The sequence below is a fragment of the Bos mutus genome, chromosome 7, assembly GCF_027580195.1.
Source record: "Bos mutus isolate GX-2022 chromosome 7, NWIPB_WYAK_1.1, whole genome shotgun sequence".
NCBI classification, from domain to species: domain Eukaryota; kingdom Metazoa; phylum Chordata; class Mammalia; order Artiodactyla; family Bovidae; genus Bos; species Bos mutus.
This window is the reverse complement of record NC_091623.1, coordinates 106,105,628-106,249,806: the sequence shown is the minus strand read 5'-3', so window position 1 is coordinate 106,249,806 and position 144,179 is coordinate 106,105,628. Positions and strand designations below refer to the sequence as shown.

The 144,179-nt window shown below is 42.5% G+C and overlaps 1 non-coding gene across 1 annotated transcript; it reads right to left on the bottom strand.

Moving 5' to 3' along the window:
* Positions 1-77,864: 77,864 nt before the first annotated feature.
* On the bottom strand, positions 77,865-77,968 carry LOC138988742 (U6 spliceosomal RNA). Its single transcript, XR_011464997.1, has one exon. It is a non-coding gene; the product is annotated as a U6 spliceosomal RNA (small nuclear RNA).
* Positions 77,969-144,179: the final 66,211 nt, after the last annotated feature.

The window sequence follows — 144,179 nt, the reverse complement described above, 5'->3', positions numbered from 1 at the left end:
AGGAGACTATGTGGGAGCCTAGACTCCTACCCCCACTCAGCATTAACAAGATTCCCCTCCTCTCCACTGGGGTGGTATCAAAGGCAGCTTAAAGGACAGTCAGGACCTTTGCCACCGCCCAGCAGTAACAAGGCTACTGTCCCATAGTGTCAGCGGAGGCCATGTAAGGAGCAGTAACAAGGCACTCTTGCCCTTCCCCAGGCAAGAGTAATCAGTAGAGTTCTAGCTGGGGTATCATCCCTCTGCCCCCCTTTCAATGTCAACAAAGGTCAAGTGGGGAACTCAAACTGCTGTCCCCACCTGACAGTACAAGACAGTGTCCCCTTCCTCTACCAGAGGGGTGTTAGGGAAAATCAGCCAAAAAGAGAAGTTTTAGGAAAGATTTAGTCTCATAACTTAATATTCAAAATGTCCAGGTTTCTGTCAAAAATTATTCAACATACCAAGAACCAGAAAGGTCTCAAAATGAATGAAAAGAAAAAGACAATAATTCAAAGCTGTCTTCAAGATGACAGTTATTTTTAAATTATCTGACAAAGATTTTTAATTTGCTATTAAAAATGTTAACAAGCCATTATGGACAAACTTGAAACAAAGAAAAAAAATAGAAGTCTTCAGCAAATACATAGCAAGTCTCAGTAAAGAAATGGAAATTATCAGTACCAAATGGAAATTCTAGAACTGAAAAGTTTAACCGAAACTTTAAAAAAAATCAGTGGATGAGGTCAACAGCAGAATGGAGGGGAGAGGAAATAATCACAGAATGATAGAATAACAGAAATTATGTAATCTAAATAACAAAAAAAGAGCCCCCCACCCCCTCAAAAAATGAGCAGGACCTCAGGGACCTATGGGACTGTAAGAAAAAATGTAACATCTGTTGAAATAGGAGTCTGGGAAGGAGTAGAGAAAAAAGGCAAAGCAGGAAAAGTATTTTAAGAAATAATGACTAAAAACTCTAAGTATGGCAAAAGACACAGACCTAAAATTCAATAACCTAAACAAACCCTAACCAAGATAAATTCAAAGAAATCCAAACCATGACACATCACAGTTAAACTTCTGAAAATTCAAGAAAAAGAAAAAAAAAATCTTTAAAGCATCAGGAGAGAAATGACACTTATGTAGAGGAGAAAAATAATTCAAACAATGGCAGATATCTAATCAGAAATCATGGAGGCCAGAAGGAAGTAGCACATATTTAAAGTGCTAAAAGAAATTCTTTCTCAATCCAGAATCCTATGTCCAGTAAAAATATTCTTTAGTAATAAAAGGGAAATCAAGAGTATTTATTGCCAGAACACTTGCCCTAAAAAAAAATGAAAAAAAATTTAATTAATTTTTTTAATCTAAAGGAATTTCTCTAGACAGAAAGGAAACGGTAAAAGAAGAAACTTGGGATATCAGAAAGGAAAAAAGAAGACAGTGAGCAAAATCAGGGATAAATATATTAGTCCTTCTTTATTCTCTTGAGTTTTCTGAATTATGTTTAACAGTTGAAGCAAAATGTTAAACACTCAGATGTATTCCTAAAAGTATGTACAGAAAGTATTTGAGAGAATATTATATAAAGAGAATGATAAAAGAACATATAAGGAGGTAAGTTTTCTATACTTTCCTCAAATGATAAGACAATGACACCACTAGACTGTGATGCTGTGTATATACAATATAACAGGTTGCATCCACTTACACTCTCATCAACAATGCATAAGCATTCCTGTGTTGCACATCTTTGTCAGCACTCGCTAATGTCCCTCTGTTTTTTAAGCCTTTCTGTTGTATCTCATCATGGTTACATTTGTTAATTATCTTGCCCATTTTCCTAAATTTGATTGTCTTTTTCTTTGTGATTTCTAAGGTTTTATATATATATATCTCTCTTAAATTCCAGGCTATTTGGTGATGTTTATTAGAAATATCTTTTGCCATTCTCTTTTTTCACTCTAACAAAGTCTTGTGCTAAACAATGATTTCTCATTTTAAGGTAATAAGTATCTTCATTATAAGTTCTGATACAAACTAAAGCCTACAGTTTTGTTCATCCTCGAAATTGTTTTCATCATCCTTATTCCGTCGTGTTTCCGTATGTCTTCTGGAATTAGCTTGACAAGCCCTCTCCCCCAAAAGAGAAAATCCTGCTGTGAGCACTTTTCCTTCCACTTTCTCTTCTCTTCCTGGACAACCTAATCTCAAAGTCACTAGGTATCACAGAGCAAGCGAGACGTCCACAGCAGATGAGGTAAGCAAGCTATAGGGAATATTAGAGATGCACGTTCAATCCCTGGATCGGGAAGACCTCCTGGAGGAGGGCAGGGCAACCCACTCCAGTATTCTTGCCGGGACAACCTCACGGACAGAGAAGCCTGGTGGGCTACATACAGTCTATGGGGTCACAGAGTCGGACGCGACTGAAGCTTAGCACACATGCACAAGCAGGGGAAGCAGGGAGCACATCATTTTATCTACTTATTTGTTATAGACTATTGTTTAGAGCCATTTTATTTATTTATTTTTAATTGGAGGATAATTGCTTTACAATATTGTGTTGGTTTCTGCCATATAGCACCCTTCCCTCTTGAACCTCCCTCCTACCTCCTACCCCATTAAAACAGCTTTAGATTTACAATAAAAGTGATAGAGATTCTCTATATATTCCCTGCCCCACACATAGGGGCAGCCTCCCTCATTATGAATATCATTCAGAATAGATGTATTTTTTAGACCAAAGATGACCCTACATTTATACTTCATAATCACCCACAGTCCATAGTTTACCTAATGGTTCATTCTTGGTGCTGTACATTCAGTGGGTTTGAACAAATATCTAACGACATATCCATTATTATATTATCACAGAAAGTAGTTTCACTGCCCCAATGATCCTCAGTACTTTGCCTATTCATCCTTCCCTCTCATCCCATCCCCCACACCTGGCAACCAATGACATGCGGCCATCTCCATACTTATACCTTTTCCAGAATGTCATAGAGTTGGAATCGTACAGTATGTAACCTTTCCAGATTGGCTTATTTCACTTAGCAATATGCACTTAAGATTATTCTGTGTGTTCTTCATGAGCTTGGTGGTTCATTTCTTTTTAACACTGAATAATATTCCATTGTCTAGACTAGCCACAGTTTGTTGCTGTTGTTGTTCAGTCACCAAGTCGTGTCCAACTCTTTGCAGCCCTACGGACTGCAGCATGCTAGGCTTCCCTGTCCCTCACCATCTCCCGGAGTTTGCCCAAGTTCATGCTCATTGCATCAGTGATGCCATCCACCCATCTCATCCTCTGTCACCTTCTTCTCCTTCTGCCTTCCATCTTTCCATAGTTTATTCACCTACTGGGTGATGTCATAGTTGCCTCCAAGTTTTGGCAAATACAAATAAAACTGTTTTTAACATACACGTGCAGGTTTGTGTGTCAGCATAAGTGTCAAGTTCCTTTGGGTAAATACCCTGAAACAAAATTGCTAGATCCTCTGTTAAAACTATGCTTACTTCTACAAAACATATGGGCTTTTCAGCTCATGAATACTGTGCATTGTGCACCTGATTGCATTTCCCTTTTTGTTTTGTCTATTTGGCAAGTCAAAGCTGACTATGAAAGCCAATTTTAGCCATGTTGTACTGATGTGTGTGAGTTTTTACTTACAGCATTTCATAATTATTTTCTCATAATTTTGCTTTTTTATTTTCTGGAATATATAGTAACTGCAGGTTTAGTTTTATAAGAAGCTACCAAATTAACTTCCAAAGTAGCCTTCACATTTTGTATTCTAGGAAGCAATGTATAAGAGTTCCTATTGCTCCATATTCTCACCAGTATTTGGTGTGATTGGTATTCCAGATTTAGGTCATTCCAATAGATGTGTAGGACACGACTGAAGCGACTTAGCAGCAGCAGTAATAGTATCTTGTTTTAATTTTTATTTTCCTGATGACATAAGACATGGAGAATCTTTTCATATGTTTGTCACCTGCATATCTTCATTGAAAAGGTGTTTGTTAAAGATTTTGGCCCATTATTTAATCTGGTTATTTCCTTATTGTTGAGTTTTAAGTGTTCTTTCTATATTTTGGCTAACAATCCTTTATCAGATATGACTTGCAAATATTTTCTCCCACACTATGGCTCATTTTCTAACTCTCTTGATATGATTTTATTGTTTTTTACAGGACAGAAGTTTTAATTTTAATGACATTCAGTTTATCAATTATTTATTTCATGGATCATCTCTTTTGGTGTTGCCATGCTTGTTTTATAGTCTCTATTTGATAATCTTATTGACATACTTCAAGATCTGATTTTCCCATTTGTGTTTCTGCTGTTTCTTTCTCATTACAAATTTTCCTTCTCCTTGTTTACCTTATAGCTTTTAGTACATACATATATATATATATATGTATATATTATACATTTCCAAATATTTTGTACATCAGTCAGTTCAGTCGCTTGGTCGTGTCCAACTCTTTGCAACCCCATGGACTGCAGTACACCAGGCTTCCCTGTCCATCACCAATGCCCGGAGCTTACTCAAACTCACGCCCATCAAGTCAGTGATGCCATCCAGCCATCTCATCCTCTATCATCCTCTTCTCCCGCCTTCAATCTTTCCCAGCATCAGAGTCTTTTCCAATGAGTCAGTTCTTCACATCAGGTGGCCAAAGTAGTTTCAGCTTTAGCATCAGTCCTTTCAGTGAATATTCAGGACCGATTTCCTTTAGGATTGACTGGTTGGATCTTTATATAATACTTTATACAATGAACTTCATCTATAGAAACATTGTATAACCTAGATTTTTCATATGTTCCTTCAAAGAGGTTTTGCAATTGTTTCTTCCAAGTGAGTCCAAAACATTAGCAGCTCAAAACGACTTTAAGCCTGTGAATTCCTGTATCTTCCAGATAGTTTACATGCAAACCCTCATTCCAAATTGAGCAGACCAGTAATTATGGTATCTCTTAGAAATATTTTATTTTCTGAAAGTGAAGTCAGTCAGTTGTGTTCGACTCTTCGCAACCCCATGGACTATAGCCTACCAGGCTCCTCTGTCCATGGAATTTTCCAGGCAAGAGTACTGGAGTGGGTTGTCATTTCCTCCTCCAAGGGATCTTCCCAACTCAGGGATCAAAACTGGGTCTCCCGCATTGCAGGCAGACGCTTTACCATCTGAGCCACTGGGAAGCCCTATTTTATTTTCTAGCCAACACTTAGAGTGAGGCAAACTATACTTTGACAATATAAGGGCTTTTTTCCTAATCCACCCATTGATTGGAATCCAATTTTATTCAAAGCATGTGGTACTACACCCTACCTAGAATGTAACTTATTCTTCTACCATACATGGATACTAAAACCTAAGTGCCACAGTTACAGAGACCAAAAATCCCCACTTCCAGCCACATCCCAGGGCCTTCAATACTTCTGCTTGAGATTCTTTGTTTCAATAGCTTCTTCAGTTTTATCCCCTACAGATTTCTCTTATATTCTTACAAGGGCAGCTATGCACTTAAATATATTGTTTAAGCATTGTTACATTTTTCCAGGTGTTTTATAACAGAAGATTTCCAGTTAACTTATGCACACATCTTAGTAGGACTGGAAATCCTTTAGTCTTTCTCAGCCTGGGTTTCCTTATCTAACATGAGTTAATAAGCCAAAATATATACAATTCATGTCATATAGGTGATCAGTAAGAGGAAGCTACTATTTGTTTACCCCTTCTATTATATTAGGTTGGTGCAAAAGTAATTGCAGTTTTGCATTACTGAAGTTGGCCATTTGATATTGGAATACGTTCTGAAGTAAATGTGGTTATGTTATACATCATTTTAATGCACATTTCATGCTTGGTGTTTTTTGCTAATGAATTATTACTTGCTATTTATTTTATATGTATTTTAGACTATGGAAATGATGTTAGACAAAAAGCAAATTTGAGCAATTTTCTTATTCTAGTTCAAAATGGGTCATAAAGCAGTGGAGACAACTCACATCATCAGCAACACATTTGGCCCAGAAATTGCTAATGAACATATAGTGCAGTGGTGATTCAAAAAGTTTTGCAAAGGAGATGAGAGCCTTGAGGATGAGGAGTGTAGTGGCTGGCCATCAGATGTTGACAACGACCAGTTGAGAGCATTATCGAAGTTTGATCCTCTTACAATTACATAAGAATTTGCCCAAGAACTCAGTGTCAATCATTCTATGGTTGTTTGGCATTTGAAGCAAACTGAAAAGGTGAAAATGCTCAGTAAATGGGTGCCTCATGAGCTGACCGCAAATTTTAAAAATCGTTGTTTTGAAGTGTCATCTTTTCTTATTCTACGCAACAACAAAAAAACCATTTCTCAATTGGATTGTGATTTGCAACAAAAAGTGGGTTTTATATGACAATTAGGGACAACTAGCACAGTATTTGGACTTAGAAGAAGCTCCAAAACACTTCCCAAAACCAAGCTTGCACCATAAAAAGGGTCATGGTCACTGTTTGGTGGTATGCTGCTGGTCTTAATACACTAGAGATTTCTAGTGAAAAAGAAAAGTGAAAGCCACTCAGCCATGTCCGACTCTTTGTGACCCCAAGGACTATATGATCCATGGACTTCTCTAGGCCAGAATACAGGAATGGGTAGCCTTTCCCTTCTTCAGGAGATCTTCCCAACCCAGGGATTGAACCCAGGTCTCCCACACTGCAGGCAGAATTTTTACAAGCTGAGCCACCAGGGAAGCCCTTTCTAACTTCCAGCAAAACCATTACATCTGAGTAGTATGCTCAGCAAATAAGTGAGATGTATTTAAAACTGCAATGTCTCCAACTAGCATTGGTCAACAGAAAGGGCCCAATTCTCCATGACAACACTTGATCACACATGGCACAACCAATGCTTCAAAATTGAATGAACTGGGCTACGAAGGTTTGTCTCATCTGCCATATTCACCTGACCTCTCGCCAACCGATTACCACTTCTTCAAGCATCTTGACAACTTGTTACAGGGAAAATGCTTCCATAACCAACACGACATAGAAAACGCTTTCAAAGAGTTCATTGAATACCGAAGCATGGATTTTTATGATACAGGAAAAAACAAATTTATTCCTTGCTGGCAAAAATGTATTGATTGTAATGGTTCCTAATTTGATTAATAAAGATGTGTTTGAGCCTAGTTATAATGATTAGGGTCCAAGATCGCTGTTACTTTTGCACCAATCTAATAGATAAGCTCTTTAATATTGATACATAGCCCTGAATGTAAATCTCTGTTCATTCATAATTATCTTTAATAATTATGGTTAAATGCCAAGAGATATTGTTTCTAACTCTACAGATATTTTCACGTTTTTAAGGCTTTTTATATACACTTTCAAGTTGTCCTCCAAAAAAAATTTACCAAGCTGCATTCCTACTAGCAATGTATTTCAGTGCCCATTTTATCCTATGTTGTCACTAATACTGGCTAATATAATTTTCAAAATGCTTTCCAAATACATTGGTAAAAATAGCACTCTGGTTTAAGACCAGCAAAACTTCCATGGCTACTATAAGGGCTAAACACTAATGAGGGGTATTGATTATAGAATTCCCAACGGAGGAAGACATTCTCTATGATCCAAAAGTATACCCAAATGTGTAAGAAGGCGACACATGAAACTTGGAGGTAAGGTTTAGAAAATGTGAAAAGATCTCTTACAGTTGCAGAAGGGAAAGTTTAGAAAGTAAAATCAAGGCGGTGCAAATTCCTGGAACATGTGCCTTTACTCCCATTTCCTATACTTATCAGACATGCCAAACTGATCACAGAACTCCTCACTGAGCTTAGAAACAGTCTCAGTACCCTTCTCAGTACAGTACTCCAAGTAGCAATTGATTACAGTTGGCCCAGAAGATAAAGCTTCTGTACTCTCCTTGATTTAGTTGATTATCACTTTCAGGCCATGACAAGAAGAAAATATAGATATAATTTAATGTTGCTTTGTATTTGAACAAATACAGTTTGTAGCTGAATACCAATGCTAGTCTTTGAGAGAATTTGTTCACACAGCACACAATCAGGCTCATTATCTCCGCTGGAAAATTCTCCTTTCTCAGGGCAGGACAAAAGGAAAGAAATAATACCTGGAGTCCAGGAGACAATCTGAACAACAGTACCTGAGTTTCCCAGAGTGGACTCCCAGAGGGAAGAAAAATACAATCAGAGGATCTCCAAACACCACCTGACCTTTAGCAAAGACTGTGTCCTTTGTGAAAACAAGAGGAGGGAAGACAGGGAGTGAACATCTGCTTCTGTTGTCTCCCTCTTTGACCAGGAAAGCTTCAGGTCACAGTCACCAGAGCTCATCAACCTCAAATACTCTCAGAAACAAACAAACAAACAAGCTGAGGGAGTACCCAAATGACTCCCAGACTCTGAAGACTCTGAATGCATGGAGAGTTTATTTTTCACCTCAGCATCAGCTCCCCATGGAGAGGCACTCCCAAGAGGGAACCTGAAACAGAGGTGTTCCTGGGAGAAGGTTTCTTTTTGGTCTGAGACTGAAGTTTTCTGACAAGAGGCTGAAGTGTTAGCTAGTTAACTGCTACACAAGGGACCCAGCTGGACCACAGTCATTAACAAGCCAATATGACAGCATTAGAGTCTCCCTCTCCCCTATTTGTTCCTCCACTTTTATTTAGTATCTCATCCTACGGTGCTACTATAAGGATTGTCTGCTGATGTAGTATTAATACGGTAAACCAAATGACCAATATATTGGGTTGGCCAAAAAAGTTCATTCAGGTTTTTCCATAAGATGGTACAAAAAACCTCAAATGAGCTTTTTGGGAAACCCAGTATTATAAAATTTAACCACCACCAAGAGAACTTTCCCAATACGAAGAAATAGGTTTATCATTCTCCTTCATCTAACCTAAGCATTTATACAATTAGCCCAGCCTATGCTTTCTGGTTCTTTGAGCCAACCAAATAACATGTCACAACCTGTTTTTCCCCAATCCTGGCAGTATTCCCTTCTATTACAAGCAAAATCCTTTATTCTAGCATATACATCTCTAGTCACGCAAGCTACACTCTCTCGTTACACTTTGCTATGTATGATTATACAGGTACACACATACACACACATATACACACCTGTCTACCTTGTCAGGGTCCTGCTGTTTGTTATGTCCCACATGAGGCCAAGATGGGGCCATAATTCCCTCCAGTGGGATGGGGAGAGCTTTTAGATGGTGAGGGCAAAGAAGGCACAGAGACCCTCGAGATGAGAAGGAGTCTTCCCTCTGTGTGCATTATTTTAAAAACAATCAAAAGTTTATGCTGCAAAGATTAACCTGTGTAGGATAACTCCTATATTTAAAGAATGTCTTCTATACTAAAGAATCACTTTCTCCACCTTAACCCTCAAGTTTAATTTTTAAAGGCCCCTTTCTATTCTTAGCATCCATTGCCCTCCATATGTTAGTCTCTGGGAAAAGCAAAGAAAAACGCATCCAGGTAAACACATACACACACACATTTCCCTAAGCTAGAAAGTCCCCATCCTTATTTCTCTACCTGAAAATTTCCTCTTTAGCCTTCTCTCTCTGGCTAAGCACTCCATGAAAATGTGGACTGAGCCTGGGTGACTTAGGCATTTCCCTGTAATGTTCCTTCTGTAATCTACTACAAGCCGCCTGTCTACCTTCCTACTGCACTGTGTTTGAGCTTATGATCTTGCTTGTGATCTTCCTTTGCTTCTGATCTTCCTTTCTCTAGCATTTAGCCCACTGTTAGGCACTTGGATGGTACGGATTGAATTTTTCTGCATTATTAGATGGATGAGTCCTCACAATGGTATCATGTCCTAATATCAGTTAAGAATCTTAGAATATGAGAGTGGCCAAGATGGTGAAGTAAAAAGACCCTGAGCTCAACTCTTCTCACAACCACACCAAAATCACAACTAACTGCAGAACAAGCATCAGCAAAAAGGACTGGAACTTACCAGAAAAGACATTCTACAACTAAAGACATAAAGAGGGAACCACAACAAGATGGATAGGAAGGACCTGCAATATAATCAAATTCCATACTCCCCAGGTGGGTGACCCACAAACTAGAGAATAATTATATTTCAGAGGTTCTCCCACAGGAGTGAGAGTTTTGAGCCCTAGCCCAGCATCATGAAGACAAGCCCCCAGAGCTTGGCTCTGAAGGCCAGTATGTCTTAAATGCACTTCCCCCACAAGACTAGGGGAAATAGAGACTTCATTCTTAAAGGATGTACACAAAAAAAATCTCAAATGCACTGGGACCAAGAGAAAAAATAATTTCATAGGAGCCTGAACCTGACCTACCTGCTGGTCTTGGAGGGCCTCCTGGGAAGGTAGGGGTGGGAGGAGAGGTAGCTTACCCTGGGAACAAAGACACTTATGGCAGAGGTATCAGGGAGTATTCATTGGTATGAACTCTCCTGGCAGTCAACATATTGGGTCACTGGCACCAAGACATGGCCCCATCCAACAGCCTGTAGGCTCCAGTGCAGGGATGTCTCAGGCCAAACAACTAATTGTGTGGAACAGAGCCTTAGTCATCATCAGACAGGCTGCCTAAGGTCTTCCTGAGCCCACAGCTGCCTCTCAACAAACCCTAAACATGCTCCTGCTTATCAGAGGGCCAAAACCCAGCTCTACCCACCAAGCACCAGCCACTCCTGCCAGAAAGCCTAAACAAGCCTCTAGACCAGCCTCACCGACCAGGGAGCAGATGGCAGAAGTAAGAAAACTAGATTCCACAGCCTGCAGAGTTCATAAACACAGGCTAGACTCTACACCAAAACAAGCTGGCCCCTGGCCTTTGGGTAACATGAGAGGAATGCACTCTTGGGATGCACAGGACGTCTCCTACAGAAGGCCATTTCCCAAATGTTGAGAACCATGAATAACATACCACATACATAAAAATACAAACAGCTGGAAGAATCAATATTGTGAAAATGACTATACTACCCAAAGCAATCAACAGAGTCAATGCAACCCCTATCAAATTACCAATGGCATTTCCCACAGAATTACAACAAAAAATTTTACAATTTGTATGGAAACACAGAATACCTCAAATACCCATAGCAATCTTAAGAAAGTAAAATGGAACTGGAGAAATCAGACTCTCTGACTTCAGGCTATACTACAAAGCTACAGTAATCAAAACAGTATAGTATTGGCACACACAAAAATATAGATCAGTGGAGCAGAATAGAAAACCCAGAGATAAACCTATGCTCCTATGGGCAACTGCTCTATGACAAAGGAGGTAAGAATATACAACAGAGAAAAGATAGCTTCTTCAATAAGTGACACTGGGAAAACTGGACAGCTACATAAAAAAGGATGAAATTAGAATACTCCCTAACACCACATATAAAAACAAACTCAAAATGGATTAAAGATATAAATGTTCGGCCAGTAACTATAAAAAGCTACCTATAAAAACATAGGTAGGTCACTCTGACATAAATCTTAGCAAGATCCTTTTTTGACTCACCTCCTACAGTAATGAAAATAAAAACAACAATAAATAAATGGGACCTAGTTAAAATTTTTGCATAGCAAAGGAAACCATAAACAAGAGGAAAAGATAGCTCTCAGAAGGGGAGAAAATATTTACAAACAAAGCAATTGACAATGGATTAATCTCCAAAATACACAAACAGTTCATGCAGCTCAATATCAAAAAAACAACCTAATCAAAAACTGTGGGAAGACCTAAAGAGACATTTCTCCAAAGAAGACATACAGACGACCAAGTGACACATGAAAAGATTCTCAATATCACTAATTAAAAGAGAAATGCTAATCAAAACTACAATGAGGTGTCGCTTCATACTGGTCAGAATGGCCATCATCAAAATATATACAGACAATAAATGATGGAGAGGGTTTGTGGAAAAGGGAACCCCCTTACACTGCTGGTGGGAATGTGGAGTGGCAGAGCCACTATGGTGAACAGTATGGAGGTTCCTTAAAAAACTAAAAACAAAACCAGTATACGACCCAGCAATCCCACTTCTGGACATATACCTGGAGAAAACAATAATTTCAAAAGACAAATGCAATCTAACATTTATTGTAGCACTATTTACAATAGCCAGGATATGGAAATGACCTAAATGCACTTCAACAGATGAATGCATAAAGATATGGTATATAAAAATACAATGGAATATTACTCAGCTATAAAAAAGAATGAAATAATGCCACTTGAGCGACATGAAAGTACCTATGAATTAGCATGATAAGTGAAGTCAGACAGAAAAAGACAAACATCGTATGACATCACTTATATGTGGTGTCTTTTAAAAAATAATTCAAATAAGCATATTTACAAAGCAGAAATAGACTCATAGATATAGAAAACAAACACAGTTACCAAAACGGAAAGGAGGGATGAAGGATAAATTAGGAGTTTGGGATTAACATATACATTACTATATATAACATAGACAAGCAACAGGGACCTAGTATATAGGACAGGGGGCTATATTAAGTATCTTGTAATAACCTATCATGGAAAAGACTTTGAAAAAGAGTAGGTTTGATGATAGACAAAACTCAATCTATTTGCTGTACACCTGAAATTTACAAAACATTATAAATCAACTATACTTCAATTTAAATTTTTTTAATTAAAAAGAGTCTTAGAATATGAAGGTTGGAAAGACACTAGACTCATAATGTTTCCACCTCTCCTTTTCAAAGAGGAGGCCTACAGAGAAGTGGTTTAGATAAGGTCACACAGTGAGTAAACTGACATGGCCTACCTAGACTCACAGCCAAGTCCTCGTTCCACTGAAGGATATTTTTGTATTATTTTTTCATGGAATAAAGATGTATAGAGCATCCACTGCTTCAAGCTCTACAAATATTATGGTAAAAAGTATAGAGAGTTTCTTTCTCATAGGCTCACAGTCTAGGGGGAATACAACCAAGTATTTAGATTACACAGACCAGGATCATAAGGAGGCAATGGAGGCAACTCATGAAAGTTGAGGTCAAATCCTGACTTTCTTACAATGTCAGCATTTGGTTCATCAAGGATTTTGGATCCCAGGCTTTTTTTTTAATGTTGCGTTAAAATATTATTTATCTTGATTCTTCAGTTTTTTGGCAGCTTCTTATATTTTGTTGCTGAGGCAAGTACTTCCTTCATCTCACCCTAGTCTTGGAGTTGTAAACAAAAAATTTAAATGAGGAAGAAAACAAATAACCGAGTCTCTGTGACATACATCTTCAGAGAACCTTCATGATTTTCTACAGTTGTCTGTTTCTGAATGAGAGCAGATTTTATACTTTGGAGCATGGACTTGTTAATTCATTGTCTAATTAATAAACAATGGGACTACATATAGTTCCAAGATTAGAATATCATTTCTTAAAATGTGCCAATTTATTAGATAATTCTGTAGGTCTCAGCTAATTATGCAAAATCATTTTAAGTAAATTATCATAACTGCTGGAAGCTTAAATGATCAACACACACCTTGAGGATGCATGTCACGTGGGGGACAGCATGGGGTTGTTTCAAGGCACTACCACCAAGTAAAATAGGACTTTTGTTTGTATATTAATATCAGTGCTATTCCTTTGGAGTTGTCTAGTTTGTGTTATTACAGTGATGACAATGACATAAACATTAATATAAATAAAAAGAACATAAATAAGAAAATAAAACTAAGCAAAAATGCCAAGTTACCATAATGGATAGGAAATTACCAAAGGCTATTGACAAAACAGAGAATCTGCAGATCATACTGTGAATGACTTAAATCCCAATGGTACAATGCCCTCGCCACACTGAAGCTGCTTACAAGTGCCCTCTGATGCTAAGATGACTCTTTGATTCAGTAGTTAGAACTAAGAGCAGAGAGCCAGATTTACAGATCATGTGCTGGCATCCCTATTAGCCTGCCGAATTACCCTGGGCAAGCATTTTGACCTCCACATGTGTCCATCACACAGCTATGTGGCTGTTATATCGCTTCCTTCCTCCAAAACTTGTTGGAAAAAGAATTCTATATAATATAGTATGTAAAAACAGTAAGACTTTCTTCTTTCTAAAGAACTAGAAACTTTCAGGTTACAGTGTTCACAGAGGACCCATCCAGACCCATTTTGCAGGGTAAATGTAATGAATGACCAGTGAAGATTACAATTTCATGATGAGCCCTTAGCACAACAAAGAATTCAACAGCAATGTAAACAATTAACCTACACCAGTGTTAAAACAAAAAGGATGCAAGTAAGACAATAACATTTCTTTATGTTAATGGTGTTAATTGTTGTTGTTTAGTCATTAAGTCTTCTCCAACTCTTCCTGCGATGCATGGACTATAGCACGCCAGGCTCCTCTGTCCATGGCATTTCCTAGGCAAGAATCTTTGAGTGGGTTGCCACTTTCTTCTCCAGGGATCTTCATGACTCAGGGATCAAACTCGCATCTCTTGCTTGGCAGGCAGATTCTTTACCACTGAGCTACCTGGGAAGCCCCAGTGCTGTTAATCAGTCAGTTCAGTTCAGTTAGGTCGCTCAGTCATGTCCTACTCTGCGACACCATGGACTGCAGAATGCCAGGCCTCCCTGCCCATCACCAACTCCTGGAGTTGACTCAAACTCAGGTCCATTGAGTTGGTGATGCCATCCAACCATCTCATCCTCTGTCATCCCCTTCCCCTCCCACCTTCAATCTTTCCCAGAATCAGGGTCTTTTCAAATGAGTCAGTTCTTTGCATCAGGTGGCCAAAGTATTGGAGTTTCAGCTTCAACATCAGTCCTTCCAATGAACATTCAGGACTGATCTCCTTTAGGATGGACTGGTTGGATCTCCTTGCAGTCCAAAGGACTCTCAAGAGTCTTCTCCAACACCACAGTTCAAAAGCATCAATTCTTCGGCGCCCAGCTTTCTTTATAGTCCAACTCTCACATCCATACATGACTATTGGAAAAAACCATAGCCTTGACTAGATGGACCTTTGTTGGCAAAGTAACGTCTCTGCTTTTTAATATGCTGTCTAGGTTGGTCATAAATTTTCTTCCAAGGAATACTGTCTTTTTTATTTCATAGCTGCAGTCACCATCTGCAATGATTTTGGACCCCCCCAAAATAAAGTCTGACACTGTTTCCACTGTGTTCCCATCTATTTCCCATGAAGTCATGGGACCAGATGCCATGATCTTCGTTTTCTGAATGTTGAGCTTTAAGCCAACTTTTTCACTCTCCTCTTTCACTTTCATCAAGAGGCTTTTGAGTTCCTCTTCACTTTCTGCCATAAGGGTGGTGTCATCTGCATATCTGAGGTTATTGATATTTCTCCCACCAATCTTGATTCCAGCTTGTGCTTCTTCCAGTCCAGCGTTTCTCATGATGTACTCTGCATATAAGTTAAATAAGCATGGTGACAATATACAACCTTGACGTACTCCTTTTCCTATTTGGAACCAGTCTATTGTTCCATGTCCAGTTCTGACTGTTGCTTCCTGACCTGTATACAGATTTCTCAAGAGGCAGGTCAGGTGGTCTGGTATTTCCATCTCTTTCAGAATTTTCCACTCTTTATTGTGATCCACATAGGCAAAGGCCTTGGCGTAGTCAATAAAGCAGAAATAGATGTTTTTCTGGAACTCTCTTGCTTTTTCCATGATCCAGCAGATGTTGGCAATTTAATCCCTAGTTCCTCTGCCTTTTCTAAAACCAGCTTGAACACCTGGAAGTTCACAGTTCATGTATTGTTGAAGCCTGGCTTGGAGAATTTTGAGCATTACTTTCTAGTGTGTGAGATGAGTGCAATTGTACAGTAGTTTGATCATTCTTTGGCATTGCCTTTCTTAGGGATTGGAATGAAAACTGACCTTTTCCAGTCCTGTGGCCACTGCTGAGTTTTCCAAATTTGCTGGCATATTGAGTGCAGCACTTTCACAGCATCATCTTTTAGGATTTGAAATAGCCCAACTGGAATTCCATCACCTCCACTAGCTTTGTTCATAGTGATGGTGTTAATGGCTGATTTCAATTCATGTGTTAAACCTCATGGGATGTTGACATTGGCTCTTTTGTCAAAACAAAGAATCTGCCCACCTTCAAATACAAGCAACTCACTTATTAGCCAGAAAACCTTATGCAAGTAATTTAAGAACTTTGTCAGTCTTGTCTCACAGCACCACCAATCTTCATGGTGTTTTCCTGAGGGTTAAAGATTATGTGCATACAAAACACTTAGTACAGTGGCAGGCACATAGGAAACGTGACAAATGTGATTGACGAGGAGACGAAGAGGAGAGAAAAAGAAAAGGAAAGTTTGGAGTTGGTAGGTACCAACTATTGCATTTAGAATGGATAAACAACAAAAAGTATAGCAAAAGGAACTATCTTCGATACCCTGTGATGAACCATAATGGAAAAGATTATGGAAGAATGTATATATGTGTATAATTGAGTCACTTTCTATAGCAGAGATTAGCACAATATTGTAAATCAACTCTACTTGAAAGAAAAAGGAAGGAAGGCGGGAAGGGAGGAAGGGAGGAAATTATGCTTCTTTACATTTTGCTTTAGTCTTCCTCACTGTACCTAGAACAATACCCAGCAGAGGAGGCATGAGTAGAAGTTTGGATGAATAATAGGTGTTAATTTGTTACAACTACTATACTAAAGACCAGAAAAAGAGAAAGAAGGGATAAAGGGAAAAATCAAGAAAAATGCATGACCCCTATTCTTGGGTGTCAGCTCTCTGTTACTGCTTCCGAGTCCATATATACTTTAACTTCTGACAACTTTTTAATACACAAAATGGCCCATCAGATACACTGCCCAGAGCTTTGACCTTTCAGAGAATTTTTCCTTGTCACTGTCTTTCAAGCCCAATCTCAAGACTGCAATGCAGCTGTTATCATTCTCAGTTTGCCCTCACATACCATGTCAACCCACCCATAAACCAACTGTGGCGTTTTCCCTCCTCTATCAGTTGGTCATAAGGGATAGCCCATAGAGAATTCCCTGGCAGTCCAGTGGTTAGAGCTCTGCACTTCCACTGCAGGGAACACAGGTTCGATCCCTGGTCAGGGAACTAAGATCACTCATGGCACACAGCATGGCCAGAGGACAAAAAAAAAGGAAATCCTATGTGGCCAGAGGTATAAGCTGAGGAAGGGGTCCTAGTGCAACACTGACAGATAACATAGACTTCTGGGCTACTTGTTGAAGTTTACTTGTACTCACTAGTCCTACTTGTGCTCAGTCCCAGATGCACCACCTCCATCTCATACGGTACTGCTGGGCCCTCTCCCTCTTCTTACTCAGTAAGCAGGTAATGATCGGTAATGACGGGCAGTTTGGGACACACAGTATCCTGGTGTAAGCCAAGGCCTATCACTACCAGGGTGCAGTAATATGACAGGAGCTGTTTTGCAAAAAGTGTATAAAGGCATATCATGCTTGCTCTAGACCCTCAAAGGTCTGTGCTCCACTCAAAGCTGGCGGCCTCTTGCATCATTTGATATATGGGCTGGAACAATAATCTTAGCTGTGGGGTAGGTTGTTTCAGATCCAAAGAGGCCTGCCGGACATAGTTTCCTTCTTAGCAATATGAAGTGCCAGATACAATAACTTGTTTTTCACTCTGGAGAGAATAGCCTGGAATGCCCCTTTGACTGGACTCTTAAATATTTTACTGATGTGCAGGTCTCTGAATCTTTACAGGGTTTATCACCCATCCTATTGAGAGCATGTGTTTTACTCAAAGCCTCTAGCACTTCTGGTGGGCCTGATTAACATAAGAAAATCATTGCAATAGATTAATGTGATATTCTGCGTGATGTATGGATGGCCCAGATTGCTTCAGAGAGCAGGAGAGTTAACATGGCTCTCAGGTAAAACTGTAAATGTATATTGCTGACCACTGCATGTAAATATAAACTGTTTCTGATTAGAACAGAAAAGAGGGTATTTGCCAAATCAATTGGCCACATGCTGAGGGCATATTAATCTATTCATGAAGTGATAACATACCTGTAACAGCAGACACAATTAGGACTTCTATGTGGTTGATTTGGGGAATATTTTTTTAATCCTTCAGAGCACTCAAGTTTCTTAAGGTATCAGAGTTGTGAATTAATTTGAGATATTCTGAGTACCACTCCAGCATCATTTAAATGCTTTAAAATGGCAGTAATGTCAGACATCCCCTTACTATTCTGGAATGCAATATTGTCTTTGACCTACTCTATTTTTGGCTGGGGATAGGGTAGATTTATGTTTCAAAGCTTTCTCTTGGCCTTCCCCACTATGATGCCTCTTGCCCCATAGGCTAAGGAACTGATATCGAGGTAGTGACAATTACCAAGTATGTTAATCCAAATTTTGCATTCAAAGAGAGAAATTGACTACCAGGAGGCTTTGTTGGCCAAATGGACCGTCTGTTTGGCCAGGATTTGGTCAAGGCCCTTGACCAGGATTCTGTTTATTACCTGAATCCCATATGCCTCCAGTCTCTTGGTATCAATCTAGGTATCAGGTCTCCAGATATCAACGTCAAGTCAAGCCCTGTGGACAATGGCTCTCAAAGTTTGGTATTACCTTTTCCCCAGTGCATAGTTACCAGGATAAGTGTCCAGAGGTCTCTCTGAGAAAAGACTAAGGAAATCATTCTTATATTTACTTAACCATGGTTTTATAGGGTCCTTTTACCTGGAGACTCAGCCTCCTCCTCTTCAGTCAATGGATTCTTGAAAACTGAACCAAGTTTGAAAACTGGTCAAATGACCAAGACTTTTATTAGGGCACCTGTCAGTCTCCTGAGATTTGTGCTGAAGATACCCTTGTTGAATGAGTAGTACACATGCTGGCCCTCATCTAATTTATCCCTAGGCACCCTGTGTTCCACTAAGCATATTACTATTCTCTGTGGGTCAGATCCTCTTCACCACTACTGAGCATGACAGTCATTGTGATCACTGCATTCATCTGACTTCTGATGATTACACTATACCATCCAGTTTCTATTGTTTCAAGGACTCTATCATTGCCATTGCTGTCAGTGAGGCCAACTTGCAATGACATCTCCTACCATCAGACCTGGCTTAGAAGAGAGCCATCTTCATTCATATGTCAACACTAAGCTACTTATGCTGTGGCCAGCAATTGAGCTGGAAAGGTAGGAGATTGGAGAAAGTGTTTTCTGTGAACAAGTCAGGTTCTATGGCATTTTTTATCCTTTCTGTTTCCCCTCATTGTCTTGCTGCCCCAACAGAGATTCATATGAGTTGTCAGAAGGTCTGGAAAAACCATGGACAAATGTCACACTCACAACTAAAGGATCCAAAGGCTTTGGCTATAAGCCTGAGGCAGCAGGGCAGAGAGAGATCCGTCTGCATTGGAATCTAACTACCCACCCACAAAGGGCAACAGACAAGCATGCTGGACAGGAACCAAGGGAGGAGGGGGAATGACCTTCAGCTTTCTCTAAATCCTGGCCTAGGACGCTGTCTGGAAGGGTGAGAAGATATTAGGGAGCAGAGTCAACCATGTATTCTCTGGGAATGATGGAGGAGATATAAAAGATGAAAGAGCATCACCAGCTTCACAGGAAATACAAAAGATTCTAGTATGTGGAGTCTCCAAACCCCACCTAGCTCCCAAGAAAATGAGTCAGCTGTGATTGTTCACTAACCCCAGAGAGAGTCAGCTCCAAACACACATCAAGGGCAGAAGAAAGAAGAAACCAATGCAGGTCTTCTAAACCCATTCTTGCCTTTTACTATTACCCTACCCAGCTCCCTTAGATTAGCCAGTTAGGGTTCCAGTTGGGAGTAAGAGAATAAGAAAATGGTAAAGAAACTGAGAAGCCAACCAGGACCTCACCTTCAAAATTCACCCTTCCTGCTGGAAATTGTCAGCCCAGGCCAGACTGGAGGAGGGGGAAAAAAGTTAACCTTGAGGCTCCAAGTCTTTCCTATTTTATGGGACAAGATATATTAACTGCTACACTCAGACTTCTTGGGGAACTAAAAGGTCTAACGAATTTATTTTATAATCTAAGAGCACAGAGAGAAGCTACAGGACCTGCCTGATTGCACCCAGGGACCTGGAAGGTCTACCGACACCGAGAATGTATGTGTTTTGTGTACACTGGTACAAAGGAGGGTGAAGATAAGAGACATTGCACAAACTAAAGTTTGTTTGTTTTTTTCATTGTGCTCTCTGAGTCCCACCCATTTAACCTGTTAGTTACATATGATTTAACTTTTTTCTTAAAGTTAATTTTTGAGCAAATATATTTTGTAGCTGCCATCTTGACCTCACAACGGTCAATCCTTCCTCTCTGTTGGAATGGGAGACCTTCAGTTCTTGCAAAATGTATATTGATTTCCTCCCCTACAATAAGAAGTGAATTCTCAGCTCTGAGACCACTGTTGTCTGGTGTGTTTTGTTTTGTTTTTCCCTTGCAGCTGCTTTGAAAAAACAAATTGTATTGAATTGTATACTTTATACATCTCAGGGCTCTGGGTTTATTATCCATCACACACTAGGTAACTTGTTTTGAAATATTTCTCATAGCTTTTCCATGGGTTTTCCAGTCCTGGGAGGGAAAACAGCATGAAGATCTGGAGTTTTCAATTCCTCTTCTAACATGTAGATAACAGAGGTGGGACGACTTTGACAAAACATGACAACTCTTTGATGTCATAATAAAATTGCTAAGGCTTTACAGAAATCCTCACACTAGGGACTTTTCTCTTCCTTAATAATAGGAGAGCATATAAATAAAGCCATTAAATAAATTTCCTCTTTGTGCTGAAAATCCCTGGGGAAGGAGCAAGAGGAGGGGTAAAAGACGAACCAGACTTCTCTAGAACAGCTAGATTTTATTACCTCCCTTTTACCCATGAGTCAATTAATAGAGAGGTGAACAAAACTAATACCTCCCTTTTTTAATTCTAGTGCACAATGCAATGACCAGCATAAAGTAAATGCTCAGAACCTATTTGTTAAATGAATTGCAGCTACAATTATAGAATCAGTACCAGGATACCAGCCAGAGTGCCAGAGCTATGTAGGTCGTGCTGAGCAAATCAGAAGGTTAAGGTCAATGAAGATCAGTACAGCCAAAAAAAATTTTTTTTTTTAAAGTTAAAGTAATTATTCTAAATTATCACATCAATCCCCCTAAAACATCATATTATGATTTTTAATACTTATATATGAAATATTCATGTTTATTTTTAATAAATGTACTCATTTTATGTTATAAATACATATATTATAATCCATTTGCTAATGCAGGAGACACAAGAGATGCAGATTCGACCCCTAAGCCAAGAAGATGCTCAGGTATAGGAAATGGCATCCTATTTTAGTATTCTTGCCTGAAAAATTCCACAGACAGGCTACAGTTCATGAGGCCACAAAGACTCAGACATGACTGAGCAACTGAGCACACACACACACATACACATACATACACACACACACCCCTAGTTCAAAGGCTGGCACCTCCTGCAAGTATAAAACACACTTTTCCTTCCCCTTGCATAATCTACCTTGCTAACCAATCTCATCCCCTAGTCTTAGGCCCAAAATACAAAAACAAACAAAAAAAACAAAACAGAAGGACTTCTCTGGAGGTCCAGTGGTTAAGATTCTGTGCTTCCACTACAAGGGCACAGGTTCGATACCTGGTCAGGGGACTAAGATCACACATGCCCTGCATATAGGAAATGGCATCCCACTCCAGTATTATGTGAAATAAAATGTGAATGGTCCTAAGAAAATTAAACAAAACCAAGGTGCATCTGATTTATTCTGGGCCTGCTGGGGGCTGGAGTGGGATGAATGTGAAGGAGGGAAGTAGAATAGGGCAGGGAAGTCACTAAACAGGAATTTGTTAAAGTTCAGCCTTGGATTGATAGAGAGGGGTGGGGGTAGGGGTGTGAAAAACTAGAGGTGATCTGAAGCATAAGTCACACCAAAGAGGGTTTTCCCCTTGAGAATCTATCAATCATAGGCTGCTCTGGGGAGGGGGGCAGAATGAAGACTGTAACCTCTTGGGATGGACTCAGCCAAGTTCAAGGCTTCAGAGAAGACTCCATTAGCACAGCACTTGCAGCTACCAGGGAAGCAGGGCTTCAGAAGGTAAGGAGAATCTGGGCAGAGTCAAAACAGTCAAAGACCATCTTTTTTACACTATGAAGTCTATAGGATCACCTAGTCCTTGAGAGCAAGCACTGGTCTTATTGGGCTTATTGTTTTGTTTTTAACTTCCTACATCCCTCAGCACAGGACCTGGAGGGCTAAAATCGACTCTTCCTCCTCTTTTCAGGCTGTTAGGGAAGAATCTTTGAGATGGGGACAGAAGTCTTCCTACAAAAGCGCACAGCCTCTCACAATTTTAGCCGTCTATTGGAAATTCCAGAAATGAAATCTCTCCATGTGCTGCGCTGAGGCATGTCTGTGGCCCCCAGGCCGACTTCTATCACCACCCATCACTCTCAGTTCAGTCAGGCTCCTAGAGAGTGAGTCAGACTCCAGCAGTTTCCTAATGGGAAATCTCAGCCCTTCTTGGTGAGCAGCCAACACAGTAGCAGCCATCTTCACTGGCCACCTGGGGAGATATTTGCTCACAGTAAAACCCCAGACTTCCTGGAAAGCTTCCATGCTCAGAAGCTGCCTTACTGGGTCTCTCCAACACTGCTCACAGGAGTGTAAACGGATAGGACCATTGTGGAAAGAAGTTCATCAGCAAATATGGGCAACACTGATTGAATACTTACTCTGTGCCAGAAACCAACCAAAGTGTTTTACACACTGACATTTCATCCTCACGACAACCATACAAATTAGAGTTATCATCATCCTTGTTTTAAAAGACACATGAAGTGTCTTTTAAATATTCATTCAATTTGAATTACTGGGTCAAAGAGTGAGAATTTCTCTTCAGGAAACACTGCTTTATACAAAAGACTTTTACCCACAAAGAAGTTTATCAATGTGATATTTGTTACACTAAAAAAAGAAAAATAGACCCAGAGAGTAATATCTTAACATCAAATGAAAGAGAAATGTTTACTTCACAGTACCTCTAAACAAGAAAATCTTATATAGCCATTATGCTCATGTTTATCAGATTTATAGTAAAAGTGAAAAAAAAATGACAAAATGATGAGATTTTCTGTTCAGAATGATTACAACAATGCAAACTTAAAATTATACGCAGAGGGTTTTCTGGCTCAAGACAGCAGAGTGAATATGCAACAGTATTTCACTGCAATAGAAAATTCTGGTACTTTGAAATCTCAGATTATAAAAAGTAAAAATAAAGACAGGTATGTTAAATTGTGAAAATTCAATGTGAACTCAGAAGCTTGTAAACAAGTAACATTTTCTTTTTGTAGGTTAACACAGTAAAAGTTTATTTCTCACAGACATTTAACCCCATTCGGGTGAGACATTCCTCTTCCTTCTTGTACCCATACCATTGGGAACACAGGATTTCAAGGCAGCTACAGAAAGAAAGAGAGCAAAAGAACTGAAAGGTATTTGAATAGTCAGCCTTAGAACTGGCTCTTTTTAAGCCCTTTCACTGACATGGTTCAAGACGTAGTATTTGGCTCACTACCAGTACTCAGGTGAATTCATAAAACCCAGATCTCCAAACCCATCTTTCATTGAAAGGGCTCCTTACTTTACTCCTTAAATGGAGGTCTCTATCCTGGGATAAGAATAAAATCAGAATTGGGCAGGATCACCATGTTACTGCTTAGAAAGTAGACATGGTGAAAAACAAGAGAGTCAGCTTAGGGGTGTCCCACTGCCCATTATGATGATCAGAAAAGGAATAATAGTCATAGCTAATCAAAAAATTGTGAGCCTCCATAAGACCATGACTACATAATGGCACACAAAAGAGACTGAAAACATATGGAAAGAAATGTGTAATACAAAGCAGAAATAAATAGGGCATCCTTTTATCATTTTTAATTATAACAGTGTATTAATACACATTTGAGTCAGTGTATTTTTCACGTGAGAAGCATATATATAAGAGATGAGGTGTTTGGATTGCATCACAGATTCAATGGACATGAACTTGGGCAGACTCCAGGTAATGATGAAGGACAGGGAAGCCTGGCATGCTGCAGTCCATGGGGTCACGAAGAGCCAGGCATGACTTGGTGACTGAACAACAACAAAATACACACACACACACACACACACACACTCACACACACAAGTATATCGTTTAAAGTCTAACTCAAAAGCAAAATATGAGGAAAATGCTTCCCCAATAAGATAGACACTATTTCAGGAAGGACAACCAATGCCAACAGTCATTCATAACAACCAAGACTCCATGCTCGTTAGTGTCAATGAACAGACACAATAACTAATTAAAAAGAAGGTCCAGCCAAGCACTCCAAGATGATAAATTAGCTGCATTTCAAAGACTAAGGCCTAAGCAGACTTGACTTCTTATCTCCTAAACCTCAAGCTGACCCAATTCATTATAATGAAGTTCTGGAAAGGTATATATAAATTTCAATAATTTTACCTAACCAGCACAAAACATCCTGATGGCAGGACAATGGGATACATAATGGTGGCCAGGTAAAACATAAAGGTGCATCATCTGGGTTAAAGACACCAGATTAAAAAGGAAAAAAAAAACTTTAATAATAAATAGCATAATAAATATACCCTGATCATGAAGGGGAATCTGGCCTAACGATGGGTGGCTCGGGTTTGAATCAACTTGGACCTCATAACCAAGGCCCACAGACTAACCAACTGGACACCAATCCAGACTCTAAAACTTCTACTGATCTGAAACAGTATTTTTTTCCTTTTGAGGCTGGCAAATACCAGGAAGATGTCAAGTATTATCTAGTGAAACCATTGTCACCTTAAGAAGGTAAACTTTGGAAAAAATAAAAAGACAAAGACTGGAGATAATAAAAAAAATTTTTATCCATGATATTCACACTTTACATTGGATTTTTCAATCATAGTATCATAACCAGTTTATCAATCACAAAAAAGTGTTTGTGCATATTTCTTCTATATCTTAGGTACTTAGAGCATTTAAAATATTCTGACATATCAAATTTATAGTTGTAATAAACTCAAAAAGGTTTATTAAATCTAATCAATGTTTAAATATTTGGGGAAAAATTTACTAAATTCATAAGTACCGTTTTATCAGTTGTGAGGTAATATACAAGTATTTAGAGATGTATTTATTTGTTTATTTATATTTTTGGCCACTCCACATGGCTTGTGGGATCTTAGTTCCCAGACCAGTGACCAAACTAGTGTCCCCTGCATTGGAAGGCAGATTTCTTAACTACTGTCCTACCAGGGAAGTCCCTTTAGAGGTGTACTTAGAGCAATGTTTATTTTTAAGTTAATAAGATTTTAAAATCAACCTTTATACCCAATACAAATTGTGGTGAATCTTTTCTCCCAGGAGTCTTTTGGGATTAACAAATACTGTCACTTTCCCATCCTGATACCATAAAATGGTAGAAAGGAAATGATATGTTCAAAGATTTCTTGAACACAGACAGACAGACAAGTGCTGGGTGATGAGCAGAGAGGAAGAAACTGCAAACCAGAAAAAGTCCAGAGATGGCTAAAGCTAAGGGGAACCAGACACATATAGCAGAGGATGCTGTGCAGTGCTTAGTCACTCAGTCATGTCCACCTCTTTGCGACCCCATGGACTGCAGTCTGCCAGGCTCCTCTGTCCATGGGGATTCTCCAGGCAAGAATACTGGAGAGGGTTGCCATGCCCTCCTCGAGGGGATCTTCCCAATCTAGGGATCAAACCCAGCTCTCCATAGCAGAGGATGAGTGGTGGGAAACAGAGCAAAAACGGGCTGATCAACAGCCAGTGCCCCACCCACGCAATGCTAAGAATTTAACCACCCACCTTCTGGTCCAAAACCTCAAAAAAGCACTCTAGAGAAATTAGAAAAAAAATCTGAGGAAAATGAGGCTAGCTGGCAAGAATATCCAGGTTTTAAAAGAGGAAATGAAGGGGATCAGAATATGCCACTCCAGAACACTCCACTTAAGGATTACTTTGCGCTAAAGGCAACTGAGACACAGCAGATGTAGAAGAAGCTCTCTTTTTTCTCCCTTTCTGTCTAAAAGCAGGGTATAAATTTCCATTTGTCAGGGTAACAATTTCCTTTTACAAAAGTGTCCCAGGTCCCTCCCCCACACCAGGCAGAGAAAACTCATCACTGAGAATGGTACCAACTTGAATCTACATAAACAAACTTTACTGATATAACCCTTGTCTTCCATTGCACATGCCAAGTTGCTTCAGTCATGTCCAACTCTTTGTGATCATATGGACGGTAACCCACCAGTCTCCTCTGTCCATGGGATTCTCTAGGCAAGAATACTGGAGTGGGTTGCTCTGCCTTCCTCCAGGGGATCTTCCTAACACAGGGATCGAACCCACACCTCTTACATCTCCTGAATTGGCAGGCGGGTTCTTTACCACTAGCACCACCTGGGAAGCCTTTATCTGGCATTAGTTTCTACCTTAAATTTACTTTCCCACAGTCTCCCCACTCTTGGGAGCCCAAATCTCTTTTCTCATTGTCTTGTCACTTCTCCATAATCTATCACTCTTTGTTAAAATGGTAGGAGATCGGCTCTCAGACCTAACCACCCTTTGGGGGCTTTCACTTTTCTGCAAAGCCCCCTGCCATGTATTAATAAAACATATCAATATCAAATATAGCCTGTATGCCCTCTCACCTATATATCTTATCTTTTGTCAGTTTAATTTGCAGAACACCAAAGACGGAACAGAAGAGGATAGAGGAAAAGGTTTTTTCCCCTTTCCTGAGATGCAATAAAAGGGACGTGATATGATTCAAAGAAACAAAGTATTACAAGTCGTATTTTTAGGCCTAAGGAGAAGAGCTGCCTCAGACAAACAACATTCCCACCACTTTTGAAAGGTTCTCCAAACAGGCAACTCATCTGCCCACTTTGGAGCCTTTTCATCAGCTTCCTCTCTCTTTTTGTAACCATTATCTTTAAGAAGTACCGGTGAACATTAACAAATTTAGAATGAGATGAGTTCTCAGACGTACTCCATCCCACCCTGCCTGAGACTAAGATGATGTGACATGGAAAATCTACACATTGGACAGTGACGGAGCTGGGGTTTTGACTCCTAGTTCATTGCTAGTATAAGTGGAGCAGTGAGGTGAAGGCTTCATATGGAATCCAGAAGCATTAAAATCTTCTCTAAGAAAAAGAGATTATCCTATATATAAAATTCCAATCACACATAAGGAAAGATCTGATGTGAATTTATACTTGAACAAACTTCCACCAAATTCACTGAACCAAAGAAATGTTTCCTTCACTTGAAAAATAATAATGTAAGAGCTCTTAGCATGTTGTTCATGGCCACGAAGCCACTGTTGCTTGAATAGATGCTATTCACAGGCTTTCATATACTTGAGTGGAGAGGAACAGAATTTGTCACACACACACACACAAAACTATACAGAAAAAAAGCTTAGAAGTACTCTTTTTTCATTTTTTTTTTTTTTGACTTGCAGTGAATCAAAGATGTGAGTTAACAAAGATTCTCAATCACAGTCCACAAAGTATCAAGCCTGGTGTGTCAGAAGGAACTCTGATTATTAAGACTAGCCTAGAATGAACTGCAGCTCTCCATACACCTCAAAGAACTTCATTTTCTTCTCTAGTCCTTCGTTTTCACACCTAAAAATTGAGGGAATTGAATAACCCAAACAATTCTAAGAGTTTCCTTGTTAGTTCTTCCCATTTCTAGTATTCTATATCATTACTCCTCATTTTTACAGTTTATCCTTTTATTCCTATAAGCATGACCACTAACCTTTGCAAAATGCACTTGTATTAAAAGTGAAGAACATCTAGAACTGAGACCTCTTGGCCAGTAAAATGCAAGGTGTGAGTGTTTGGCCTTCCTAATGGAATAAGGAACCAGACTGGGCTAGTCAAAAGCTGTGAAATAACCCAAAACAATGTGAAAGTTGGCACCAAGAAGAGACATTTAGAAGCTGATGGAAAATCTTAGAGTAAGCTCCCAAACAATACATCCGGATACATAGTCATTTGTCAAGGGAGAACTATGCTCCAAACTTGGAATAGGACCCAGGCTGGAAATCAATCTGATTTAGCAAATTTTATTAAGTTTTGAGATTATGCAAATCTCTGTGCTCAAAGCTATGGAAGATACTGAAAAGGTTCAACTTGACCCCCATCCCTCAGTTCATAGCACAGCAGAGTTTAGTCATTAGGAACATGTGCTTTGAATTCCTTCCTGACTTCACCTCTTGCTAATCTTATGAGTTTAACCAAGTTACTTAATCTTTCTAAGCCTCCATTTTCTCATCTGTAAAATGGGGGCGATAATAATAGAGGATAATGCACCTCAAGCACCTTAGCACAATGTCTCAGACTGTGAATTTTCAATAAATATAAATTTACATGTTATACAGGTTATAAATGCTATAAACAGTAGGCAAGGCAAAAAAAACAAAGATAATAAAGTCAAAGGCAAGATGCAGTAAGTGTTAAAGGAGTTTGGGTGATGTGATGACCACAGGACATGAGGCAGACTCTGGTGCTTTTCAGGGTCAGGAGGCTAACTTACCAATTAATGAATGAATATGATGTGTTAGGTTACAGAGAAAATGATAATCCATGGAAGCCTAGGAGAATGAAAACTATCCTTCACTCCTTTCCTCTTGGGCTTCCCAGGTGTCTCAGTGGTAAAGAACCTGCCTGGCAAGCAGGAGATGTAGGTTCAATCCCTGGGTCGAGAAGATCCCCTAGAGAAGGCAATGGCAACCCGCTCTAGTATTCTTGCCTGGGAAACCCCATAAACAGAGGTGCCCAGCAGGCTACAGTCCATGGGGTCACAAGGAGTTGAACATGACAGCGACTGAACAGCAGCAGCAGCAATGCATTCTCCTATTGGTATGCTTGTTCCTATATGTACCTCACTTCAGCCAGGCTGATATCAGATCTGTTCCAATCCAATTTTCCAACTGCTAAATAACTACTAAAATAGCTAATACCTTATGAAGCAGCTATCACGAATAGTCCCATTTTACAGATGCAGTAAGCACAGCAAGGGTATTCAACAAAGGTCATGTAACTAGTCATATAACCAAGAGAACCTTGTCCAGAGGTTCACCATCCTAGTGCCTAGTGGAGCGATGAGCCCGTAGTGGATTCAGTACAGATGTGTTGACTGAATGAGCTGAGAAACCTAGGATTTTCACTCAGCACTGTGGGGCTCACCCACTACACCCACTCCCTTTCTTGTTATCAATGAGTAGTAATGTGTCTCAGCAACTGCGTCCAAGCCTCACTTGGGAAACTACAGACCTTAAAGTTTTGTTAAAGGTCAATGTTAATTAATAATTCCATCAAAAGTTAACAGTGTGGGAAACATAGTTTTGAACCATTAGCCCACTGTGACTCCCTTTGCCTAACAAAGTAATAAAGCTATTTTTTTCTACTTCAGCAAAAATACTGTCTCTGAGATTCAATCTGGTGCCAGTGCAGAGGCCAGATTTCAGCATCAATATCCACCCCTTGATTACTGTTAATATTTCCATTTTTCAAGACAGGAAACAGAGGCAAAGAGGACTTCAGTGGCAGAGTCAGTGTTCAGACCCAGGCAGTGTGACACCAGAGTCCACTCTAAGCACCTCAGCACATGTTACACTTCCTTCACAATTTCGTTGTGGGCATCAATCAAGTTGACTTTCCATCCCTGACTGGAGAAGTAACAAACAGTGTGTCTTTGCTCCTCTTAGAATAAATCTTCATGGTGAATTCTCAAGCAGTGACTTTTGGGGGAAAGCTAGGCTGACCCCAATCATAAAACTAGATTCCAGTGGGAGGAAGGAACTGGAGCCAGCAGTGAGTGATGAATGGGTGGGGTATTGGATGTGAGAGGAGCAGCATATGAGTGACAGCAGCTGCCTGGTTCATCTTCTACCTGCCTCCTCTCCTTGTAGAATACTCACCCTACTACATTTTAATGAAAGGCTGATTTGGCCAAGATTTAGTGGGTTCCTTAAACATGCGTCTTGCAGAGACAGAAACATGCCTGCAAGACTTTCCTTCTCCTGACCTTGGAAGTTCAAAGGCAGAGTCAGACTCCTCCCTGCAGCACTGTAGGCAGTTACCTAGGAGATGGGGTTTCAGTGGGTGGGAAAGACTCTTTCCTGGGAAAAGGGGAAGGGGGACGCCAACCCTTTCTGCTCTGTGAAGCCAGAAACACTCAAAGAGGGGGAAAATAACTTTTATTCCACACTGACAGATGGGGCTTATATGCAAAAAACTGCATGAGAGATGAAATATAGTGATTTCAATTCACATTAAAAAGGAAAGAGTTATTATCAAAGCATTTCCTGAGAGGCCTTGTGAATAGAAGCCAGGAGACAGGGAGGAATGGGGCTCCTACAGAAGATCTAGAAGGAGGAGCCATCCCCTTTCACAAATGAGGTCCCAAGCACCCTCCCTACCTCACCTGCAAGACTCACACCTTGCTTCTGTGTGTTCCCATAAGGGTTCCACACCTGAGACTCTCCCCTGTCTTATTATGCAAACTCCTGCTCATCCTCCAAGACCCCAAGTGAATATGTCTTTGCATATCTTCCTTCACTTTTCTATCTGGCTCCTTCATTCCTGCCCCAATTGCACTTTGTACATCCTTTAATCATCTTATTGATGCTAAATTTTTAAAGGAAAAGGAGAATAAGAAGGGAAAAAAGAGAGGAGAAGGAAGGCACTATTTGCTTTATTTCACGTGGAAATTATTGTGAAGAGGTAGGTACTATTGTTTCCAAATTACCTATAACTAAACAGCCGTTAGACCAAAAATTCTTAAAGAGATGGGAATACCAGACCACCTGACCTGCCTCCTGAGATCTGTATGCAGGTCAAGAAGCAATAGTTAGAATTGGACATGGAACAACAGACTGGTTCCAAACTGGGAAAGGAGTACGTCAAGGCCGTATATTGTCATCCTGCTTATTTAACTTATATGCAGAGTACATCATGAGAAATGCCAGGCTAGATGAAACACAAGCTGGAATCAAGATTGCAGAAGGAAATCTCAATAACCTGATATGCAGATAACACCATCATTATGGCAGAAAGCGAAGAAGAACTAAAGAGTCTATTGATGAGAGTGAAAAAGTTGGCTTAAAACTCAACATTCAGAAAACTAAGATCATGGCATCTGGTCCCATCACTTGATGGCAAATAGACGGGGAAACAATGGAAACAGTGACAGACTATCTTAGGGGGCTCCAAAACCATGCAGATGGTGACTGCAGCCATGAAATTAAGACACTTGCTCCTTGAAGAAAAGCTATGACCAACTTAGACAGCATATTAAAAAGCAAAGACATTACTTTGCCAACAAAGATCCATCTAGTCAAAGCTATGGTTTTTCCAGTAGTCATGTATGGGTGTGAGAGTGGGACCATAAAGAAAGCTGAGCCCTGAAGAGCTGATGCTTTTGAACTGTGGTGTAGGAGAAGACTCTTGAGAGTCCCTTGGACTACAAGGTGATCCAACCATTCCATCCTAAAGGAAATCAGTCCTGAATATTCATTGGAAGGACTGATACTGAAGCTGAAACTCCAGTACTTTGGCCACCTAATGCAAAGAACTGGCTCACTGGAAAAGACCCTGATGCTGGGAAAGATCGAAGGCGGGAGGAGAAGGGGACAACAAAGGATGAGATGGCTGGATGACATCACCAACTCAATGGACATGAGTTAGAGTAAGCTCTGGGAGTTGGTGATGGACAGGGAAGCCTGCCATGCTGCAATCCATGGGGTCACAAAGAGTCAGACACAACTGAGTGAATGAACTGAACTGAAACAGCTTTAGAGAGGCTAAGTAACTTGTCAAGGTCACATGTATAGAGCAGAGCCAAGACTCCCCCCTGGGGCCATCTAATCAAATCTGGCTTTAAGCTGTCTTCCTTGTTAGATGTTATCATTCACTGCTTTTATGGTCACTTTTTCTGGTAGACCGTGAACTCTCTCCTTGAAGTAGCAATTCTGATAAATCTGTTGCTTCATTTCCCACTATGTCCAAAACAGTGCATGGCATAGACTAGGGAAAGATTTGCTGAAAGGAGGAGAGAGAAAAAAGAGGGAAGAAGCAAGGAATAAAAGTGATTTGATGAACAAAGAGATGGCAAGTGGCAAGGGGATATGTGCCTCCACCCAGCGTGTGCAAGTAAAGTTATCCCAGTGAATCCACAAAGTCCTGGAGCTCTGTTATGAGCTCTGCAAAGACAGACACAGTCAAGCACAGGCTGTAAACTGCAAACACGGTGGCAGGATCACATTAACCTTAAACAGCACCTGGTATAGACTATACCTTCTGTCTGCTACAAACACAACTCTTTAAGGATATTATCTAGTAGTTGGGGCAGTCTTGTTCTAAGGGGAATGCTATTTGTTAACAGTCACTGAGCCAGACCCATTCAGTGTGCTTAGGGCAATGATTTCCAATTGCTTTGCAATTCTAACAGTCTAGCAGTGCTTGGCCTTAGGATAGCGGACCCCCATCTTTAACAGCACTGTATGGCAAGCATTTTATCATTATTGCTGTTGCCAATTACCCACATAAAGTCAGCTTGTTGCAAGATTTCAAATGATGCTGAAATGTATAACTTATAAAGCATAAGTTCCTCTGCCTCTCTCTCAGCTTCCACTTTCTCCCTTGGAGATAACCACAAAGAACCACTGACATACACTAATAAATACATACTCTTTCCACAGAGGGAATACCAAACTATGTACAGTCCTAGAGTCAGCTTTTCTCACCAGTTCTAGACACTTTCCCATGTCAGTTCAAAATCTTTATCAGTCTTCTTAGTATCTGTATCATACTTCACTGTGGAGATGTATCTTTATTTAACCATTCTCCTACTCATAGGTATTAGAGCTGGTTCCATTCTTTTTCTATTAACAAGGTTGCAATAAAGATCTCTCTTGAGATGTAGATGGTGATGTAGATGACATAGATAAGATAGTGTATATCTGTATATAGATGATACAGATATATACCTTTGAATCATATGCAAATAATCTGTAGTATAGATTTCTGGGGTGAGATTATAGGCATGCATAACTAATTTTCATATTAATAGATATAACAAACTACCCTTGAAAAAACTGGACTAGTATATACTCCAATCATGTACTATACATGATGAAAAGAACACTTTGGAGACTGTGATCCCGGAAAAAAACTTTTCTTAAGAGCTTTGGTTTATAGTTTGTTATAAAACAGCAACATCTCTAAGATTCCAAATCTTTGTGGAGAGGATGGGAAGTGTTAGAAAATCAATTTAAAAATTGTTTCTCTGAGATCATAACCCTAGGATACTGGAAGAATTCAAGTGAATCCCAGAGGTGCCCCTCATGCCACTCTGTTCCATGTTTAGAAGGGGTAGAAAATATTCTCCATTCCTACTTTGCTCACTCCTCAATCCCACACACAATCTCACTAACATGGGCTCATCAAACCCTGGGGCTCTAACCCCAGATGCCTGCAGTGGCCAGAAAGTGAGGGCAGGAACAAAGGAGGCCAGGCTAACCCAAGATGAGCAGATCCAAAATCCCTACTGTTAAACTGCATCACCGAGTTGAGCATTTGGCTCCCATGTCTTTATGCCAACTGGCCAAGAAGAAACTAACATACTAGAAAGAAGATGGCAAGAGTTGCACAGGATTTCCCTGGTGGTCCAGTGGTTAAGGCCCTGCACTTTCACTGTAGAGGGCACAGGTTCAATCCCTGGGTGGGGAGCTAAGATCCCACATGTCTTAGTGGGGCCAAACACACACACACACACACACACACACACACACACAGACTTGCTGCAAAGCAAATGCTGAATGCTATTTTTAAAGAGAACAGGAAAAAAAATAAAAACATTTTTAAAACTTGCTCATTATTTCAGCCACAGGTAGAACCTATCAGTCAGGTTTCACTTGCTTGGCTTTAGCATAAATTGCCTGGCTCCTGGCACTGGAAACCTGAAACCATCTCACTTGTGGCATCTCTTACTCCTCCCCAGCACCTCCATCATTTTCCCAAGCTCATTTTTTACTCTGCTGCTGAAGAGGAGAAAAAAGGTTCATTCATGTAGGTAATAAATGAACCCCTGACTTTGGAAGAGGGATAATTAGTGCACATTATCACTTGGGCTAATGAGATCTGAGAAGTGCTGCCTGTGCCCAACACACCTAATCAGAAATTTAAATTAAGAAGTTCCACTCTCTGTGATTAAGGAGATATTCACTGAAACACTGCACTCCTAATTCCTTTGTATTTCCATTCACCAACTCAGTATCAAATGTTTTATGACACTGAAAATATGCTTAGTTTAAAAGGAACAGATGCCCAAATCTCCTTGCGCTCGTTTAGAGAGACAACCTTATTTTTCTTTATCTGGGGTGTTATCAGTTAGGATTACACACAGACACAGAGACACACAAGTGATTCTAACTGGATTTGGTTGAAATTGTTTCTTTATGAGCTATATAAACAGAGCTTTAACAAAAATCCCACCACAATGGGGGGAAAGAAGGGGCTTAGACTTGGGAGGGGCTAGAAAGGTATACGGCTAATTCTAGTACCATAAAAAAAGTCCTTATTTTATTTCAGCAATCATTCTAGCAGGGAATAAGTTACCCTTGAATAATCTAACAAAACTTTCATAAACTTCTACTCTATGTCTGACTCTTTCAGACACTGTTGCACGGTAACGGTCCTGTCTAATAGAGATCAGTTTCTGTACAGACATTTAAATCTGTCCCAGCCGCTGTATACAAAAAGACCTTACACAAGACCTTACGCTTAAAGACTCCAAGCCTAAATTTCATCTCTTATAAAGTAGATCATGCTAAAATTAACAGCCTCTCTTCATTAACAGGCACCATCGAGAGAGCGAAAAGACAAGCCACAAATGTGGAGAAGCTATTTGCAATGAACATAACAACAACAAAAATCAAATATACAGAATGTATAAAGATACCCCCAAAACAAATAAGGAAAACATAGTAATCACATAAACATGGCCAAAAGTCTTTAAAGAGATACTTCACAAAAAGAAAATCCAAATGGTTAGTAAATACACAAAAAGATGCTCGATCTCATTAGAAATTAGAGAAATGCAAACCACTGAAATGCATACCAGATGAAATCCTGAGATACTAATTCACACATCATGATGGCAGTGGGAAAAATTCTAGTAATACTAAATGGTCATAAGAATGTAGAACAGTGAATACTTACACACTGCCAGAGGAGCTGAACTTTGTTATAATCACTCTAAGAATTTATTTGGCATTAAACTTGAACTGTTGAACTATTTGGTAACAAGCTTGAAGATGGGCATGCTCCATGACCCAGCAATTTCCAAATCTGCTCTTAAGTTCTTGAAAATGCACACCAACATTCAATACATGTTTATAATAGCAATGGTTACAGCAATAAAATTCAGAAAGCAACTTAAATGTCTATCAGCTGGGCTTCCCTAGTAGCGCACATGGTAGAGTCTGCCTGCAATGTTGGAGACCAGGGTTCAATCCCTGGGTCAGGAAAATACCCTGGAGAAGGGAATGGCAACCCACTCCAGCATTCTTGCCTAGAGAATTCCATGGACAGACCTATCTAGTCTATCAACTAGAGAACTGATATATTATGATATATTCACACTATGAAGTACTATGCAGTAGGCAAAAGGAGTTAAAGGTACAAGTACTACCCAAATGAGCCTCAGGAGCATAGTGAAAAACCACAAAAGCAAACTGTAAAATAATTCATATGGTCTGATTCTATTTACATAGTGCCTTAAGATATGCAAAATTAAATCCCATGTCAAGCCCAACAGTTTGACTTCAAAGATCATCACTTGTAAACTCAAGCCTGTAATCTTCAGTGGAGAATGGGGGCAAGTGGGAATAGAACAAAGGACAACAGAAGTGGCTACAAGTGAGCATCCATCCATCAGTTACTTTGACCTCATGAAAGGACACTCCAGAGGTGTCTGTGGAGGAAGTTAAGTGCACAAGAAGGCTGAGGGAAAAGACAGTTGTGGCCCGCATCTCTACAAGTCACGCCTGGTAGACTGGCTTCAAGGAGTTTTTCCTGCTGCTCTGAAAAGATAGCTTAATATTTGGAGCCCATTAACCAGAGCTGAAATATCAATAACCTCAGATATGCAGATGACACCACCCATATGGCAGAAAGTAAAGAGGAACTAAAAAGCCTCTTGATGAAAGTGAAAGTGGAGAGTGAAAAAGTTGGCTTAAAGCTCAACATTCAGAAAACTAAGATCATGGCATCCAGTCCCATCACTTCATGGGAAATAGATGGGGAAACAGTGGAAACAGTGTCAGACTTTATTTTGGGGGGGCTCCAAAATCACTGCAGATGGTGATTGCAACCATGAAATTAAAAGACACTTACTCCCTGGAATGAAGGTTATTACCAACCTAGATAGCATATTCAAAAGCAGAGACATTACTTTGCCAACAAAGGTCCGTCTAGTCAAGGTATGGTTTCTCCTGTGGTCATGTATGGATGTGAGAGTTGGACTGTGAAGAAGGCTGAGCGCCAAAGAATTGATGCTTTTGAACTGTGGTGTTAGAGAAGACTCTTGAGAGTCCCTTGGACTGCAAGGAGATCCAACCAGTCCATTCTGAAGGAGATCAGCCCTGGGATTTCTTTGGAAGGAATGATGCTAAAACTGAAACTCCAGTACTTTGGCCACCTCATGCGAAGAGTTGACTCATTGGAAAAGACCCTGATGCTGGGAGGGATTGGGGGCAGGTGGAGAAGGGGACGACAGAGGATGAGATGGCTGGATGGCATCAAAGTCAGTGGTGGACAGGGAGGCCTGGTGTGCTGCGATTCATGGGGTCGCAAGGAGTTGGACACGACTGAGCTACTGAACTGAACTGAACTAAACTGAACCAGAGCTGAGGCCAGCAGGCTCTTCCCAGCCAGCCTCCATTGTGCCTTCAAAGGACAGGCAGCTAGAAGGTATTAGCTTGTGCCCACTCTGTAAGTCCCATGTTAACACTGGCCTGAAATCAGGAAGCCCCCCTCACGCCTGGGCATAAGAATCCCTCTTTCTCTTTCCTAAGGGGGAAAAATGGAGAGGAAATAAGCAGGTATACAGCACCAACAATGGTATAGACACACAGGATCACATCTAATCCACCCTGCAGCCCTGGGCAGCAGTTAAGATTATCCCCACAGATCAGTGAGGACATCAATGCTCAGAGAGGTTAAGTAACTAGCTTATGGCCACCCTGCTAGAAAGTGCCTAGACTGGCATTTAAACCTAAGCCAGCCAGCGTCACAGCCCCATAACCATTCTTTTAGGTATCAAAACTACATCCTGCAGCCTAAAGCTGAAGGCCATGTTAAACAACAAGGATGCATGGTCCAGTGGGTATGGAAGACAATCTAGAAGAGTATAAAGTGTTAAAGTTACATCTATGGCTGCAAAACATGGTTCCTTGCTACTGGAAAACCGGCATCCCCAAAACACCCTAGTTGGAAGAGAAGAAACACATATGAGATTTTATTATGGGGAGGATTTCTGAGAGCAGGCAAGAGAAAACCAAGAACTGAAAAAATAATAGAAATGTAATAAAAATTATGGTCTCAGAAAACTCTCATCCTAAACCTTGTTGAGACCAGAAGTCGTTAATCTCTCGATTCAGATCGGGGTCATGGTATCAGCACTGGGCTTTCTGCACCAAATCCCTCAAAGTAAAATTCAAGCTCCTCAGCTCAGTCCCATGCCTTTATCCTGGAGAAGTTAATAAATTAGCTATCAGACACTGCTTCTGTCTCCCTGCTCACCCGATTAATGATAATCTACGGGGGATGAACAATGTTGAGGCTGACGCCAGTGGAATGCTAAGGGAATTCCAATTAATTCCTCAGATAGCAACTCTCCTTTGACAGGTTCCTCTGCAGAAAGACCCTACGTCTATTTCAGCCAAATAAAGCTCCTTTAAAGGCAATCCTTGCCTCATACTGGGCACTGTGCGGGAACCAGTCACAGCAATGAGGGGTCTCCATGGAATAGGTAAGCAGGGCAGGGGCAGGGTCTCCCTGCCTACCTCCTGCCCCGATACCTAAACTCACCCAGCATCTCACTTGTTTCCACGTATAGCTAGTCTTCTTCACAACTCTTACCCCAAATACCACTTACTGTTTCATTTTTATACCCTGAGCCAGATACTTTGGGGCATTGTATACTGGTTAGGAGTGCTATTTTTAGAGTGAGACTGCCCTGACTAGAAAGCAGGCTCTGCCTTTTACCACCTGTGTGGTGTCAAACAAATTGCTTACCTCTTTTGAATCTCAGTTTCTTTATCTATAATGGTTATAATAATAATAATCCTTTTCACAGAAGGATAAAAGTGGACCAGAATGGACATTAACAATTTTGATTATTATCATTCTAGTTACCTTTTTTGAGCTAGTTAGTGGGTATTATTAATCCCACTTACACCTTTAGACCCCAGGACTCAGAGGGAAAGCCATTTATTTACCGAAGGGCATAGCTCATTAGAGAGAGAGCCAGGAGTCATATCTACTTGGCATCAAATCTAGGATGTCTCTTCTCTGAACTTGTCTCTGGTGTTTCTTTCAGATTTACTTGCAAGTCCTCTCTCTGAAACAGAGGAAGTAGCCTTCATGTCAAGACTCTCTTCTGATACCTCCCACAAGGAAGGAAGCCGCTCTCCAAGAGGCTCAACATTGATTCAGAACAGAGAAGGAGTTCTCCCACAAGACTGGCGGAGCAAGCCACGGGGGCTGTGCATCTCCGAAAAGCTGGGTCACTGCCTGGCAACAGGCAGCTCTCCTGCACTCCAGCCACCACCCACTCCTAGCTCTGGCTCAGATAGTTGCATGCATCACTCTGGAACAGATCTAGAAAGCAGAATCTCTCAGCACAGCTTGGACCCCAATTTCAGAAAGGTGTGCTAAAACTCAGAGATTATGAAAATCTGATTTGGAGGATGTAGCAACTTAGGAAAAATAGAAAGTCTGAAAGACAGCTGTTATTCTTCAGATGATTTCTATCTCAGCCCAGTTTCTCCACTGGGATATTTACCCTCAGAACAATTTGGGATAATAGAGAAGCAGCCTGGTGCTTCATAAATGGTCAACTATCAGCCATTATTCTTGTAGGAAGTAGCTATGGCAACCTCAATTCCACAAATTTGGAAGGAAATCATTATCTTGTCAATATCAATTTCAAAGACCAGAAATAGACCCCAAAAGATAGCAGTTTCCTTTAATAATCTTTATATTTGAAGAGCATACATTTATGGTAAGTGTTCCAAATACCTCTCTAACCTCCAACATTCGTAAGTTCCTTTCTCATGCAGAAGAGACCAGCCTCTTTCACATCTCCCCGGCGACCTTCAATAAAAGCAAGAGGCAGTAGCGTACCATCACAAAGCTTATTTGAGAATGTGTGCATGCTCAGTTGCTAAGTTGTGTCCAACTCTTTGCACCCCATGGATCCACCAGGCTCCTCTGTCCATAGTATTTCCCAGGCAAGAAAGCTGGAGTGGGTTGCCATTTCCTTCTCCAGGGGATCTTCCTGACCCAAGGATCAGACTCGAGTCTCCTGCCATTTCTCCTGTATTGCAGGCTGGTCTTTGCTGCTGAGCCACACGGAAGCTAAGCAAATCACGACGCGTTACAAGAGAAGAATTCTATCATTTACACATAATCTCTTTAGCTTATCTCTTAAGACCCACTTTAAGAAACTCCTTGGTGGTACAGTGGTTAGGTCCCTCTGCTTTCACTGCTGGGGACCTGGGTTCAATCCCTGAGATTCATATAAGCTGCCAAAGTTCACACAAGATGCATGGTGCAGCCAGAAAAAGGTAGAGGAAAAAGACCCACTTTAAGTTCCACCTTTTCCAGAAAGCCTTCCTAATGACCACAGGCACAATTCCAGCCAAAGAAGGCCATAAAAACTCCTAGAAACAGTTTCGGTTGGCCCCTTTTTCTTTATTGCTCTATTCCATGATGATGATAATAATTCAGTCCATTGTTTTATCATCACCGAATGCTCACAAATACATTTACCATGTTCCTGAGTTTATGTTGGACTTTTATGTGTATCTTTTCTCTTTAAATTGATGGTAAGCTCACTGAGGAAAAGGGACCCTTTTCTTGCTTATTTGTACTCCCTATTACCTACTATGACTCATGATACAAAATTGCAGTTTAGGGAGTATAGGCCACTTGAAGGTGACACCATTTGTGTTTGTGCTTTGCCAAACTTGTGGTAGTTTTACTAGCTTTTATCTGTCCTGTTATGAATCAGGGAAACATAATGGAGCCACTCTATCTAAGCAGGATGAAATTGTCTTCCCCTAATAAGTCAGGAGGCCCTTATTTCTAGGAAATCACTTTTATTTGCATGTGACAAAAGAAAGAGGAAATAAGGAGGGCTGTGTCTGGCAGGTACTCCTTTATGTCAACAAGAACAGAGTTTAAAGCCCTCGAGTTTTCTATGATGACTAGATCAGCTAGGTCATAAAGTTCTACTGTTTTTAGTCACTTGACACATTTCTCTCTCCAGCTACTATATCTTGCATAGACCCAGCTGCTCCTGCCACTCATCATCTCCCATCATAAGCAATAGGCTTGACCAATCATGGCTCCTTTTGGTTGGTTCAGGAATGAGCACATGATCTGAGCAGAGCCAATCAGAGCCCTTTTATAAGGTCAATAATACATAGGCATTAAAAACGGTAAGTTCTCTTTCTGTATGTGGGTCCTGAATTGGGGCTGTGCCCACCTAGAACTGTTAGCAACCATCTTCGTTAGCAATATGGGAGAATCCTCACAAACATAGGGAAAACAAGAAGAGGTAGGAAAAAGAGCCTCCTTAACAACATTTGAGCCACAGAACCCAGTCATGCCTAATCCACCTTGCACGCCTAGACTTGCAGTTTCTTAAGCAAATCCATTCTCTTTTCACTTATGTCAGTATAAAGTGGGTTTCTGTCACTTACACAGCCAGAATCCTGATAAATACAATAGCATCTTAGCAGGAACAGAAAGTATACTCCACGAGGGAAAGAGCCACATCTGTCTTGTTACAGCCATACCCTTAGTGTCCAGCTCAATAATTATTTGGTAAATGAAAGACTATATCTCTGTACTCATAAACACCTCAGCAGGAAATGGCCCAGCAGTAAAGAAGCAAGAGGTCTAGCAAGATTTGAGTCATCACCATTTGCTCTTGGAAGAAGAGAACCATTCTTTGCCCTTTTTCCAGGGTACTGCATGGGATCTTCAAGAGGGCATCTGACAGTTTATTGGTTAAATGCTCCAAGTTCCTAACTTGCCAATTCCTTGGTGAAATACTCCAGTTTTCACCTGTGTATCTTGATCAAAATGCTTTTCATGTTTGAGTGAAGTTGATCTGAAGACTTCTGGGGTTCTTTCTCATTCTTTAGCCCACTGCAGACCCTTACTACATTGCAAAGACGGTCTCTAAAAGGATGTTTCTTAGATATTTTAAAATAACTTCCATTCCCCAAAGTAGAATCCTTCAGCACTGGTAACTTAGCAACCTGACAAAACACCTCCACAAGCAAAAAGAAGGAGGAAAAATTTGGTCTTTTGTCATACTTATTTACTTGCAACAAGCGTGTCACTTACTGATAAGCAAAACAAACAGAATTACCAAACCATACGTATGTCTTCTCTGTTGGTGTTGAAAGAGATGTTTGTATACAAACAAGAAGCCAACACAAATGGAGTTTCTAGCAAATCTGCAATATTTCTAAACCCCTCAGTTAATTTTTCAGCCCCACTACATCTATATGACATACCGGAGATTTAAAAAGAGAAAATATTTGGAATACATTTTCAAGTATGGTCTTTTTCCTATGCATTGGTAGGGAGGTATGGAATACCTAAGCAAAAATATTCATGTGTATCCTGGGCACCAATTTATCTGGAGGTATCAATCAAGTGCTTGGATTAGGAATAAAGCATGCTGAGGACATCACTCCTGTTCCCTGTTTTTTTAGATCTGCATCCAAGGTTAGTAAACAACCTCCCCTAATGAGACACTGTGTCATTAGCAGTGCTACAGGGAATCATGGCAGAAGGTGAAGAACATTCTAACATTCTGAAGAGGTCCTCCTGATACAGAGAGTCCATGCAACAATAGTGTTTGTGCCTTCTGCGTTTCACAGGCCTTTTTCTTCCTTCCTTTCTTTCGAGTATAATTGCTTTATAATGTTGTGTTACTTTCAGGTGTACAGCAAAGTGATTCAGTTATACATATATTTTTTCAGGTTTTCTATTATAGGTTATTACAAGATTATTGAATATTGTTCTCTGAGCTACACAGTAGGTCCCTGTTGCTTATTTTATATATAGTAGTGTGTCTGTTAATCCCAAATTCCCAGTTTATTCCTGTCTCACTTTCCCTTTGGTAACCATAAGTTTGTTTTCTATAACTCACAGGCATTTTTTTTTTTTTTGGTCACACTACGTGGCATGTGGGATCCTATTTCCCCAACCAAGAACCAAACCCATGTCCCCTGCATTGGAAACACAGAGTCCTAACCTCTGGATCACCAGGGAATTCCTCACAGGTCTTTTTGATTGTTGCACCATGGTGACCATGATTATCAGCTAATGAGATCACAAATGCCATCCCAACATGTGCTCTACCTCAAGTAACATTAATAAGACAACTCCAAAAAAAAAATAAGACAACTCCAAAATGTCCCAAGGTGATCTTACTTACGAGGAAGTTAGTCCCTACCACTCCATTGCTTTAAAACTTTCAAGGAATCCCCATCTCTGACAGGAAAAAGGCCACATTTCTTAGCATGGAACACAGGGACACTGGTGATCTGGGACCTCTACACTTAGCCTCATTTCCTACCATACAGTCTCATGCTTTTTTCTCCAAAAGCACAAACTTCTCAGCATTTCCTCTCATTTTCCAATGATCCTTGCTCCAGTGCCTTTGCTCAGCCTCTTCCCTTGTTTGGCTTCCCCAGACTACTTGGTAGTCAAAATCATACCCATTCCAACCAGGAATCCTTCTCCTGCCCACTCCCCTCTTCTCCACCCTACAAATCCACAGGCTGGGTCAGAGCTCCTTCCTGGTGTTCCAAAATGCCCCATACCTGCTGCCTTCATTGCATTCATCACAAGTCGTTATCATTTTCTCTTTATTAGTCAGCTTCCTCCACTAAACTGAGATCTCCTTCTGGACTAGAACTGTGTTCTCAGGCAATTCTGAATTACTAATGCCTGGCACAGAAACTGGCATCTAGGAAGCACAACCAAAATATTTCTTGAATAATGAATAAATTAGCTTCTATTTTCTCCCCATAATAAATCATAATTCCTCTTAAAGCACAACCCACAAGCACACACATAACCTTGCACATGCATATATGTATATACAAGCATACACACGGCCTCACGCATACACTCCTAATGACAACTTTTGAAAAGAGAAGAAAGGAATTATAAAACAATAAAATGTCAGCATTCGAAAGTACCTTTTGAAAGTCTAACCTTTTTCTGTACATGAATACTTTATCAATCCAGGAAGTCAGGTTTAACTTTCACATCTCCAGTGACTGACAGAGAACTCACCACCCACAGAAACAACCTTTTCTATTCTTGGGCTACTCTGAGTGTTGCAAGTCCCTGCTTATGATGAGCTGCAACTTACTTGACTATAACTTCCACCAACTCTCTGGTCCTAGCTCTGATCTCTAGAGCTACAAAGTGTTAAGTCTAAGTCTTCCCATTCGATAGCCCTTCAAATATTTAAAGAAGTCAAGGGAACACACCATACATTCCTTAAACTGATGCCCAAACTCTAGGCACCTGCGTCCCTTTCACAGCCCTGGTCCTTCTTTCTGGATGTGCTCCAGAATCAACCCTCAGCATCTGCTATTAAAAACTTTGAACGTGCATGTTGGTATAAATTATAAGATGAAATTCTTAAACCTTCCTGAACTTTAAAATCACTGGGGAATTTGATTAAAATGCATTGTAGGAGGTCCCCACTCACAGAGATTCTGATGCTCCATCAGGATATGCATTAGGAAAATAGAGGAAACTCTATTTTCATAAGCTGTTCAATCCATTCAACTTTGTGAGGTCCACAGACCACTCACCTAAGATGTCACCAATCTTAGTTTTCTCTTTTGCAGACAAGGGTTCAATCAGTCCACTTCTCAGATCACAAGGTGAGTTGAGATCTAACTCCTAAATTAGGAGACAAAACACTGTCTTAATATTGAATGCACATAATAAGATGGAAAGAGAATCAAGCATTCACTAAACCTTCAATGTGAGCAAAAGAAGAGCTAGCACGTGGTGTCCCTGCATCAGAGGCTGAGTGAGAAAGGTTGGGGAAGAGAGAGAGAAAGCAGATTTCAAGCTCCTCATCCTCCACGGCAGTGTTTTAAGCAGCATAAAGATAAGTGATCTGCTCTTTGTATTTTCTGAATGTGTCATAGGAAGCCTCTTTCATTCCATTAATACTTGTATTAGTAAATCAAATAAGCTGGAAAAGAACTTAGGTGTGATGCCAGGGGAAAAATCATGCCGGCATGGTTTCACTTCATTAATGCTATTAGTAAATCATTAATGGATACTATTGATGAATTTTACTTAAAGAGAGTCTTTCTTTTTAAACAATGGAAAACAAGCTACAAAGAATAAGGCCTCATACAGAAGTTTCCAGGGAGAGGATAGTCTCAAAGGATGCTAAATACCCAGGCTCCAGAATCAGACAGTACTGAGTTCGGATCCTTAGCCTTCCAATTACTAATTTGTTATTAATACCTTGAGCAAGTTACCTAAGTCAGCAGTCCCCAACATTTTTGGCACCAGGGGCCAGTTTCATCAGAGACAATTTTCCCAAGGACCGGGGCCAGGGGAAGGGACGGTTTCAGGATGATTCAAGCATACTACATGTACTGTGCACCAGGGCTTCCCAGGTGGCTCAGATGGTTAACTGTTTGCCTGCAATGAGGGAAACCTGGGTTCAATCCCTGGGTTGGGAAGATCCCCTGGAGAAGGAAATGGCAACCCACTCCAGTACGCTTGCCTAGAAAATCCAGTGGACAGAGGAGCCCTGTAGGCTATAGTCCATGGGGTCGCAGAGAGTAGGACATGACCGAGTGACTTCAATTTACTTCTATTATTATTACATCAGCTCCACCTCAGATCAGGAGACTTTAGATCCCAGAGGTTGGAGACCCTGACTTAAGTAATGTTCAAAGCTTCATTTCTTCATCTATAAAGTGGAACTTATAATGGTTCCATTATCATGGGGTTGTTAATGAAATGAAAATACAATGCAAGGTCCCAACTTATTAGGTATTATTTAATTCCATATCCATACCTGCATGTGCTTATTTCTTATTTCTTCCATATTCATAAAATATCATATGAAGTCAGTAGTCAAACTACTCCCCCATTTTACCAATAAAGACACGAAGGCAAAGATTTGGTCAGTTGCCAGGGAAACAAAATTCTGGTCATTCAGCCATGAGTCTGGAGCTCCATTTCCCATCAGCCTCCCTCCCACAATGTTGACCAGGTGTCAAGAGAGAAAGAGGGGCTTCTGAAAGCAAACTGGCCTGATGCTCACCCTAGGGGAGCTAACACAAGAAGGACAGCTACAGATCTAGATTCCATTCTTTCCCATGTGTTCAGTTATTCCTTCGTTTGTTCATTTCACTCAGGCCCTGGGCCAGGACCTGAAGGGAGGGGTAAATAAAGCATATTGAATGACCTTTGTTCTCATACTATTTAGGTCTCTGCTCAAATGTCATCCTATCCAAGGTGCTACCCCAATGTATCACCCTAGCCAACAGAGCAGCCTGTGTCCCTGTCATCTGTTTTATTTTTCTCCATTCCCTCACTTACTATGTTTTGTTTGTTTTCTTCCATCATCCTCTGCTATAATATAAACTCCGTGAAGGTAGGACTTTCTCTATATTGTTCACTTTTATATCCCCAGCCCTCAAAATGGTGCCCAGCCCACAGTACACACTCAACAAAGTATGTGCTTGCTAAATAAACAGAGGGGGACATCTTGGGGGGTGGAGGGAAAATGAAGTAAACCAATAAGTGGGTGTGTATGGTGAAGTGCTAAGAAGGCAATCCACTGGGGTTGGCTAGGGAATGATAGGCAGGGAGCCTGCTGGTTGCTGGACAGATGGTGATGGAGAATCTCTCTGAGCAGGTAACAATCCAGAGGTCAATGAGCAGCTTATATACAAACAAGGAGTGAACTCTACCTATTGCCCCCAGATGACCCAAGGCCAGTCACTGCCCTTTCCAAGTTGCAGCCAAATCAGAGTTCAACCATCAGAAGCAATTCTCACCCATCAGACCCTTCCCAGGACTTAGCATGCTGAAGATGCTGAGGGCCGGAATAGATTTTGGGGCCTAGCCAGGACGTGATACTTAAACAAAATGCCTTCATAAAATCCACTTCATGCACCACTAAAACTACAACACAAAGAGGATTTAAGCCTGGGCTTTGAGCTCAGGGAGCCACGCAGCTCTGCAATATTTTGGTTATGCTCCAATTAGTTGTTAGCATACAGTGCAGGTGTCAGGTAATCTATGCTTACTCGAAAGAAATTTGCCAGCAACAACCAGCATAAATGGATACCAGGAGGCCAGGGCACCCTACAGCTGGGAGAGATCCACCATCCCCCACGCCAAATGTAGGAGGAAGAACTCAAAGGATCGTGGCATGTTCGGGACTCAGGTGGGAGATACAAATGAGACCCTCGGCTGTAGAAGTGAGGTTAGTTTCCAAACCAGCAGGAGCATCTCTGGGGAGGGTTGCCTTTACACTCTCCATAGGATATAGTGTGAGGGGAAATACTCTCCGTGTATCCACTGAATAGATGTACATGCATAAGTGAATCACTTTGCTGTACAACTGTACAACTGAAACTAACTTCATTATAAATTCACTGGACTCCAATAAAAAAAATTTTTAGGAAAAAAAAAGAAACCTATGCGGCATAAAGGCATCAGCTCACCCTCACATCATAACAAAAAGAAGTAGGCAGGGGGGAAAGCAGCTCAGATGGGTCAGAGGCTTAGACGCAGAAGTAACCACACAGGGGCTCTGACACCTTCTACCACCACCCTGCTCCTCCCTGTCTTACTTGAAATAAAAGTACCATTCCCGCAGTCTGAACCACAGCAGCCCAGGCTCTGACAGTACTCACACCCGTAGATTAAAATCACCGTGCTCTACAAGGCACTCAGCTTGGTGCTCTACGGCAACCAAGAGGGATGAGACGGAGGAGAGGAGGGGGAAGGCTCAAGAGGGAGGGGATATATGTATACTTCTGGCTGATTCACGTTGTTGCACGGCAGAAACCAACACAACAGTGTAAAGGAATAATCTCCCAATTAAAAATAAAAATAAATAAACCAAAATCACCATGCTCTAAATTGGAGAACAAGGATTATGTTCCCATTCTGGTACATAGTGGCCAAGGGGCTCAAGCCTGTTAATTCAACTCTGGGCTTTAAAAGTCAAAATATAAAACATTCAGCAGAGATAATTTTACACAAGGTAATCCACCATAAGCTATCAGCTCTCTACCTGGAATTAGTTTATTAGATTAGCTTTGAAAAATACAGGATGCTGAGTGAATGGAACCAAGAATGGACAAGTTTTAATGAAATTAAAAGTTAGAAAAAGGACCACCATATGGCCCACTGCTGAGGAGAGCTAGCCTGGGATACGGGTGTCTTAGGAAACTGTCCTGAATTGTCTGAAGAGGCAGAACAGCACTGGGAACCCAGAGATGGGGGTGGCAGAGAGAGGGGCACAGAACAGTAATTTCTCAGAGTTTTGCCAAGAGCATGCCCAGTTCTCCACACTCTTAGTCTGTCTTTCCAGCTGCAAAACTGGCATGATACCACATTCCTCTTGAACTGAATAAAGATTAAGTGAAGTAGCACTTGTCAAGACCCTCACAGACAGCTTGGTGCATAGCAGGCATTAAGTAAGGAAGGACCAACCTTTTTTTAGAAATGGTACAAAAAAAAAAAACAAACTTCCCAAAGGGGAAAGTGGGTGGGGGTGGGGTAAATCAGGAGTTTGGGATTAGATATGTTAGGTAGGTAGAATAGGGAAAAGGAGTCCAAAATGGCAGTAGCTAAAAGACAAAGAAGGGAAAAGCCCGCAAAAATAGAACAAAAGAAGGTCCGAGGACCGGAGTGAGGACCTCAGGTAAAACAAACAACACTCCTGGCTGGCCCAGGGAGAGAGAAACATATAAAAAGAGGAGTCAAGGCTAGCTCTCTCTCTCTGCTGCGCGCTGGGGCACTCTTCTCTTCGTGTCTTTGGATCGACGTGCCCTCACACCTCAAAGATGGATTTTCCTGCTATCTTCTAAATAAAATAGAGCTGTAACACTGATTTGTTTAAGAGCTATAGCATGGTCCTTTCAAGACCTGAGAGCTATAACACGGTCTATTCAAGACCTGAGAGCTGTGAGGCGCCGAGGGCTTCAATGCCCATCACTCCAAATCTTTGTTGTGACGAGACAAAGAACCGAGGAACATACACTCGTGTGACATCTATGGTGCCGTGACTCAGGTTTAACCTGGCTGAAACAACCTCCACGCAGAAGAGGTCAGGCACAGCAGGAGCCCAACTCAGCAAACTCCTGCGGTAGGGGCAAAACGCGAAGAAAACCCAACGCAGGGGAAGGCCCATCGTGCTGGAAACTGGGACAGTGAAAAATAAATTCAGCAGAAAGCTCACGTGGCTCAGTCTCAGATTCCAGAAGACCTCCGGTTAAGGTAGGAGGAGGTCCTCGCTCCTATGGCTGGAGGGACATGCCTAACGAAATCTTAATTCCTTTACAATCTCTCGTTTCTTGTTTCCTCAAACCTCCCGCGAACAGGTGGGTGGCAGGGGGCATAACTGAGGGACTCTGGAGAGGCTACTCCTCAGCATGTCCCAGAGGCACTATCTGCTGAGCCCCAGTAGCTGTTACACAAGCCGGTGGGGGTTCTTCGGTCCTTACTCTTCTTTGTGCCAAGGATCAGACCAATGAAAGTGTGAGCACCAGTCAGATATTAAGCAAATTTTCCAGCAGGCTATGAAGGGGATTCCTTGGCACGTTTTTCCCATTGCTTTTTCCTCCTGTCCTTCAGCCGTCTCCCAGGACTTGAGCCCGACCAAAACCCAGAATGGCTTCGGGTACCTAATAAAGCTCAGGCTCTGAGGTCTCATTGCAAAAATTCAGTGAGAGACGAAGCGATAGATAAGAGGTAGACTTGTTAAGATTCAGAGAGAAGCGCCCACTCTACAGGGTACTGGCCATGGAATGCGGCCTGGCTAGGTTTTGCAAGCGGGGTGAATTCATATGCTAATGAGATCATCCCAGCCATTGGGGAACCACCCACTCCTCCATCTTTTGACAGTGACTTGGAGCTGTCCTGCCACCTCTGGGTGTGTCTTTTGGCTTATAGATTGGGGATTAAGGTTTACTTGAAATTGACTTGTCATCTTGGACCCAATTTATTTTAATTGGTTTACGTTATACCGTTGTGCTATGTCATTCTTTCAAAGGTTGTACTCTGCCCCCTTCCCTTCTGTTTCATGCTCTTTTCTTCAGCCCCATCCAGGCCCACAATGTTGCCTCTACAATCTTCTGGAGGGACAACCAGAAAATAGCTGGCCATGGGAGGGAAATACTCTATAATATCCAACCCCCTAACCCTACCCAGTACTGGTCACACTGGATATCTTGGGGATGCCCAAGTCCAGTCCGGGGGTCCCAGGAGGTCATCACGCCTTGACCTGCCTAGGGATCTGGTCCTCAACCTGCTCGGGGATCCGCTAGTCTCAGGGGTTCCAGGAGGTCGTTACGCCTCGACCTGCCCAGGGACCCAATTCTTGGGAGGCCGTCACACCTCAGCCTGCCTGGGGATCTGACCCAGGGATGCCTGGCCCTCAGGTTGCAACAGTTCTGGGTAAGATAAGCTTCAGAAAGACTCACCCCTAAGGAAGTCCACCCATGAAAATTGAAAGAGGTCTTTTTCTTTTCTCCCTGTTATGACTGTCTTTCAGATGGGAAATAACCAATCCACTTCCTGACAGATGCCCTTGAGATGCATCCTTGATAACTGGAAGCTGTTCAACCCTCTAGCTCTAAGGAGAAGTCCCTTGAAAATTCTTTTGTGCCACTGCGTGGCCACAGTATCCACTGGGGGACGAGGAACACTGGCCTGAGGATGGGACTTTAAATTACAATACCATTCTGCAGTTAGAATTATTCTGCAAAAGACAAGGGAAATGGACAGAGATCCCCTATGTCCAAATTTTCTTCCGACTAAGAGATATGAAGGAACTCTGTCTTAGGTATGGGATTGTAGTACACCCTAAAAGTGAGCCCACTAGGCAAATGGTGTTAGGCACAGGCAACCAAGAAAAGGAACCCCACCCACCCCCCACGCCTCCATGAAGGTTCACCTCCCACAGCTCCCGAGTTGCCTGGTGCTCCTTCCTTGTATCCAAATGTGCCCCCATATCCAGGAGCACCCCCTCCACAAAAGCCAGCTTAAGTATGTCCCTTAGTTAAAACTGGAGAAGAATTCGGACCAACCTGGGTCCATAAGCCCTTCTCCCTCTTAGAACTAAGACAGATCAAACAAGACCTGGGAAGCTATACAGATGACCCAGGCAAATATATAGATACGTTCCAACATATTACCTTGGCCTTTGACTTGATGTGGAAAGACATCACGGTCATATTTAGTCAAACTTTATCTGACCCTGAACATACTAGGGTCTTAAAGGAAGCCCAGAGGTATGCAACAGGGCTTCACATGTCCAGTGATAGATATCCAGTAGGGGAAACCGCAGTTCCCTCCTCTGATCCTAATTGGAATTATAATGACCCTGAGCACATCTGGGAAAGAGATCATTTTCTAATCTGTGTGAAGGCAGGACTGAAAGCAGCCCAACAAAAAGTAATTAGCTATGCCCGGGTCTCAGCAATAACTCAGGAGCCCAATGAGAACCCCATTGCCTTTCTGGAAAGGCTAAAAGAGGCAGTCCAAAAGTTTACCAATCTAGACTTAGACTCTTATGAGAAACAGGTGATTTTAAAGGATAAATTCCTGTCCAATGTGCATCAGATATCAGAATTAAGTTACAACAGCTACAACAGCAGGACCCTGCTGCCTCTTTAGATGAGATGGTCCAGACAGCCACCAATACCTTTTATAATAGAGAACAGGAGAAGGAGGCCAAGGCCCAGGAGAGGGAGAGAAAAAAACAGACAAGGCATGCCCAGATGCTGGCCGCCCTTCAGAGAAGCCCTATGGCAAACCCTGAATCCTTGAAGGACAAGGCACGAGACCAATGCCTGATCTGTAGACAGGTGGGGCATTGGGCCAAAGAGTGTCCAAACCATGACAAGTCTCCTAGGATGGCTTGCCACAAATGCCATCAATTGGGACATTGGGCAGCACTCTGCCCTCAGGACCCTCAAGGTCAAGTGCCAAGAGCCTCAAGGTCAAGCGCCAAGCCTACCCTCACGATGGTTCAAGAGGACTGAAGCGGCCCGTTTTAGCCAGCCTGTCTGTCACAGATAACCATCACGGGGCTGGAGCCAAGGGTGCAACTGAATGTGGCAGGTAGGTCCAAGAATTTCTTGGTTGACACAGGGGCTACCTACTGTCTTGATCTCTACTCCGGAGACTTCTCCTCCCAAACCTGTACCATTTTGGGTGCTACAGGAAAAGCAACTACTAAGAGATTCACCCGAGCACTTCTTTGTTGCTGGGATGGACAAATATTTTCCCACCAGTTTCTGGTGGTCCCTGAGTGTCCTACTCCCTTATTGGGAAGAGATATACTCACTAAACTGGGGACCACCCTTGTGATGGGAAGTTTTTCAGCCCCCAGAGCTCTACAGCTCCTGGTTACTGCTGAAGAACCCATTACACCTTCAATAGAGAGGGACCAAAAACTATGGGAAGACAAAATTAACCACCAGGTGTGGGACCAGGGGACTCCTGGATGAGCCCACGAAGCTGAACCGGTCATCATTGTCCTCCGAGATCCCACTCGGTTTCCTAACCGGAAACAATATCCCCTCAAAAGAGAGGCTCGGGAGGGACTACAGCCTTTAATAAATAAATTCCTTGCTTGTGGGCTACTGGTCCTCAACAGTTCACCATGTAACACCCCAATCCTCTCAGTTGAAAAAAAAAAGATGGAACCTGGAGAATGGTTCAAGATCTCCATATCATAAATAAAGCTGTAGTCCCCCTCCATCCCACAGTACCCAATCCCTAAGTAATCTTGGGGAAAATCCCACCCAGTACCAAGTGGTTTACAGTCTTGGATCTCAAAGATACATTTTTTTGCATACCGCTGGCTAAAAAATCCCAATATCTTTTTGCCTTTGAGTGAGAGGCCCCAGGAGGAAAACACCAGCAGATGACTTGGACAGTATTACCTCAGGGGTTCAGAGATAGCCCCCACCTGTTTAGACAGGCCCTTAGCCGGGATCTCCTAGATCTAGACCTGAGACCTAATGGAAAAATATTACAATACGTAGATGACCTACTAATCTGCTCTCCAGATAAAAAAAAAAAAAGTGCCCAACAACATACAATTCAGGTTCTAAACTTCTTGGCAGAAAGGGGATATAAAGTCTCCCGTGCTAAGACACAGATGGTCAAGACAAAGGTCACTTACCTGGGAGTTCAGATTACACACGGGTCCAGGAGGCTGTCCTCTGGGTACAAGAAATCCTCCAGTTGCCCTCCCCCACAATTCAAAAACAATTGCAAGCTTTCCTGGGGCTAACTGGGTATTGTAAAATCTGGATACCCAACTATGGTCTAATTGCCCAGCCCTTATATTAAAAAGGAACGAGATGATTCAATCCCACTGATGTGGGAAACTCCTCAAAAAAAAGGCAGGGTCTACACTAAAACAGGCCTTAACTCAGGCACCTGCCTTGAGGTTGCCAGACCCACAAAAAGCATTCCAACTTTATGTCCATAAAAGAGAGGAAATAGCCTGGGGAGTGTTAACTCTGAGGTTGGGATCTGAGCCCCAGCCTGTAGCTTACTTATCCAAGAGGCTCGATCCAACCACCTGAGGCTGGCCCCACTGCCTTCAAAATCTTACAGCTATTGCAATCATGATAGAAGATGCTTGAAAACTCTCCTTTGGGGACAAACTAACTATTTTTACCAGCCACCAAGTAAAACAACTCCTAAATGGGAGAGGCCATTTATAGATGTCTGATCAAAAAATCCTCAGATATCAAGTAATGCTGATGGAAAATCCAGGCCTCACTATATCCCCTTGTGAGGTTCTTAACCCAGCCACCCTCCTGCCTATCCTTGAGGGCTCTCTCCCCTTTCACTCTTGTCTAGAAACCTTGGACCACTGGACAAAACCCCGAGAGGGATTGTCAAAATATCCTTTGACCAATCCTGAAAAAATCTGGTACACTGATGGAAACAGCTTTGTCTTGGATGGAAAAAGAAGAGCCAGGTATATAGTAGTCTCCAATTTTGATACCATAGAGGCTAAGCCTCTGCCACCAGGTACTTCAACCCAATTAGCTGAACTCATAGCCCTGACTTGAGCTTTAGAGCTGAAAAAAGGAAAAAAAAAAAAAAAGCCATTTACACTGACTCCAAGTATGCCTTTCTGGTGTTACATACACATGTGGCTATTTGAAAAAAAGGGGGGCCACTTGACCACCCGAGAGCCCCAATCAAATATGGTGATCAGATTCTTTGACTCTTGGAGGCAGTCCACCTGCCCACTGAGGTTTCAGTCTCCCACTGTAAAGGACACCAAAAAGGGAACACAGAAGTGACATGAGGAAACCAAACAGCTGATCAGACAGCTAAGAGAACAACATTACAAAACCATGACCTAATAGGGGTTGCCACCTTAGTTCCACAGACTAATTTACCAAAAACTCCTTCATATACTAAAGGTGAGACTCTTAAAGCTAAAAGCGAGGGCTTTCAAGAAGATCATATGGGGTGGTTCCAAAAAGAGGGACTCCTTTTTCTGCCTGGAAACTTCCAATAGAAGTTGGTTAACTCCTTACATGCCTCCACTCATTTAGGAAAAAAGGCCCTCCAAAGATTACTAAAAAGGTCCTTCAGAAAAACAGGCTTCCAAACAACTATAAGACAGGTGGTCTCTTCTTGTTCCACTTGCCAATTAAAAAACCCCCAAAGAGCTCAAAGACCCCAGCTGGCCCAGCCCATCCAACGACGTGGGGCCTGGAGAGGACTGGCAGATGGACTTCACCCAGATGCCAGTTTCTCAAGGGTATAAATACCTATTAGTCATGATAGATACATTCATAGGATAGATTAAAGGCTTTCCCACCCAGACTGAAAAGGCTGAGGAAGTGGTAAAAAAACTGCTCCATAAAATCATTCCAAGATTTGGTCTGCCCAGGTCATTACAAAGTGACAATGGGACATCATTTACTTCTAAGGTCACCCAAGGGGTCTCAAGAACATTGGACATTACTTATTATCTCCATTGTGCCTGGAGGCCTCAGGCACAAAGTAAAAGAGTAGAAAAAGAAAAGTAGTAGAAAGAGTAGAGTAAAGAGTAGAAAAAGTAGAGTAGAAAGAGTAGTAGAAAGAGTAGAGTAAAAGAGTAGAAAAAGAAAAGTAGTAAAAAGAGTAGAAAAGAAAAAGTAAAAAGAGCTAATCAATTCTTAAAATCAGCGATAAAAAAGATAACCCAAGAGACCTCTCTGGGATAAAAAGAGACTTTAACAATAACTGTCCTCCACACCCATATTACCCCTAAGGAACAGGTTGGTCTTAGTCCTTATGATATACTACATGGGAGACCTTTCGTTTATGTCAATGACCTCTTCCTAGATCCAGAGGTTCAGACCCTCCAGTCTTATACCATGGCCATTGGGCAATTCCAACAGGATATACGCTTGTGGGGTATAAACCAGGACCCAAATGATTCTAAAGAGTCATCACTATATGCTCCAGGGACTCAAGTCCTAATTAAAGTCTAAAAAGATGGGTCCCCAAAGGCTCAAATCCAGCCTGCATAAAAGGGCCCCTACCCTGTAATACTTTCTACCCCCACAGCAGTCAAGGTACCAAGACATGACTCCTAGATTCACTACTCACAAGTCAAGCCATAAGAAAAAACAGAAAAAGACACTCAATACACCTGTGAGCCCCTGGGAGATCTAAGATACCTATTCGGGACTACAAATGAGTGCCATTCTAATGAACACCCCCAAAATCTGGTTTCTGGAGATAAGGTTTCTCAAGATAGCTCTGAAGAGCCAACACAGCTTGACAGAGATTATACTCCAAAATAGACAGGAGATAGATCTGATCCCTAAACAAAGAGGGACTTGAGCCATCCTGGCGATGTAAATTTAAAATTGACTAATGCCCCTACTAATCCTTGTTATGCTATATTGATGATGCTTATGATTATTCCGTGTACTGTCAATTGTCTAACCTGTTTTGTCTCTGCCCAGGTCAACAAGCTATACAGTGCCAGTTCAACAAAGATATAAAACTACAGCCAACCACAAAAATATATCACACACCCTTAGATAGACACCGCTATAAAGACTCTGAGGCTTGAGACTAACAAGAGAGAGAGGCCCAATACCCCTCACCATCCCAGTTTAGCAGGAAATAGCCAAAAAGACCTCGACACTCCTATTCCCAAAGAATTGGGCCTCCCATCTCTTGAGGGGGGAATGTTAGGTAGGTAGAAGAGGGAAAAGGAGTCCAAAATGGCGGTGGCTAAAAGACAAAGAAAGGGAAAGGCCTGGGAAAATAGAACAAAAGAAGGTCCGAGGACCTCGGGTAAAACAAACAACACTCCTGGCTGGCCCAATTTACATAGGACAGGCCCAGGGAGAGACAAACATATAAAAAGAGGAGCCAAAGCTAGCGCTCTCTCTCTCTCCCACACGCTGGGGCACTCTTCTCTTCACGTCTTTGGATCGACGTTCCCTCAAGCCTCAGAGATGGATTTTCCTGCTATCTTCTAAATAAAATAGAGCTGTAACACTGAGCTGTAACACTGATTTGTCTAAAAGCTATAACATGGTCCTTTCGAGACCTGAGAGCTATAACACAGTCTATCCAAGACCTGAGAGCTGTGACACGCCGAGGGGGCTTTAATGTCCATCACTCCAAATCTTTGTTGTGATGAGACAAAGAACCGAGAAACATACACTCGCGTGACAGATATAAACTACTATGTATAAGACAGATAAGCAACCAGGTCCTACTATATAGCATAGGGAACTATATTTAATACCTTATAACAAACCATAACAAAAAATGTGGAAAAGAAGATATTATATATATGTACAACTGAACCCCTTTGCTGTACACCAGAAACTAACACAACACTGTAACTCAACTATACTTCATTTGAAAAAAATTAACATTAAAAAAAAATGGTAACAGGACTGTGACAGAGCGTGTGGGAAGAAACAAGAACCCTGAATAATGAAGACTAATGTCATGTACTCTGCCCAAGAGTTGCAGGACAACTGCTTTAAGATCACTACTCTGGCGAGGAGAAGCAGCTTCGAGATGGGTAAATGAGACCTCCCCCATGCTGAGTCAAAGTGTCTGCAGGCCTGAAGCATCTCAGGTTTGCCTGAGGTAGACAAATGTTCCCATCTTATCAGTGGATTTCTTTTCTAATTAAAATGCATGAACTCCTGTAAGCTCCAGGTGCCCAGAGGAAGTGAGGCAGGATGGGAGGAGGTAAGCAGTGAGCCCCAAAACCGTCTCCCTTGTTTAAAATCCAACCAGCGAAATGATCATTGCCTAACAGTATGAGCAAAGATCCTGAATAAGAGAGCAGGAGAGATCTCTATTAGGAGGGAAGAAGGCAGGTAAGAATGGATGTCCCAGAGGTGCTTCCTCCAGGAGGTGGAGGTGCACTGTCTGGGGCAGCTGGCACCCAATTTCTGTCTGTCTCAGATGGTATTTTCCACAGGATAACCTGATTGGGAGCCAAGGAGAAATGCCCGTGAAATAGTAATAGACGTTTACTGTGTGCTTCCTTGGTGTTAGCAATTTGCATTCATCATCTCATTTATCTCTTGTTGTTGTTTGCTATTTAGTTGCTAAGTCATGTCCGACTCTTTTTTGACCCAGTAGACTGTAACCCACCAGGCTCCTCTGTCCATGGAATTTCCCAGGCAAGAATACTGGAGTGTATTGACATTTCCTTCTCCAGGGGATCTACCTGACCCAAGAATCAGACTCGCATCTCCTGCATTGGCAGGTGGATTCTATACCACTGAGCCATCAGGAAAGTCCCATTTATCTCTTACAAAATCTTTTACTTTGACATTATTATTATCCCTGTTTCATGGGTGAGGAACCTGAGGCCTCAAGGTTACTTTTCCAGGTCTTATAGGTAATAGATGGTGAAGATGGAATTCAAATCCTAGTAGCTCAATAATAATCATTAATATTCATTGAGCACTTACCAAACATTAAACACTGTGCTAAACCCTTAACCACACTATTTATTTTATCCCTTTGACAACTCTAAGCGGTGGCCACTGTCAAGACACTCATCTTATAGATGAGTAAACAGAGGTTCAGAAAAGTTGGGTGACTCACTCAAGGTGATCCAGCTAGTAAGTAGAGGAAACAGGATACAAATCCAAATCTACCCTGTCAAAAACTGTGCTCTTCACACTACACTGACCAAATTGCTGAGCACAAAGAGAACACAGGGTGTTGTAACCTGGATATCATGTGCTCTGGAATGGGACCCTGGAAACTGCATTTCTGACAAGTTCCCAGGAGATACAGATGCTGCTGGTCAGAGATCAGACCTTTGAGAACATTTGACCCAGGAAGAGTTGCCTGAAGGATGAACGTGGAGTGGGTGGAAGATGAAACACGTTGGAGAAAAACAGAAAAGGATGGGATGCTGAGAGACCAGCTGCCATGTAGCACACACTCCCTAAGACATTCTACAAGGCAGATGGACACTCTGACCATCACCCTTTGATTAGGTGAAGCACTTTGTGACCCAGCGCCTGTCCTCTGACCTTCCATCCTGTGGGATCCCAGGTTGGAGGTCATGAGTTCTAGGAACCTTCTTCCCCAACTCCTCCTCAACACTGAGTTAGATGTACTCTGAAAAGTATTCAATCTCTACTGAATCAGCATTACTCTCCATTGCAAAGGCATGTTTCAAGCATCTCTCTTCCACCATGAAGTGGTTGTTGTTCAGTCACTCGGTCATGTCCAACTTTTTGTGACCCCATGGACTGCAGCACATCAGGCTTCCCTGTCCTTCATCATCTCCCAGAGTGTGCTCAAACTCATGTCCATTGAGTCAGTGATGCCATCCAACCATCTCATCCTCAGCCACCCTCTTCTCCTCCTACTTTCAATCTTTCCCAGCATCAGGGTCTTTTCCAATGAGTCGGGTCTTCACATCAGGTGGCCAAAGTATTGGAGCTTCAGCTTCAGCACCAGTCCTTCCAATGAATATTCAAGGTTAATTTCCTTTAGGATTAACTGGTTTGATCTCCTTATTGTCCAAGGGACTATCAAGAGTCTTATCCAGCACCACAGTAGGAAGGCATCAGTTCTTCTGCACTCAGCCTTTTTTATTGTCCAACTCTCACATCTATACATGACTACTGGAAAAACCATAGCTTTGACTACATGGACCTTTGTAGGCAAAGTAATGCCTCTGCTTTTTAATACGCTGTCTAGCTTTGTCATTGCTTTTCTTCCAAGGAGCAAGCATCTTTTCGTTTCATGGTGGTCACCATCCGCAGTGATTTTGGAGCCCAAGAAAATAGTCTGTCACTTACCACCATGAGGGGTAAGGCCTAAAATTAAGATCTAATACAACATGCTGTCTTGACATCTGAAACAGGGAGGGCTCCAGATGGCTTACTCACAAGTCCCCCTCCCAATTCTGCTTCCATGGATAATGGCCCCCTTGATAAGACAGTTCCTGCTCATCTCTGAGAAGCAGGTTTTGTTTCTCTGCCAGTGCATGGAATTACTCAAACAAGCCAATCATACCCTTCCATGGCACCAAGGGGTCACCTCACCATCTTGATACTACAGAGCTTGCCTCCTACAGCAGCTGGTTGTTTGCTCCGTTCTAGTTGCAATTCTCATGTGGCCTGTGCAGTGTCCTCTTCCCCTTTGCTGTGAGCACACACAACTAATGAACTGCTGGCCATCTCACTCATCCAGTGTCGGGTGTCATGTATTCAGCTGCCCCCATGACCTTCACTTGAATCCGTCCCTCATCAGCAGAGTGAAGAGAAGGAACTTAAAACATACTAGATGCTAAGTTCCTTGAGAGGAGACACTTCTCATCTTACCATTGTCCCTTCCACAGCCTTGAATGGGCCCAGGGCAATGAAAGACAGATGGGATTGAAATGTTTAAAACCTCATAAATCTTAGAAGCCCATCTCTTTTTGACAAATACAGAAGCTAAGTCTTGAGCATTAATATGACCACCAGGCATGCGCCCTGCCAACCCACAGCAGAGGACATAGATCTGCCCTTATTGGTAAGCAGATACATGGGGACAGACTCATCCATTCTGTGGGCCATCTGCTGGATCAATCAGGGCCCAGCTCAGGGACTCAGAGACTGCAGGGAGCTGCCCTGAACAATTTCAAGTCTCTTTCCTTTTCTGTCTGAGAAAGTATGAGAAGTTGGGCTTGATGCACTAGCATGAGCCACTCTTAGAAGCCCCGTTCAGGGCACATGGCCTTTGTGTGTATTCCAGTTGATCAGAAGTAATACAGTTTGTCCTAAGAGGGCCAACTGATGTACAAAATCAGAATGGGAGTGCTTTGAATCGGAGGCACCTGACTGTGTACCAGAGGTGATGTGGGGGAATTAGAGGTCCACTCAGCTCTTACAAAACTCTTGTCATAAAAATAACACAACCACAACTCTCACATCCTGCAGCAGGCTTGTCATGTACCATTGTTGCTGTTCAGTCACTAAGTCATGTCCAACTCCTTACAACCCCATGGACTGTAGTGTGCCAGGCTTCCCTGTCCTTCACTATATCCCACAGTTTGCTCAAACTCATGTCCATTGAGTCAGTGATGCCACCCAACCATCTCGTCCTCTGTCACCTGCTTCTCCTCGTGCCCTCAATCTTTCCCAGCATAATGGTCTTTTCCAATGAGCTGGCTCTTTGCATCAAGTGGCCAAAGTATTGGAGCTTCAGCATCAGTCCTTCCAATGAATATTCAAGGTTGATTTCCTTTAGGATGACTGGTTTGATCTCCACACAGTCCAAGGGACTCTCAAGAGTCTTCTCCAGGACCACAATTAGAAAGCATCAATTCTTCAGCACTCGGCCTTCTTTATGGTCCAACTCTCACATCCATACATGACTACTGGGAAAATCATAGCTCTGATATATGGACCTTTGTCAGCCAAGTGATGTCTCTGCTTTTTAATACGGTGTCTGGGTTTGTCATAGCTTTTCTTCCAAGGAGCAAGTGTCTTTTAATTTCATGGGTTCAGTCACTGTCCACAATGATTTTGGAGCCCAGGAAAATCTGTCACTGTTTCCATCTTTTCCCCATCTACTTTCCATGAAGTGATGGGACCGGATGCCATGATATTAGTTTTTTGAATGCTGATATTTAAGCCAGATTCTTCACTCTGCTCTTTCACCCTCATCAAGAGGCTTTTTTGTTCCTCTTCACTTTCTGCCATAAAAGTGGTGTCATAGTCCTCATGGAAGAGCTGAGAACAGGGCACTTTTGCTCCCGTGTCACAGATAAGTACAGTAAGGCCAGGAGGCCACAGAGCACCGTGGGTGGCAGAGCCCAGGTCTGAGCCCCAGACCTCATGGCTCCAAAATCTCTGCTACTAATGTTGCCTCCACATCCTGGGTGTGATGGAGAAGGAACAAAAATGAAAGATGGCACAATTCTTGTCCTCTGAGAACGTACAACGTGCTTGGGGAAGAGAATATACACAAGGAAAAAGAACTTAAGAGCTTTTATAAAGCAACATATGAAGAGATCTGGCTTGATAGCATCGATAGCATCAAAGGTGGGCTGGAAGTTACCGTTCCCACTCTGGAAATGCCACATAACCTCAGGCCAGGTGACTTCTCTTGGAGAGAAAAATAGTATGAGACTTAAAGGCTCATTTAAAATAACATTAAGAGCAGCTAACATCTAAGTAGAGTTTTTCCTATATACCCCATACTATTGTTTATACATAACGCTGAAGATCCATTTGGAATAACGTTTTCTTCCATTTATCAACTGCTCTATTATGTACCAGGAATTGTCCAAAAGACTTACCTATAAGATTTTATGTATGTTGTCAAAGTGGTGTTGAGATCCTGATAGTATTTGTTCCTTTTCACGGATGAGAGAGCTGAGGCACAGAGAGGTTAAGTCTGGATTTTCAAATGGGTTTGTGATCCCTAGTGTGAAGTTAATTTTATAGGTCATGACAAACTTTGTATTAAATGAACAGAAAAAAAAAAGAGGGGAGAGGAGGGAGGAGAAGACATGGAACAGAAGATATCAGAATGTAAATTGTGTGGTATTATTTCATTATTTTTCTTTCAGTATGTGTGTTTGTGTGTGTACAACAAAAAGTACCATAAAACATGATTTTACATGAGGATTTTTACAATGAGAATATCGAAATGGGTCTCTGTGGAAGGTTTGGAAGCCACTGGGTTAAGTGACTTTCCTGAGGTCATTCAGCTATGATTTGTGGAGCCACAGTTCAAATCCACATATCTTGTGTCTCCAGGGCCCACACTCTTGACCTCTAAACTGTGCTATCCAATAGAAATATAGTCAACCACACATGTAATTCAAATTTTTCTAGTAGCTACATTTAAAAATAGAAAAAAAAAACACTGAAAAGTTATTAAAATTAATATAATACATTTTATGCAACCCAATATATCAAAAAATTAACATTTCAACATGTAAAAGTTGGTTTCAAAATTCAATCAATTATTGAGGCTTGTGTCATTTGGGGATTTTTTTTTTTAACTTTTTTGGTACTAACTCCAGGAAATCTGGTGTCTATGTTACACTTCCAGCCCATCTCAGTTCAGACTAGCTTGACTTCAAGAGCTCAAAACAACATGGGCAGTGGCTGCCTGAGGAAATGGCACAGCCCTGAACAATACCACCTCCGAAACGCCTTGGGACAGCAGGCCTTCATTCTCAAACTTCATCACAAAAGAGAAATTCTCATCATGCTGCGTCACCACTTTTACCTTTCCATGGCTCCCTTCACACTGTTTCCAGAACACCTAAACCCAACCCCACATCTGTGGCTGTTTGTGCCTCTTCACCTTATCTTCTTTTAGATCTCACATCCTTGCTAGGCCTTGGGGGAGAAGAACTGGCAGGAAAAAGACTCTGCAGCTGAGACAAGCTAAAGCAGGGTGAGGACCAAAGCCCTGGACAAGAGGAACCCGTGTGGACGGTGACCCAAGCAGACTGCGTGCAAAGCGGCAGGCTCACTGGCGGCTGAGCTGTAGCTTCAGAAGCATATCCCGTTCGGTTTTGCAGAGATGCACTGAATCTCTCACACTCAGCCCTGACAGAAGTCGGCTGACCCCATTTCCATGTCTTTGCCAAAATAAGCAGACCGTGGAACTGCAGAAAGATGGGCGTCTAGAGAGCTGTTAGAAGACAAGACAACTGCTATTTTGTGACTTCAGAGTGACTTCAGAGCTGCCCATTAAATAATCTGATAAATACTATACATAAATATTCTGTAACCATGGCTGGTAGGCTGGGAGCCCCAGGTAGCCATTACAGCAGCTGTGCTCTGGGCTCCTGTAAGCTGAAAGGGAGGTTTCCACACGGACAAAAGGGAAGGCAAGGCTCACTGCCCAGCAGCAGACAGGCCCAGGAAGCTGGAGGAGACAGGCTCCTGCTCCCAGCTCCTTGCATCATCCCCAGGACCCCATTTGCCTGGGTACTCAGGAAGAGTACCTTTCAGTCCATCGATTTGGTTTCCAAAGTACTGAGAGTGCTGACCAGGGAAGGAAACTTACTGTGGGGGTCACAGAAAAATAAAGAGAAAACCATCAGGCACTTTTTCCTGGATGACGTGTCAGCACTCCTAAGACTAAGGAATGGAATTGTAAGTCTGCAGAATGTTTGTTCATGGCAGCAGAAAAGATTAAGAGCCCTTCCATTATGTACTGGCTTCTTATTAAATGAGCAACTGCCACGTGCCAGTCACCCCAGCTGGGTCCTGGGTACTCAGAAAGGCATTGCCTGCCCACCTTACGTCTGGGAGCATGCATGCCAGCCAACAGACTAGACTACAGAGAACACAGCCCTGTAGGGGCTATAATAGAGGTGTAAGCAAAAGATGGTGGGGACCTGGAGAAAGGGATCGTTCTGTGCCTGCTCTGGCCCCCACATCAGAGTCTGTCTCACAGCCTCAGCCCAGGAGGGCAGCTGCCCGATGACCAAACCTATCCAAGTCCCTTCTCTCAGAACTTGGAAATAATACCAAATACTTGTTTTACTCTCCATGGGCTACCTGGACTCAGAGGTTATGTAGGGTCACCAGAGAGTTATTTCCCCACACGTTCATAGAGAAGCAAAATTCAATAGTCTATTCATAAGAGCAAAACGACCTCAACGGGGAGGAAACAAACCAAATGTCCATCAGTTGATAAACAGATAAACAAAACATGGTGTATGTGTGATGTATATAGACATATCTGTATATATCAGCTATATTACATACAACAGAATATCAGTCAGCCATGAGAAGGAGTGAAGTACTGATACCCGGTGCAACATGACTGAGCCTTGAAAACATTATGCCAAACAGAGTAAGCCAAACACAAAAGCCATATACTCCATGAGTCCACTTATATGAAATGCCCAGAAAAGGTAAATCCGATAGACACAAAAGTAGATTCGTGGTTACCTGGGGCTGAGGAGAGGAAAGAATAAGAAATGACTACTTTGTGAGCAAGGCATTTGGAGACGGGGGTGATGAAAAAACTTGATATTGGTGACAGCTGAAAAATTCTGTGGATGTACTGGAAGCCACTGAATTATATACTTTGAAATCATTGAAATGGTGAATTTTATATTATTAGAATTTTACCTCAGGAAAAGAGAAAGGTCTATGTTGGGCTTCCCCAGTGGCTCGGTGGTAAAGAATCCACCTGCCAATGCAGGAGACTCGAGTTGGATCCCTGGCTAAGGAAGATCCCCTGGAGAAGAAAATGGCAACCCATTCTAGTATTCCTGCCTGGGAAATCTCATGGACCAGAGGAGCCCTGCTGACAACAATCCACGGGGTCACAAAAGAATCGGACATGACTTAGTGACTAAACAACAACAACATATGCTACCCTTTTGAAAGGAATATGTTCAGTATGTCTGTGTCCATCACAACTGAAAATCACTGGCTCCAACTGCAGTGCCTGTGCTGCGTGTCTTGTCCACGGCATACAACTCTCGGATGCCAGGAGTTACACTCAGCCTGTTGTGTTCAACTGCTGACCTAGCTCCTCCTCCTCCACACTGTGCCCTCACTTAATATGGAGAAGAAAAAGGCTTTTGCATCTCTTCAACAGACAGCTGGCCACTTCCCCAAAACTGACAATAGGTGGTGAGCATCCATCCAAGTGTATTTATTTGGGTTCTGTCAGCAGAAACCAGACTTTATTAAGAGGATGTTAACAAACCTCTTTGCTTCCCTGCTTTTGGGAGAATTCTTAATGGCTCCAATGCTCAGGTGTCATTTCTCAGCAAAATCTAATATTTATGTCATTTCCAGACAAGGAACATTGAGGCTCTCATAATGTATCACTCTTTGTTTTGCTCCACAGCACAGGCTGGACTAATCACTCAGCCATTTGTCACCACATCCTTCCTCAGCCACATCCCAGGTGCAGGGTTTTCAGTTCAGTCACTCAGTCGTGTCCGACTCTTTGTGACCCCGTGGACTGCAGCACGCCAGGCTCCCCTGTCCATCACCAACCCCAGAGTTTGTTCAAACTCATGTCCATTGAGTCAGTGATGCCATCCAACCGTCTCATCCTTTGTAGTCCCCTTCTCCTCCCGCCTTCAATCTTTCCCAGAATCAGGGTCTTTAGGTGGCCAAAGAATTGGAGTTTCAGCTTCAGCATCCAGTCCTTCCAATGAATATGCAGCACTGATTTCCTTTAGGATCGACTGGTTGGATCTCCTTGCAATCCAAGGGACTCTCAAGAGTCTTCTCCAACATTGCAGTTCAAAAGCATCAATTCCTTGGTGCTCAGCTTTCCTAATAGTCCAACTCTCACACCCATACATGACTACTGGAAAAATTATAGCTTTGACTAGACGGACCTTTGTCGGCAAAGTAATGTCTCTGCTTTTTAGTATGCTATCTAGGTTTGTCATAGCTTTTCTTCCAAGGAGCAAGCGTCTTTTACTTGCATAGATGCAGTCACCATCTGCAGTGATTTTGGAGCCCAAGAAAATAAAGTCTGTCACTGTTTCCATTGTTTCCCCATCTATTTGCCATGAAGTGACTGGACTGGATGCCATGATCTTAGTTTTTTGAATGTTGAGTTTTAAGCCAACTTTTTCACTCTCCTCTTCTACCTTCATCAAGAGGCTCTTTAGCTCTTCTTCACTTTCTGCCATAAGGGTGGTGTCATCTGCATATCTGAGGTTATTGATATTTCTCCTGGCAATCTTGATTCCAGCTTGTGCTTCATCCAGCCCAGCATTTCTCATGATGTAATCCGCATATAAGCTAAATAAGCAGAGTGACAATATACGGCCTTGACATACTTCTTTCCCAGTTTGGAACCAGTCTGTTGTTCCATGTCCAGTTCTAACTGTTGCTTCTTGACCTGCATAGAGGTTTCTCAGGAGACAGGTAAGATAGTCTGGTATTCCCATCTCTTTAAGAATTTTCTACAGTTTGTTGTGCAGGGTTAGGTACAGCATTAGCAGAGGCAGGAAGGGGAGTGAGGTGCCAGGACAAAAACTTAAACCAAAGAAGCAGAAACTTTACATGGTTGTGTCTGCTAGAATCTCTGGTCTAGAAAAGACCTTGACACACTAAAATGTCACAGAACTTTTGTCTTAAAAAGAAAACACAAAGCTTTGATTTCTCTATGAAGTTTGAATACTCTGTTTCTTTACAAGCCAGTGATTCTTGTAGTTACGGGTTAAATACTAACATAAACAAACTCCAAGGAAGCAAAGATGGCAGGGTGGGTATGCATTCCTTACTTTCAAATTGTTTATAAGAAGATACAGTGCATGTGCCAGTATGTGACACTTACTTGGTTCACATTTCACATGCATGATCTTGAGTTGCGGGCACTTTTGCACTCCCTTACAGATGAAGGAACTGATGCTCAGAAGGCTCTCTGATCTTCATCAGGTTCACAAGTGAACATTAAATTAGTGGTAAAGGCAGGTTTGAACTCAGTCGCCTTATTCTAAACCACAATGTTATACCAGAATGATTACATAATCATGAATATTTTAGAGTCACATATTGAGTGGAAGACAGTGCTTTGCAGCACTTTATAGTATTCAAAAATGTTTCACAGTCAGTGCCTTACGGGACAGAGGGTTATAGCATTTCTCAGAGCAGGAAGATGTTAAAAGTGCAGATTCCATAGATGCAGTAGGCTTTGAAGGATAAAGTTGTGTTTTAATAATTAACAAGAAAATGAGGAGATCAACATGAGATGAGAAGAGCAAAGGAAAAAGTCTGGGAGGGTGATAAATAGCTGGCTGGGGTGAACTCCCAGTATGGAATGCAGTCACTGATTAAGCATCACACAGGAACTTGCTTTAGGGTTCCTTGCTGGTGGACAAACAGTAACAGCAACAGTGCAGCAGTTAACATCTACTAGGCAGGTTGTAGAACAGCCACTCGAAGTGCTAACCATTATCGGTGACTAACTGCCTTTGATAACCAACCACAATCCCCCTCTGGGTAATTACATGCACACATTTTCAGGCCATATGGTTCTCTCAGCTCTCAGGTAAGCCATGAAACCCAGGCCTACAGCAACTGAAACATCATGTGTGAATCAAGATTGACCTCAGTACTGGTTCAGAGGTGGACATGATGACCAGTCTGAGTCAATGATAAGACTTTCTCCCTGAAATGGCATAAAGGGTGAAAGTACTGTTAGTCATCTTGCTGAAGAGATGTAATGTTCTGATGATACTGTGGGTCCTGGATCCAGTCTTGCTCCTGGACTTCTGTGTCGGTGAGCAATAAACTGCCTTCTGGCTCTGCTTTGGGTCAACTTTTGGTCACTTTCAATGCAAGAAGCCCTAATTAACATAAGCACATAAATGCAACTCACTGAACTTCACAACACCACACGAGGTGTGCATTTTGAACAGGGACTGCTCCTCCCTTTTTGAGATAAGGAATGGAGGCACCGAGACTCCAAGTCCCCTGGCAGGTGGTAGGAGCAGGATTTGAACCCAGACGGTGTAGTTCTAGAGCCAGCACCCACCCCCCAACCACCATACCAGCTGGCTGGTGTCTAGCTCTACTCTTATGGAACAGGACTCTCCACAAGCCTAAAATAAGTCTTTTCTCTCAAAATAGCTCCAAAAGCTTAAAATACCTTAGAGGGTGTAAATTTTCTCAAGCTCCTTTAGGTTTGCAATGATCCCTTTTTGGCTTCAGTTGTCTCCCTGAAAAGAATCATTTAAGCAATAAAAATGTCTCTCCCCAAGTCATCTTTCAACTGCTGATACTTCACTTTCCCAAAAATTATAGATAAAAATAACAATGCACAGAAGTGAAGAATACACAGCTTCTAAAATGGAGAAGAGAGAAGGAAGGAAGGAGGAGATCTTGACCAAATGTTTTGTGTAGTGGCATGCAAGAAGTTCTGATCATCATTTGGTAATTTTAGAAGTTTATTTCTTAATTACAGGTGCTTTTGTCTACCACACAAAGTCTTTGACTGGTGGTGTATGGGACTATAGCCGCTACTTCCTACATGCTGTGGAAATTTAAAAATAAAGTTAAATACACACCAGCGAAGAGGACAGTTCTGATGTCTATACCTCATCTGGACAATTTTCTCTTGTTGTTCAGTTTCCTAGAAATTTGTCAAAGGCTTAGGGACCCCATGATGAAGGAAGAGTAACTATCTTGAAATGAAGTGAAAGCCAGGAGGCTGCACCAGGCTGTAACCGTGGCCTCAAAGAACTAAAAGACCTATTGGTATTCCCAGGGGGCACCCAAGGCAACTCCAGCCATAAGTGCTGCTGGGCTTAATCAGCATAATGGAGGCAACGGGTCAGGTACTGGGAGCCGGGAGCAGGAGAGTGGAGTCTAGCTCAGACTCCCAATAACTCTGAGCCTTATGTGACCAAATAAAAAATGACAAATTAGACTCTGGTTTTTCTTTTTGTTGTTGGATTCCATTAAGTGGTAAAGTGTCTGTACAGCATAAGGAATGAAAGAGCTTTGAAATGAGTTGGATCCCACCTCAACACTTCAAGACAGTTCTTGATCTGCAAAATGAAAGAAATGCTGCCTACTGCTTGAGGCTACTGCAAGGATTAAATGATCAAATACTCTCAGCACACTTCCTCACTCAGCATCAAGAAGAAAAAATAACAACAAAAGATTAACCATCACTCTCTTATTAGCACTGTTAATGTTAAGTTTACAATTCTATAGAACTACAAGAGTAACCATGCCCTTTCTACCCAAAAGTATATCTGAACACTTCTGGGCAAATGTTGACAACATAAAGATTTGGTCGTGAGCAGCAATAGGTTTCTAGTTTTTGTTTTATGTTATTACCATTCTTACCAAAATGCAGAGGTGAGAATATATCTGAATAACTCAAAGCAGATGTTATGACAGTACAAAGGCTTGGCCTTGATTTGGCTAATGTGAAACTCTGAGTGCCAGTAGCAGGGCAGGTTCGACTGAAACTCCTGCATGGCGTCTAAGCCTGGTCACTCTCCCGCACAGCCTGCATCACTGCCTTTAAGGTGATCTTCTGAGAAACTAACACTTTTGTCACACACATTAATTCATGGCTGTTCTCTCTCAAAGATCATCTACTATCATTTGGATTCTGTCCAAATGATTAGGAGAAAACATGTCTTATCATCCATAGGTCTGCAGTTTAAGAGTAATTCCAGCAAACCTCAGAACTTAACAGCATCTGCTTGGCCAGAAATCTGGGTTTTGGACCAGACAGTATGAAACTCCTGAGGTAGGGAGACTGGCATGGGATGTGACACTATCAGAGAAGTCAAGCAAAGTGAATAACTATATCTGTAGGTATTCTCACTCCATTTTTACTTGGTTTGTCTGCCTCCAGGCAGCATCCTCAAAAGGAGTCTGTACTTGGTTGCAATAATCCACATAGATTACTCAAATCTGTGAATCTCAGCAGCTCTCAGTGTCTACAGCAGGCAATGAATGCATAATGATATCTCATCTGGTGGTAGTCAGAATTGTGAGTGTCCAGGTAGAGAGGAAAGAAGACCAGACCAGGAACCAAGATGCCAGGTTCCAGCCCCGGTTCTGTCACCAATGCTCACATGGCCATCGGCGTGTACAGCAGCTGTGGAGGTTCCATTTGGATCCCTCTTCAAGAAGGGACTTGGCATTCAGCTGCAGAAGCCAAAGTGTCTGACAGCCTGGAGCTGTGGCACCTGTAAAATCTGCCTCGAGCTTCTGATGCTTTTCCCAGGCAATGTGTCAGAGGCCAATCAAGGGTATGAGGGCCCAGTCATTTCTGCTCAACATGGAACTTCTCTAACAAGCAATCTGTGCCCTGCAGCTCCCTGCTTCTATCAGATATGCACTGTGGTTTGACGCTTTCACTCCCCTAAACCTCCCTTCCTCCCCCTCTTCCTTTCACAGATGGATACCATGATCTGAAGCGTTCTCTAATCAATCTGTTTGTCTCTTCTATGAGGATTACCAGCTCCTTGTTCTCTGAGCTCTGTCAACTCTGTCCTGGGACACCCAACTAACACAAGATTAACTTCTCTAAACCTAGGTTGATTTTTCCTTTAAAGAAGGTATAATCATAGCAATCAAGTGGAGAGGGGAAGGAGCGAGGAGAAAGTTTTGCAGGAATCATATCTTGAGGTATGGACTTCCCAGGTGGTGCTAGTGGTAAAGACATTGACATTGACATTGAAGTTGCTCAGTCGTGTCCGACTCTTTGTGACCCCATGGACTGTAGCCTACCAGGCTCCTCTGTCCATGGAATTTTCCAGGCAAGAGTACTGGAGTGGGTTTCCATTTCCTTCTCCAGGAGATCTTCCCAACCCAGGGATCGAACCCTGGTCTCCCGCATTGTAGGGAGACGCTTTACCGTCTGAGCCACCAGGGAAGTCCCCACCCACCCGCAAATGCAAGAGACATTAGAGACACAGATTTGATCCCTGGGTTGGGAAGATCCCCTGGAGAAGGGCATGACAACCCACTCCAGTATTCTTGCCTGGAGAATCCCATGGACAGAGGAGACTGGCGGGCTACAGTCCATAGGGTCACAAAAAGTCGGACACACCTGAAGCAACTTAGCACGCATGCACTTCTTGCGGTACAGAGAGTTCCTTCCCCCGGTATCTCCACACCTTCTGAGCATCAGGCCACACCAACATTTACTCCAAGGAATTCTTTGCATCAGGAGATGGCTCATAAGGCAGGAAAAACAGAGAAACTGTTGGAATTCCTAAGGCACACCTTTAAGTCATAAAGAGCCAGGTTTTTTGATGTTAAAACATCTAAGGCCTGAAGCACTAGGGACAAACCTTGTGTCCTTAAAAAAAAATCTGAAAGAGAAATTACTAGACCTATTGATCCCCTAAATAAGGACTGAGTAGACCGAGGAAAGAAGAAAGGAGGAGGGGAGCAGGGGGCAGGGGAGGTCAGTGGAGCTTGGCATTAAAGGAAATGAACCTGGAAGGGCCATGTGATGGTGATCAGCATCATCCCCTGCACTACGATGGACCTTGGAGCTTCCCTTGAAAAAGGCATCCACCTCCTCCCATCCCTTAGGGCAATAACCCACTGACCACCCAGTCTCATCTGGGTGAGCCCCTACACAGCCAATGCCATGGGAATTCCATACACTGTCCTTGTTCTAGGGAACCTCCACTGACCCCAGCCACTAGGAGGGTCAACTCTCTGGACCCTGAGACTTTACTCTGTCTCCACCCAACTTCCCTCACAAAGACAATCTCTTTTCAACAGCTTGGAGGTGCTCATCATGGGCCTACAGATGAGAGAAAGGGCAAACCACAAATACCTCAAGGAATGGTGCTCATGTGGTGGGGAAGAAAAGCAACCTACATCCCAACTTAAGACACTGGTTGAATGGAAATAGTAATTTTATATAGTTCAACATTTATTAACCTGAATACAGTGAATATATACCTGGCTCTGTGAGTTGTTCTTTCCAGACATAACTGTGAGTTCTCACAACATCTCCATGAGGAAGGTAAGAATACTATATCTATTTTACAGAAAATGAAACTGAGGCTCAAACTCACTTAGCTGTAAGTGAACTTGCAGGGCTCCACTTAATTTAGGTCCCTGCAAATCTACATCATCTACATCCCTGAAGATAAGAAGTGTCTTCGGCTCTACTGTCCCCTTCCTCTCTCATGGAACACTTAACCTAGTGCTAGGCAGCTAGAAGATTCTCCAACATTTTATGCTTTGACCAATTAACTTAGATATTTCCCCCTCAGAACTGGAAAAAAAAAAAAAAACTGCTTGAAAAGTGTATCTCCATCTTCTCCATGCCGGTAGAACTCCTGGTGCAGCTGCCAGGAAGGAGGTGGGAGGCAGCGAATGCACATCCACAGAAGAGATCATATTTCAGTCTTTTCATTTCACTTGACAGGAGAAATACTGATTAAAATCAGCTGCACATGTCACGAAAGGGTAACTGGGTTCTTCATTTTTTTCTTCGCAGAAGCAGCCCCAACTGTACTCCAGGAGATAACTCTTCATGCATAAAATTGCTAGTAGACACCATCTATCTGATGAATGTCTTATCCTTAATAATTTATATCACTTGATCTATTTTCAAAGGTTAGTCTTACATTAAAATTACAATTCTGAATAGGTCAGCCTGTTATTTAAGGATAAATTATTTCACCCCTTCATGTTAGTGTTGTGTTTAGTTAATGATGAGGTTTTTATTTTAGCCCCCAATGAAACCACGAAAGAAATCGCTTGTTTGACCTAGCCTCTCTCACCCTGAATCTTATTCCTTAATTCATGCTGACTCACTGTTAGTAACCAGCCTGCACGTTTCAAGATACTAGTTTCCCATTCTTGACCTCATGTTATTTTTCTATACTTCCCTCCTCTCTTTATCTGGTCATCACTTCCCACTCGCCCTTCCATTCCCATTACCCCACCTTCCTAATCAAAGAACAACCCATTTCTGGGTTGTCTTTCACTGGACACACAGCCCTACATTGTCCCATCACTGGTCCATTTCATTCCGAAGGGGTAATACCAATAAAGATATTCCACATAGCTTTCCCCAGGCTCTGACATATCACTCATTCAGCAAATAAGGATGGAGAGGTCTTGCAGTCAGTGGAAAGAAGACTAGAAAGAAGCTGGGTTGAGTCCTGTGAGATCCAGTTCAGTTGGTGAAACAATTCCAGTCCCTGTTTTCTCAGTGATGGAAAAGAACACAGTTTTGCAGTCCGATAGGCCCAGGTTCAAACCCAACATCTCTTATTACTTAGCAGCCTGGCCTAGTAAAACATGAGAGTCAGTTTCTTCCTTTATGAAATGAGGGTGGTCATGCTTTACTCAGGATTTTTTTTTAGAGTTGACAAGTTAAAACAAGAAAAATATGCCATATAATGCAAACACAATGGGAGGCAATTTAAAAATGTTTGTTAAAAGAATTATGGATGGGTGGATTTGATTAATAAATGACTATTATCAGACAAATCATTTTTAATGAAAAGTGTATTTGGTCAAGATGACTAAAGAATGGCAGGTTGAAGGATGGCAAGTTGCTTGTGTTGAATTGTGGTTAAGAGCAAGGTTCCTTAAGATCCCGCTCCATACCCTGACCCACCATTTACCAGCTACACTACCTTTGACAGGTTGCTTAGCCCCCATTTTTCTAATCTGTAAACGTGACCAACGCTTACTTCCTTGGGTTCACTGTAGCTTAAATGACCAAGTGCCTGGAAAAGCCTTGGCACAGTGCCCAATGTAGAATTAAGCTGTTTATACACAGAAGGTGTCACTACTAAGATGAATAAAAGTAAAACAAAATGGAAGGTCTCAGCAGCCTCTACCTCATGGCACAATTACAAACATTGAGAAAATGTTTTGTACCCAGAAGTATGTAAACACATGAGGGATTTTTTATTACAATTATTATTAGGAAGAATAATGAACTGAATAGACGACTGTTACTGGAACTAGCACAAACGCCACGAGGCATTTCTTCAATTGGGATGTGTATCTGCACACAAGTGCTTGAGAAAGGTATGCTGCTGCTGCTAAGTCGCTTCAGTCGTGTCCGACTCTGTGCGACCCCATAGACGGCAGCCCACCAGGCTCCCCCGTCCCTGGGATTCTCCAGGCAAGAACACTGGAGTGGGTTGCCATTTCCTTCTCCAATGCATGAAAGTGAAAAGTGAAAGTGAAGCCACTCAGTCGTGTCCGACTCTTAGAGACCCCATGGACCGCAGCCCACCAGGCTCCTCCATCCATGGGATTTTCCAGGCAAGAGTACTGGAGTGGGGTGCCATTGCCTTCTCCATGAGAAAGGTATAGGCTGGCTTAATTAAAGGATAATTTCTGTTGTTGCTCTGAGTGTAGAAAGTCAGAGAGAGGATGTTTAAAAGAGAGGCTAAAGTAATGTGTGGAGAATTTAATTGATACTCTAAAGGTGTTGATTGTAAATATGCTCAGGAGGTAGATAAGTTCACGCTGTTTTATGGCAGGAGGGTTTTTTATTGGTAATTTCATGCAATTGTGAAATTGGAAGGAGCACCGGGCCAGAGGTTTTCTATGTATTCAGCAGAGAGGGTTTCCCACTTCTCAATCTTGAGGAGTGACTCCCTCTGGGAGCCACTGGCCGTGACCTTCCATTTTCTGGGTGAAGTTTTCTCTGAAGGGGACAAGAGAAGGAAACAAAGTTCTTCAGGAGAGAGGGCCTGTGGGCTGTTTTCCCAAGCTTGTTCCCACATTCCCAAGGGTGGCCATGCCTATAAGCCTGTGTTTCTTAGGGTTCTTTCAGATACTGACATCAGACATCCCCAGGGTAGCCACGCTGGAGGAAAAGGTGATCTTCCTGTGGTGAGTCACCATGAACTGACAAGACCCAAAACAGAGCACTTCAGCACCAAAGGTGCTGGCCTCGTCCTCTTCGTGCACAGGCTCCATTCCCACCTGCGCTCCGTCGCCCTCTCCCACGGGTTTCCCAGCCTCTCTACTCATTTCCTTATGCAGCTGTTGCATTGTCTCCCAGGAGACCGGCTCCTCCGCTCCTTCACAAAGGTGGCCAAGATAACTGCACCCAGCCCCTAAGCTCAAGTTCAAAGACTCCATAAGAACAATTAGAATGCTGGAACTTTCCAGGGAATTTTCACAGAAGAGTCATAGGATGAGTACATATTCTAGTAGGTATCTACAGCACTGAGGTATGGAAGATAAGATATTTTTAATTTCTAGAGATAAGGGCCAGCTACTGGCTAAATGTTAACAAATATAGAGAATATTTACCTGTGGCTTCCTCCTTACTCAACCTCAATGGTGCCAAGAGATACGTGTTGCTCCCAATCCAAAGACCATTTCCACGTGCATCAGAGCAGACAAGGCGGCACAGCTGGAACTGACCCCCCAAGTTCTCCTCTACTAATGACTCAGTGTGGCCTCCCTCCTTTTCATGTTGAATTAAAGGGGGACCTTGCAGAGTGCACCTTAAAGTGAAGATGAAAAGACTCATATGATGTCGTCAGGAGCTGGTTATTTCTGCTTTGTTCTAAAGCCGAAGACAGAAACTGAGGATCTTACCATGGCAAAGTATAGTCATCCCATGCAAAATAAATTGGATTAAATGCCAACTGTGTTGTTAATGGATTTTTATAATGACCCCTCCCTTCAGTGGCCTCACACGCCAAAGGCTGTCTTCCCATGCTATAGCTAGCAACTGAGGCTCAGAGGATGGCGTGGTTTCCCAAAGCCAAGCGATAAGTAAATGGCAGAGCTGATAACAAAATTCACAGCTTCTCATTGATAATTCTGTTGTCCTTTAGCTATATTCTTTTGCTTCCCCATAGGCAAGCTATTTGTTATTTTTCTCTTTGCCTCTCCAGAGTGCCTTCTACCCTTCTCCATCCTGCTTTGTGTCCTGGGAGGATGCCTTTACTGATTAATAAAGTGAGTTAATGAGAGACGCCAGAAATCAGAGAGTAAGACCAGAGTTTATTTTCTGAATTCCTTACTATATTTCTTCCTCCAAACTCCTGTAGTTCTTTTCTTCCTTTGACCTTTCAAAGCTAAGAGTGGTACCATTTTTTTGAACTCAGGTGCTGCATCATCCTTGTTGGTTTCCCTCAGCCCTTGCCTCTATTTAACTCCCTTAGCCTTTTGGTGCATCCCATCCTTTTCCTGCCTATGATTCATCAGCAAAGTAATAGTGTACCTTAATCTCCCCCACTGCTGTGTCACTGATGATTATGGAGATTTTTTTTAATTAATCTATTTATTTTAATTGGAGGCTAATTACTTTACAGTATTGTAGTGATTTTTGCCATACATTGACATGAATCAGCCATGGGTGTACATGTGCTCCCCATCCTGAACCCCTTTCCCACCTCCCTCCCCATCCCATCCCTCTGGGTCATCCCAGTACACCAGCCCTGAGCACCCTGTCTCATGCATTGAACCTGGACCGGAGATCTGTTTCACATATGATAAAATACATGTTTCAATGCTATTCTCTCAAATCATCCCACCCTCGCCTTCTCCCACAGAGTCCGAAAGACTGTTCTATACATCTGTGTCTCTTTTGCTGTCTGACATATAGGGTCATCATTACCATCTTTCCAAATTCCATATAGATGCATGATGCTTTTGAACTGTGGTGTTGGAGAAGACTCTTGAGAGTCCCTGGGACTGCAAGGAGATCCAACCAGTCCATCCTAAAGGAGACCAGTCCTGGGTGTTCATTGGAAGGACTGATGCTGAGGCTGAAACTCCAATACTTTGGCCACCTCATGCGAAGAATTGACTCATTGGAAAAGACTCTGATGCTGGGAGGGATTAGGGACAGGAGGAGAAGGGGACGACAGAGGATGAGATGGCTGGATGGCATCACCAACTTGATGCACATGAATTTGGGTGAATTTGGGGAGCTGGTGATGGATAGGGAGGCCTGGTGTGCTGCAATTCATGGGGTTGCAAAGAGTCAGACATGACTGAGCGACTGAACTGAACTGAACTGAAACTGTATTGGTGTTTTTCTTTCTGACTTACTTCACTCTGTATAATAGGCTCCAGTTTCATCTACCTCATTAGAACTGATTCACACACATTCTTTTTAATGGCTGAGTAATATTCCATTGTGTACATGTACCACAGCTTTCTTATCCATTCATTGGCCACTGGACATCTAGGCTACTTCCATGTCCTGGCTATTGTAAACAGCGCTGCAATGAACACTGGGGTACACGTGTCTCTTTCAATTCTGGTTTCCTCAGTGTGTATGCCTAGCAGTGGGATTGCTGGGTCGTATGGCAGTTCTGTTTCCAGTTTTTTAAGGAATCTCCACACTGTTCTCCATAGTGGCTGTACTAGTTTGCATTCCCACCAACAGTGTAAGAGGGTTCCCTTTTCTCTGCACCCTCTCCAGCATTTATTGTTTGTAGATTTTTTGATAGCAGCCATTCTGACCAGCGTGAGATGGTACCTCATTGTGGTTTTGATTTGCATTTCTCTGATAATGAGTGATGTTGAGCATCTTTTCATGTGTTTGTTAGCCATCTGTATGTCTTCTTTGGAGAAATGTCTGTTTAGCTCTTTGGCCCATTTTTTGATTGGGTCGTTTATTTTTCTGGAATTGAGCTTCAGGAATTGCTTGTATATTTTTGAGATTAATTCTTTGTCAGTTGCTTCATTTGCTATTATTTCCTCCCAATTCTGAAGGCTGTCTTTTCATCTTGCTTATAGTTTCCTTCGTTGTACAAAAGCTTTTAAGGTTAATTAGGTCCCATTTGTTTATTTTTGCTTTTACTTCCATTCCTCTGGGAGGTGGGTCATAGAGGATCCTGCTGTGATCTATGTCAGAGAGTGTTTTGCCTATGTTTTCCTCTAGGAGTTTTATAGTTTCTGGTCTTACGTTTAGATCTTTAATCCATTTTGAGTTTATTTTTGTGTATGGTGTTAGAAAGTGTTCTAGTTTCATTCTTTTACAAGTGGTTGACTAATTTTCCCAGCACCACTTGTTAAAGAGATTGTTTTTTCTCCATTGTATATTCTTGCCTCCTTTGTCAAAGATAAGGTATCCATAGGCGCGTGGATTTATCTCTGGGCTTTCTGTTTTGTTCCATTGATCTATATTTCTGTCTTTGCGCCAGTACCATACTGTTTTGATGACTGTAGCCTTAAAAATATGGAATGCTTCACGAATTTGCATGTCATCCTTGCGCAGGGGCCATGCTAATCTCTGTGTCGTTCCAATTTTAGTATATGTGCTGCCGAAGTGAGCACGGAGATACTGTTTTATTGTCTAAATAATAACCTTTGAGAGGAATAGATTTTACTTGCAACTCACTGTCCACAAATACTCTTTGGATCTTAGTCAAACGGTACAAGTGTTTTTCCATACTGTATTCTGGTTTCTCTCCATCCTACCAAAGGCAATGTCCTTTGTTGGTCTGAGTCTCAACTGGCAGTCTGGCAGCTGAACTCAGTGCCACAGTGTCCGTCTTTTCCATGTGGGATCACCCCTATTTCTTCACACAGGCAGCTCAAAAGAAGACTTGATATTGAAAGGGGGCCATATATTGGCGGACATACGGGTAAAAAACTGGGATTGAGAGAAACATAATGAAGAAACAGAAATGAAGAGACCTCAGTAAACAGTACATAGAACTACAAACCACATAGCCACACGAGATGGTCCTTTCTATACTGCTGGTGGATAGGCAGGAATTGTTTCTGAACTTCAGCAGGCTGTTTATTTTCCTATCTATTTTATTCTGCAGGCAGCTAAATACAGAGAGTGGTTTATTTAAAAGTTGAGTATTTTGAAACACCGATGTAAAGAACTTTTAAATGGGTCACCATATTCCTCTCTCTTCACCCATATATACATACATAATAAGTTAACATTCCCCATGCAAATGACTCTATATTGCTATTTTGGTGTTTACTGATCCCTGTCAGCCAACTGTGCCCAAAACACTAGCAACAGTCATTCCCCAAATGACAAATTCACTCCATCAGAGCAGCTTTTCTATGTCTCCTGACAGCCCCAGGATCTAGCACAGGACCCAGCACACAGCAGGCATCCAAGGAAATGTTTTGAGATAAAATTGGAAGACTGCAGGATTTTGGAAAGTGCTAGAACAGTAGCATTGTGTCAGAGACAGAAGAGGAGAAAGATGGAGGTGGTTCTGAGAGAACGGCAATGCAGGATCCTGCCATCAGACTGAGGCTTCTATCTTGTCTTGCTTTCCTGCTCTTCATACACTCCGGGAAGAGCTGTTTCCTCAGAATCTGCCACGCTCTCCCAGAGCTGGCCAAACATGGCTGCTTTCCTAAATCTAACTGTAAATGAGCATGAGCACAGGCAGTTCAGCTCGAGTTGTGTCTGCCCGAGAAACGCCTCACAATCAAAGAAGGTAGGCTTCTAATTTTTCTCAGAGGAGGGCATGATGTGGAACAGGCTGAGAGGGTGGCTCCCACTGGAATCCATTCCTTCACAGCAACAAGTCTCACACCTGAAGGGCTGTAACAAAAGACACCTCAGCCCTTCTTGCCAGTTAGCACCTTATTGCTTCCTGGGTGACTGAGAGACCCAAAAATATTAATAGTTTCTAGTCACTGTTTCGAGTTTCCACAAGGAATTCAGAATGTTGCTGAAGGTAAAATATTCAGCTCTCCAAAAAGCCAGGCAGCAAGGTGAATTCTCTTCTGCTGCAGTACCGTGTCTTATTTTATTCTCTCTGGCACAGCCTATGGACAGCACCACCCCAATCACACACTGCCAACTCCCCCACTACACCCTCTGGTAGAAATTTTAGGCACAGTCACACCACAGAATCCTTCTTTATACCTGACACTTCTTAATCCTCTAAATCTGGAGATTTTACCTCAAGCAAATTCAAAACACATTTTCTGAGTTCAAGAGCTAAGACCTAGAGAAAATGTTAAACAGAATTGGTTGTGTTGGGTCTCAGAGGGGGGTTCCCCCAAATTTGCCTAAATAGCATATTGGTTTTTTTGAGTTAAAATTACTTAAGAAAAAGTCAATGTAAGAGGACACTCTGACCATCCTCTCTGTCTCCCTAAAGCAGCAAATTAATCTCCCTTGTGAAATGTGCCCTCTTTGCAGCTGGAGGTAAAAGGAAACCGTTATCACCAGAGATACGGAGTTCTAGCCTACCAGCATATAAGCAAATCTAGTTGACTTCTTTCATTCACTACCCCAAGTCCATATTCTGCTTGGATTCCTCACTAATTGAGCTGCTGCTAAGTCGCTTCAGTCATGTCCGACTCTGTGCTACCCCAGAGATGACAGCCCACCAGGCTCCCCCATCCCTGGGATTCTCCAGGCAAGAACACTGGAGTGGGTTGCCATTTCCTTCTCCAATGCATGAAAGTGAAAAGTGAAAGTGAAGTCGCTCAGTCGTGTCTGACTCTTAGCGACCACATGGACTGCAGCCTACCAGGCTCCTCAGTCCATGGGATTTTCCAGGCAAGAGTACTGGAGTGGGGTGCCACTAACTGAGCACTCAAAACCTAAATCACTTTGTTTTCCCCAAAAAGCATGAAGCCTGCCTGCTTTGGCCACTTCTTAGGTCCCATTTCTATAAGACCTACCTGTACACAAGTTAAAACGTGCTTCTTTTTCTCCTGTCAATCTGTCTTGTTTCCATTTTATTATTATTCCTACCACAAGAATTCAAGAGGGGTAGAAGCAACAATTTCCCCTTCCTGTCAGTCCTTATCCTCCAGGAACTAACAATCTAGCATTTGACCTTCATTTATTTTCCCTTCTAAAAAGGATTGAGGTGGCTTACAAAATCATAAATGCTACAATAAGGGAAAATAAAGCTTAGAATAAGTTGGTGAAGAAATCAGGAGAGAAATTAAGACAAGAAGCATAAGTGAAGCTAGAAATGAAGTCAGCACCTACATATCAGGCTATAAGATCCTGAACACTTGCTAGGTGTGATCTCCAATGTGACTGCAAGATTTCTAGCAGACAGGATACACAGTCTAATCAAGGAGACAAGCCAGGTCTCAAAGTAACTATGAAGATAAAAGTTGTGAGCTCTGGGGACAGGTCTCCTGGATTCTAAATCCCAGCTTCCAGGTATGTGATCTAAGGCTGGGTCCCCAACCTCCAGGATCTAATTCCTGATGATCTGAGCTGGAGCTGATGTAATAATAACAGAAATAAAGTGCACAATAAACATAATGTGCTTGAATCATTCCAAAACCATCCCCGCCCCCACCCCCAGTCCATGGAAAAATTGTCTTCCATGAAACCAGTCCTTGGTGACAAAAAGGTTGGGGACTGCTGATCTAAGGGAAATCATTCAACTTCTCTAAATTGCAATCTATGTGTCATCTGGGAATAACAGTACCAACTCCAGAGGGTTATATGAGGGATCAAAGAATTTATGTCCGTAGGAATGTAAAGCATTCCATTATACAGCAAGTGCTCCACAAGCCTTGGTTAGTACAAGACAGAGTATGACAAGTACTGCAACAGAAGTTCAAGTTCACTGTTACAATGGCACAGAAGGAAAAGATTGATTTGGTTTGAAGACAGGGGAGGGGCATAGATTGGGTATCGCTTTGTCGTGGTGACAGTAACAAAATGGAATGGAAGAAAGACTTTGGCTAGTCAAAGGAAGGAAATGGCAAAGTTTAAGCACAAGGACCAGTACACGTGTTAAAATGGGAAAGGACAGCAGGTGTTCAAGGACCAGTGTGTGTCAGAGAATCTAGAAATCAATTAGTTTTCTATCATCCCTGTATTAGTCCAGAAACATATGACAGCAAGTGATGGAAACCCATACAAACCAGCTCAAGGAAACCAAAAGATGGGTTGTATTATTTCTAACACTCGGAACTCAGGGGCAGCTTCAGACACAACTGGATCCAGGACCTCGAAAAGCATATTATCAGAATTCATCTCAGCTCCACTTTCCTCTATGTTGAATTTCTTCTCAGGCAGGAAAACTATCCAGATAGTCCAAGTGTCCATCTACCCAATCTCAGGCCCATGGAAATGTCCATATAACCATCATTTAGGAAGTAAGTGAGGGTCTGGGGAGTACTTTAGAAAGTGCTCCTGTTCTTCTTCTGGGTACCAGGCAGGATTCTTCTTCCATAGCTCCCTTTGAAATAAAAGGCTGCCACAAGACTGACAATCGACAAAGAAATAAGAGTGGATGTGGCCTTTCCACATCCAGGTGGGATCTTTAGGAGGCAGCCATGTCCCCTCCCCTTGCCATGATGATTATAGTCCTTCCAGTCAAAGAGGACTGTCACTGTGGGTCACGAATGAGAACCGAGCTCACCTTCTGTGAACACACAACTAAAGTGCGGAGCATTTCTGCTGTATTAAATCACTGGGTTTTAGAACTTGTTGGCTACCACAGTATAGCCTATCCTATCCTAATAAAGAAAGAATCCCTAGTGGGATCTGTATTGGGGTTCTGCAGAGAAATAGAACTAATACTGTAGGGGAAGGGAGAGAGAGACAGAGATTTTAAGGAACTGGTTCACACAACGGCAGAGACTGTCAAGTCCAAAATCTTCAGGGTGAGCCTGGAGACCCAGGAGAGCCAAAGGTGTAAGGTCCAAAGTCTGTATGCCCACAGAATTCCTTTTTGCTCAGCAGAGATCAGTTGTTTTATGAAGGCCTTCAATGACTGGATGAAGCCCACTCACTTGTGGAAGAATTTACCCAGAGTCCACTGATTTCAATGTCAACCATGTTCAAAAAACACCCTTACAGAAATATCCAAGGTTATGTTTGACCAAACATCTCGGTTCCATGTCCCAGTCAAGTTAACACATGAAATTAACCATCACAGGATCTCCTCCACCCAGTTGGAGTGACCAAGTGCTGTTAAGGCCTTTGCAGGAACTTGGTCAGAATTTCCCTTCTGAGGGAAATTATAAAGGAACTCATGATATAAGCCTTAAAGAAAAGCTTCCTGTCTGCTCTCTCAGATCATCCCACTGATTCTCTCTAGAGAAAAAGCTTGTGCATCTCACTTTCAGCACTGTTTTGCTTGGTAACCGAGACATCAGATTCTGTTTGTCCCATCCTGGTTTAAGCCTGTGTGCCTTCCCTCAAGCCACATCTCCTAAAAAAACCCTAGTCTCCTTCAATACTCCTTTCTTCCACAGATCCATATGGCCTAGCCAAAATAAAGGGCAAGAAATAGTGACTTGAACCCTGGGGCCAGATAGAGTCACACAAATCCCCAGGAACTGGTTACCCTGAACCTATTTGACAAAATTTCTTTTAAACTATGAGTCATTGGCAGGTTTGGTTCTTCAGAGCTCCTCATGAGCTCATGAATCACCTTTTAATCTCTGTTATATAACAGAGGCAAATTTTCAGAACTTTCATGGCTTTAACCAGGAAATAGCTTCAAGGTGTTTGTGAAAATGAACTGGTATGAGGCGCGGGCCAATTGTAAAACATACAGATAGACCAGTACAAGGGAGTTGTCAGTATTTCCGGCCCAGCAGGGAGAAAAAAAAAAACTCTTACCAAAATTATAAAAGTAGGCAACATTACCTTTGCTGGCCCAAAGCCTCAACTTTCTGAGCTCCTCAGTTCTCTGCAGGCACTATCTCCCTCACCTCTGCTACTATCTGACAAGTCAAAAACTTCACACAGGTCACCCTCTTGCTGTTTTTCAAGGCACCCACTCATCACCTCATGCCCTTCTCCCAGGTGGCTAGCAAAGAATTGTGTGGTTTGACCAATTCATTCATATCACAATATTCAGTTCAGTTCAGTTGCTCAGTCATGTCTGACTCTTTGTGACCCCATGAATCGCAGCACTCCAGGCCTCCCTGTCCATCACCAACTCCCGGAGTTCACTCAAATTCATGTCCATCGAGTCAGTGATGCCATCCAGCCATCTCATCCTCTGTCACCCCCTTTTCTTCCTGCCCCCAATCCCTCCCATCATCAGAGTCTTTTCCAATGAGTCAACTCTTCTCATGAGGTGGCCAAAGTACTGGAGTTTCAGCTTTAGCATCATTCCTTCCAAAGAAATCCCAGGGCTGATCTCCTTCAAAATGGACTGATTGGATCTCCTTGCAGTCCAAGGGACTCTCAAGAGTCTTCTCCAAAACCATAGTTCAAAAGCATCAATTCTTCGGCGCTCAGCTTTCTTCACAGTCCATCTCTCACATCCATACATGACCACTGTAAAAACCATAGCCTTGACTAGACAGACCTTTGTTGGCAAAGTAATGTCTCTGCTTTATATTAGTTACTGATAAAAGCCTGACTGTACAGACAGGAAGACAAACACTGTATAATATAACTTATGTGGAATTTAAAAAATACAACTAGTTAATAAAACAAAAAAGAAGCAGGCTCACAGATGTGGAGAACTGACTAGTGGACACCAGTTCAGAGAGAGAAGGAAGGAGGGGAAATACAGGGTAGGGGTTTAAGAGTACAACATTTTAGGCATAAAATAAGCTACAAGCATATATAGTACAACATGGGGAATATAGACAAAACTCTATAACTATAAATGAAATATAATCTTTTAAAATTGTAAATCACTATTGGTAGCTCTGATCGTAAAGAATCCTTCTGCAACACTGGAGACCTGGATTCAATCCCTGGGTCAGAAAGATCCCTAGAGAAGAAAATGGCTACCCACTGCAGTATTCTTACCTGGAGAATTCCATGGACAGAGGAGCCTGATGGGCTACAGTCCATGAGGTTGCAAAGAGTTAAACATGACTGAGCAACTAACACTTTCACACACATATTGTACACTTATAACAATATTGTACACAACTATACTTCAACTGAAAAAATTAATCACAATAAAACAAAAACTCTGCTCAAGAGAAAAATAGGAGTTTCTCTAAAAACTTTCTCAAAGATATTTGAAAGTTAAAAGAGGTTTCTTTCAGGTATCAGTCCTTATCAAAATAAGCTAAAAACTGTGACATGCTTTTCATTTCCTCTGTCACCATTAACAAAGCCCTGGATTCTCCATGATTTTCTAGGCCAAATCTTATACAGATGCATGAATACAGCTTTGTGCTTTTAGACAATTACCACTCGAGAGAACCTGACATTCCCCACTACTCTTCTATGTAGCCTGTGTCTTTGTGCTAAAAAAAATGGGACATCCTCTTCCACCATCATCTGTTTTTCCCTACCCTCACCCTTGAGGGGTGGAGTGGACCTGGAAACAAAAATTGCAATGTCACATGGTGAGGACAATAAAAATGATGGGAATGAAGCACTGGAGACAGAGGCAGGAGAACTACCTCGGCCCAAATGGCACTGTCCCCACAAAACTCTTACATTTACTTTAAATGCAAAGTAGTCTACAGCAAATTATTACTATTCAAAAAAGAAGTCATTCAACAAGAATCCAGGCTGCCATACTGCACAAATCCAAAAGATATCACTCACAATTATCCAAGTGAATGGTACCCCCTAGAGTTGTGCAACAGAGCAATGCTGTCAGGAGGATACATACTCCCTGACATGTCTCAACTTTGGATACACTTATGCATGCTACATGCTAAGTTGCCTCTGTTGTATCTGACTCTTTGTGACCCTATGGACTGTAGCCCTCCAGGCTCTTCTGTCCATGGAATTCTCCAGGCAAGAATATTGGAGTGGGTTGCCATGTCCTCCTCCAAGGGATCGTCCCAACTCAGGGATCGATCCTGGGTATCTTACCTCTCCTGCATTTGCAGGCAGGTTCTTTACCACTAGCATCACCTGTGAAGCCCCAACTAGATACTTGGATACCCTTAGTACCTCCTATGAATCATGTCCATCTCAGTAAAGGAACTGAGTGGCTCTATGACATCAGTCCGTTAATGTTAACCAATATCCTATGACAAAGATTTTGGTTGGAAAACACCATTCACATGTGATTCACCACCTATATCCCAGAAGTTTCTACAATTCTTTTTTACATTCCCAATTTCTCAGCAATTGTTTTAATTCATTGTTTTCCCTAGTGAAAGAGCTTTAACACCTAACTTTCCAGTTTGTGTTCCTGGCACCGTTTTCATAATGTATCCAGTCATACTAGCCAAGCCTTCTGTTCTATCTTTTCCCATCAACCTGTCAAGTTGTCAATTCTGTCTCTGCAAGTTCACTATCATTTGTTTCCACTTCCACACATCTAGGCATCACCTCTCTTACCTGATTATCTATACTGCAAACTCTCCCTTCTCCAATCCTTTCAAAGCACTGTTTCTTTCTTGTAATAAAACCTCAACTCTACTCCTCTATTCAAATACCCTCAATGGCAATTAAGTACAACCCTTCAGCATCATTTGCTTTATCATCCATCATCCCTTTCAGCTACTGTTTTTCAAAATTTGATCCATGGACTATTGATGAGTCCCCAAAATCCCCCAGTGGACCATAAACTGATCTGAAAATCTCACGAGCTAATTTTGATCAATTCCATAGATAACTGTTTTAGCTATGACTTAACGAAGGAGCTTTGTGGGCTACAGTCCACAGGTCGCAAAGAGTCGGACACGACTGAGCAACTTCACTTTCACTTAACATCTTTACAGGAATCTACTAAGCAGGTAAGGGGACCAAAATAAGCTATAATTAACACCACTAAAGAGATCTGAAGGACACTGATTCAGTATTCCATAAGCTGCTTAGCTTCCATGCAACACTGAAAGCAACTACGCATGTGTACATGTGGATTGATGGAGTCCCTTCGAATAGGTGTGGGTGGGTGGAATAGACTGAGGTCCACTGCTAAACAGTATCATTTTTTTTTTTAGTATATGAAACACTATTCTAGGAAGAGTCTAAATTCTAATCAAACTAATATACTATTCTCTAAATAAGCCTGTTTGTTCTCATGACTCTTCACCTTTGTTAACTTAATTCTCTCTGCTTAGGATATCCTTCCTGTATCTGACTGTGTAAATATACCCCTTTTCGTATATTTCATTTCAAAACTCCCATTTCAAAAACTCCCTGCCCCATCAGATATGAGGCTAAAGTCTCTCATGAAGCCCAGGTGGTCCTGGCAAAGCTTCTACTAAACAACTCACCCTATCCTGCATTACTGTTATTCATCTTCTAATAATGCTTCAACTAGAACACAGTCTCCTTGAAGGTAGGTACTGTGCCTAACATTTGCCTCAACAAGAATCTTGCACAGCCTTACGCATAATGACCACTACATGTTTTCTCTCTCTCTCTGTCTCTCTCACACACACACACACACACACACACACACAGCACTAGTCACAAAGATACAGTCTGTAATAAGTTTTCCTCGGGGTAATAAAAGCTTTATATAGTTGAAGAGTTTGGGAATATAAATGGAACTGTCGAACTGTTCAATGCTCAAAGGTAGTTATCACATATATAATTCCATTATAAAATTAGCAGTGGACAGGATGAAACATTTTAGGAAGGAAATGGTAAAGATATTCAAGCCTGGGGCCTACTGAGAATTATAGTACCAAAAAAAACTTTTACTTCATTTTCCTGAATCTGAAAACTTCTCTGCACAATTGATCCTCGACACCTACCCAGAAGCAATCACACACACGAGTTGCTGCATGGCCAGTTTAGGGAGTCCTCTAAATGTTTTCTCATTATTTGCCTGGGCCTTTAAAATGTCTTACAGAATTAAAACACAAGAATTACACGTTCGTAGTGCACCACCATCTAAAACTATATTCTGAGTCCGAGAAGACAGCTGGGGCATAATAAAAATAATTCTGGTCATAGAATCTCATTGCCAGGGTTTCAAGGTCCAGCCCTGCCCCTTTTCTAGTGGCCTACCTTGGAAAATCATCCTCTCTGAATCTCACCATCCTCATCCTCATGTGAGTGTGTGCTCAGTCGTGTCGGACTCTTTGTGACCCCACGGACTATAGCCAGCCAGGTTTCTCTATCCATGGGATTTCCCATGCAAGAATACTGGAGTGGGTTTCCATTTCCTACTCCAGGGGATTTTCCCAACCCAGGGATGGAACCCACATCTCCTGCAATGGCAGACTTAAGATGGAGATAAAAAGAGCTTACTAACTGAAACACAAGTTTGTGTGACCAGTGCCCATGAAGCCAAACAATACCAAAACACCAGAGTTTGGAACGGTTTATTGAGGGCCATGCAAGGAGATGGGTGACTCATGCCTTAGAAATCCCAAACTCCACAAAAGCTTTTGGCAAACCCCTTGTCTAGGAAAGGTGAGGGAGAGGCATGATTACTTATTGTGAACTTTTTGGTGTCAGATCCTTTGTTCTTAATGTCAGATCATGGTCAGGTAACAATGCTCCTGTAAATCTCCACCAAACAAGTGCTATTCACGGTTACAAGGAAGGGAATGTCACAAGGCACAACTTTCACTCTCCGAGGTCCCAGTCCTGGCTGAGAGGAGGCAGAGATCAGTTGGCAGCGCCCTCAGCACTAGGTCCTCAGACCCTGCCCAGCTGTCATCACTGAAGGAGCCAGGTGCCCAGGATCCAGCTGGCCCTCAGGCTCCTCAGGCCACCCATACAGCGGGGGCAGGTCCTTCAGACTATGTCTCAGGAAGACAGCCACTGCCATTAGGTTACAGAGGCAGGGACTGGGGAGAGATACACCGCCACCTCAAGGCCTGAGCCAAGGCCAGAGAGTAGCCCTGGTGAGGGTTATGGAGCCCTGCAGGACACAGCCCCCAGCCGGGCCCCCCATTTCACCCACTGATCCATGGCCCCCAGAGAGAAGGCCAGGAATCACCTCTTAGCTCATTCTCAGTCTGACAACCACCACTCTGCCAACTGTTTGCTGATTGGACCACTAACAGTCGCTCATTGACAGTTGGTCACTTAGGGGAGGATCCCACTGCAACACCAACCAATGGCTGAGGAGGACCACTGCCAAGTCGCTTCAGTCGTGTCGGGCTCTGCGAGACCCCACAGACGGCAGCCCACCAGGCTCCCCCATCCCTGGGATTCTCCAGGCAAGAATACTGGAGTGGGTTGCCATTTCCTTCTCCAATGCATGAAAAGTGAAAGTGAAGTCGCTCAGTCGTGTCCGACTCTTCACGACCCCATGGACTGCAGCCTACCAGGCTCCTCCATCCATGGGATTTTCCAGGCAAGAGTACTGGAGTGGGGTGCCATCGCCTTCTCCCGCAGGACCACTAACTGGTCACTAGTTGACAGTTGGTCGCTTGGGGGAGGGGCCCACTACGATGCCAACTAGTGGCTGAACATGACTACTAACAGTCCCCTGGTAACCACTGGCTGGTCAGAGAAACCTGGCTGGCTACAGTCCGTGGGGTCACAAAGAGTCCGACACGACTGAGCACACACTCACATGTGGATGAGGACGGTGAGATTCAGAGAGGATGATTTTCCAAGGTAGGCCACTAGAAAAGGGGCAGGGCTGGACCCTGAAACACGGGCAATGAGATTCTATGACCAGAATTATTTTTATTATGCCCCAGCTGTCTTCTCGAACTCAGAATATAGTTTTAGATGGTGGTCCACTACGAATGTGTAATTCTTGTGTTTTAATTCTGTAAGACATTTTAAAGGCACAGGCAAATAATAAGAAAACATTTAGAGGACTTCCTAAACTGGCCAAACTGCTGAGGTAATGGCACACAGCAATGGCCACATCTAAGTGTTGTGCTGGGCTGCGACCTATTACAAGATCACTATGGGTGCTTCAGAGTTTTTCTAAGAATTTATCACAATAATGGATATGGGATGTCTATGTAAGTCAGCAGTCCCCGACCTTTTTGTCATTAGGGACCAGTTTCATGGAAGACAATTTTTCCAGGATCAGGAGAGCAGGGGGGGATAGTTTCAGGATGATTCAAACACATTACATTTACTGTGCACTTTTTTCTATTATTACATTGTGAGATATAATAAAGTAACTAAACAACTCACCATAACGCAGAATCAGTGGAAGCCCTGAATTTGTTTTCCAGCAACTAGACAGTCTCATCTAGGGGTGACGGGTGAGTGATGGGGAGGGGATGAAGCTTTTGCTCGCTCATCCAGCTCACTCGTCCACCACTCACCTCCATCTGTGCAGCCTGGTTCCTAACATAGTACCAGTCTGTGGCCCAGAGGGTGGGGACCCCTGCTGTAAGTGATCAGGTGCACAGGAATTATTTTCTGCTCTGTTACTTAAGAGAAGTTAACCATTTCATCTGATTTTCATACAAGGGCAAAATATGTCTAGTTTTAGTTTGTAATGTGACTTCAGACTGTCTGCAAGGCAGCATGGCTAAGAGTCTGAACTAAAAATTTGATCAGTGAACAGGAGAAAAACAAGCAGGGAAGGGGAAAAAGAATTTACACCTTCAAGTGTACAAGGACACACTTTTGGTTCTGACAGTTAGACACAGCTGCCTTGGTGACTTGTTCGTCCGTCACGTGCACAGGGGCTGCCAAGGTTCCAGCTGAGAACAGAGTCCCCCTGCCCGCCCCCGGATTCATAGCCCCCTCACACAAGCTTCTGCCTGCAGGGAATTCAGCCCCTGTCTCCTAGAAAGCAGTCAGAGATCTCCCAAGGCATTTCTGCCAGCATCGCTACTCACCAAGCAGCAGATGAGTACAATGGCCAGCGTTTCCCCAGCTCAAGAATCAGTGCAGCTAAAACAGCTATTAAATAGTCCCGGCCAGTTTGCCAGGCTGTAAGTTCTTCAGGCCTGGAGGCCTGACTCTGCACTATAGAATGTGATGTCAATGTATATCCCGTCCTAAATAAGGTGATCGTTTTCTCCCAAAAAGGAAGAGTCTGGTCTAAGGGGACAGATATTGTATGTCTATTACCCTCAGTCACCTAAAACCAAAATATGGCTGGGGACATAGAAGCCATTCATTCACTTATTCATTCAACAAATACTTATTAAGCCCTAACTATGTGCTATGTGGGGCTTCCAGGTGGTGCTAGTGGTAAAGAACCTACCTGTCAATGCAGGAGATGTAAGAGATGTGGGTTCGATCCCTGGGTCAGGAAGATCTCCTGGAGGAGGGCATAGCAACCCACTCCAGTATTCTTGCCTGGAGAATCCCATGGACAAAGGAGCCTGTCAGGCTATATACTCCATAGGATCACAGAGAGTCAGACACGATGGCAGCAACTTAGCATGTATGCATGTGCTATGTATTATTTCAGGTAGCAGAAACAAAAAGGAAAAGAACACTACAGCATTTTCTTTCTAGTGTGGGGTGGGGAGCATGTGGGAGACAGAAAGGAGATGAATCAATGCAGGAATAAAATAAGGTCATTCCAGATAATGATAAGGGTCATTAAAAATAATACAGGGCAGCCAGACTTGTCCTCTGTGATGGCCCACACTCTGTCTGTGGAGTGTGCTTCTCTTTGAATCTGAATAAAGCCACTTCATAGCTATCAAAAAAAAAAAATGATACGGGGTAATAGAATAGAGATTGCAGAGTGGATGGGGGAATGTTTTTGGTTTGGGGAAAAAGGAAAGGCTCTCAGAATAGGTGACATCAGAGCTAAGCAGCACCAGGATTCAATTGTGCTAATTTATTTTTTGGCCTCACTATGTGGCATGTGGGATCTTAGTTCCCCAACCAGGGATCAAACCTAGGCTCCAGCAGTGAAAGTACCAGGTCTTAACCATTGGACCAGCAGGGAATTCCCTCAACTGGGAGGGGAAGAGCATTCTGAACAGAATGGGGGACACGCCCCTGTGTGAGACTCCAGCCCATCCATTTGAAGGGCATATTTCACTCATAATGCTTCCATGATGGAGTTTCAATACATCCAGAATCATGGTACCAGTATTCCGCTAATCCTCTGGAACCCAGAAGCAATTCTGTGGTAGATCGACAACTGAGCTGGATAGTTATTTTGCTTCTTCAACATGGGATGTACCTTTTTCATTCTTTTTTCACAAAAGAAGCTCTTCTCACTCTGTCTTAGAAGAGTGAGAAAATACGGTATGTGTGTCTATATATATGTGTTTTACACATACGTGTCTATGTGTATAGATATACAGATACCCAAACACAGTTCAGTAAGTCCCCTACATAAGAACCTTCAAGTTGCAAACTTCCAAAGATGTGAATGTATGTGCCAGCCCCTGAATGCCAGCTGTTGTACTATAATGCTGTACTTCTCAAAGCACTGTACTATAAGATTAAAAATATTTCATTTTGTGTGTTTATTTTTATGTACATATTAACTGTGTAAAAAGTATTATAAACCTATTACCATACAGTATTATATGGCCGATTGTATTAACTAGGTATCTAGGCTAACATTTTTCAACTTAAGAATGTGCTCTTCAGATTTGAACTCATTTGTACCTAGGGAACTTACTGTAATTTAGGCCCAGCTTCTAGGCATGCCTGTGAAAGTTAGGATTGCCCATAAAAATTGTGTGTGAGGAAACCCAGAGGAAAAAGCTTGGGAAATGGAATATGATGTCTCTTGATGATCTTGATACCCTTGAGCCTATCCACAACCTCATACCCAACCCCCAGGCTTGGACAAGGACTTGGGTCTGAGCAGCCTGGAGCAGACAGAAGCATGAAAAGGGGGTTTAAGAGGTATATGTGACTGAACAGTGAAGAAGCTGGCTTAAAACCCAACACTCAAAAGCAGATCATGGCATCCAGCCCCATGACTTCATGAAAAATAGATGGGGAAACAATGGAAACAGTGAGAGACTTTACTTTCTTGGGCTCCCAAATCACTGCAGATGGTGATTGCAGCCATGAAATTAAAAGATGCTTGCTCCTTGGAAGAAAAGTTATGACCAACTTAGACAGCATATTAAAAAGCAGAGACATTACTTTAACAACAAAGGTCTGTATAGTCAAAGCTATGGTTTTTCCAGTGGTCACATATGGATGTGAGAGTTGGACCATAAAGAAAGCTGAGAGCTAAAGAATTGATGCTCTTGAACTATGCTGTTGGAGAAGACTCTTGAGTGTCCCTTAGACAGCAAGGAGATCAAACCAGTCAATCCTAAAGGAAATCAACCCCGAATATTCATTGGAAGGACTGATGCTGAAGCTGAAACTCCAATACTTTGGCCACCTGATGCTAAGAACTAACTCATTGGAAAAAACCCTGATGCTGGTAAAGATTGAAGGCAGGAGGAGAAGGGGACCACAGAGGTTGGGATGGTTGGATGGCATCACTGACTCAACAGACATGAGTTTGAGTAAGCTCCAGGAGTTGGTGATGGACAGGAAGCCTGGCGTGCTGCAGTCCATGGGGTCGCAAAGAGTCAGACACAACTAAGTGACTGAACTGAACTGAACCATATGCAGCTTAGCAAGGGAACAGGACATTTCAGGCAGAGAACACACTCCTGCTTATGTACAGTGAGGGTTTGCACATTTCAGGACCTCAACAGAAAGCCTCTTCCTAAGCAATCTGTATCGTGTGTGTTCCCCCACCCCCACCCCCGCGCACTGGAAAGTTCCTAAGGCCAGGGCTTCTGGATGTTAGTATACTGCCTGGAATATAATAGATTCATGATAAACTTTTGTTGAATTTGCTCCATTCTTACTAAGGTCACAATCAGTAATGGCAAAAGATGGACATCAGTGAGGACTGTGAAGACAAGCACACACACGAGGGTTTATTTACAAGCACTTCAGGCACTTCTTCTTACCTTCAGACCTCAAAATACACAGGAGCAAATTATGTGAGTTAGGAGAGTGTCAAGAGGCAACACAATGTAGGCAATTACCACTAACTGCCTCCCCTTGGATCGCAGCTGAAGCAGCCTACAGATGCAAACAACCCAATTTCAGGAGGCATTTTAGGTGCTTGGGAAGGCCATCGCGATTTCTATGGTCGAATTAACAGATCATTTGAAGCTGTTAAGGAAATCATTTTGTTTGAGGATATATTCTAAACTTAGTCCCAGGTGGATGCTGTATTCAAAACCAAAACCAGGCTAAGAACCTGGCTCTGTCTACCTTAATTTCCTCAACAGTTACTGCTGGGCTCACCACCCTACTTGGAAATTCAAGAAATATTAATACCCATGTTCTACTCAATAACTCCAACGCCTCGAGCTGTAGCTCTGAGGTCCCTGCTGAGAAGATAAAACTATTTTTTTTGAACAAAGCAAATTCACTACTGCAACTGGCTTTGCATAGGCAGTCTCCTAGGTACTCCTGAGATGTACTCAGGAGATCTTCTGGAGGAATTTGACCTTGGTCACTGTGTGGAACCAACAGTTTTTCTTCCATCTACAGTGTGATTTTCTTAATTTACTTGCAACCCACTGAGTGCATAACCAGACAAAGATGAGCCCTCCTGAGGTTGGCATACCAACTCACATTGGCAGATGCCAACCGCAACTGAGAGTGTTCAAATTCAACAAGGACTTCAAAGTTTTAACAATGGTTTCTAAAAGTTACTATTAAAAACAAGAGCTTTATTAAAAAGAAATAAAAGTTCTTGTCATTGGGGGAAAAATGAGCTTTGATAGGGAGTTTGGGATGGACATGTACACACTGCTATATTTAAAATGGTAACCAATAAGGACCTACTGGACAACACAGGGAACTCTGCTCAGAGTTATGTGGCAGCCTGGATGGAAGGGGAGGTTGGGGGAGAATGAATACATGTATATATATGACTGAGTCCCTTCATTGTTCACCTGAAACTGTAACAACATTGCTAACTGGCTATACCCAAATACAAAATAAAAACTTACAGGTAAAAATAAAAAATGCAAGCTTTAGGCATAGAGCATGGGTACAGGCCCCCACTGAGAAAGGAAGAGGCAAACGTTCAATACTTCCACTGATGATGCGATCCTTCCATCAATCCATGAAGCTGGTGCCCATGTGTGCTGTCTTTCCATCTCACACACACTTACACAATTAATTTTAATAAAATGGAGCTAACAGTATGATCTTCCCTCTAGGTTCAAATTGTGGCTCTACCACTGGTTGTCTACTTGGCCAAGTTTCGTGATTCTGCCAAGCCTCGGTTTCTTCACCAGGAAATGAGCATAAGGATGCTTGCCCAACCAGAGTAGGTGAACAGATCATTAAATGAGAAAATGTAAAATCCTTAGCTGTACCTGGCATTCCGTAAAGACTCTGCAAATGTTCACAGCTTAAGAGGGACCAAACAGAACCCTATAAAATTCCTTCCCATGGCCTGAGTAAAGTTGACTTGGGTAGCTGGTGATGGGCCACGTATAAAACACCTGGTGATTCCAAGAAACAGCTGGGTGGGGTTTGTGGATGAGAGTCGGAGCCAGTGATGCACTGGTTGTCACTATGGAGATGACCTCACAAGAGCCATAGGCTGACGAGTCTGAGAATGTACACCCACCCAGTAGGTACCAGTACATCTGAGCCCAGTGACTGCACCACATATCCTCGAGCTAGTCCTGTAGCAGTTTTCTCCTGTGACACTGCCAGTTACAAAAGAAAGGACTAAGAACCTGCCCTGTCCTCAAGAACTCCTCCAGGAAGATTTCTGATTCCCTTCTTTCCAAAGATACTGCCACCACCTCCTGATCATCCAGGTTCCTGGCATGTCCACCTCACAGTCAACACAGAAAGGAGCACAGTGGTTACAGCCACCAGCTCTGGAGAACACATGCCCAGCTCAAGTCCCAGTTGTGCTGCCTTCTGGCTGAAGGACCCTGGGCAAGACAACTTTCCTGTACCTTGAGTCCTCATCTATCTGTTAACAAGGAGAGAATGGCTAGTGTTTTCTTCCTAAGGTGCTGCAAGGATTTAAGCAAGATCAAGAACAGAACACCTTTAACTTTCTACTGAGATGAGCAATCGTCACCGTGGTTACTGCTTGTTGATCCCATCAGTGCCAGGGTGCAGGGGAAGGGGCCCAGGTTCACCCACCCTTAGCGGCCGAATCAGTCAGTGTGAATGGACAGGGCACAACCTTCAAAATCGCCCTTCCTGCGGCTTCAGCAAGACAAACAGGGAAAGGCCCTTGTGCCTGCCAAAACTTTGCCTGGTAAATAATTGATGTCCCGCCGTGTGTTCTTTTATTCAGAAACGCCTTTGAAGTTCGCCCTCGCCCTTGCCGCAGGGAGACTGGGGGAGGCGGGCCAGGGGGATGGAAGGGAAGGAGCCACAGAAGGGGAATGGGCAGTGTGCGATCCAGAAGACAGAAAAACTAAAGCCATTTTTGGTATCTGTTAAGGTGTGGAGTCATTAACTATAACTTTTTATCAAGAGAAGATTCCCAGCAGCCAAGCACCAAAAAGGGAAGATAGGGATTATACAAACACAATTCTTAAGAACACCTGTGAGTGCTGGTCCACCAGCTCACTCCTGGGGAGGTGACAGTTGGCAAAAACAATCAACAGCAGGCAGGAGTTTACCTGGGCAAGAGCAGCCAGCCCAGCCTCACAGGGACTAATTATGAAAATATGATTACAATGGATTAGTAATCTTGTCAATCAGAGCCACATGCCAGGGAGTACCTGGCCGAGGCTTGAAATGCCACAGTACAAATGCCAGAGGATTTCGTGCTGTGGGCATTTTTTGTGGGGTATGGGGGTACAAAATGTTCCTCCCTGGGAGGGAGGGCCTTAGGGTCCCGGGGATGAACAAGTCCAGAGAAGGCACTAAGAGGCCCATGGAGAGGAGTGGTCAGGATGCACTACCAGATACCTCCAGCGTGCCCCAGCTGGGAACTCTGCACAGCATCCTCTTACTGCCACCCCTTAGAACTGGCCGAAAACTGGTTCCTTGTTTTGCATAAGCCTGAAAGACAGTATTGTCTTCCTGCAGCAGTCAAGGGAAGGCAAATAGAGGTTAAGAAATGATATGGGTAGAAATACTAACGACAGCTACTCTTCCCTGACACATAGAAATAGGTCTTGCCAGGTTTCCAGCAGTTTTGTCTTCACCTCATTTAATCCTTACAAAAGCCTGTAAGATAAGAATTACTTCCTTACCAAAAAAGTAGAAGCTCATAGATGTTGTCTATGACTTGGCCCATGTCATATCACAAGAAAAACAGATCATCTGAACTCCAGGGTTTATTTTCATAATTGCCAGTGTCTACTGTTGATTGCCAAATGGAACTCCAAACCAACGTTCCTCAGTCATCTTTCCTGCAGTTACAGAAGCATCCTCCACACCACAGTGCAATCAAGGAATCAGGGAGGTAGCAGTGTCTGGAGTACAAGATACTGAACTGTGCATCAGAAGACTTACGTTTCTCAACACCATTAAGTGAAAGTGAAGTCACTCAGTCATGTCCGACTCTTTGCAACCCCATGGACTATAGCCTACCACGCTCCTCTGTCCATGGGATTTTCCAGGTGAGAGTACTGGAGTGGGTTGCCATTTCCTTCTCCAGAGGATCTTCCTGACCCAGGGATTGAACCCTGGTCTCCCGCATTATAGACTGACACTTTACCATCTGAGCCATCAGGGAAGTCCTTATGTTTCTCAACACAATTACAAGCTACTTTTAAAGGTTCATTTGCCAATGCAGGAAGATGCAGGAGATGCAGGTTCGATCCCTGGGTTGGAAAGATCCCTGGAAGAGGAAAAGGCAACCCACTCCAGTAGTCTTGCCTGGAGAATCCCATGGACAGAGGAGCCTGGCAGACTACAGTCCATGGGGCTGCAGCGAGTTGGACACGACTGAGAACACACTTTTAAAAGAGTCTTTACCATGTCTGTCACTGTATTAAATGCTTTGGTTACTTTTGGCATTGAAACTTCAAAGTAAAGGTACAAACTTAGTATTATTCTATTTTATAGATGAGAAAATGGAATCTCAGTAAAGGTAGATAACTGCCCATATGCTATAGAAGTGGTAAGAGTCAAGAGCAGTAATTCCAAACCAGGTTGTTCTGATCCCCAGCCTTGGCTTCTTATGACCACTCTCTGTGTGAGAGGCATGTGAGTGTTTTAAATCCTCATCAACCTTGGTCGTGACCCTGCATGCAGAGCACAGGGCTAGAGACTAATCCATCTGTACTTTGCTTCCCCTGCTGGACACAATAACATTTGTTAAGTGTCTGTACTGAGTCATCACCAGGAAAAGTGACCTGAGGTGGGAGGAGATTAAATTCTGTCCAGATTCATAGGATTATTATTACCAAGGAAAATTCTAGAGTGACCTAAATTTCATTCATACTGTCAATATGAAACAGAGTAAAGGAAACATCTGTTTTCCAGCTTAGGATATGAAGAAATGAAGGCATGCTCAGATAAATTTACCAGAAAAGGGGAATGTTTTACAATGTATCCTGTCATTGTCATGAATAAAAATGTGGGCTAATAAAAAGAAAAAAATGAAAGGTGTTTTTGTAACCCTGTGATAAAAAAAAAAAAGGCATGGGAATTAGGCTGCCACATTCACTATGCTCTACTCTGTCAGAGCTCTTGCTGTCCACTGCTATTTTTATTTGGATGGTTCACAGTTTTCCACCACTCATCTGTGAGTGAGGGCTCAATTTCTAACTGACGTCTTGTGTTCTTCTCCATTCCCAGCATCAAGCAGAGAGCTGATGTGGTGCTGAGCATATCCTCAGCCCAGTTTTGTTTTATGGATCCCCTCTAGCTAATCCTGGTGGCAGCAGAGAGATAAACTGAAAGATCACTTCACTTCCTTTTAAGGCTTATCATTCCACAGTTCTGGGGAAAATGGATATAAGTGATGGATAGGAGGCATTCAGGCTTCCCAGGGGGCTTAGTGGTAAAAGAATCTGCCTGTCAATGCAGGAGACACAGGAGATTCCAGTTCAGTTCCTAGGTTGGGAAGATCCCCTGGAGGAGGAAATGGCAACCCACTCCAGTATTCCTGCCTGGAGAATCCCGTGGACAGAGGAGCCTGGTGGGCTACAGTCCATGGGATCACAAAGAGTTAGACACAACTGACCACGCATGCACAGGAGGCATTCACTCCTCCAACTTATATTCACACTCACTGACCAGAAAGAAACAAGTCTCTAAAAAGCTTTTTTAATTAGTACAACATGCTATGTGCACGTAAGTCTTTTGCGGGGGGGAGGTGTATGACAATGTCAGGAACTGATGGGTAGCATGAGCCATCCTGAGAAAGCATCCACACATGAAATACACAAAGGCATGGAAGCATATTCCTAAGCCACTGACAGATTCCCCCGTTTCAATGATACCATCCCCCAGCGCACTGCAAACCGCCAAGACTGAAGGAGAGCTCCTATAAAGAGGGCTGAGGAATGCAAAACCAGCACTGTGTATGTCAAGCATGTGAATCCCAGGAACTACATGTGGAGTTTGCTGACAAGCTCTGGAGAGGCACAAAGACGTCCATCTCTCAAAAACAGCCTTGAGCATCCACGTCTTCACCATGAAGAGCAGCTGATAGGCCTTGAATATATGATTCATATTATGAGCCTCACTATTTATACACCTCCTCCTAAGCCTGCAGGGTAAAACCAGTGTCTAGGGGGAGGGAAGGGGAACAAGAAAATCCTTACGAGAGCTGAATCATCCTTTTGAAATATGCTGGTCACTCCTTATTCAGACAGCACCTTCAAGAACAAGGCCATTTTGAGAGAGAACCCTCAGTTCTGATGAGATGAAAGCCACACTGTACTTTTAGGTCAGAGGAAACTGCTAAGGAGTTTTCCTACTGGTGCTCACAGCGCTTGACAGTTCCCTCCAGGAGAAGGCCTCTGAGGCCTCCCTCCGCACAATGACTTCAAGTCTCTGCCTAAGAACATCCCCACTGACTAGGCAAGGATGTTCCCCTCATTGTCCTCACAATGGGAAAGTCATCCTCTTTCTTGTCTCCCAAGAATGCCAGGTGTGGTCAGGCCATCGTGCCTCAGTTCAGGCCTTTAGTATCCCCTGGACTTCTCTCTCCAATCCAGGAAAAGCTCAGTTCTCCCTTGAAACTGTATCAAGCACTTCCTCCTCCAAGAAGTCTTTCCCAAATGTCTCAATCTATACACTCTCTTTCCTCTCCAAGTTATTCTCTAGGACCTAAATCTAATGGGCTTCCCTTTGCTAACAGTTTCCTATATCCATGTATTTGATCAATCCAAAGAAATAAGAAAATCAGTAATTATTGAGCACTTACCACATTTTGAGACATTAAGCTAAACCCTTTATAAATACTTATCATATTTAATCCTTAAAGCCAAGCCCTGTGTAGCACCTACTATTATGCCCCATGTTGCGGATGAGGAAAATTGAGGCACATTTGAATGAAATCTTGCTCAGTATCACGCCACCAAACATGAATCCAGGTATATTTGACTACAGATCCTGTGATTTTAACCCTCAAAGTAGCCATAGCCTGAAAAATCTCCTGGATCTCACAGACCCTTATACTGATGTATATTTCATTCATTTTCAGTGAAAGAAATTGTAGTGACAAAAATTTGACTTATGACTTCTCAGTGTTATTCACTTACTGAGCATTTATCATTTGCCAAGCACAGTGTTCTTGCCTGGAGAATCCCAGGGAAGGGGGAGCCTGGTGGGCTGCCGTCTGTGGGGTCGCACAGAGTGGGACATGACTGAAGCGACTTAGCAGCAGCAGTGCTAGGTGCTAGGGATAAAATGATGAACAGACATATCCCCTGCTTAAGAAGCTCAGAGTCATAAAGCAGAGGCTCTATAACTTTTGGGATTAAATTACCACAAACACAAGCCAATGACTGGTAGCTTCAACCAGGTATGCATGAAATGGTCACTCTGCTCAAAGAAGTATTAAATTGTGAAGAGAATACTGGACTGATACATAAGGGCCCCGAGGTTTCCCCAGGCTGCCAATAATTTGCTATATGCCATCTAGCGAGCAATATGTCATCAATCTGTTCATAAATAAAATTGAGAGCCTGAGCCACATCTGTGAATACACAACTTGGCCCATCACCAGAATCACCTGCTCAGTGATTTTCATTCTACTGCCAAACAAGTACCTGATGAACATGAAATGGAGCAGGACCCTGTGGGGCTCTCCCAGGTACAAATCCTGTCTAGGTCCCCCATATACTGTTCATAGGAAATAGGCTGCATTCAGCTTCCTTGACCTTCCCTAAGTTCCAAAGGGCAGATTCAAACAGTTGCTTATCAGGAAAGGAAAGGAATGCAGAAGCAAAGGTTTCCATATGAACTAAATGAAGTAATGTATATGAAAGACTTGGCACCATGCCCCCAGATTGTAAGCCACAGCTATGAGGAAGGGACAGTGTGAACTGGAACAGGATGGGGCAGGAGGACCATTGTCTCTGGAGGCTTAATCCTAGGCAGAGCCTCTCAGATCATGGAAGTATATTCCCAGCAGACCCCAATTGCCTCCTCCCCATTGCAGCCTTTGGTTTTCTGAGGCTCATATCTGGATCAATTGTTATCAGAAGGCAATATTCAAGAACATGAAATTTGGAATCACATATCTGACTCAAACGTTGACTAGCTGTGTGATCTACTGCAAGTTAGTCAACCCTCCAAACCTCAGTATCCTCAACCCCTCCGAGCCTCAGTGTCCTCATCTGGAGTAGAAAGACAGTATCTGCCTTGAAATTCTCATTTAATCTTCATAAGAGTTTATTGGTCAAGGTACTCTGAGGAGCAGATGGCAAGTCATAATTAAATGAGTAAGGAATTTATTCAAATTGAGAATACTGCTCAATGGGCAAAGAGTCTCTGTTCTGGGTGATGAAAAAAATTGGAAATGGACAGTGGGGTTGTACAACATGGTGAGTATAACTAATGCCACTGAATTGTGCACTTTAACTGTTTAAATGGCAAATTTTATATTATGCTATGTATTTTATCACAATTTGTAAGAAATGGGCTTATAGAGGAAACATGTGTGAGACAAAATGGGGAGAGACTTATGAAAGGCTGGGAGAGCCAGCAGACTGGGATGCAGATACTGACCCCAAGTGAAGAAAAGAAAAGGAAGAAAGGTTGGGTAGAAGGGTCATAGACAAGAGTGCACATCTAAGAAAATTTTAGCAAGGCCATCAAGGAGTCCACTGTCTCCCACTGATTCCTAAGTACCCCTCCAACTCTTTAGCTGGCTTGGAGTAGCCCAAGGGAAGCATGCAGTTGGCAAGAAGTCACTGGATTTCAGAACATAGCAGCTGGGACCATCAGTCAATTATGTCCTCGGTAACTAGACATCTGAAAGGCAAATTTTCATGGCTGAGTTCCCCCAGGGATCCTATGGGTTAAGGCACTTATCACAAAAAGACAATAGAAAGTAAAAGTAGTGGTAATTTCTATACCAACTATCAACATCATTGTCAGTTATCATCACCAATATCTTTATCTCTGTAAACTTTGTTCAAAGTAACATATAGCCAATTCAAATTAAACAGTTTCAATACTTGGTGCTAGTTGTAATTAGTAATTGATTATAATACTCATGTGAACATCTTAAACTCCATTATAAACATTAGAATTGCTAAAGCTCTATTTTTTATAGGTGCAGGGGGACAATAAGGTATGACTCAAAAATAACACAAGAATTGTGAATGAAATTTAGGCAGAGCCTTCAAAACCTGCAGTCTTCAATCACTTTAAAGGATAGTATTGGCCTCCACTGTCTTGTTACATTACTCATCTATCATCTGCCAAAATCACTCCATCACCTACAAACCAAGTAACCAGGCAAGAGAGAGGTCGGCGTGAACTTTCCCACATCAAAAGTGAATCAGCAAGCAGTTTCAAAGTAAGTAATCCCATCCTGTTATTCACGGCAGCAAGATTTGAACCCCACAACTTCCCCACAACATTTAGACACCTGGGGTGATTCCTTTGCCCTGCAGATAATACATGTTTCATTACAGGGTTCCCTTAAAAAAGAAGAAAATGACACTCAATTGGATATAGCGGGAAGAAATCATTCCTCTGTCTTCTCATAAGGAGAATCTAGTCAATTTTGTAAAAAATCAGAGTGGGTGACAGAGAAAGAAAGGTATTCAGAAAAACATAGGTTTAGACAGCAATTCCACTTTGGCCATTATTACCATTCTCTAGTCATTTAATTTGGCAAAATCCTGTGTCTTTAACCTGTTCCTTTAGCAGAGAAATGTAGGGGAATGGTAAAATCTTAAACATAGACGTCCCTTTCAATCATCGTGTTTCCCACCAAGGTTTCTGGTCTTCACTTCATGATTCCATTGACTTTTCTGTGAAACACCTCTCTGTCTAACCAAAGAGATTAGGCACGTGATCCTTGACTGGCCCACGCCAGAGTCATGTGCCTCAAGCAAGCCAGTGAGGGTCTTCCCTAATGTGTTTACTACATCAGGGAAGAGGGTGGGACCCGATGGCTTCTTTCTTTCCTCCATGGTAACTAACCTTGGACAATTTAAGTCTGAACTTTCCTTTATCACATGATGAAAAAAACATAGGAGTAGAGAATCAAATGAACAAAGAGAAGCAAACAGAAAATAAAAAGAGGTCAGTCTGATGATACTTCAAACTTTTGGTTCAGTTTGTTCTGAAGCCACCTCTACTGCATTCCCCCTTTTCTAACACTAGCAGATGGGTTGTACCACATAATATGTCAAGAACCCACTAGAAAAAGCAGCTAGAAGAGGCCTGAAACAAAGCTCCTGAATTAGGTAATAGAGTTACATTAACAGAACATGTTTTTTAATATCTCCTAATAATTTCTCCTTTGCTTACAATAGCAGTTGTGTTAATACAGTAACTGAGGTACTCCCCTACTGTGGAAGACACAGCCCTCTTGAGGATAAAAAACTATCTAAAATTCAGTCAGTATTTATTCCTTTGAGATGCAATATCACCCAGTCCCTTGGATCAAGGAGGCATAACAAAAACAATTAAGTTTCTCAACGATTCTGTAAATTATATGGTGCTGAGGGAGATCATAGTTATTAAGAGAGCCCATGATCAACACGATGGGCTTCCCTGGTGGCTCAGATGGTAAAGAATCTGCCTGCAATGCAGGAGACCCAGGTTCAATCCCTGAATCAGGAAGATCCCCTGGAGAAGGGGATGGCTATCCACTCCAGTGTTCTTGCCAGGAGAATTCCATGGACAGAAGAGCCTGGTGGGCTACAGTCCATGGGGTTGCAAAGCATTGGACATGGCTGAGCAACTAACACTTTCACTTTCATGATCAACACGACAAGGGTAAATACAGGGTGTTATGGGATCCACATATGTGATCACATCAAGTCCTGGTGGGGGTCAAGATTTCCTGGAGGAAATACATCTAAGTTGAGTCCTTTAGGAGAAGTGAGAGTTATCCAAATGAAGCAGAGAAACAGAGGCCCAGATTTTAGCACAGAGAATGGTGTGCTCAATGAACTGATGTGGTTCAATATAGCTGAACAGAGGACTCAAAGAGGTGCTGGAGCAATGAGAGAAAAGGCTAGAAAAAGAAACAGATCCATTCATAAAGAGGCTTGTGGACCACATGCAAGTGCCAGGACTTGATCCCGGAACAGCAGGGAGCCACTGAAGAATTGTAGAGCCATACATGATGCTTTTTGCAAATGGCAAAACATTTCTGTGAATTAAGTCAAGCAGTTGTAATAATGAAGACGAAAGATAAAGGTGGCCCCCACTGATACAGTTCCATGGTGATACAAAGAGTAGTTCATTTAAGAGCTCTTAAAGAGACAGAATCAGCATGATCAGCCACTGATTAGGTGAAGGTGGAGAGTGAATGTCAAGGGTGATTGTGAGGTTTCTGGCTTGGACAAAAATTTGAATGGGAGTACCACTTACCACAAATGGGGGGATTAGAGTAGAAGCAGTGTAGAACGAGTTGCACGTGAAATACCTGTGAGTGTTTCAAGGCATGATGTCCAATTAGTTATAGTTAGGTAAATAGGTCTAAGTTGAAGAAAATTAAATGGACTTAAGTTTTCAATTTGGGTATCATCACCAATAGATTAATGGTAACTGAGACACTGTAAAGAGATTAAATCAACCCATAAAAAAATATATAGCAAGAGGCAGGGAAAGCCCATGATGAATACAAATAGTTAAAAGATACACAGGATACACAGGGAAAAGGTGTCAGAGAGAAGACATGGAAGAAGCCTAAGATGTAGAAGGAACACTCAGAGTTCAAGAAGAGCCTGCTGAGAAGTCAAGTAAAACAAGGGCAGACAATCAGATCCTTTGGATTTAAGCACAAAGAGGTCACAGATAACCATGGAGAAGGTGTTTTTCATGGATTGGTGGCATCGGATCCCAGTTATGCTATAATGACACCTATGATACACATCTCAGCATAAGTCAGTCTGTGGGCCTGCTAACACTCCTTCAAGACCTCAGCTCTGACCTAGAAGCTATAGGATCTCCATCTGTGACCTTATACAGCACTTCATATGCAACAAGGCTTTCAATAAAAACTTGTAAATAATAAAATGCTCATTGGTGTTTCCACTTTTTAAAACCTCATTTGGAAGCACAGTGAAGTGACTTACGAAGAGATGAAAAGATGTTCACAGCTGCTCACTGACCTTGGGTGGCACTGGTCTGTCTCCCCCTCATTTCCAGGCATTAAATTAATCATGCCCTCTCTTCCCACCTCTACTCCTGGGTCAATGACTAAGGTATTTCTGGTCTAATTAGACTCCTAAATGAGCTTTAGAGGCTAAAGGCAGGGCCTGGACCAAGGAATTCACTGTGTCCTCCCATCTTCTATTAATAACTAGCTGTATTTCGTTGATGCTGCAGGAGAGGGGTATGGGGGTGGGGCAGCAGGGGAACTAGGTTGATTTTTGCTTCCAATTATTTCTACCTGGCCTCTTTTGTGACCTCTGTCAGAGGGTGACCGCTCATCACTCAGAGGACACAGAGGAGAGCCACATCAGGAACAGGCCAAGTAGCCACCAGTTATTAAGCACTTTCCACAAGCCAAGTATGGTGCTGACCTTCTGTCAGAATTTCTTCAACCACATCACAATTCCACCCAAAATCCTCATTGGCTCCACATTGTCCAAAGAATAAACTTAATTTGCTTCTCCTTTCCATTTAATGCCTTTAATTCATTCCAAACAATGCAAAACAGAAGCCCATACAAAAAGATGCATTAGGTTAAAAGGCTATTATCAGATTACAAAAATACTTGTGAGCTGGAGCATCCTATTGTTTGTACCTCTAACAAAGACCATCCTAAAGGAATGTTCTAACTAAGTAATACAGCCAACAAGTTCTCTTTTTCTGGTATAATAAGTTTATTATTGTGGCACTACCCATATTTTGTTACTATGGGGGCTCATTCTAGTGAGGGATTACACAGTCTACAATACCTATTAGCTCATAAAGAGAAGTAATTATAAGCTTAAACACAAAAGGGAAAAGCAAGTATTTAGTAGGGAGTGCTAAGCATTAGTTACTACTGTGGATTACTCAAGGAGACCTCATCCCAGGGTGTTTTTATTGCATTTCATTTGCAAAATCACTCCTCATTACCCATTCTGTGAAAACTAAGTTGGAGCCTTTGTGTTCATTTCCTAGTTGGCATGTTGTCACACTTTGTCAGCAGAAGGAGCTGACGAGACATTTGAGCAGGAAGGGGGTTTTCTGCTTGGCATGCTCACTGGGCAGGCTTCTGCAGCTGGGGTGGCTTCCCCGTGCTCAGCTCCTGCTCCAGCCTCTGACTTGCACAGCATGCACAGATTCTCCCATCTCCAGCTGACTGCCGAGCATCAGCTTCCCCAGCTCCTGCAGTGCAGGCAGCTTCCTGAATTCTAGCCAACTGTAGCCCACAGTGGTCAGCAGCACTTGAGAAGTCCTGCAGCAGAGTGCCTCCAGGGAGATACCTTGCTGTGACAGCTCTCTCCAGCTCCAGGAAGGGGACACTGCCTACCCATGCCAGAGGCTGATTTCTAGCAAGTTTTGCCAGCACAGCACCACAGCAACACCTCGCCATTCACTGAGTCACAGCCGTGTCCTCACCAGCAGGTCTGGCTCTGTCAGGAGGTGCAGGGGGGCTCTTACTCAAACACCAGCTCAGCCCCAGGGTAGCGGTTGTTCCTCGTATCTAATGTTCCTACCTTCTTCAGGGTTCCCTTTACTCCTACTAAGCAATCTCTCATTCCCCTGAAAGTGAAAATGAAAGTGAAAGTCACTCAGTCATGTCTGACTCTTTGCGACCCCAGTCCATGGAATTCTCCAGGCCAGAATACTGGAGAAGGTACCTTTCCCTTCTCCAGGGGATCTTCCCAAACCAGGGATCGAATCCAGGTCTCCCACATTTGCAGGCAGATTCTTTACCAGCTGAGCCACAAGGGAAGCCCCTTAACCTCCCACAATAGTTGGTAATTCCTCATGATAAACTTTCTTTGTTCAAATTACCATGGGAATGCTGTCTTCTGAATCAATATTTGACTGATACAGCACTAAATAACCACGCACATGCACACAATGGTTCTTATGTTGTGAAAGTGGGTTTAAGGTTCTCCAGAAAAAAAAAAAAATCAACAACAAAAAACTTTTGCTAGGCTAGGGATGACTACATTTTTATCCTCACAATAGCCCCATAAGATGAATGCTCTGTCCCCATCTTATAGATGGGGAATTGACCTGCAGAATGGTAAAAAGCCATACACAATGCTATCAATAATTAATAATAGCATCAAGAAGACAGCTGTGACAAAACTGGGTGAGTTATTTGCCAAAATTAAGATTACTCTTTTTTTCCCTCTGAGCTTCTATCATAAAAGGCAGGAGTTAAACCCATTTAAACACATGGACATCACCAGATGTTCAGTACTGAAACAAGTTTGATTATATTCTTTGCAGCTGAAGATGGAAAAGCTCTATACAGTCAGCAAAAACAAGACCGGAAGCTGACTATGGCTCAGATCATCAGCTCCTCATTGCAAAATTCAGGCTCAAATTGAAGAAAGTAGGGAAAACCACTAGGCCTTTCAGTTATGACCTAAATCCCTTATGATAATACAGCAGAGGTAACGAACAGATTCAAGGGACTAGATCTGGTAGACAGAGTGCCTAAAGAACTATGGATGGAGGCTTGTAACACTGTACAGGAAGTGATGACCAAAACCATCCCCAAGAAAAAGAAATGCAAGAAGGCAAAGTGGTTGTTTGAGGAGGGCTTACAAACGGCTGAGGGGAAAAAAAAGAGAGAAAGGAGAAAGGGAAAGATAAACCCAAATGAATGCAGAGTTTCAGAGAATAGCAAGGAGAGATAAGAAAGCCTTCTTAAGTGACCAGTGCAAAGAAATAGAGAAAAGCAATAGAATGGGAAAGACTAGAGATCTAAATTAAGAAAATTGGAGCTACCAAGGGAACATTTCATGCAAAGATAGGTACAGTAAAGGACAAAAACGGCAAGGACCTAGCAAGCAGAAGAGGTTAAGAAGAGGTGGCAAGAATACACAGAAGAATGGCACTTAAAAGATCTTAATGACCCAGATATCCACGATGGTGTAATCACTCATCTAAAGCCAGACAGCCTAGAGTGTGAAGTCAAGTGGGCCTTAGGAAGCATCACTACAAACAAAGCTAGTGGAGGTGATGGAATTCCAGCTGAGCTATTTCAAATCTTAAAAGATGGTGCTGTTAAAGTGTTGCATTCATTATGCCAGCAAATTTGGAAAACTCAGCAGTGGCCACAGGACTGGAAAAGGTGTTTTCATTCCAATCCCAAAGAAAACCATGTCAAAGAGTGTTCAAATTACCATACAATTGCACTCATTTCATACACCAGCAAGATTTGCACAAAATCCTTCAAGCTAGGCTTCAGCAGTACTTGAACCTGAGAACTTTCAGACGTACAAGCTCGATTTAGAAAAGGTAGAGGAACCAGAAATCAAATTGCCAACATCCACTGGATCATTGAAAAGAAAGGGAATTTAAAAAAAAAAAAATCTACTTCTGCTTCACTGACTATGCTAAAGCCTTTGTGTGGATCATGACAAACTGTGTAACATTCTTAAAGAGATGGGAATACCAGACCAGCTTACCTGCCTCTGAGAAACCTGTATACAGGACAAGAAGCAACAGTTAGAACCAGACATGGAACAACAGACTGGTTCCAAACTGGGAAAGGAGTACGTCAAGGCTGTATATTGTCACCCTGCTTATTTAACTTATATGCAGAGTACATCATGAGAAAAACTGGGCTAGATGAATCACAACCTGGAATCAAGATTGCCTGGACGGATATCAAGGCTTGTGTTGGCCTTCTGGGAAATAAGCACCTCCTAAAAGTCTTCAGTTCACTTGCACTTCCAGAGTGTTGCACAGCCAGAGAGTGGGGACAGGAGAACTGGTGTCAGTCAAGCAGTTTCTGTGTTCAGGTTAATACCCAATGTCCCAATGAGAAGCCAGCATTTTTTAATATAGGAGACAATTAGTAGCCTCAAGACTGTGTCTCCCCAAAACTGGGAAGATATTTACGTAGTTTAAGGGTCATTTTTTTTGCTCCTAGTCTCATTCTTTAAAAAAAAAAAAAAACACCGAAACATTCAAAGCATTCATTGGAGAATTTTTAATAAACTTCTTAAATACAAATCATTACCAAGAAAAGATTTTATATCTGCAAAGGCTTAAAAATGGCGATCCATTCTCTTCTCTCTAGAACTCACATTAACCTCCCAAAGAGTGATGTCAACAGATAAATGAGGAAACATCAAACAAAAAAAAAAGAACATTTTGAAGCAAAAGACTTCCTTGGAAGAACAGCTACACTTTTTTTTTTTTTCTCAGATAAGTCTTGGCTTAGAACTCTGTTTTGCTTGAATCCAAGACTGAAATGGGCTGCCAACAAGGACTCCATGGTACCCACTGGAGAGAGTTCAACCCCACTGGCTTTAGAAAATGGCCTTGCCTTATTAGCATAGTGGCATCTTCTCCATGTCCAGGCCTAAAGACTCAGCAGTGTAGCTCATCCCATTGTTAAGACACTGCAACACACTTGTGCAGGTAAATGGCCCCTTTCCTCAAATCTCTTCCTCCTCAACCCTCCCACCATCTAGCAACCAAGAAGTTAAATGCCTGACACAACCAGAAGACCGCCAGGACCTATTCCAGGCCTCCTCCAACATAAATTGATTCATTCATCAGGGTTCCTGCCAATCAGTACCCCCAAACTCGTGGATTTTGTGTGGCCTTTGCCAAGGCAGTTGAAAACACTCGCAGGAAAAAAGGGCATCTCTGACAGAGGCACCTACTACTGAATCCTGGTAGGCCAATAGCTATGACCATTCACCACCAGCCTACTCTCCCTGGGCGCTGATATTTTGTAGCTACTGGTGGTAACTGCGGCCTCTAGGAGACTTCAGTAGTAAGAGATTCTAGGTTCAATGGGGAGAGATAGAAGAGCAGGCAGGCTGGCAGCAATGGCCAAGCACTGGCCAAGCACAGTGGGTTCTACCAGGCGAGTGGGTTCTACTCAGGACTCCAGAAACAGGAAGGAGGCCACAGATAGCAGACACAATCCGAGGGAGGAGGTTTAGGTTAGGTAGCTTGCTGAGTGCAGGAACCCCTTTACACTGTCCCCATTGAATTTCACCTCCATTTAATGGGTTCAGTTCAGTTCAATTCAGTCACTCAGTCGTGTCTGACTCTTTGGGACCCCATGAATCGCAGCACACCAGGTCTCCCTGTCCATCACCAGCTCCCGGAGTTCACTCAAACTCATGTCCATCGAGTTGGTGATGCCATCCAGCCATCTCATCCTCTGTCGTCCCCTTCTCCTCCTGCCCCCAATCCCTCCCAGCATCAGAGTCTTTTCCAATGAGTCAACTCTTCGCATGAGGTGGCCAAAGTACTGGAGTTTCAGCTTTAGCATCATTCCTTCTAAAGAAATCCCAGGACTGATCTCCTTTAGAATGGACTGGTTGGATCTCCTTGCAGTCCAAGGGACTCCCAAGAGTCTTCTCCAACACCATAGTTCAAAAGCATCAATTCTTCAGCACTCAGCTTTCTTCACAGTCCAACTCTCACATCCATATGTGACTACTGGAAAAACCATAGCCTTGACTAGATGAACCTTTGTTGGCAAAGTAATGTCTCTGCTTTTGAATATGCTATCTAGGTTGGTCATAACTTTCCTTCCAAGGAGTAAGCGTCTTTTAATTTCATGGCTGCAGTCACCATCTGTAGTGATTTTGGAGCCCAAAAAAATAAAGTCTGACACTGTTTCCACTGTTTCCCCACCTATTTCCCATGAAGTGATGGGACCGGATGCCATGATCTTCGTTTTCTGAATGTTGGGCTTTAAGCCAACTTTTTCACTCTCCACTTTCACTTTCATCAAGAAGCTTTTTAGTTCCTCTTCACTTTCTCCATAAGGGTGGTGTCATCTGCATATCTGAGGTTATTGATATTTCTCCCGGCAATCTTGATTCCAGCTTGTGCTTCTTCCAGCCCAGCGTTTCTCATGATGTACTCTGAATATAAGCTAAATAAGCAGGGTGACAATATACAGACTTGACGTACTCCTTCTGAGTTCTCACTCACTGTGAGCACTAACAGTTTATCCATAATAGAATGATCACATACAGAGCATGAACCATGCTAACCACATTATTAACTTATTTGAATGCTATAAACATCCTTTATCATACCCCCATTTTAAGGAGAAATAAACTCATGCACAGAAAGTTTATTTAAACTTTAGATTTAAACAAGGCATTCCATCAACAGAGCTGTGTTTCCCCTCTTCTGGCCTGAAAGATTAAGTTTGACCTAATCAAATATGGCATTCCAATAAACTTTTTGTGACATGTTTGATAAAGATATTGATTACCTTCAAACTTCAGACAATATTGTAAGAGCTGAGAACTCTTGAATGTAATTGGTGTAAGTTCAGCCGAAGCTGAAATGATTTAATACCTTGAGCACTAATGGGAAAGTCATTGGAAGGATTTGATGCAATTTTATGTATCAAATCATGACTCAGGGCCATTGTTTAGCTAGTGCTAGATCAAATTAAAGATCCCAACAACTTCTCTTATTAAAAGATGGTATGGAAATTATCAGTATATCATGTGTGATTTTTTATGTAAACCATCAGTTGACAAGCAGTTTTAAACAAATAGTTTAGTTACATTAGAGAATAAAGGGAATAGAGATTACTAATTTATGTTAATGTTTTACCACATCAATACTCATTTTATTTACTTTTTAATCAAATGAAAGAGTCTTTAAATTCTATAGTCCTTAACAATTTTCAAGTTTCACACACAGGATTTCATACAATCCCATGATGGCCCTTTTCTCCCACCCTTATAATGTCCCTCATTTCCCCATCTCCCTCACCCCACTGGTGGCCACTAGTTTGTTCTCTGTATCTGTGAGTTTGCTTCTTCTATTTTATTCACAGGTTTGTTCTATTTTTTAGATTCCCCACATAAGTGATATCGTATACTATTTGTCTCTCGTTTATTTCACTTAGCTTAATGCCCTCCAAGTTCATTCATGTAGTTACAAACAGCAAAAGTTCATTCTTTGTGGGCTGAGTAGTAGTCCATTGTGTGTGTGTGTGTGTGTGTGTGTGTGTGTGTGTGTGTGTGATACACCATGTCTTCTGGACACTGAGGTTGCTTCCATATCTTAGCAATTGTAAACAATGCTGCTATGAACATTAAGAGGCATGTATCTTTTTGAATTAGTGGGCTTTTTTCAGATATATACCCAAGAGTATGTATATATATATATATATAATTTTTTTCAGATATATACCCAAGAATTCTACCCAGCAGTGGAATCGCTGGGTCATATGGTATTTCAGTTTTTAGTTTTTTGAGAAACTTCCATACTGTTTTCCACAGTAGCTGCTGCACTGATTTACTTTCCCACCAAACAGCATATAAGGGTTTCCTTTTCTCCACATCCTCGTCCATGTTTGTTATTTGTGTTCTTTTTATGATGGCCATTCTGACCTGTGTGAGTGATCTCTCATTTCCCTGATGATTAGTGATACTGAGCATCTTTTCATGTGCCTCTTGGCCATCTGTATTTCCTCTTTAGAAAATGTCTGTTCAGTTCTTCTGCCTGTTTTTTTAATAGACTGTTTGGTTTCTTGTTGTTGAGTTATATGAGCTGTTTATATATGCTAATCAATACCCATGTTTTAATTTCAACCAAGTCCACACCCCAGCATCATGATCCCCTCTGAACTTGCCTATGCTTGTTCACTAGCCTTCACTCCTACAGTGACCTCACCATTTGATTATTTAACTCATTTCAACCACTCAGATCACTCCTAAAGCTTTTCCCTCAAGTTCCACTTAACCTAACTCTCTTTACCTTAACTGCCTGTAGTAGTTTGAAGAGTGTTCCCCAAAATTCATGTCGACCTGGAACCTCAGAATGGGATCTTATTTGTGAATAGGATCTATGCAGATGTAATTAGTTAAGGTCACACTGGAGAAACGTGGGCACTAAATCCAATAAGTAGTGTCCTTATAAGAAAAGGGCATAAAAAAGACACAAGAGCAGCCACATGATGGCAGAGTCAGAGACTGTAGTGGTACAGGTATAAGCCAAGGAATGCCAAGGACTGCTGGGAGCCACCAGAAGCTCAGAAAGACACATCAGACCCGTTTCTTTCTCAGAAACTCCAGAGGGAGCCAAATGCACCAACACCTTAATTTCAGACTTCTGGCCTCCTGAATGTGAAAGAATAGACTTAGTTTTAAGCCACCCAGTTCGTGGCGATTTTTAGGGAGGCCCTGGAAACTAATGCACTGCCCTTAACGCCTATGGTTCACCAGTAGTTCCCATTTATAGTATTTTAGAATCACCTGAAAAGCCTGTTAAAACAGTAGTGGAAACAAATAACGAAGGGTTAATCTCCAAAATACATAAGCAGTTCATATAGTTCAACATCAGGAAAACAAACAGCCCAATCGAAAAAATGGGCAGAAGATCTAAACAGACATTTCTCCAAAGAAGACACCAAAAGGCTCATAAACACATAAGATGCTCAACATTGCTCATTATTAGAGAAATGTAAATCAAAACTACAATGAGGTATCACCTCACACCAGTCAGAATGGCCATCATCAGAAAAATCTATGAACAGTAAATGCTGGAAAGAGTGTGGAGGAAAGGGAACTCTCTTGCATTGTTTGTGGGAATATAAATTGATACAGCCACTATGGAGAACAGTATGAAGATTCCTTAAAAACCTAGAAATAGAGTTACTGTATGATCCAACAATCCCACTACTGGGCATACACTCTGAGAAAACCATAATTGAAAGAGATACATATACCCCAATGTTAATTGTAGCACTATTTATTAATATAATAGCTAGAACATGGAAGCAACCTAGATGTCCATCAACAGATGAATGGATAAAGAAGTTGTGATGCACACATACAATGGAGTATTACTCAGCCATGAAAAAGAATGCATTTGAGTCAGTCCTAAAAAGGTGGATGAACCTAGAACCTATTAAATAGAGTGAAGTAAGTCAAAAAGAAAAACAAATAATGTATATTAACACATATATAAGGAATCTATAAAAATTGTACTGATGAACCTATTTGCAGGGCAGCAATGGAGATACAGACATAGAGAAAGACTTGTGGACACAGTAGGGGAAGGAGAGGGAGGGATGAATTGAGAGAGCAGCATGGAAACATACATATTACCATATGTAAAATAGCTAGCTAGTGAGAATTAGCTGTAGGATGCAAGGAGCTCAACCCAGTACTCTGTGACAACCTAGAGGCATGGGATGGAGTGAGAGATGGGAGGGAGGTTCAGAAGGGAGGGGACATATGTATACCTATAGCTGATTCATTTTGACATATGGCAGAAACCAACACGATGCTGTAAAGCAATTATCCTCCAATTAAAGATAAATTAAAAAAAAAAAAAAGAAGCAGTGGACCCCAGCCTGAGTTTACGATTTAGCTGGCCTAGAGTAAGGTCTGAGATTTCGCTCATCTAACAAACTGCCAGGTTGTTGGTCTGGGGACCACAGTGAGAACCACTAGGCTGATACCAGGCATCTTAGCACTTAATTTCATTCAGTTTAGAACTTCATTACATCATGTCTTACATCATGTTTATCATCAGCTCATAAATACAGGTCTGCCCTCCCAGTGATCCTGTGAGTGCCACAAAATCCATGTTTTAACCTACTTTTGTTTATCCACAGGACATAACGGTGGCTGGCACACTGCTAAATTGAATAATCCAAGCATGACCGTTGAAAGCAACAACTTCACGCTCTTAAATCTCATTTCTTCTTGTAACATGGGGTTAGTGGTGTTTAAAAGGAATTTCTGTGAAGAATGAAGAGCTAACTCACATAAAATGACTATGATATTATTGCCAAGCTTCTAAAATGGGCACAATAGATGTTAAGCATTAATACTATTATTTATGAACGTTGTTTATTAATGCAAAAAGTTAGTTACTTCCATTTAGACAGAATCACCTGAAACAACAGAGTTTCCAAAGTTGAAACCTGGAGTTTGTTAAATCTCTAAACTGAGAGGTTATGGACTTTGTTCACATGATGCAGTCAGAGGGATTGCTCTTCGTGGGTTACATTAGATGCTCACCTCCATTCTGACTCTGGGATGGCAAGGCATTGATGCTTTGAAAAGGTTATGTACAGCTATAGTAAACCTCAGAACTCCATTTATAATATTAAGAAGGACTCAGAGTTTGAGAGAAATATGGTTACGTCAGAATGTTCCCCTACCGAGACTAGAAATGCTGAACCTCTCCTGCTAAGTGCTCAACAACTTTGATTAAGGGGTGGAAGGTAATTTTAAAAATCAAGAACAGAATGTATAGCACAAAGTTCAGAGGTCATGAAAAAATGGGTGGCACAGACAGAATGTGAGTTCAACAGAAATGTGTCAGGCAGTGCGCTAAATTTGGACAATGCAGAGGTGAAAAATAACATCAAGAAGCAGGGCTTGAGTGAACATCAGAGTTACTGACCAACCCAGAGACAGGAATGAGGATTCAAATAATCCAATTACTAGGCTGGCTATTCCTAGCCCCCTGAGTTGACAGCAATGCCAGCCTCAAGGAGGAAAGTCCACTGGTATATTGGTGAATGGTGGAAATTCTCAGACATATTCTCCAGCTAAGCATCAAGTCATCTGTTGGTCACATGCTGACCTTCATCTTTGATCCAGTTACCCAGCTCTTTGCCAGTTCCTTCATGACAAACCTTTCTTTATATCACAGTTTGAGAATCTCAGCTCCTGATTATTTTCTCTTCCCTTGCTTCATCTGAGTGTGGGGTTTCTTCCTCCAAATCCAGTTCTTTCCAGGTCTGTATTCCCACTATTTTGTCCCATTCCCTGGAGCTGAGTCATCACTACCTCCCAGAAGCTAAATGTCCAACTCACCCAATTTCTGTCTCCTACAGATTAGAAACCTCCCTCGTGCACCTACAGCACAGACCTCTCCCACTTCCATGACCATCCCATCTGGCCAACTATCTTCTCTAAGCCATGTTATGAAGAGGCCAATGTTCAGGATTTCAGTCCAACTGGAAAAGAAATAAGAAACAGAGTCCAATAGAGACTAAATGCAGAGTCTCAAGCCCACCACTAACACAAAGCACGCTGGCTGTAGTAGTTTGAATGGTATTCAGACTGCCCATAGTAGTCTGAACAGTGTTCCCCCAAATTCACTGAGAAACAAAGGGCAAAAGGAGAATAAGAGACTAGTAAGAGAGATGGACCCCATCGATAACCATGACATTAGACTCTAGCAAAGCTCATCTCATAGTCACCAAATGTCCAAGCTTCCAGCGTCATTGAGTAAGAAAGTCTTTCTTAATCATAAAACTTCTTTGTATTCTCCCTCTACTCCCAAAGACAATAATGGGAAATAGCGCCAAAGCAAATGGAGAATTTTCTGCTGTTTTTTCATCAAGTGCCACTGAAAGATAAGATTCATGTTGCAAGGTACATGTTGTAGGTAATCCTCTGAACCAAACTACATGTTCACTTTCAGAGCCAACTGCTGCTCTTGAACTAGGATGATACAGTGGGACCCCTACATTCATGGATGCAGAACCCACAGATAGGGAACCTGCCGATATGGAAGGCCAATTGTATCATGGACGTCTTGAGCATGCTCAGATTTTATTGTCCATAGGAGGTCCTGGAACCAATTCCCCTACATATACCGAGGGGCCACTATCCAAAAAGGCACAGAGGAGAATTCTACGGCAGATATGAAAATGAGATCAGGAGTCTGCTTTGCTCAGCTTTTCCCTTAAGGCCAGCAATAAGAAGGGAAGGCATATTTTCACAAACTTTTTCCTGGTGCCTTTCCTGTATCATCCTGACCCAACTCTCTCGTTCCTTCCTCCAGGCTCACTAAACACCACAGCAGACTGAGTGAGCTCCTACTCCATGCCAGCAGCCACAGAGCCAAGTGCTGAATACTCAGCAGGGATAGGACATACGTAGCCCCTGCTTTCAGGAAAGCAGATTGGTAAAATGAACAAAAATTTTGCACTAATTAATGAACCTGGTAACATGCCGAGGAGGAAGACAGGAAGAAGGTCAGCGTGTGTTTGACACAGCCTGACTCTTAGCCAGAGAGAAAACTGCTGAAATCTCTCCCCAAGTCAGCTGCTGATATATATCCTGTATCAACATGGGGTGTTATTTATGTCTCCATGAATTTAATTAACCAATGATTTCCACTGGTTCACTTCCTTTGTTTTCCAGTTGAGCAACTTAACAGACTGTTAGGATCTTCCACAGCTTGCAAGGAAAGGGGACTGGCCTTTCCTTTTAGTTGAGCCTAAGGGTTTCTCCAGACTTAAGATTCTGTTTCAGGAAATGCCTGAAGCATCAAACTTAAAACCAAAACCAGAAAGGGAGAAGATTGTAAGAAATAGATGGCGTCCTAGTTTCAACTATGAAAAGAAAACATTGCTCAGGTCAAAAAAAAAGGGAAGAATAAGCCTTAGATTTAATATAGATTATATTTATTTATATATATTTATTTAATATAGATTATAATGTCACCCTGTGATATGGTTTTCACTTTACCTTGGTTTTCCAAGAAGTAACTTCAGTTTATTAATTTCATTCATATCTGGGTAGAAGCTGACTCTATAATAAAAACAATCTTTTGTAGAAATGTTTCTTTTTACATCAGAGATCCCATCTACCTGTGCAATGTTTAAAGCCACTTTGCAGACAGGACCATGGATGTATTCTGGTCACCATCATTCACAAAAAGATCTATCAAATAGCCAGTTAAGCAGAGATGCTAATTCTTACCCACAAGTTATATAACCTTGTATAGCCCACCTTTATTTCTACATCCTCCAGTTAGTCAGCAAGTCCATGAAATTTATTGGGCACCCACCAAACTTACTGTGAAAAATGTTCAAAACGAATGGAGATGTGGTTCCTTCATTCATTTATGGTCTAGATTCTTACGTACAGTTCAAAAGTCCTTAATACGTAGAAATGAAAACACTACAAATGAGTTGAATAGACTCAGGTGGGCTCGTACACATGGTACATAAAGTCACTCAAAAAAGACTAATGAAAAACATGAATCAGTCCAATCGAGTCTCATTTATTTCCAGTCTCATAGTTTAGTATTCTCTTTCCAGATCAAAGTGGAAAATAGCCAGTGCAAAACAGAGTGAATGCATGGGTATAAAGAACAAAGTAGTGGCTGCCAGAGGGAGGGGGTTGAGGCGAGACAATATGAGTGCAGGGGCTCAATAGGTACAAACTTCCAGTTATAAAGTAATTGGAATAAATAGGAACATACATTCCCATTTATATACATATAAATATGAATATAATGTACAATGTGTGGCTATGGTTAATAATACTGTATTTTATATTTAAAAGTTGTTAAGAGACTAGATCTTAAATGTTCCCATCACAAGGAAAACAATTCCATAATGATGTATGGTGATAAATGTTAGCTAGATATATTATGTCAATCTTTTTCCAATATGTATAAATATCAAATGATTATATTGTAAAAATAATAATAATAATAATAGTGAGTGAAGGTGGAATCTACAACGTGATTGCTTCTGGCATGCAGTGAGTAGGTAGTAAAATTCAGGGAAATGTTACAAAAAGTGCCAATCTCCAAAATGTCTATTACCTACCTGCAAGTAGATGTCTTTAGGTCAGAAGGAACTTCAATGCACTGCTTTCTTCATGGAGAGTTTTGCCCCCACCCCATAGAACTTGTCATCTGACCTAATGACAGTTGATTTGCATGCTTAGATGTCTAGGGTCCCAACGTTTTTGGCACCAGGGACCACGTTTGTGGAAGACAAACTTGGATGGTTTCAGGATGATTGACGCACATTACATTTATCGTGCACTTTATTTCTAATCTCTGCCACCGCTGATCTGACAGGAGGCACGGGTGCGCGGCCTGGAGGCTGGGGGCCCTTGTCCCTATGTCGTCAAGGATGGGCAACAGTTTAGAGACTCCAGCCTGTTCTAAAACCGCACTTTGAGTAGTGCTGTTTTAAAAAGTAAGAGCTCAGACACTGGAGAACCTGGACTTAAATCACATTATTACTTCTCAATATATGACTCTGGGCAAGTAATTTTCCCTGCCTCAGTCTGCTCATTTGTAACATGAGTATAACTACCCACTTCACTGGGTCATTGTATGACATGAGAGAGTGTCTGAAACATTTGACATGATAGATGGCATATGGTCAATATTAGGGAATCGTTACTCAACCTTCTGATATGGGTCCTTAATATTCCCCTTCTCCATATAGTAGAAAGGTAGAAAGAAATGCAGAGGTAACAATATCAGACCTGGTTCAAAATGAATTCTTTCTCCTAATGACTTTTACTCCTTGCTGCACAGAACAAATATACAATGAGGTATAGAGAAATGATGACTAAATTAAAGGCAAGAAACCCTAGGCTCTAGATCTGACTTACTACAGAGACCCCTTAGAAAAGACCCTGATGCTGGGAAAGATTGAAAGCAGGAGGAAAAGGTGATGACAGAGGACGAGATGTTTGGATAGCATCACTGACTCAATGGACATGAGCTTAAGCAAACTCCGGGAGATGGTGAAGGACAGGGAAGCCTTGGTGTGCTGCAGTCTACAGGGTCACAAAGAGTTGGACACGACTGAGCGACTGAACAACGACAGAGACCCCTGGGGCAATTCCTTTAGTTGCCTGAGCTGCAATTTCCTCATCTTTTAAACTAAGAAAGTAAAACAGGGGATAGTGCTTCAATAAGAATATTACCTTGGCTGCATACATCACAGTCATTGCATCAGATAAAACCACGACTGTGACAGCATTTGTTGTTAGCCGCAGATCGTGAATATAAATGTAGCTGGTCAAGGAGGATGCCCAACTTGAGCACTTCAGATAGCTCATGGGGCAACCGTGCCTCTCTGGTCCAGAGTCACCCATTCTCAAGTTCCTTCAGCTACTTGCCACACAGTCTTCTCCTGGATGACTTCCTCTGCAACTTCCCTCTTTATTTCTGAGCCAAACAGGGAAAGAGCTGTGAAAGCAGTTTCCAGGCCGTGTCATTGTCGATCAGCTCTCCCAGCTGCCTCCGGAAACCTGCTCTGTGAGCTAACTAATCATTGTGAGAAGACCATTTATCCTCAGATTCCTGTGCACAGAGCCCTTTCAGGTTGATGCCCTCTTGTTTTTCGAAACTTGTTGCTTCTAATTGGTTGTGACGTCCACCTTCTCTGTATGCTACCGAATATTCTCCCCTACTCTTTTCTTCCTGGATTTCCATACATTAAAAAAAAATTAATTCTGGGGTATGGAGAATGCTTATGGACTTCAGACATAATAGAGATCTTAAAACATGAGCTAGTGGGCCTCCCTGGTGGCTCAGTGGTAAAGAATCCGCCTGCCAAGGCAGGAGACATGGGTTCGATCCTTGATCTGGGAAGATTCACAAGCTGTGAAGCAACTAAATCCAAGCCCCACAACCACTGAATCTGTACTATGGAGCCCAGGAGCCACAACTACTGGAGCCGGTGCACTCTACAGCCTGTGCTCCGCAATAAGAGAAGCCACTGCAACGAGAAGCCCACACGCCACAGTGAGAGAGTAGCCCCTGCTCTGCACTGCTAGAGAAAAGCCCATGCAGCAGTGAAGACCTGGCACAGCCAAGAATAAATAAATTTTTTAAACTCGGCTGGTAAGAGAGAAACAGACAGGCAGACAGACAGATGGATTCGTCCGCAAAGACTTAACATACTGACTTAACATTTACCCTCCTACTTGAATGGTACTGATAAACCTATTTGGGCAGCAACTGAGATGCAGACATAGAAAACAGATTTGTGGACACAGTAGGGGAAGGAGAGGGTGGTACAAATTGATAGAGTAGCATTGAAACATCAGTTCAGGCCAGTTCAGTCTCTCAGTCACGTCCGACTCTTTGCGACCCCATGAATCGCAGCATGCCAGGCCTCCCTGTCCATCATATTATCATACGTAAAATAGATAGCTATTAGGAATTTGCTGTATGACTCAGGGAGCTCAACCCCAGTTCTCTGTGACAATCTAGAGGGGTGGGGAATGGGAGGCAGTTTCAAGAGGGAGGGGACATGTGTATACCTATGCTGATTCATGGTGATGTATGGCAGAAACCAACACAATATTGTAAAGCAGTTATCCTCCAATAAAAATAAAAATTAAAAAAAAAAACAAACGCAAATTGGAACCCTGTTTCTGCCCCAGATGGAGAAACAGAATGGATTTACTTTCCTACTTGAAGTAAATAAAAGATAAAACAATGGTTTTGAAGACATTGAGCATCAGGCAACGAAAGAGTGATCCCTGGGAGATGAGACAACAGATGAAGGCAGCCCTGGGATTTCCCCAGCAAACTGTCTGCAGATGCTTTCCAGGCAGCAGCACAGGGAGAGGGGTGCAGGCAGAACCCAGTGGACTCTCTGAGTGGAGACAGAGACGAGAGTCTGGGGAGACTGAGCAGTGACAGGACAGAGAGAGGGGCGAGGGCTGCACAGACAGAAAGCTTGGACTGAGGCCCACAATCTATTCTGAGCTCTCAGCAGGGTACTGAACAGTGAATATGCAGGAGAAAACTACCTGTGCCCAGGAGGGGAAAAAAATCCATCCCAAAGGATGAGGTAAGAGTTCCCTGTGGTCATCACCTGAAAACACACACTCACACCAGGCATATAAAATCTGAAACTCCGGGGGTAGCAGGCAGAGGTCTGTGTTTTAACCAACATTCCAGGTAATATTCTGATGCACACCCAACTGGGAGAACCACTGTCCTAAGACCGTGGTCCTCAACCCTGGATGAATTTAGAATCATCTCGGAAATGTAACAAAATTCTGATGCCAAATCTCCACCTAGAGGACAGTTAAATCAATGTGATTCAGTAGCCCTGAGTGTGGCCTGAGAGTCTGCATTCCTAGCGTGCTTCTTGGTGGCCTGAAAACCACTCTTTGAGAACCACTCGTAAAGGGGCTGAGGAGGGGTGAGGCCTAACATTGGGAGCCACGTAACTCTAATAGGGGGGAGAAGACAGCACAGCTAGGAAATGAAGCAGAATTTATAGGCACCTTCAAACCCCTCTAAACAATGAGAAATCACTACATTCCAAAATATCCTATCTGGGGACAAATCTAATTATTAAGCATTTCTCACATCATCAGCCAAAATTTTGCCCTCTATCACCTTCCAGTTGTTCATTTTTATTAAGGCCTTCACCTTTTTCTGACTTCATTTTTTTTTCCCCATTGAAGGGATTAAACCACAGTGGTTACAAAGCTGCAGTTAGTTTTCCCCAGTAAAATTCTGCTATATGAGTATTTTGTCAGTCTCTTAATAGCTTAGACCCATTAGACCCGTCATGCTCAGATATCAGTGTACATGGGAACTTGGTTAGAGACGCAGACACTTTGGCCCCCACTCCAGAGCTTCTGACTTTAGCTTGGGATGGCATTTTGTAAATACCAAGAGTATGTCTGATGCTTCAGGCCACATACTGAGACCTACAACCCTAGGATCTTGCTCTCAAGTTCAGTATCCAGTGAAGCATTTTCAGAATAATTTTTTTTTTACACCAAGACACAGCCTCCCACCTGAACACTGAATATTCTGCTAAAATCACTGTTGTGCCAGTAAGGGTCCCTGCTGTTTACAGGTGGCCTGGGTATCAGGATGACTGCTGGGGTTTCTATACACAGAAGGTCTCCCACCACCAGAGAAGGTCAGGCTCCCTCCTGCTGCACCGCAGGCTACCAGCTGAAAGACCCACTGGCCTTGATGATGGATAGAAATCATATTCATTTCCTCTCGCCTTTTTCTTAATGTTTTCTCCCTTTTCTCTCCTCCTCAGATCCTACCGCTCTTCTTTGTCTCCTCTAATAACAATAATAGCTACTGTTTATGGAGCCTCTGTTTTCATAGCTGGCACCATGCTAAGAATGCTACAGATTACATTAAATTTAGTCTCCACAGTCACCTAGGAGTTCAGCCTTACTTTACATATAAGGGGAAATGTCAACCTGCACAAGGTCACACGGCTAGGGACTGGCAGCCCTGACCCTGATCTGAAAGTTCCCAACCCCACAGCATCTGCTTTTATTCCCTCTCTTCTTCTTTCCTTTCAAACCTTTTTCTGTTCTTTTTTCATCACCTTGTTGTGCTTTCTCTACCTGCTCTCCACTTGTCTTGGAATGAAATTAACCACTTGGAATTCCAACAGCAAGAGCCCAGAGCTCAGACCTACAGAGTATTTCAAACTCACATGCATGAGACACATGCCACCCCAGATTCTGTGTGAGTGTCTGCATCAGGGACCAAGGGTGGGGGTCTGTGTCCTAGGGACATTTGGGGCCACAGATCAGAGACAAGGGCTTTCCTGGTGGCTCAGACAGTAAAGTATCCACTGGCAATGCAAGAGCTGCAGGAGACATGGGTTCCATCCCTGTGTCGGGGAGATCCCCTAGAGGAAGGCATGGCAACTCACTCCAGTATTCTTGCCTGGAAAATCCCAAGGGCAGTGGAGTTTGGTGGGCTACAGTCCATGGGGTCGCAAAGAGTCAGACATGATGGAAACGACTTAGTATGCACACACGCATCAGAGACAAGTCAAAAGCCAATGGTCAGAAATCTTGAGGCTTTGACTGGATCTTGTCTGATACTCTTGTCCTTCGGAAATCACAGGTCCAACTGTAGCAGCTGCCCTAGAAGCCCATTGCCTGCTCACTAACCCGCAGCATCCTTGGCCTCCCGGCAGGGATCCATCTGCAAATGGTACAGTTATTTGTCACCAAAGAGGGCAGCCTGGGTAACAAGAGTCAGCAACAGGAGTTCAGGGGCTAAATCCTCCAGACAGCTCGCCTGGCCCAATTGAGGGCACCATACAGAGACATTTGGCAGAAGAATGTTCCATGGGCTTCTGTGCCAAGAAGTCAAAGCTGCAGTGAGCAGAGTATTCCTCAGCTCTCACTATAGCTTTTCAGGTTCCTTCAAGCATCATTTCATGGTTAACAACTCATCCAGCTTACTCAGGGTGGTCAGAGGCCAGCCTCAGATGCATTTAGCTACAATGCTAGCAATCACTGCCCCAGAGGAGATAAAGTCCTCTTGGCTACAAGTGGAGCTCTCAGGCCTTCGAAGAATTCCTTTTTTCTGGGAAGCCCTAGGAGCTAGGATGAGAGACATTTTTTACAGAAATCATTCAGAATGTGTGAAACCACATAATTTTTCCTTTCAAGGAGCAAGTGTTAGCATTTCATGCTGCTGCTGCTGCTACTGCTAAGTCACTTCAGTCGTGTCCGACTCTGTGCAACCCCATAGACAGCAGCCCATCAGGCTCCCCCATCCCTGGGATTCTCCAGGCAAGAACACTGGAGTGGGTTGCCATTTCCTTCTCCAAGTGTGTTTCCCTAGTGTTTCATAGGGAAGGGAAAATATCCACTAAATGCAAAGATTTCTCTGTGAACTCAAACCATACTTTCAATAGCTATAGTGCAGCATTGCTAGGAACAGGGTGAAGTCATAGGCATTTTAAGACTTTAACCTGGAAAGTGATTTTACAGAGTCTCAGTTAACTAAGAGTAGTACTTCTACTACTAACTAAGAGTAGTACTTCTCAATTATGTTGACGAAGCACTCAGTGTTAATGTACCACAAGGATGATTTCATATTCAAGACTGACCTATATCCTGGGTCAAGTCATTAATTTCCCTAATCCATGTTTCCAGGTTTCTATAGAAAGGATGATAACCCCATCCGACAAATCTCAAAGCTTCTTACAACCACAGGAAAATGTAAATAATTTGAGTGTACACAGTGAATGCCACTTAGAGTTTGACAATACGTGTGTGCTCAGTCGTGTCTGACTCTTTGTGACCCTATGGACTATATAGCCTGCCAGGCTTCTCTGTCCATGGGATTTCCCAGGCAAGAATACCAGAGTGGGTTGCCATTCCCTTCTCCAGGGGATCTTCCTGATGCAAGAATCGAACCAGCATCTTTTGCATCTCCAGCATTGCAGGTGAATTCTTTACCACCGCACCACCTAGGAAGTTCCAGAATTTGACAATATATATTTCTTAATTAACCCATAATGGGGTGTAGTCATGCTCTCCAGAGAAACAGGACCGATAGAAGATACCTAGATATATAGAGAGATTTGTTACAGGAATTGGCTCAAGTAGTTATGGAGGCTATGAAATCCCATAATTTGCCATCTGCAAGCTGAAGAACCAGGAAAGCAGGTGGTGTAATTCAGTCTGAGTCTGAAGCCTGAGAATCACTGGCTGAAGGTCTAAGTCTCAGTGTGAGTCTGAAAGCCCAAGAACCAGGAGCACCAGTGTCCAAGAGCAGAAGTTGGAAGTCTGAGAACAAGCTGATTTGGCCTTCGTCCTCCTGTTTGTTCTGTTTAAGCCCTCAGTGGGTCGGATGATGCCCACCCGCAGGCATGAGGGAAAGGTGCTTTACTCAGTCTACTGATTCAGATGCTAATCTCATCGAAAAATGCCCTTACAGACACACCCAAAATAATGTTTTGCCCGCTATCTGGGCATCCCTGAGCTATTTGGGCTCATGCAATTTGACATACAGAATTCACCATCACAGGAGACTTTCCATATTGGTACTAGTGCTATCCATGCCTACAATCCCACCTAAAGAAAATGTCCCTGTTGCTGCAAATGGTATTATTTCATTCTTTTTTATGGCTGAGTAAATGACTCCTCTGTCCATGGAATTCTCCAGGCAAGAATACTAGAATGGGTAGATATTCCCTTCCCCAGGGGATCTTCCCAACCCAGGGTTCGAACCAGGGTCTCCTGCATTGCAGGCAGATTCTTTACCATCTGAGTCAATAGGGAAGCCCAAAATGACCATATGGAAAAAGAATCTAAAAGAGAATGGATATGTATATATGAATAACTGACTCACTGTGCTGTACAGCAGAAACTAACAAAACATGGTAAGTACAAGAAAAATTAAAAAAGAAAGAAAAGGTCCTACCCATAGACCATCAAGATGGAGCAGTCACATTCCCTATCTACTACCCACATCACTATCGTCCAATGACCCTAGTTGGATGTATCCGTCCCAAGAAAGACAACTCATGAGCTAGCTGATGGCCCTGAATTCTCACAAGAATAAAGACTTCTGGCCAGAGAGGCTGATCAAGCCATAAGGAGAAAATATATAAAGAAGCAGAAACTGAACAGAATAACTGAGGTACAGAAAATAAAAATGTGCCAGGTTTGGTGCACAGATAGTAATGGCAGGAAATACACTCAAAGAAGCAGAGATGGAGAGACGATCTAACTTGGGTTAATGATGAACCACAAGAGTGTGGATCCAGCCATGCCTACTGTGAACATCTTGACGAATCTCCTTACTCTGGTTCCTGCCTCTGAGGAGCCTGATTATCCCACAGTTTCTTTCCTGTGAAATTCACTTCCTTTTATTGTCACACATCTCCCTTCCTAGACCAGGTTTCTCTACGTCTTTGCCTCTTGTAGCCAGGAGAATTTGATTCATATAACATTAAACACCTGAGATTCTGCTCAGCTATGAATGTGCCAGGTATTAAGAGGAGTCTATCCCCAGTTATAACACCAGAGACCCCTTCAAATCCTGGCCATTTTTCTAGGAGTCTTCACAACTTCAACCAAGAGCAAGCATTAGCTCTCCTTACCCTTCAACTTCCTCCAGGCTGCAGGTCGGACTTGCCTGAGGAAGTTGGATATGAACCTTTCTAAGAGGGAAGTTACTGATTTGCATAATAGTTCTGCCAGAGCTTAAACTTACTCCCTTTTCACCAGAATGCATCATGCACTTTAAAAAAAAAAATAATCAAGAGAAGGGGACTTTAATGATCTTTATTTTCTCCTCTTAGTTTAATGCAGGCAGCAAGGGAGATGAGAATTCGTGGACTAAGCAATTTGCTGGAGTGGCTGTTAAAGTGATGTGTGGAAGGGGCAGCAGCAAAACCTGCTTAATGCTCAGAAACACCTGCTGGGAAATATTTTTTCTGCATGGGTTGCAAACAGTATTAAAACAATTTTCTTGCCTTGAACAAAAGAGGGGTAGAAGAGGGCAGCTATGTTTCTATAGGCTCCACTGTGGAACAGAACTGAGAGAATTAAGAGACAAGAAAGAGGCTGGGTGAGCACACAGGTATCTCTCACAAAAATTGGACAGAAAACTCTGCTGAGTCAATTCTTGTTCTGCAGCTCTGGGGGATAATTGCTGGCTTAGGCCACAGATTTCCACCTGGGCACCCTCAATTCAGAGCCTTGGGGGATTTCAGGGTGCCCTCACAGCCTTGATCCCCTATAGTTGGTATGGCAAAATTATCCTTTTTTACTGAGTGCAGAAGGCAAGGAAAATGTACATGCAGACCTTCCTCTCTCGGGAGGTCAAAAGCTGGTGTTCCCTGTCTGTCCACTCCCTCTGCCCTAGTTCAGGTTTTGAGCACCTGTCCGTGGCCACCTAGCAGGTCTCTCCATCTCCAGTTTCTCCCTCCTCCCACAGTCCTCCATGCTGGTGCCAGAAACATCTAAAATGAAACAGATCCTATCTAGCTAATGTCCAACAACTTCATGCCCTCCTTTTGGCCACAGAAGGAAGTCCTAACCTCTTGCCTGCTCACCACCACCTGACTTCAAGCCATTGATCCATTGCTTCATCTTCCACACCATTCATCTATGTTCAGAACTTCATGATTCCCTAAGTCCTCCTTAGGACCTGTCCTCTCTGCCCTTGTTCTTGCTGTTTATTTTCCCAGGAGGGCCTTTGCCTGCCTAGAGGACTCTAAATTTCAAGCCCTAGGAGACTGAAAGAATAATGGCATCATGACATAAATAGGGCATTTGGGAAGGAAAGTAACAAGTTCAGAATCACATAATGTCAAATTTAAAGGTGGTGTTGGGGCTTAAAAAAAAAAAAAAAAAAAGCTCAGAAGGGAAATATTTAACAGCTCTGAGAAGGAAAGTCAAAGTCAGTGTTATAGACTTAAGAGTCATTGTCTAGAGATCTCCCTAATTGTCCAGTGGCTAAGACCCTAAGTTCCCAATGCAGAAGGCCCGGGTTTGACCCCTGATCAAGGGACTAGATCCCACATGCCACAACTAAGACCCAGTGCAGCCAAATAAATAATTTTTTAAAAAGTCATTATCTAGAAGACATTCAGTAATTAAACCATAAATTATTGTGTTCACTAAAAGAATAGGTATTTTCAAGATGTTTCACCTCTCCCAACCCTGAGATTTGTTTTATTTTTGTAAATAAAGCTCTTATTTCTCATGTTTTTCTTTTGAGTTTCATCAGGATAATTTGGACCTCAAAAGAACCTGCGTAATTTATCAAGTATTGAAGAAAGAGTGAGGAGCAGACACAGTGGTAAAACACTCCATGAATTATGCCAACACTCATGTTCCAAGATGGACTCCTTTCTGGGGGCACTCGTTGGTGCCTCATACAGAGCCACACTTGCAGCAATAAGTCGGATTTTACTTTATATCTATTCCCCAGCACATACACAACCTTCTCTTTCATTGCACACTCCTTGCAATTAACCATACCAATGTTGTTAACTAGCACTCAACTCTGAACCTTTCTTCCTCCTCAAATTCCTTTCAATGGAAATAAGAACTGGATGGCTTTCATGAACTCTGACCCAAGCTAGGAATGGTCCCTTAAGTGTTTTATCTATAAAACATATAAAGGGCTAACATTAATCATCATAGACAAGATTATGCTCAAGTGACAAATTATCCAAAAAAATCTCAGTGACTCACAGCAACTATTTCTCACTCATGCTACATTCCTACCCATGATCAGCATCAGCTTTGTTTCATATTTTATTTGGAGACTGAGGGTAACAGAGAAATCCCTATCTGAGATATTGCTGGTCTCTTGGCACAGGGAGGGATGTGTAAATCATGCAAGGACTCTTAAAACTTCTGTGCACAAGTAATACATGCCATGTGGTAACAGAGGACACAGTTCACTTCTGTTCACTAACAAAAAGCAAATCACGTATCAGTGTGAGAGGGATCTATAACCCTTCCATAGGAGGGACAGTAAATATTATGATCAATAATAAAACCTACCTGCAAGGACAAGCATCATATTCCAGAGTGGGTCCTCTCATCTCTGCATAGTTTAAGTGTATCCATTTAAATCAGTACCCACAAATTTAAATGGCTGTAGGAGTCAGACAGGACATAAATATGAGGGGTTGGATAATAGGGAATAGAGAGGCCTGAGGCAACAAGAGCACACCCTGGCCTAAGAGTATTCAAATACAGGTATTACATAGCCCAGTCAACAAAACTTGCAGAGAAGTTTATAACCCCTGATTTAAATCCAATCTGAAAAACAAATATGGTATATTAACATGTACATGTGGAATCTGAAAAAAATTGGTATAGAGATCTTATAGAGACACAGATGTAGAGAACAAACATACGAATACCAAGAGAGAAAGAGAGGGATGGGATGAACTGGGAGATTGGGATTGACATATGTACACTACCGGGTATAAAACAGGTAAATAATAAGAACCTACTGTATAGCACAGGCAACTCTACTCAGTGCTCTATGGTGACCTAAATAGGGAGGAAATCCAAAAAAAGAGGGGATATGTCTATGTATCCTACAGCTGGTTCATTTTGCTGTACACTTGAAACTAACAACACTGTAAAGCAACTATACCCCAATAAAAATTTTTTTAATTAAAAAAACAAAAACAAAATAACTATAATCTAATTCTGAGGAAAGAGTATATATAATTGGATGACAGATTAAAATACATGTAATTTGATGAAAAATGTATTGCATGTTTGTTATTTTTAGGTCCTAGGCTAACTACTTCACGAGTAGTCATTTGAACCTCATATAATGCATTTGCCCACTCTCAGACATTTGAGTAAAACTGACCCAAAACCTCAATTCCATAACGTCTAAGAAAGCCAGTGACCGCCTTAAGAGTCCAGTGAATCCTTATAGTTTATGTTCTCATTCTCACTTCTGCCTCTTGAGTTGTTTGCACCAAACTCTTAATCTCATTAGCATCTCATTTCCAGGGGTCCTTCTCTCTGCAAGGATGTCACAGACATGAAATTCAGCCCACTTCCTTTGACTTTCCCCAGCTGCTCACATAACATCTGACAGAAGTTAAAGTGACGGAAGAGGAGGATTTTATCACAGCAAACAGACCTCTGACTCTCTCCTCCCTAAATGCCATCTGACTGCACATTCACTGACCCTCCAGCCCCCAACCACGCTGCCCAGCCCCATTTCCCCACCCTCCACTCCTCCCTTTTGTCTGCCACCCCTAAATCTATGTATTTCTTACACAGAATGGTTTAATTATCTATTTCTGTTGCTATTTCATTTAGGAGTTTCTCTTTCAACATCTGTCTCCAAATAAAGTAACATAGAAAAAACTGGTGCCAACCATTGAAAGACAAGTAGCAAACTAAGAAATCAGAGTTCACCCTCCCATAGTCAACATCTGATCTTTTTCTAGACAAACTTCCATCCCCAAGAGGAACTCTAAGACTAATTGCTAAAATAAAACTCCTCACTCCATTATACTTACAATAACCTTTGGAGTTAGATGAGCATTCTAATTTCACAAATGAGAAGTTGATATTGAATATTATAGGATAGAATTTATTTTGATACCAGCCACATCCTCCAGCCCCAAGGTGGTCAGTTGTGAACCTATGTAACATCAGAAAGCAGGCAAGGGGGTTCATTTTCGTTGTAAGCATTAATAGCATTAATATTAATAGATAGTATTAATAGCAGAAAAGCAGGGAACAAACTTACAGGTACATTCACATACCCGGGAGTTCCATAGGAGCTTCTCTCTTTAATTTGCCTTGAAGAAGACGTTTCCCCCTCTCTCTAAGGGTAAATTATCTCTCTGAACAAATCTGAGAGAGATTCTACAACCTCAGTAAAGCACAGTGCTTTGGAGTCAGATAAGTCATTCTTCCGACACCTCTACAGAAAAGCCAGCATCACTGCATCATGACCTCATGCCTTGAAAGCCCAAGAAATGAGATACAGGTGCTATGACCATTCATGACAGAATGATGACAGGCTGGACTCAGCATCTCTCAGAAGGTCACATAGAGTCACTGGTCGGGCCCAGCAGGCAGAAAGAACGTAGCCTGACCACCATCTCATCCTGGGATCCAAGTCGACTGTCACCTGTCCCTGTGACAGGTGACCCCTGAGTTGTTTCCATGCACTTCATGTTGTAGTCACTCATTTTCTCAACAAATATTTTTTGTGCATCTACCTGGTGGCTCAGAGGTTAAAGTGTCTGCTTGCAATGCGGGAGACCTGGCTTCAATCCCTGGGTCAGGAAGATCCCCTGGAGAAGGAAATACCCACTCCAGTATTCTTGCCTGGAGAACCCCATGGACAGAGAAGCCTGGTGGGCTACAGCCCATGGGGTCGCAAAGAGTCAGACACGACTGAGCGACTTCAATTCACTTCATGCATAGGTTCTCTAAGAACTTGGGAAACATTCGTGAAAACATATTGGGACATTATATTCTGGTGAATGAAGACATAATAAAAAGGCATAGTAAATCAATTATATGGAGTATTAGAGGATTGCCAAGTACCACAGAGAAAATAGGTAGGTAAGGGAAAGGCCACTTTTCTACCTTCTCTGTAGGAAAACGCTGTAAGTATATGTGTTAGCTCAGCGTTTCTTAACCTGGACACACTGGAGCTGGCTGATTCTTCCTTGTGGGGCTGTCCTGCACATTGCAGGGAGTTCAGCAGTGTATCTGACCTCTACCCACTAGAGGCCATTCACACACTCACTCTCTCAGTTGTCACAGCCATGGATGTCTCCAGAATTGTCAAATGTCCCCTAAGGGCACACTCACCTCTTGCTGGTAACCCCTAGGTTGGAGATGCATAAGAGTCTAGTATTTAAGCATGGACTCAAAGATGAATGCAGATTCTCACATCCAGTCTCTTACTCCCTGAGGTTTGTAACCTGGTTTCACCATTTACAAGCTATATACCATTAGTGTAGTTCCTTAACCTCTTCAAATACCTCTTTCTCTATCTGTAAAATAGGGATAACAGTACTTCTCTCAAAGACTGGTTATAAGAATTAAGTAATACGATAACAAGTTTATCATCTAGTATACATTTCCAGTGAAGGATAATAAGCCTTTTCAGCTCCAAATTATCAACTAGTAGCTCACATTTTGCGCTTCCCAAGTGGCCATAGCAGTAAAGAACATGCCTGCCAATGCAAGAGATGTAAGAGATGCAGGTTTGATCCCTGGATAGGGAAGATCCCCTGGAGGAGGGCATGGCAACCCACTCCACTGTTCTTGCCTGGAGAATCCCATGAACAGAGAAGCCTGGCGGGCTACAGTCCATGGAGTCACACAGAGTTGGACACGACTGAAGCAACTTGGCATGCACACACAGCTCACATTTTTCACCTAAAGAAAGCTGAGCACCACTGGGATGACCCAGAGGGATGGTACAGGGAGGGAGGAGGGAGGAGGGTTCAGGATGGGGAACACGTGTATACTTGTGGCAGATTCATGTTGATATATGGCAAAAAAAAAAGATTTGCCTTTCCTAAAAAAAAAAGAAAGCTGAGCACCAGAGAACTGATGCTTTTGAACTGTGGTGTTGAAGAAGTCTCTTGAGAGGCCCCTGGACTGCAAGGAGATACAACCAGTCAATCCTAAAGGAAATCAATCCTGAATATTCATTGGAAGGACTGATGCTGAGGCTGAAACTCCAATACCTTGACCACCTGATGTGAAGAACTGACTCATTGGAAAAGACCCCGATGCTGGGAAAGATTGAAGGCAGGAGGAGAAGGGGATGACAGAGGGTGAGATGGTTGGATAGCATCACCAACTCAATGGACATGAGTTTGAGCAAGCTCTGGGAGTTGGTGATAGACAGGGAAGCCTGGCATGCCACAGTCCATAGGGTGGCAAAGAATCGGACATGACTGAATGACTGAACTGATTGAACTGAATACTCTAATGAAGATAAACTGGCATTATTGACATATTTTATATAAGGGTATGCTGCTGCTGCTAAGTCGCTTCAGTCGTGTCCAACTCTGTGTGACCCCATACACTGCAGCCCACCAGGCTCCCCCGTCCCCGGGATTCTCCAGGCAAGAACACTGGAGTGGGTTGCCATTTCCTTCTCCAATACATGAAAGTGAAAAGTGAAAGTGAAGTCGCTCAGTCATGTCCGACTCCAGCGACCCCATGGACTGCAGCCTACCAGGCTCCTCCATCCATGGGATTTTCTAGGCAAAAGTACTGGAGTAGGGTGCCATTGCCTTCTCCACAAGGATATACCTAGACTGTAATAGATTAAGCAATACACCCATAAGTCAGACAATTAGTAAGGGACAGAGTTAAGACAAACCAAGCTTGAATCTACTAAGTCTTATTTCCCATGCCTTCTCATTCACTGTCAGTCAGTTCAGTCACTCAGTCATATCCAATTCTTTGTGACCCCAGGGACTGCAGCACACCAGGCCTCCCTGTCCATCACCAACTCCCAGAGCTCACTCAAATTCATGTCTATTGAGTCGGTGATGCCATCCAACCATCTCATCCTCTGTCGTCCCCTTCTCCTCCCGCCTTCAATCTTTCCCAGCATCAAGGTCTTTTCAAATGAGTCCTTCACTGTACCACCTCCCTAATTTTAACTCGCTTGCAACCATTTAAGAGCATGCCTGCTTTGCAGAGCACAAAGCATACTAGTAAAGGAAAACATCTGGGTTCCACAGTTCCTGGAAACTGACTGAACATATTTGACAGTGACTGATATACTTTGTTGTGCCTCCCCAGGAACCTCCAGGAGGAAAAGTTCCCAAGGGGGCCCCAGCCTGACCACCCCCAGCAATGCCAACAGCACGGAAGTCCAGTTCAAAAGGCATCTTGGATGTAATGATGTAGCCTCCTTGTCCACTGAAAGTCACTAAGACAGACCTGTCAGCACCCTACACAGCCAAACTTCCCTTTTCAAATCCTAAAATCTCAGAAGCTAAGATGCAAACAGAATTCAAATAACCAAATGGGTTGAGGAAGGGAAGAAAGGAGAAAGACTGGATTAGACCTTGGCCAATGGTTTCGGGCAAGTGCATGCATTCTCCTGTTGCCATTTTAACAAGACCAGAGTCTCATCTGAACACTAATTCCTCCCTGGATCACTGCTTCCCAGAGCAATAACATAAATCCATCTAACATTTAAGCAAAAGGATATTGAGCTTGAAAGATCAGTACAATGTGTGTTTGTCTCCTGAAGTGATAAGGTCACCCATTCAAGACCTGCTCAGAAGGGTGAGTGGAAGCATGGAGAGCCACAATGTGAGGTGGCCAGGCCTGGGACAGAGAGCAGAGATACCCTTTGCAGAAACAAAGAATAACTGGGGAGAATCAAGCCAGAGTTTTCTAAGAAACACAGGTTTGAGGTGTCTAGCTGTCATTAAGAAATGCAGAAAGTTAAAAACAGGTCAAGGTGCATCCTGATATTGAAGAGACATAAAAAGGGGTATTCTTATATCTGGAGCCCCCAAGGAGGCAGCCCTAAAATGTTGCACTTCAACTACTCAGACCTGAGCAGGCGATTTTTACATTTCAACTCTCAGCCTGATAAATGTAACTTACATCCAACTTATCAGACAAAACACCCATGTTTTCATCATCACAACATGTCCTGGAAGCTGACAAAACCAGGCAGAGAATATACAAGGTAACAACATCTTCCCATGCTGTTGACAGAAGACTAAATTGCTACCAGCTTTTTGAAGAAGAACTGGGAAACATCTAACCATTTTAGAAGAACATGATATTTCATTTGGCAATTCCACTTATATGAATTTATCCAAAAGGTGGACAAATATGGGCAATCATGTGTGTACAGGTTTCTTCATTGCCATGTTTTTTTAATAGCCAAAAAACAGGAAAAGGCAAATGTATATCAAAGGGAATCTGGTTAAAATGTGCCAATGATATATGAAACAGCCAATAAGAAGGATGAGACAAGTCAATAGGTAGTATGATGGAAGAGATGATCTGCAAAACTTATTATTAAATGACAAAAAGAGTAAGATCCAAGGCAATATTAAAGTGTTATATTATTTGTGTAAAACTCAACCAAAAATGAGAATGTGTGTTCATACATACATTTACATATATATAGACACACTCATATCTGTGTATAAGCATATACTGTCTGTAGGAGGATATATAAAGGTGCACAAGAATACACATGGTAACAAGAGCTGCCTTCCAAGAATAGAAGAAAGATATTTATGTTGAATATTTTACTCTGCAGATATTATGGTAGACAAGAGTGAGACTTTTTTAATGTCAATTGTTTTGTAGGTTTCATAAGCATGGGTGTTTATAGAGACCCTGAAAATCTACATATGCAAGCAAACAAGCTCCAGCCCAGCTGGAGGATGTAACAGGACTCAAGGAAGAACCCTGCAAATAAATCTGATTAAATTGCAATCATCTGTACATAGGATACAATTTTGCACATTATCCACTAACTTTTTTCCATTCTAAGACATATCAATCCTGACACCCCAACAGCCTTTGAGCCACTTCATCATACCATTGCTGCTGCTGCTAAGTCACTTCAGTCGTGTCCGACTCTGTGCGAAGCCATAGACGGCAGCCCACCAGGCTCCCCCGTCCCTGGGATTCTCAAGGCAAGAACACTGGAGTGGGTTGCCATTTCCTTCTCCAATGCATGAGAGTGAAAAATGAAAGTGAAGTCACTCAGTCGTGTCCAACTCTCAGAGACCCCATGGACTGCAGCCCACCAGGCTCCTCCATCCATGGGATTTCCCAGGCAAGAGTACTGGAGTGGGGTGCCATTGCCTTCTCTGCAGCATACCATTGGTTTGCAGTGAAAATGGATTTTCAGATTAGCCAATGAAAATATGATTTAGAAAGGTGGATCCACTCACCAAGGGACAACATGTTCAAGTCAAATCCAAGTGGTTTATTGAAGTTGATGATAGATTTTGAACATTGGAGAGAAGGGAAACTAAGATCACACTGACCTTTAGTTGACAGGTCAGTGGGACTTGAACATCACTTGGGGTGCAGCTTTAGGTGGGAACCCATCCCTGGAACCCCTAGCCCCCCTGATTAAGGCTCCACTTCTGTGCTCCCATAGTACCCTCCAGCATACCACTTACCAGGCTATGTTACAGCTGCCTGTTTTCACATCTGTCCCTCACCCTAGACCATGAACTGCTCAAGTTCTTGTCATCACTATTTCCCAGCCAGGCACTCAGTATGTGGCAAACAAAGGTGCTTAATAAACATATAAACTGACTGCAGCTGGTTCCCAGCAACACACGCAGCGCTCATCAGGCTCACTCTGGGTGCTTGTAGTCTTCGTGCAATACTGAACATTGCTACCTCTTACGGTGATGTGTCTTTTCGTATCTGACACGGGGGCTATGAATGATAGAATGCACAGACAGAAATCTGAATCATTATAGCTGTGGGACCAGCGGCAAGTTACTGCATCTCCTAGAACCTGTTTTGTTACCCATGAACAGAGATGCTATCACCTATCCTGCCAGACTGAGGTGAGGAGTAAATGAAATTGCTATGCAGCATGCCTCACACACTAAATAAGAGGTGACTGTTACTTTCTCTTTATCCTCCACATCTAAAAAGTGAGCCCTTCTGGAGCAGGTATTTTCTTACCTTGCGCCCTTCACCTGCTCACCTCACCATGGAATCTTGTACTTAGCGAATGTTCAACAAATGAGAACAGATGTAGAGTTTGAATACTAGCAGACATGGGTTAGAATTCAAGCAGGTTGGACTGTTTAACTGAGTATTCCCAGGCAAGGTACCTCACCTCCAATTCTCAATTTGTTATCTGTAGAATGGGTATGCTAATGTTTATCTCCCAGGACCAGGGTAAAGATTGAGTGAGATGACACATTTAAAGTACACACCACACCACCCTCACACAAAGTGTCACTAACTGGGAGCACTTGTCAATCACTTAAAACAGAAAACCCTTCACATGCTGGAGTTTTGAGGCCTAAACACAGGTTATGTTGTTATTACTATTTCCCGGGAGTAGAGAGAGGGCAGTGGGCAGGATGATGAAACGCATCCTGCTGGGAACTACAAGCTGTAGGAAAGGTAGCCTGGAGGCAGCTCTGTTTGAGGGGTGCTGATCAGCCTGGGTGTGAAGAACAAATTGTCTGAGTAACTACATCTCTTTGCTAGAACGCAGGCTAGGAGGACAGCCCCTAGCAGTCTACCTTGGAAGATTATACAACTGCCAAGTAACCTGTCTGTGGTTTTTCCCATTTTACAGATGCAAGATCCATTCAAACTAAAAAGTGGTCGAGCTCAACTTCAGATCAAGGTCTTCTGGACAATTAGCCTTAAAGTTCTTTCCATGACATCATCTGCCTTTGAAAAAAAAATGAGAATAGTGATCATAACCTACGCATATAGATGCTATTTCTCAAAGTGTAATTTCTAAGGGTTAAAAATATGATCCTTCATATAAATATAGAGTGAACATATGCCCAAAATTTAATTTGTTAATCAGGAAACCAGCAGGATAGTAACACTGATTCAAAGAGCATTTGAGGAAAAGAGATTCATATGGACAGGAAAGATATGCCAAAATAAGTTTGCTATATGTGTTAGATTTGAGTGATCAGGGCAATAACATTGTGATCTTTTGGATAATTTCCTGCAGTGGAAAGTAATTGTTTTAAATCTCCACTGGACAAAGATCCACCAATTAACATTAACTTTAGAGTGTGGCTCCGAATAAAACAATAACGACAAAAGTACAAGCCGTAACGCTTCCCTGGTGGCTCCGTGGTGAAGAGCCCACCTGCTGAGGTAGGAGACGTGGGTTCAATCCCTGATCTGGGAAGATCCCACGTGCCACAGAGCAACAAAGCCCGTGTGCCACAACTACTAAGCCTGTGCTCTAGAGCTGGAGAACTGCCACTACCGAGCCCACATGCCACAGCTACGGAAGCCTTCATGCCCCGGAGCCTGTGCTCTGCAACAGGAGAGGACACCGCAGCAAGAAGCCCGCACACTGCGAGGAGGGGTAGCCCCCGCTCACTCCAAGTGGGGAAAAGCCTGTGTAGTAACAAAGACCCAGCACAGCCAAAAATAAACAAATAGCAGTATAAGTCCTAGAATTCAATAATCCTTGGGTGATCCAGTTAGACCATGACCCAACACACTCCAGCACTGAAGGGACATGCAGTCACCCTTTTCAAAGTTGTAATAATTTTTTAATCATTTATCAAGGTCATTTACATTTTGGTAGGCATTATGTTAGCACTTTGGTCTTCCCAGGTAGCATTGCTGGTAAAGAACCTACCTGCCAATGCAGGAGAAGTAAGAGACGCGGGTCAATCCCTGGGTGGGGAAGATCCCCTGGAGGAGGCCATGGCCACCCACTCCAGTATCCTTGCCTGGGAAATCCCATGGACAGAGAAGCCTGGTGGGGTACAGTCCATAGGGTCGCACAGAGTCGGACATGATTGAAGCAACTTAGCATGCACATATGCATGTTAGCAGTTTGCATATATTCATGTGATCTTAATAACCACAGCCTATAAGATGGTTACTGTAATTGCCCCATTTTTACAGATTAGAAAAGTGAGTAACAAATGGGTTAGGTGACTTGCCCAAGGTCAAAGGCTAATAAATGGCATGGCAGAGATTTAATTGCATGCTGATGACAGCATCCTCCTCCAGGGGATCTTCCTGACCCAGGGATCAAACCCAGGTCTCCTGCGTTGCAGGCAGATTCTTTACGGTCTGACCTACCAGGGAAGCCCTGGAGCACAGGAGGAGCACCTTACACGCCTGTCCTCTCCAGGCCTGTACCCTCTGTGCCAGATATGAGTTCTCTTGACCCAGAAGTTCCCATTAGAGCACCTGGGCAGAAAGGAGCTGCGTCTCCTGCCCCTCATCTTAAAGAAGAGGTTTGGTTACCTTGCCCTGACAGAAAGTCAATGGGAAGCCATGTGATTTGTGGAGCCTGGCTTTCTCAAGCAGAGATGGATGGCCAAGGTCAGGCTGGCCTCTAGGGTAAGTAGGGTGGCACTGGGCCAGTGGGCTCTCCTGGGAGGGCCATGCACACGAAGAATAGCAATTTTTAATGCAGCTGTGAGCCACTTTTGAAGGGAATTTACTTCCAAAGCTTTGATCTTGGATCCTTGTAGCTGAGGTCTGCATTTTTCCATGGTGAGAACTCCAAGCTGGCTTCTGACAAGAGGCAGCATAGGATTAAGAGGGTTTTTTTTTCTCTCTCTCTCAATTCTTGAGGTTTAAGCTAGATACATCTAATTCTTGAGATGTGCTCACGCAACACTGACGAAAGCAGCGAAAGTGTGCTGAGACTTGTAAAGCCCTACTGATTTTTGCTATTTCCAAATCAAGCTGAGGTATTCAAAATGGTTTATTTCTCACTTTGAAATGGTGCATCTACTGTGTGCATGCGTGTTTCCAGGTTCCAGAAGTTTACGTAAATTAAATACCAAAGTACCATATAAGCCAGAGATTAACACCTGTTTCCATAATGACTCAGCCATGCTCCTTCCCATACGTGTTGTCTATGGGTGATTTCACGCAACAAGAGCACAACTAAGTAGTGTGGAAAAGGGTGATCCACAAAGTCTGAATTATTCACTACCTGGGCCTGACAGAAGGAAGACGCCAACCCCTGATATGGGCTTTCAACCTATTTTGCATTCTTTCCAGGGAATGACGAAGGAAATACACTTGGCACACGACTGTGGCTACTTGAACAGAACTTCTTTGCCTGTGATAACATGGGAAGGTATTGGGTTGGCCAAAAATTTCATCCAGGTTTTTGTAACATCTTATGGAAAAACTCGAACACATTTTTGGCCACCCAGTATCATCAAAAGCTTACAAATATGAATTTTGTAGCTACTCAGCCAATGCATTTTAATTCTCCCTTCATTTTTATACTGCAGTCTCTAAGCTTTTTGCTCAAGGCAGGAGAATTTAGCAAGACAACAGGCTTGGAAACAAGCTGTGGATGGAGAGGGAATCTTCTAAATTCTTTAGTTCCCATTCAATACAGAGTCAGGCTGCTACTTCTGCAAAGTAAAGAGAGATCTGTACCCTACTCCCAGTGGTCAGTTCTATCCACAAATAAAGAATCACATTTTTCCTACATAGGCAGGACTTTGTAGCTCTGGCTGAAAGGAACAGATATGAAACTATTTGGTCCCTTTTCAGATTCTAACTTCCGGTTAGCACTGCCTCCCTGTCTTGTCACTGCCTCAGTTCCTATAAATGAAGGTTGAATGTTGATCTTCTGGTCTCTGCTCAATGATTCCCCATTGCCAGAAGTCATGTGCAGATGCAATAGACAAAGGGAAACAGGGGAAGAGTGTTTAAAAAAAAAATTAACATGAGAAATTGGAAAGACCTAGATATCACCCATGGGCTCACAAAGAGTGGGACACAGCTGAGCAACTAACACACACAGATACCACCCAATAAACTTGCAGTGAGTTATTTGATTCATCTGTTCATTTATTCATTCAATGGATATTTAATAAGCACCTAAAACATGTCAGGCACTGACCTAAATTCTCAAGATTCAGAAGTTAACACAACAGGCAACAACGCTACCTCCTGGGGCTTATGTTCTAATATGAGGACAAAGTAAACGAGTAAAAATTGCAAATTGTGATCCCTGCTATGAAGGAAATCACCAGGGTGAAATTATGGAGGGTAACAGGGAACCTATTTAGAATCTTCATTGCCTAGCACAGTACCTGGTACATAGAATATGCACCTTTTTAAATGATTGAATATAAAACTAGATATTTAAAATGCTTTATTTGCTGTCACTTCTATGTGGCCAGCTCACAGCAACTCTGTTACGTAGAACAGGACTAAAACAAAGAAAAGACAGGCCTATAAGGCATTCCTTGCCTCCAAGGAAATTATGATGAACAAAACAAATTATCTTTCCAAAGAATTTGCAATGAAAAGGCACGTACTTTATGAAGCTCTGTTTCAACAAACTAACCTGGAAATCAGAATTGCTCTCAGTGGTTAAGAGAACAAGACCTCAACTCAAACATCATGGGTTCCAGATCAGATTCTAACACTCACCTAACATGATTTCTGGCAAATTCTTAACTTTTCCAAGCCTCAGTGCCTCATTTTTAAACTGGGTCCTCCAAAAAAACATTACCTACCTCTTAGTGTTATTAGCAGGATTCAGTAATTTAACATTATGAACTCCACTCAGCAATGAGCCCTGCACGTGCTGTGCCTTCAATAAATACAGTTCCTTCGCCTTGTGCGCCTGCTTCCTTATCTGGGTAAAGAAGATAAGGACACCTACCTCACAGTAGTGGTGAGAGGATTAAATGAATTAATCCACGTAAAGCACCTACAACAGTAAGTGCTCAGTGAGTGTTAGCTAGTATTACTATTAATCTGATCTACGTGCTGGTGATTGTTTGAGAACACCCATCCCATTTTAAAATCAGAAATAAGGAACGTGAGTCCTGGATGTCTGAAAAAATTCTGCAAAGAAATTTCAACAACTGAGTCAGACCCACCTAGACCACTGATTCTCCTGAAATAATTTATTCATCACTTGTGTTTGTTGGGGTGGGGGGCAGTGGCAAAAGGGGGTGAATCCAGCATTGCTCTAAGTATCTTAAGGTTTGTTTGTGTGTATGTATGACTACATGCATTATCACCTCCTCTGAGGTTTTAATTTATTACAATTACTTTCAATTATTTTCATTTAGGAGGAGAAGGGGACGACAGAGGATGAGATGACTGGATGGCATCATCGACTCAATGGACATGAGTTTGAGTAAACTCTGGGAGTTGGTGATGGACAGGGAGGCCTGGTGTGCTGCAGTCCATGGGGTCACAAAGAGTCAGACACAACTGAGCGACTGAACTGAACTTTCATTTACAGATCACATTCTTCTTTGTATTACTATACTGTTTCCCCAGTTCCTAGCATTGGAGGAGGACTGCGAGTGGAGCAGTCATATGGTCTATCATCTGTTCATGCTGAAAATTTGTTTCCGCACGAGACTGTAAGTCCCATGTGGGCAGGGGCCATAGCTATTTGGATCTCACTGTGTTCCCAGTGCTGAGGAGGTACATTTGGGGTTTGGGCTATGTGTTATCATAGGTACATAAAGACAAGGATACAGAGGACCAGAAGAAACAGGTGGTATGACTCAGAGTCTATGCCCAGCATGAGACCCGACCTTCTGATAAGGAAGTGTGCACATGACCCAGGCCAGCACCCACGCCACGATACAGGGATGGACATTTGATTTTATCTGAACCAATCAGTCCTCTCTCCTCTCTCAAAGAGCCCTTTATCTTTGAAGAAAGAATCAGCTCTTTCTCCAAAAGAAAAGGTTGGAACATTTCTTTTCCTCTCTGGATACAAGCTCTGAGAATGAAAGCCTGAAGCTGTCTGAGGGTGTTTTCCCCTGCATGGAAAAAACTTACCTGGAGCAGAAGCAAAATGACAACACACAGAAGATGATGAGAAGAGAAATGAGAGGTTTAGATAGTATTCAAGTGTCTTGTCACCAAGGCCACCTCTCCACCTGCCATTTCCACAATTTATGTCAAAGAAACAGCTGGAGAGTAATTAAAACAGTAAAAACTGACTCTATTCAAGACTATTGCAATAGGGCAAAAGAAACCTCAGTATAGAGCTGGGATTGTTCTGAAAACAACATGGAAAGGTGGGAATTTATAGCCAAGAAACAGGGTTGGGGTGGGGGGGGTCACTGGATGGAAAATTACAAACAGAAACACATACAAGGGATCTAATTAAATTGACCTAACAGAATCTTCACTGAAAACAGGCCAGTGTGATCAGACATTACCCAGGGGATGGTGGAGGATGAAGAACCCAGTTAACTTAATTGACCCAATTAAGGGTGATTAGATATGGAGAATAGAGGATTCTTGGCTAAAACTGACTTGGGTGAAAGAAAGTGAAAGTGAAGTTGCTCAGTCATGTCGACTCTCTGTGACCCCATGGACTGTAGCCTAGCAGGCTCAACCACCCATGGCATTCTCCAGGAAAGAGTACTGGAGTGGGTTGCCATTTCCTTCTCCAAGAGATCTTCCTAACCCAGGGATAGAACCCGGGTCTCCTGCATTGCAGGCAGACACTTTACCATCTGAGCCACCAGGGCAGTCTAACTTCCTGACGTAGGTGAGTTCCTGCTAAAACTGGATTTTACAGTGAGGTGCACAGATGGGCCTAGGGGAGGGACAAGGAACCTGACTAAACTTTGGTCAGGTAGAGACTCTTCATCATTGACACATACCAAAGCTTAAGCCCAGCGTTTACACAGGCCCACCCTTTTGCTTATGCGAGTTCAAGTTCTTTTTTTTTCCATATATCCAAAAGTCTAAAATGCTCAAAGAAGGGGTTGTGCAGAACCATGAAAATGACAATATAACTATCACTTGTTGAGAGCTTCCTCTGTGTCATACACTGTATTAAATATGGTTTTCTGCATCATTTCACCAAATATAATTCTATGAGGTAGATAGTAATATTATCCCCATTTTCACACTGGGGAAACAGGCATAGTTATCAAGTAATTTTCCCACGTTCAGAAGGTGGCTGATCCAAGACTCAAACTTTATCCATCTGACATCAGGGCCCACCACAGTCAGACACCAACACCAGTGTATCTTCAAGTATGGTTCCCTTATATCTCAGTCAGTAAAGAATCTGCCTGCAATGCAGGAGACCTGGGTTCGATTCCTGGGTCAGGAAGATCCCCTGGAGAAGGAAATAGCAACCCATTCCAATATTCTTGCCTGGAAAATCCCACGGACAGAGGAGCCTGGTGGGCTACAGTCCATGCAGTTGCAAGAGTCAGACATGACTTAGTGACTAAACCACCATGGTTCCTGGACCACCTGCATTAGGATTACTTAGAGTACTTATGTCGAGTAAAGATTACCAGAAATCACTCTTGTTTACTGAATTAGAAGTTTAGTG